Below are 143,131 nucleotides of genomic sequence, written 5' to 3' on the forward strand. Positions count from 1 at the left end.
GACAAGGTCTTTGGCTGCATTAAAATCTTTGAAATATCTTGGTTTACAAATATTCAGTAGACTTCTTAATACTTAGTTGTTTAAGTTAGGGTTTCACAGGCAATTTTATTTCTAGCGCTTCCTTATTAAGTGCTGTGCAAGCTTAAAGGAATTTTTAATTGGGTAGGGAGGTTAATTATTTATTCTACAATTTCAAGTAACATCCTCTTGGTTTAAACTCTCATTGTTTTAGGGGCAGGGAAGGTAAACAAACAAAAAAATCCAAGATTTAGCCTCTAATTCTGCAAGCTCACATTTCATTTGCCTTATTCGTCCATGAATCAAAGTTATTGCCTCCAGAGTTGTTGGTGGGTACATGTACTAAATGTGAAAGGACGAGGAAATATTCAACCCAATACATTGCTGGAAGTTGGCACTGATAGATCTTGAAAAAGAAAGGCTAGACAAGATTCAAAGAGTTAAAAGGTATTTCTATTTTCTCTTCTTGGCTAAAAAAGTTGTAAATGGCCCCCAGGGCTATTTGCTTCAGTGACTACTTCAGAATTGTATTTTGAAACAGGACTGTGCCAGCCCCTCCCTGTTTCTCTAATAAATAGTTTAACAAGACAGCAAGACATTACAAACCCAATCATGACATTGAGGGACAAACCTTCTCAGTGAGATTTTAAAGCAAGGAACAAAATTTGCTGCTAGAATAGCAGTAAAGACAACACTGATTTTTAGGGTTGGATTTGTTGGTTCAAAGCAGTGTTGTTTGCTCTCTTTCCAGCAAAACTCTTCCATAGCTACATTAACTGTGCTCTGGGTGAGCCCCGAGGCTACTTTGCAACCCTCTGGTGAAAGATCCTAAATAAAAATGAAAAACGAGTTTGTCCGGCACAGATACGAGCAATCTCTTTTCTAATCTTTACGTAAAAACACATTGTGTGACTTGAAACTGTCCTACAGTATTGGACCAACAGGACCCAAATTAAGAATGGAGCAAAAGTAAGAAGCAAAGCACAAATTAAATTCAGACTCCTAAAAGTAAAGGGTTCTCTGAAGAAGCCCCTCGTCTCTCCCTGTCCTCCCCTGACCAGACATAGGGACTCCGTGGTCTGCTTCAATGGATAGGAGTTTGCAATCTGCTTAATACATGCAGCAGCTTTTCAGCAGTCTGTGTAAGCTGCCGGGCTGCACCGGAGAGTCCATTTTTCTGTGACGTTAGGTGTCAAAACAGACACCGTCCCGTAAAGCTCAAAATCCTTTCGAAGACAAATGCGAAGTTATAACTGTAAAAATAAATTCCCAGCGTGAACACGCAAACTGGTAGAATAACAACAGTGCGAAGTGGTAGGTAACGTAAAGGAAGAATTAGACCTTCAAGAAAATGGAAGTCATTTAAGATCACAGTCTCCAACCAAAACACTTAAAGCACAAGCTTACCTTTAAGCGCGTAATGGCCCCACTGGTATTAACAGAACAATTTGCGTGCCTAAAGCGTACACGTACGTGGTTTGCGGGGCTGTTTGCTGGCTCAGTGTGTTTAACACATACATCAGGCAGCTAGGCAAGAGGGAAGAAGCCAAACCCACGTGGAGAATATGTGAACGCTTGCGATTGCTGTGGAGGCAGTAATTAATGCTCTCGTACCTTTTTTGGTGAAAAGTATGCCTCCATGTTAGATTTATAAAGGGTTACGTTGGATACAGTTACTGCCAAAGGAATAAATGGGAAAGAATTTAAAGAAAGAAAAATACTTTTTTGCTAAACTTTATGTTATCAACAGCCTTTTGGCTGTAGCCAGGTAAAAGTACAAAAGAAAAAGTACGCTCCTTCCGTATGCCCAACGCTAGTCACCGAGGTAAAAAAAGCTTCTTTAATGAAAACTTGCAAAAAAACGTGACTTAATTCTGTATGTAGTAGTTAGGACTACATTGCAAATGAAATATTTTGAGATTCATAATAGATTACATAGTCAAATAGATGATTAAGCAAAAGCAGGAAGAAAAATGAGTCAGAGAACCTTAAGGCACATTTGCAGGAGGAAATGCTTTTCAGGTCTCCATTGTAAGCTAAATACACTGAAATAACTAAACCTAGAATTGTGTAATGTTTGGCAGGGGAAGGGGCCTTCTAAATAAGATAACGAATCGTGTCTAGTATCTTAGGTTCCTTTTACAAATGTCCACAAAGACACAATAAAGGTGCCCCAATTCATTTGAATCCTTAGAATTGTGGAACATGAGACTTAATTTGCAAATCTTAATTTTTTTCAAATGTACTGAAATATTAGAAAAAGTATACTAGGCTTTAGAAAGCAACTGCTTGAACTGGAAAGTTGGTATTTTATAAATGCATACCCTGAAATTTCTCAATGAAGACTTCCTCAACACAAGTAAATATATATTAACATCATTTCAACTAAAATATTTTTACAATTTTCAGCCATGCTTGAGTATGATGTTCTAGTTCCTTGTATTTTAGAAAAGACATTGAAGAATATGTATTTATTTAAATGTTTGAGGTAATTCCTTTGACAAGATTCCTGTTCCTTGGCACCAAAACTCTTTTGCCTATTCCTTCTTTGTCGCACACTGCCCACGTCAGGAGACTTGTTTGTTATTTAATCCTTTTGAGGTAAGAAAGGAGAACTTATTTATGTACTTGTATCCCTTAAATACAGTTTTTGACTGCCACAGCTGAAATATTATTCACTGCATACCAAACACTCTCCACAATGTTAATTTTACCTGGATTTAGCCTGGAAGGGTGTAAAACAAGCACTTTAATTATTCTAGTAAGATGGACTGGAGATGTACAGAAAATGACATGTGCATGTATAGATGTAGCTTTACAGAAACAAGAGCAGCAATACAAAGCCAGGGCATATTTGTAATTTTAGCATCACGGTCAGTGAACATCAACTGTTAAGGCAGCTGTGCCAAAATTATTATGGCAGTGGAAAAACTGATGAATGACAAGTAGTGTGTCCATAGTCTGGGGATTGCAGTAAAAAGGCAACTGGATATAATCACGCATGCACAAGCGCCATCGTATGGTCAGGAGGTGACAGGCTCTGGAAACCAGCAGTTTGGGCAATGTATTCTTCTTGTGGTGGTGGTTATAATAAAAGAGAGGGCAGCTGCTCAAAGCTTTGTGAATGTTTAGCCCCGGCCTTGCAGCAAGAAGTGACCCGGAGTGGCAGGGGCACGCATAGCTGGGGCATGGCGCTAGCGGAAGCACTGGGGGGAAACCAGCTGTGAACAGGATGAGGGCAGAAGTTGAAATCTTACGCGTAGGCAATACCGAAGCTATCATCAACGTGACTGAGCACGGAAAACCAGTAGAAACTCCTTTTCCAGCAGTGAGCTGGAAGGCACTTTTGAAGGTGATATGAAACTAATGCAACAAAAACATAATTTTAAAATGCTTTTGGCTTTTGTATATACTGGAACAAAATCAGCAAAGATGTTAATTGAAAATTGATGCTTCACCCCTTTAGAATAAAACCAGATTTGGCTGGAAATGGCGTTTCCCAAAAACATACTGAAGTCTCAGAAATAATTACTGACGCAGCACCTTGACTTTGTACCATTGCTCAAGATAATCTCCTTATTTGCATTAAAGAAGCATGATGTATTACATCATGCTGCCTTCTTAAATACTGAAGTAATGCAGCCTGGCACAGCAATGTCTTCAGTCAGTATTGTATCCTTTAACAATGCTTTAATTCAACTACAGCCAATACAAAATACCATAGGATAGGTCAAACCTCCTTCCCTCTTGGACTGTTCAAAACCACTCAGTGCCCCAACCGGGAAAACAAGGTGAGACAGAGGCTAATGGAACGACCGTGGAACCAGCAGATCCACTAACCACCCTTGGTTTTTTCCCTCCGCTGCAATTTATTTTGGGTAGTTTAAAGGAGTTCCCCGTAAGACGCTGGGAGAGCACTCTTCTTGGAAAAACAAACTATGAAACCACCCGCTCACCCGAATAGCAACCTGCTCCACCGTTAGGTGTATTTAACCTCTACAGCAACAAACTTTATACATCACTATATAACCACAGGGGGTTGGTGATTATGTAGAGCTTAAACTTTTACTTTTAGGAATTAATCTTGCATGTTAGAGCCAAGGTGGTTAAAGAAGCACTACAAGTTTTCCTAAACTCTCTTCTTAAGGTATACAGTACAACAAATAAAACATCATCCTACATTTTTGTTGAGTCTAAGCCTACCCATCCTTTTAAGACTTTATATCTCTCTCAGTGTTCTATGGCTGTTTCTTCAAAGAATGAACCTCAATAAGCATCATGCACAAATACAAGCTCTTAGCTTTCTCTCTTTTCTGCATCACACCATTATTCTCTTTAGTTTCTGCACAGCCATTCACAGATCTTTTTCTAGTGAGGTAGTGGTATTTCTATGCAATAGTGTAAGTAATGTAAATATATGTACTAATGCCTTTGAGAAAACTTCAATATGAAATGAAGATAATGACTTTCTCCCCACATTTTCGTGAAACCAGGGCTTTGAAAGCCAACCTAGGGTGTCAACAACACCACAACTCTGGGAGATGTTCTCTTCATATAATCCTCCTCGTTATACAACCAACCAGAATGCAGATACTCCATACATACTCTCAGGTAAAGGTGCCTTCTTTTTTTAATTAGCTCACCAGAGTAATTCCTAAAAATAATGAAGCAGGGGAGACTGCCAGAATTTGGGGAAACACAGAGATGTTTTGGGTTTATTTTGTCCATCGTTGACTTGCATTTTGACTGCCTGGAATTACAATATTACAGTATCGCAGCTCGAACTGCGTTATCAGTGTGAATTAATAGATCTATGGCACTGATATATGCACATAGGCTGGGATGTATTATTAGTTTAATGGAGCTAGAGTGCGGTGATACATACAAAGCCTTAAGGTGCATTAGGTATCTGAGGAAACATGGTTATTGTCTGGAGAAAGCAAAATAGAATTTCCCACATTCCCTGTCACCTGAAACCTTATAATAGAAACTTCATTTTAAATCCAAGCTCCCAACAGAAAAGACTTTCATCTGCTTCTCTCCTTTCATTTCTTAAAAAAGTTTTTTTAAACCCATTCCGTCATCTGATTCACTGTGCATCTGTACAAGCACTGGAGCCGATACAACAGGTATGTAGAACAAGCATCCAGAAGCAGGACAGGTCCAAGCTTCAACGGCAACCCAGACGTCTGCTCCTCTAAAGCAGCTATATGACCACAGTTGTCATTAAGCTGACATTTCCCTATTTTAGCAGGTTCATGCTTCTACAGAAGTTATTAAGGTGGCCACCTTTCATTTTAAAGATTCCAGTAAATGCATTTTTCCTACATTTTACTTTACGGCAAATTTAAGGTAGTGGGTGATAGTAGATCTTCTGAAGCAAGATCTGAATGTAAGAGAACTTTGAACACGGCCTTGGGAAGACAGTTCTACATCTTTTGTCATTGTTAGTAACTTGATGCTAGCCTATAAGACAAGGAGACCTCCTGCACAAACAGACGTGGGCAGTAACAGCATCACTTTCACCTTTCATTTTCACATAGAGAACTGGTGGGAGAAAGGGAAGGGAGAAAAGAAAGAGGAATAAACTGAGCAAGCTCTCCTGTGGGTGTTCATTCCACTTTGGAGTAAGTTGCATTTCCACCAGATTAGAATCACAGTACTGAACACCGGTCCTCCAAATCCCTGTAGCATCCTGACAGTTCTTGCAGGTCCTGTGCCACGAAGAGCGTACGTGCAGAGGATTAAAATCCAGCACAGTACCCGGAGCAACAAGGACTTCAGCACTATATGCGGATGTGGAAGAGAGGTGTGAGTCCTCACTGCGAAGGAGAGATGTGACCCTTGCTGTCTGGAATATCATGTTTCTGCTCTTTTAAAAAATGTTTTGGTCCATTAACAAGGTTTTCACGCTCATCTGGATGGGAAGCAGAAATATTTCAAAAAAGAAACCCAGAGGACTATCTTCAGTGGAAAACCTGCTTTTGGACAATCTCTAGCCACACAGGCTCCAGGTATAGAGCATGGCGCTGGAGAGCTACTCTAGGTCAGGGAGGATGCAGGCAGCCCTTGGAGAGCAACCTCTCCTTCCTCCCAGAGTTTCTCTTCAGTTCTAAACTTGACTTCAGTTCCATCAGAAACATAGGATACTAGTATCCACTTTTATTAATAACCTCATGTCCATGCATAAAATCAGGTGGAACAGCAGTCACCCCCTTCGACATTTACAAAAAACTAAGGTGAAGGACTACTTTAAGTTTTGTCCACCTTTGCTTTCTTAAAATCTAATTTCTTAAACTAGGTAACCTAGTTTAAGAATTTTAACTGTGAGTGGTTTGCAGGGCAGTACAGTATTTGTGATATGGATAAACATAATTGAGAACTCTTTCTGAAGTAGCTTGTTTAGTTTGAGCTAACCAGCCAAAAAGCATTACGAAACCTTGGTATGACAGCCAGCCAGTGCCTCTGATTAGTTTTAATACAGAACCAATCACAGGTTGATAAAAACAAAACAGGTTGTAGTTGAGTTAACAGACACTGGGTCTGGTAGGTTTCTTAGACACCAGAAATCTTTTGCAAAATATTTATTGAGGTCATATACTTTCCTCCCAGAGCGAGGAGGTACCACTATGCCAGCACCCTCCTAAAACCAGTTACCAAATTCTGAGAGATTACTGGCAGAGAGTCAGTTACCTAAGGGTAGGTACTGGCGCCATCCCAGATGCCGTACTGTATCCAGGTACCGCTCCAGCACGTGGTGAGTGCGAGAGCTGCCCATTCCACACTTGTGCCCTGGCTAGCCATCCCATTTGAAATGCAACTGCACACTGATGTTCAGGTAGCTAAATCTGACCTATGAAGGGTAAAAAAAATAAAAGAAAATCATCACTCTGAAACATATTCTTGGTAAAGTGAGAGCGCTTGCAAGTAATTTGTTACCATTTTCACTCTGGCCGAGAAAATCGAAGTAATTTTCAACTTCCTTAGGTTTACATGGTATCTCTCTCTCTCCCATCATTCATCTAAACCTCAGCATCACAGTTCAGTGAATGCAGAGAGGGGGAACACAGACACATGCGCAGACAATACATTATGCTTACGTTGTCCATACGTGGTGCTCTGATGCTGCAGGGTCATGTGCTTCATGCACTCATCGAAGTCTCAAAATGTTCCTATGATTCTTTACTCATGCCAGCAGAGTCAAAGCTTTCCAGTTAGAGGATATGTAACATTTTGGTGGCAAAAATGAACTATGTGCTTTACCTGTCCCCCACCCCTGGTGTGATAGGATACACAGCACACTGTTTATGTCATATGTAAATCATGGCTCACACCTCAGACTACCAATACATGCTCCTAACCTCCCTGCTTCTCTTGGGAAGGATCAGGAACAGACTTTGAGTCAGACATGTGATTCTCTAACAACCATCCCACTCTTCAGCAACTCTCTTCTGCATGACACAGCATACATGCACGGATAACAAACCCAAGTCCACCATCAGAAGAGGAGACCAGTTCAGAATATAAGAAACTGCCTTGAGAGAGGGCTGCAGCTGCTGAAAACCCGTAGCCCAGCCTGGAAGAGCCACTGTGAAAGCAGGCTGATGCAAGAACGGGCCAGAAGCAAAATTCACCACCCTGGCACTTCATTGCCTCTGTTCTCTCTTTAGTTCTCACCAGTTTCTCCACACACGGTCAGAAAAATAAAGTATTACTTAACATTTCAGAGGGAACAAAGCCCTTTCATAAAGCACTTCTTGACGTTACTGGTAATACATACCTACCTAATAAATCTGAGATCAAACTACAGCAGTATCTAATCATGTTTTAGATTAAGTAATGACCTAGGGCTATTTAGCTGGCAGGACATAAGGCTGGCTACTAATCCTAGCACTAGGACAATACTAGTACTTTGCATTTATTACCTACCCAAGTGAAGGAGTACATGAAGTGTTTTGGAAACATCATGGCACTTTTTATTTTTTAAACTGTAGATCAAGAGATTAAGGCCTAATCTCCAAGATATCTGGATGCCTAAAAATGCCTACAGGTGCTTAACAAATTTCTCAGAAGCATTTCAGCATGTCTGTATCATCATTCAGTGCATTTACAAAGAACCCTTTTGATTGGATTTCACCCTGGTGGTGGTGTCATCCTGGCACTCTGTGGTAGCTTCCTTTCTCTTCTGCGCTCACCCTCATGCTCCCAAACTGGGTAAGACAGAAGTTTATCCAAGTTCCTGGAATTCAGTTACAGAAATGAGCTTTCAAAGCATGGAAGATGCAGTCTTTGAAACAGACACATTTAAGACTGTATACCGGTCAAGTACTAGGAGAATCAGGAAGAACTATAGCTAACTCTTTTAAAAAGGAGAAGCACTATACAAAAATTAGTGTGTTTACTGTCAATGCCATGCGAGGTAGAAGTACTTTACAAATGGAGAAACTGAGTACAGGAATGTAGATGGAATAAGGCAACAAAATACAATGCAAAAATTGGGAACAAAATTCAATTGCTTCATCGAAGTCCATTTTCATGAGTGAAACGGTACTTACCTTCAAAATGCCCTTGAAGATATTAAACATGACTGAAAACAGGCTTTGAAAATGAACACAGTACTTTGTATGAAAATATGGAAAGTAGCAGGACTTGCTAAGTACTCTAGTATATAAAATACCTAGAACTATGTACATTAGTCCAAACGAAGAAGTTAAACCTAAATGGATGAAAGTATTAGCACCCTACAGCAAGTTTATTACATTCTGTTTTCCCTCTGAGGAGTGTGATTCAGGCTAGCTAAGCAAAAATGGTTTTACACCTTTTTCCTCATTCTGAATTCCACACCACCGCCACACCCTGATCATTTCCTTCTGCAGCCTTTCCCAGGTATTTTACAGTTCAAGATCATAGCTAGTATTTGCTCAGTATACCTTTGAAATAAGTCATTTACTCTTACTGTATAAAGAGCCCTCAGGTCACTCACACAGAATTCCACGATGAAAAACACCGAGGTTTCAAATTAATCACATTCTTTTTGTAAATCCATTCTAAAATAAGGTAAAAACCAGTACTGCCAGTTCAGATCCAGTTTACTTGTAGTTTTTCTCTGGGGGTTTAACCAAAACTCCTTATAACAATAAAACTGACAAATTTAAGTCAGTCAACATTTAGATTAGAAGTTAGAAAGAAATTCTTTACTGTTAAGAGTGGTGAGGCACTGGAACAGGTTGCCCAGAGAGGTTGTGGATGCCCCATCTCTGGAGGTGTTTAAGACCAGGTTGGATGGGGCATTGGGCAATGTGGTCTAGTGGAGGGTGTCCCTGCCCATGGCAGGGGGGTTGGAACTAGATGATCTTTAAGGTCCCTTCCAACCCAAACCATTCTATGATTCTATGATTCTATGAACATTGCCATCCTAATTAACAAAGTGTAATCCAGCTAGAACCCTAACCTCAGAACCATAAAAACTAAGGAAGAAAGTTCTTGCTGTGAACAGCTGTCTAAACAAAACGAGATGTTGTGCACAAAGGGTACTAGTCTCCAAGGAGAGTTTGGTTTTTTTGTTTTTAATTCTTGTACTGGTTGAACAATCAACACAGTCTTTTGTTACTCAGAAAAAAAAAATGTATTAATTAATGAAAATAAGCAATATTTTATTTCAATACCAGATTTATGGTTTGTGTGTTACACTGGGGCTGGCTTGACTGATATTAAACAGATATGTCTGAAACACAAAATAACATAAATTAGACATGCCATGGGACATGTACAATTAATTTCTACTAAAATGTGGATAATTAAACCCACTTCTACGCCAATTCTTTTACACTTTTAATGGTGATAGTGACTAGTATTTTAGTAAGAGGGTAAAATTCAATCAAATGTACAAGGACAGCCATACAACTCAAAGATAATGTTTGCACAGCTTCCACTTTCACTGTGAAAATATACCCCCTCCAAAATAGAAATAGGCACTTCATCTTTAAAAATGAAGCACTCTCTTTTGTTCTTCAGTCATCGTCAACAGTTGGCTTGATTGTCACTCCTCTTCTGATTTGACCCCAACCAATTAAACTGCAAAAAGAAAACCAGTTTATATTACTTTTAATAGTAGTCAGAAATATTGAGGATAAATCAACATCCTTCTGTCATTCCTATGCCTTCAGTTCTCACATTTTGAATTTTCTCCACCTCTCTGCCACCTAAAATATCCTACAAGATCTAAGACTGATTGGTTAGTGGAAATGGTAAAAAAGGATGAGGGACAGAGAACATTTCTATGTTTGTAATCAGCTAAGGATGTACCTTTGAACAGGAAACTAAAAATCTGAAAGTGTTGTAACTTATGTTGTGCTGGTGGGCTGTAAATCTATTCTCAGCTTGATCTCTTTCACCTACGCTTGCAGTGCTGCATTACTTTCAAATAGAAATGAAAATGTGAAAATTCAGACAAGATGACAGTAAGATTATAAACAGAGCTGTAACTCTCAATGAACATGTAATGTATAAAGGTAACTCAACTCTCAGGTAAGTTCTACTATTTATATTCAATAACATTAAGGACCCTTTTATAGGTCACTGTTGCCTCAGAAAAATACACTTTTAAAAAGAAGATAACATTATGTCCATTTCCACAATGAGCAGACAGTCCATGTTATTCGTACAACTGCCTTTAAAAAGCTTCCAATTTCTGGCAGGGAGATACTCAGGAACACATGTATATCTCAATTTACTCTGCTAAGCAGCAGAGCCTGCCTCTGGACACCAGAAAAGGAACTGAAGTATATTAGCCCAGCACTTCCCACTTTTTGGGATCATATCCATAGGCTTTAATTAATCCACCTTTGAATTCACTGTTCTTTGGAATCACTAGTGTATCCTGTTTGCTTGGCCATTTGCTGTTTAACGTCTATGCTTCTATATATTTACTTGCTACTTCATACCTCCTGTTCATCTCTTGTTTTCTCACTTTCTTCCATCTTTTCAGTACTCCATTGCCTCAGGCTACCAGTTCCTTTTCACAGTACCAACCGTATGTTATCTTTACTCCAGTTGGATTTTATTATACTGCTCTTCCCAGTTTGCCTCTTTTCCCAACTTTCAGTTTCTTTATGTTATCCCTTTGTCCTTTTGATACAGCACAGAAGGTAATTTTTTAATAACAGGATCTTTACAGCAGGCTGCCACTACTTGTCCACCCCATAAACCAGAAAGAAGTGGGCTTTTTGACAAAATTTGGTCATGTTTTTCAAGTGGGAAGTAATCTAGAGAAATAACAAAACTCAGATTAAAATTTACACAGGCTGTCAGTCTATAGCTCAAAAAGTGTCATTTCCAATATAAATAGTTTCTCCTCTTCCTTTTGCTTTCTCTGCCTTAACTTGGGTCCTAGTCATCGTCTTTTTTTTTTCTTCCTCTCTCTCTCTCTCATTTCCCTCCCTCCTGTTCAAGAGATGTTATATTTTCCTTGGGGTTTTTTTTCAGGGAATAATCTCTTTCCTAATTTGTCAGCTAGCTCCGAGACAGCAAGCACTGAATTCTCATCTACACTTTCCTGTTGACCTGAAAAAGAAACACACATCCATAGATATTTACAGCTTGTTTTTTTTTCCATGCAGTAGGGACTTCTTGTATGAATGGCTACGTTCCCTTACACTTTCTCCTCATACTACAGGAGCTGTGCAGGGTCAATGAATCTAAATACCCTTATGATACTCATGTAGTCTTATGGAATGCGTAAATAGGTACGGTATGCATAATCATCTAAAGAGAAGTATGGCATCAAGCTTAAAGAGGATCATCATCAAATTCTGCTCATCATTTTCAGCCTCCAGATGCTTCTGTGCAGTTGGCCATTTTATAGTTCTAATTCGAATGGGTTAATCCAGTTGATACTTTTTTTTCCCCCCCTCTCTGCTCATAGTACATAAAATACTTGAACCTTAGAGTGTCCCTCCTCCATTCCCCAGCTATTACTTCAAGGTTGTGCTAGAAGTCGCATACAGCTCCACAGGTTGAACATCACTAACTTAGGTGTGTATAAGACAAGCTTTGGCTCAGCATTACTAGAATTTTCAAACTGTGCTGCCAAGATAGTCTACTTTTAGCTCAACTAAAGCATGGCTGTTCTGGCAACAAACCATGAACCTCACATGTTTCCTTGTCTTTTAAGTAATCGACATCTACCCACTATAATGCTGCTTTTAAGAGGCTAGAAATTAAATAAAACAAAACATCCCACAATAATGGTGTCAATGTTTTAGGAGAATCCAGAGGAATTTTAAAAACAGACATACAATTACCTATTCTAGAGCAAAATCAGATCCATGTATTTTTTTGTTAGCAATATAACAACAAGGCACTCTACCAATTTAGCACTAACTTACCGCCAGTGTTTCTCAACTCTTCGACTCAGGGCAATTTTTTCTCCCACTTCTGTGCACACTGGGTTAGTTAGCACGATCTTCCCCAAATCAGCCTTTACTGCACTGACTCTCCCTCCAGTAGATAAGGATCCTATGTTTACCATTAAAACTTCATTCTTCGATAATTTTTGCACCTGAAGACAGACATATAAAACTCTGAAACATAAGCTTTAGTACTTAAAAAATATACCACAGACAATATTGAGTATTGTCTACTACCTAGCTGCCACAAAAAGATATAGCTGAGAAATGCAAAAACTATAAATATCACACAAACCATGCACAACAGTGTCAGTGGATAGTTTATAGGTGAAAGGACAAATATGTAAATATGTTGTCCCTGTAGTACTGCAGGTTCTTGGTATGATATACTTTCTTGGGATTTCTCTGCGTTTTCTATGAAAGATACTGAAGACTGCACATACTGTATGAAAAGCAAAACCAGTCTCAGATATTGCTATAAACTGGAAAGTTATACCATAACAATAATCTGGATATTCTCATCTCCCTTAGGCCTAGATACATCAAAATGATTTCTCAAAAAATAATTCATTTCACAGGATAAAGAGAGCACTGAAGCACTGAACTTACTGTTGCATGAAGCAGTTTATAGATTTTAATGCTAACGGGGAAAACTACAACCTTTTAGTTTGTGTAAAAAGGACCACGGAACATGAGACTGTGCTGTGCATCAAATTCAGTTTCTTTTCAACTAGAGTGTTTCAAAAATACTTAACTTTAAAATGTTTTTCAGAGAGAGAATCTACAAAAACCAGGTAAGTAGTAAGTAGATCAGTACGTGTATAAAACTAATTATTGCACAAATTAATAGGCCAACGGCAAAGGAAAACAACTATTGAGTATGTTTAGAAGAATACCTAACTCCAGGACACATAAATACTTAATGCTACTTTACACGACTCTGATATGAATGCCTTCTCCTCTGAAAAGCATTCTTCTACAATATTTAAAAAACACGTAAGTTCAGTGACAAGCGTATATGAACAGGAAGACAAAACTACTAGGTAAGATCAAAGAATGCATATACTAATAAAACTTAGCACAAGAAGAGAAATCAGCAAAGACTGAAAAAGGAGTACAGACCTTTGCAGCTTTCTTGTCTCCTTCAGTGCGCACACCTAATAGTCGTCTCAGCAAGAAATAGGAAATTTCTAGCTCTGTAAATATTTCTGGCAGTGCTCCAACTGCACCAAGAACTTGGCCCACCATTCGGTCAGCCCGACACAAAGTTGGATCAATCTTAGTTCCAACACCTACAACACAAGGAAAGGCACAAGGAGTAACTGGAAGGTAGCTGTCACATATATGTATTAAAATATTTGAAGGAGATCTAAAAACAACAAACTGAGAATGTAGTAGGAATTCCCTATTACCTGGACAGCACTTTCAGAATGTCAGCAAGACTGTAAGCTCTGTCTAAACAGATGAAGAAATATTCTACTGTTAAAGCCACTACAATTAACAACGCACTTTGATCTGCGTTGGCCAGTGACAGTCAAGAAAATTATTTATTTATTAAATGTCTACTTTTCACACCCATGCTGTCTCTCTTTACATACGTGAATTATCTGAAATTGCTCATAGCCTTTTAGTTTACTACACTGAGATTAATTGTTGAATGAAACCAAGTGTTTTCAATAAGCATGAAGAAATAAATCTTTTCATTAGAGAATATTCTTACCTATAAGACCTCCTGGAGCAGCATATTGCAGATCATTGTGTTCGGCAAAGAGGGACACAATTTTGGAAAAGATCGGCTTGCACATGAGTTTTCCTTCACTGTCCTTGGACACAATGCCAGGCCGCACCTCAATTTCCTGACCCACCTAATTACAAAAGTGAAAAAGTGATTAACTGGTTGTTTCACAGGAACATAAAGCTAACTACTAGTCACAGATAAGACCTATTTATCCCAAGATCTACTATTTATACAAGTCCGTGGTTCTGGGCTACTGTAGAATTTCTAGGACTTCTGTTGCACTTTTTACTGCAAATTGAACAATGCTGAAAGCTCTGTGTCTTACAGCCAACGTAACAACTGATTTTCTCTTCAATACAATTTACAAAACTGCTTTAGCAAAGGATATTTACCAGCTTTAATTCCAGTATTTAAATTTTAATTTTTTAAAATGACATTTGATTTAGAAATGTTACAGCACTGAGAAAAAAAGAGTTAATTCAATTGGTGTAACTGATCAGCATCAATAAACTGCAAGACAAAGAAAATACAAATTGTATAAATGTTCAAAGATGTAGTTTGGTTTCCAGCCTAACAGAGCAACTTTTAAAGTTTCCACCTATTGACAGCATCCCACAAGGAAAATAAAAAAAATCAAAATACACAAAATACTTAAATGGGGAAGTGGGACCTGTGGGAACCCACACACACTTCAGGGGTACCTTTAAAGTTCTTTTGGTCCCCTCTTTCCCCCCAGTAATTCAGCAAGCAAAAGTGATAAGACTGAAAAAAAATAAAAATAGCTCCCTCAATTTTTGTAAGCAATGAAATCAGTATAATTATTAGCAAAAGTTAAGACTATGGTAACAAAAATACATATAAAAAATAAAAATCAGTGTTTCTTGTTCTGATATTTTAAAACAGGAAAATAAAATTGAGGCACAGACAGAATGGATGGGTGCTATCTGACTGTTTTCTAGTTTAAAAACCATTCAATTATCAACATTAATTTTGTACTAAGCATGGAAAAATTCTACTCATTACTATCATTACAAATATACAGACAAGAGAGAGAAAAGGTTACCTTCAAAACACCCTTTAGAATACTGCCACCAGCTACACCCCCCTTAAGGTCATCAACTTCACAGCCAGGCTTGTTGACATCAAAAGATCTAATTACTGAAAAGAATAGACCATAACCACGTTTATATTTAAGATCAGTTTTTAAAAGAATTAGTGCTTTTCTTTAGCAACTTTGCTTCCCTATTCTTAATAAGGTATACACATATTTCTAAATATTATAAAACATATTTTAGTGTTATCTCTTAATTATGATGAGTATTTTATTCTGAATTTTTAAGTATATAGTTGATTTTGTTCTCAAAACCATTTAAACTGCTCATATACATAAATGGCCTTTTAAATGGTTTCTGGATAGCAAAAATTAAGTTAAATATCAGTACCTGAAACACAATGCAATGATCAACTATATTAAAAAAGCCCCTTCAATATTCACAATGCCAACTATGGATATTGTACCCTTGTTTTAATGCAGTCAATTTTTATGCCTTCTGAACATATGTTTTGTAGGTCTTCCATGGGGTTTTTTTTGGGGGGGAAAGCAAACAAATGGATTCATTGTAGTGGAACTGAATTTCAAAATATTCTGGACAAATCCTGAGACTTCCAGGAGACAGGACTCTTAACACAGAAAATCTAACCAGGCTACCTGTCAGATTTTCATGGAAATAATTTAATTTTCAAATTCAACAGTTTGTCAGTACTTTGTTAAATCAAATTTAAATTCATAGAAACTACAGGAATGTTTTAAGACATGGGTAAGTTTTTAATCTTTATTGCATTTTAGTGCTGTCATACACATAGAATATACAAAAAACCCAGCAATTACCTCAAATAGATTTAACTGTAGGAATTAGCTATGAAGAAACAAGACAGCCCTCAGAAAACATGCAAGTTTTAAAAGAAGAGCACACTAAATGCTCCTTTTAAATCTACCTCTTTAGAGAATTTAGCAACATGCTATTTCAAGTGTAGGCACATACAGGAAACGGTTAGCCATGAAAGGCCAGACCTAAGCATTTACATACCAATAAGCCTTGGTTCAGATGTGAAGTCTCGCAAAGGGACTGGGATTTTCTTCACTATATACTCACAAACTACCTCAATGTTGTATTTCAGCTGTGCTGAGATTGGAATTATTGGAGCTCCTTCTGCAACTGTACCTAAAACAAAATCAGGTTCAACATCAAGCCTTAATATAGTATTTACAGCAACATGAGCAAGTGTTCTGTCATTGTTAAAAATACTAATGAATTTCAAGGCACATTTTATATGTATTTCCCAAAGCAGTGAGTACCAGAGCATTTATCCTTCCCTTCAACATTTTAGCTCAAACCAGCCAGACCTGCTTTTCAAGGCAGTTGTGTTGTGTTTGGATAATTGTGTACTGAGGAGCTTTACAGTTGCTCTCTGAACACTGTGCAAGATAATCTTCTGCTCTAAGGGAGAATTCACTTCTTACATTGTGATCAGAATATTCTTAAGATAATTTCCATCTCAGTATTTGATACATCAGTATTAATTTTACGGTCAGATTTCATTGTGACGAACTAAAATTCCTATCAATTTTATGATCTATGTTTTTGTAGTTTTGCAATACAAATATATATGTTGGAAAAATCCTAATTTTATGGAAGGATTTACATAGATATCAAGGCTTTTTAAATATTATTAGTTTTAATTACATCTATGTTTCTTGCAATAACTCCAGTTTTTGCAAACAATTCCAAATTTACGCATCAAGCCACTCTGACATAGCCATTACTAACAGCTTCTGTGAGGCAACAATTCTGAACTGAAAAAAAAAAAAAAAAAAAGAGACCCGTTGCTACTTTTGATGGTGACAATCTACCTCTGCAGCTTTTCATATACCCCAGCTAAAGCAGATAAGTAGGGAAAACAGTGGAAGCTCCTGGGAAAGATGAAGCTCAAAGCACTAGACTAAAGCTGAGCAGAACTTCACGGATAGAGTAGGATAATCCTTTCTGAACCAGACTGAGAGAGATGAGAGATCAATATTTTGTGATTAGATAAAAGTAACTAAGGCACTTATACCTACAAGGTGCCCCTAACAAGTACTGCACTGCACTAAAACTACAGTACAATCTCTAGCAAAGAAACAATCCAAGAAGAGACAATAGCAAGAAGAAACCACAAATTCAGTGAAAGCTAGCAGACAAGAGCTATTGCTATTAGTTTTACACCAAGAGCTCTGACCAACAGCCATAACACTATTGTACATAAGCAGTTTGAAACAGCTAAGAAGCACAACTCCAAAGGTCTGTTTTTGAGATTAATGGACTATGTACACTGGCATCATCTAAGTAAGAGGAGCTTTTCTATAAACGTACAGAAAACCACTATGTCCATGTCCCAGCACTGAAGAATTTCCACCACTAACTGTATTTCTGCTGTTGAAAACTTACCTTGTACAAATGCAAGAATCTGTTCATACTGTTCTTTAGCCTGGCTCTCCTTCACTAAATCAATCTTATTCTGTAGAATCAAAATGTGTTTCAGTTTCATGATTTCTATAGCAGCTAGATGTTCTGAGGTCTGGGGTTGAGGGCATGACTCATTACCAGCTGAAAGAAGAAAAAAGTGACTGCAATATAGAAACTATAAAGGCAGACAAAACTCCTACAGTTAGGACATCTACTTTCCATTGTATCTTTATAAAAATGAAAAAAAAAAGTCACCTCTCAATAAGCTACAGGTGAAGCATCCAAGTTAATAAGCACCTATGCTTCCCCAGAATGGCTGGCTGTAGCATCCACACAATATATGACAGATGAGAGGTTGCCAGAGTGGTTCCCCCATTCTACTTGCTCCCAGTAGAAACACAGATCTAAAATTTCCAAAGACACTGACAGCTAACTTGGGTCTACTTGATTTATTCCATCCTTTAGGTTTTCAGACATCAGATTGTCTAAATCAAGATAAATCTCCTGTACCTTGATTTTGCTTATATTCGTCTGGGTTTACTGTTCGCACTGAAGTTTGTGGACTCTCTTATATTGCAAAGGCTACGTATTTAAAGCAAACTGAAGCTTCACAGAAACAGAAACTCAAAATGTACCTGTAGCTAATCTACTTCCATAAAATTATATAAATTTTAGAGTAAGTACTATACCACTACAAGGTTTCATCTTACCTAATTAATCTTCAATCAATTGGGACAGCTACCAGACTAATAAGTATATATAGTGATTTTTTTTTTAACAGCTTGTTAGGGTACATTTTCATTGTAGCATCACTTTATTTTCTTTAACACATCTCAAAAGCATTCACTTGGCATAATCACCCTGCCCCAATAAATTTTAAAAACCATACAAAGTTGCTTCATGATATTAAAAGATAGAGCTCTCCTTTTGTGTAGCAATCATTACCTATCAACAGTAAAGCTGCATCCATTACTGCTGCACCGTTCAACATAGTAGCCATCAAAATATCATGCCCAGGACAATCCACAAAAGAGACATGCCTGTTGTAGAAGAAGGTTAAAAAGAAGTCCAAAAGCCAATTATCAACAATTTATCTGACTGATTTGAGTAGTTAGGCAGACACGAAAGTTAGAAGTATCCTTAAAACAGAGAAACAAACATTTCAAGACAGACGCTGAGAAGTAATACCTTAAAAGTATTTTCAAAAAAAGTTCTAAAAGAACACAAAGAATACTGAATGGCTACTGAATAGTTTTTCTGAGTTTTAAGATTCAATATCACATACCCGTATTAGATACTGCTTTAGTATTTCACAGATTTACTTGTAAAACCTCAACAAACAAACAAAAAAACCCCACACCATACAAAACAGGATTTATCTTATATCTTTTAAAAGATGTCTCACATTCTCCGATATTAGAAAATTATGCGTCTTTAATTACACAGTTATAATTGCACTTCACTTCAAAGATTTATCTACAGAGACAACAGCTCTTAGTTCCACCCTTACGATTTTATTGTGCAGATCATAATAGTCACTACATTCTTGCCTGAACCTATTCAGTGAAGAATCCTTGTTTCCTGGTAGCATGCCACCAAAAAGCAAGGGACTGAATTGCTGCTTCGCTAACAATGTTAGAAATCTCATGTAAGCAAATAAATAGTAAGATAAAGAATCCAAAGCCTTTAACCAATAGTTTAACAATGGCTCCATGACTGTCACACTCCAACAGAAGTTACTGTTAGAACAAGTGCTCTAATGGGAATCGGAGGAAAGGAAGGAAATACGTGATTACAGCACTATGTGTATTTTTTACATAAGCATGAACTAGGAATCTGGTCATACAGCAGTCTTTTTGACTACCTTCACTTGAGCAATCACTGTAAAGACCCAAGTAACAACTGTTGTGGTTACTATGCTTGCATAATAACCATGCTATGCTTTACTGGAAATGAAGTAAATAAAGAACACCTGGCCTCCAGTTACAGGCCTGATCTCACATTAAGCATCAGGCTTTCATATATTCAAGTTTAAGAACTTTGAAAACTTTTCTGCTTCTAGGAAGAAAAAGTTTAACAAAGGTCACCTTCCAGAAAGGAATTTTAAAGATGCATTTGTGAGACCCACATTAGTTCTCATTCTAGTGGCTTTAAAATATACTTATATTAATAGCAGAAAAAAAAAAAATCCACTTCAGAGCCCGGCAAATACCTGAGGACAGAAGACACAGTTGTGCTCTACGTGGACTGTGCGTCACAACTAATAAAAACAAAGCAGTTTAGATGATACCTTAGATGAGGGGTGCCCAGCACCTAAGAACACGTAGTCTGCCATAACAATACATTCAGCTTGCAGCTCAATCCTGACTATTTTCAGTTACGTAAAAGGAAGTAAACACAATTTATTCTATTCATTTTACAGCAGTTACCTGACTAGTTTAAAGTTCCCTTTGGTGCCAGGAATATCTGTAGGGAATTCATCTGGGGTACTACTTCCACAGGATCGGTAACACTCTGGCCGGGAACAGCTTGGGTCATCCAGCTTGTAAATCTGTAAGTAATTTTTAAAAATTGAGAAAAAGTTTAATTCATCAAGGGTTAGTTACTTATAAGCTTACATTCATCCTGAAATTTATTAGCAACATATTTGCTAAATTTATAGTAATGACTCACCTTTGCATTAGCATAACCCAGCTTGATTGTGATATTTCTTTCCAGTTCATTTTTAAATCTGACAGTATGAACTCCAGATATAGCTTTGACTACTGTCGACTTTCCATGGGCTACATGGCCAATTGTACCTGTGTTTTAAAAACAAATGTTTGTTAATAAACTATTTTTTTATTTTGTGCAGTGTTCCATTATGATCAACACAATTACCCCAAACTCTCCATAGCCATTAAGTCCAGAGCTCCCATCAGAAGCGTGTATGGATTTTATGATCATTTTCGCTAAAACAAACAAGATTCTCAACTGAGATCCCAATGGACAGAACTTTGTATTTTCATGAAATTAACTTCAATGCTTAATTTTAAGATAAAATAAACTTTGCTTTAGCAACTATTCCCCACTTCATTCAATAGTATTCTTCAAGTAAAATCAGTGCTTTTCAAGTTAAAAGGGTATGACAAGACTCTTCCTGCACCTTGCTAAAATTTGTAATGAAACCAGTATATCACTGTCTGTTTCAGTAACAATTTCTTAAAAATGTTCTCACATAGGTACCACATGCTATTGCATGAGCACTAGTCACATTAAGGCACCCCTCTTTTTTAGAAGTTTGTTTTTACCTATATTAATTGTTGCTTGTCTGCTGATGACTTCTGGTGAAAGAGGCGTCAACTTGGTAACATCCTGTATGAGGGAGATTTTAGAATTTATTCTTCTTGTATCTAAATGTTTAGAGAGTACTATATGTATTTTCTTAAAAATTATCCAGTAGTTCTAGTCAGCAAAATCCAACCGAGATCATTAAAATAATTCTAGATATGCATTCCAATCTCTTAAGTATATGAAATAGGACAAAAAGTGAACAAAATCTTGCTTGTAAATCAGTATAGGTTGTAAATCAAAACACTGGTTGTAAATCAGTATAGGCTGCAAGGTGTTAAAGATGGAAGCGAACAAACCAAAAAGTCTCAAAAGAAGCTCAAAAAAAGAAACTCAAAACACCCCTTACCTATCCCCAAACTTAAATTATGCAATAGGTAAATTCAAATTAACTTTCCATGGGCTACACAGTGAGTTGCACCCATGTTTTACAAACAAAGGTTTGTCAATAGACAATTGTTTAACTGGTATAAGGTTCCATTATAGTCAATATATAATTACAACTAACACTTTGGAGTCAGTAGGTCCAGAGATTTCATTAGTGCCATGGACTGAATTTTGGTTTGTTGTTTGTTTGGGTTTTTTTTTTTGTTTGGGTTTTTTTCTTTTTTTTTTTTTTCTTTAATGGCTACTTTTTCCTCAAATACTGTTATTGCTGCTTTAGGTTCCAGACAAAAATTCTGCTGGCCTAAACAGACTGTTGCATGAACCTACTGGTAGCACCTAGCAAATCAAAACGCTTACAAATACATTTCATATAGTTAAAAACACAACTCTGAGTTATTTTGGTTTTTTTAAAGCTGTTTGTGCAAATACTGGACAAATGTTGAAAGCCACTGAAATGTTCCTCTGTACCATTTTTGAAACTGTTTACACAGTTAATTTCCATCCTGAACTGAATTCATATGGATGAGCTGCTCAGATTAAGCAGAGTCACAATGCCAAAAGAGACCTCAGTGCAGGATAGGGTATAAATATTTTGCTAAAATACAAATAACACACACACATTTCCATTAAATCATATATTGTTTACACTGTTACACGCAGGTACAATGAAATGTAAGCTCCCTCATTCTATTATCAAATATTAGATTAATAAAATATTCAAGTTGAATACAAACCAAGTTTTGTCCACCTAACACAGGCAACTAAATTTGTATTTCTTGTATATCTAACGGAAAATGACTACATGCACTGAAATCAACAATGGGAATATGACCTGCAGATGGCAGCATCTAGTAGGGTGATAAGCAGGTAAACATGATGTAAATCCCATCATCAGAGGAACTGTTCCTGGTGCACACAATTATGCAAGCATGCAATTTTTTCTTAAGACTGGTAAAAGGCTAAGTTCAGCTATAAGCTCCAGTCAACTACAAGCGTATAAGGACCAACTGAAAAAGTACAGAACAGACTTTAAAGGTAATTCCCACTGACCACCCAACTAGGCCTATCTGTGCTCTTTCTGACTGGTAAACGCCATGGTCAACAATGAAAGGAAGTAAAGAAACTTTCTGAAATTACTAAGATGCTTCACTACAGAATCTCAACATGCTTAGCTATAGCACAAAAAGAATTCTTGTGCTCAAACCCCAAAAATCTCGAACATTATTACTGGAAAGACAAATAAGCTTTTCTAGCTTGCTGAACACCAAAAGGCAGCAATAGGGTTTTCAACTGGTTTTGTCTGCATATATGTGTAATAAGTGAGACATTTACTAGGCAAAACTAACAAAGCAAGAGACCACTGCAACTAATTTTCTTGGTACTCAAGAAAATTTTCTCGGTAGACCAACCAAGATAGGGCTGGCAACCAATCCATCTAGCCCTCTGAGGAAAGAGAGCGCCAGTTTATGGTCCTACTTCAGAGAGAGAAGAGTCTTTAACACCACTAAGCAGGACAGCCCTTACAAGGGAAAAACTGCACGTCTCCAGCGCTGTCTCACAAGAGCTTCACTCGCAAAGCCAGGACGCCAACCCCCCGAGCCTCGGACTCACCTCAACAGCAAGCGAAGCGCCTCACCCAAGCAACCCAAACCCGCTGCGACCAGCCTGACCTGCTCCCAGCGCCGCCGCTCTGCCCCGCGCCTACCTCCATCCACCCCTTCCCCCAGCCCCGGCGTGCTGCAACTCGGCCCCCCCGCAGCACCACGGCCTTCTGCGACCCCTCAGACCTCACCGGCCACAACGGCCGCGGCGGGGCCTGGAGGGAGGCACAGATCCCCTCAGCCTCCGAGCGCCGCCGCCGCCACCACCCGCCCCCCCAACGGCCCGCCCGGCCGTCCCGGCCCCGGCGCTCTCATCCGCTGCCCCTCGGTGTCCTCGCCCGCGGCCACTTGCCCCCGTCCCCTGGGCGCCCCGCGGACGGGTCTCACCAAGGTGGCGAGGTCCTGCCGGCTGAGGTGCGGCTGCCCCAGAGTCACTCCCGCCTCATCCCCCGCCATCTTGGCCCGAAAAGGAAGAGAGGAGACTCGCGCAGCCGCCTGACCCCCGGCTCCGCTCGGGGCCGCCGGCGCGCAGCCCGGCACCCGCCGGCCGGGGGACAGACGCCCGGCTCAGGGATCCGCCGCGCTGGGTTGTGCGAGGCCGCTGCCGGATCCGCCGCGGAGCGGGAGCGGCTCAGGCGCGCCGCGGGGCAGCCCTGAGAAGGACCCCGGTCGCCCTCGCGCCGGGTGATGCAACCGGGCCTGCTGCAGCGGCCTCTCCGCGTGCGCCGGCGCCGCCAGAGAAGCGTGCGCATGCGCGGGGCGGGGCCGCGGCGTCGGGAGGGCGCTTTGCGCCTGCCGCCGGGTAACGGTCGTGGGTTGAGGGTGGTGCGGGGCCGCTGAGGGGAGGCCCTGGGGCGGGGGGCTGATAAAAACGCACCGCTAGGGCGTACGTGTGGGTGGTCTTATAGATTTGAGTAACTGCTGCTGGGACACATGCCTGGGGAATCCGCGCTTCTAAGCGTTTCTGCGGAAAGGGGATTGTCTTTTATCTTTATGACAGGCTGGTTCGGCCCGCGGTTACTCTGTGCTAGTGCTGTGTGTGCTGCATATGTAAAATACTGCCGTTGCTTCGGTAGGGTGATCAGGATGGGGACCTGGTTCGGTTCAAAGATACGCCTAAAACAGATTTGTCCTATGTTTATGTTTTATGCATATGTAACAGCACGATAATGTAGGTTTATTTGGGGCAGTGAGTGGCTGTGATGCAGAAAGGAAGATGGGGGTAAAATTGAAGCAAGATATGCTTGTGTATACTGGAAATGAGCATATCTAATTAGATGTCTGATCAGCTTATCTGCTTGAACAGTAAAATGTCATTCTGCATATGTTGGTAATCTTTGCTGGCCATCAGCCTGATAAGATTTTGAATTTCAACCTTTCTCTTGTTACTGCCTTTTGTAGGCTGAGTGCTTCGTGTTAGGGAGACCATATGGATATAAGACCCTACCCCAAGACATGAACAGCTTGAATCTTTTGTACCAAGCAGCTAAAACCCCCACCAAATGTGTGCTGTTTTCAGAGTTGGGTATGTCATAAATGCTTTAAAAATGGAACTAAAATCCCTGAGTCAGTGATGAGAGTCAGTTTAGAGGTTCAACAGAGACCAAAGGCCAAATTCACAACCCTCCCCCATAGGAAATTGAATTGACTTCTTCACAGAAGCTTCTTAAAGGCATAGAGGATATTGCTACTAATAGGATTTCTTCCACGATGAAAGAAACAGGTTTCAATGTAAGTAACCAATTGTGTCAAATACATGTACATTCATCAACAGTGGCTTTGCCTGCTGGAAAATGTGGCAGTTCTCAGATTTTGCCTGGCTAACTGCTTGGGTCAAAAAAAACCCAAAACAAACAGGTTTGGAGCGCACGACAATGTGATTGAAATGTGATGATGGAAATCTGTACAAAACTGGTATGCCTGGTTTAACAATGCTTGTAACCTCCCACTTTTGCAAATACTGCTATTTCCATTCTTTCCTGATACAAGAGTTAGCAAGTGAGTTCTGCTGGACATACCTAGAACAAATACATTGCCAGCATTCTTGTTTTGAAGGAATGAATATGAGAATGTGGTGAGAAACTTTACAGTACGTATAATGCTGTGGGCAATGACAAAATATATTTTGTCTTGCAACCCAATAATTTTCCATATTGGTCTGGAAAATAAATTTTCATATCTAATCTTTCATCTGGCCACATGACATTTTCAATTTTGTGTAAAATATCTCACTTCTGCAAAAAACAATAGATACTTATGACTGAGATACACAAAGTATAGTGGGAACATGATGCAATACTTGGTTGTAGTTGCCTCGATGTCCTGGCACGTCTAATCACTTTTTTATGAAAATGAACTGAAAATACTAGACTCTGTAGTTACTTAGCCATTTAAATTATACAATAATGCAGTGCAATGTAAAATTGTGGAAACAGTTTTTGTCACATTTGCAGCAGCCTTTAGAAAGGATTTAATCCTTGCCAAGAACTCTGTCAGGAGTCTGGAAAAAATACACAAACTGTTGCTCCTATTTTAACAATGAGATTATACATTTAACATATTATGAGATAGTCTTGGTACTTTGATTCACTATATTTGGGAATATTTGAAGTATGAAAAAATAGAAAAGTCTAAAGACTGCAAATGTCAAAGTAGGTTAAAACATTTCTAGGAGTTGTCAAGTATATATACATATACATAAATTAATATTTAAAATTATTCAAACAAAATGGTAAATAATCTATTAATGTAACTCAAAGGTGTATGTCCAGAATTTTATTCATTGCAATAATCTCATTTAAGCCAGTGGGAACGACTTAGTACAGATGCCTGAATCAGAGGGGTCTGCCCAAATCTGTACATAAATTAATATTAACCAAGGTAATGTTGATAGCACTGGTCATTGCCGAGGGCTCAAATTTAACAGTCTAACATTTTTATTTAGGAGACTAGAATCGAGGTGTTTCTAATATATTTTGATTTTTCAGTAGAGGCAAATTATCCAATGAAAAGGAGATGTGGGGATGCTTTTAAATGTTGAGAATAAGTGTGTCAAAGCTGTTGGGCTTTTTTTTTTTTTTTTTTTTCCCCCTAGGTTTGAGGTCGTCTTCTGTGGCAGTGTGTAGGAGAGAGCTGAAGATCATCTTACACCTCAGCTTGCCGCAAACTGCAAACAGCAAAATGACAGTCAGGTAAAACCAAGAGAGTCCCGCTAGCTTTTTCCATGCTCACTGACCTATGAAGGTCAAAAGTTTGAAGAGGGCAGAAGGATGCATCAAGTTTTGTTAGTATCATCGCTGTGTATGAGAAACTTACTTTTTACTCCAGTTTTTCTTTGCTGATGCACAAGATGTGAGTGGGTACGTGCTTGGTGCAGCAGAAGATACATCGCATGAATAAGGGGAAGAACGTCTTTCCTTTGGGACTTGGGCAGCAGGAACAGTAGCTCTCTTGGCAGAGTCAGTACATAAGGGTTGGTTGTTTCACCATAAGCGCACAAGTAACAGGTTTTCGAACAGTGACTGGGGGAGATGGGGCAAATTTACTGCATGAGGAAGTGGATGGGGTGGAATAGTATGGTTTTCCAAAGCTGTTGGGATGAAGGAGTGAATGGGAGCAGGTTGATTGTAGTGTGGAATAAGTAGGCTGTGAGGGAGCAGTAGGAGGGCAGAGTGGGAATGGCAGTGGGAAGTCTTTTGTGAAGCAGCGCATGCAATAGCTGTTTCATTGTGTGAAGCTGTGAAAAGTGGGAAAGACATTCAGCTTGGGGGTGGCAGCTATAGAGGAGGTACGCTCTTGTTTTATAAATCAAGAATGGGATGGGGGTGGTAATGAGAGACTGAAAATAGGCAGCAAAGGGGATGGGAATGGCAATAAACAGGGAGAGAATGGCAGTGCGCGGCCTGCTATTTAAAGCGGTGAGTGACAGAGAAGGTGACGGGGAGGTATGTAGCAGGCAGCATGTGGTTTGGGGGTGTCAGTGGCAAACCAAAGGTCTATGTAGTTTAGTTCACCTCTTACAATAAAGTCGCAGTTTCCCAGGCAAAGGCAAGGTAAAGTAAGGAGGCGATGTTTGTGCTAAGGCAAAGCCCTGTCCATCCCACGGTAAGCTGCAGTTCCCCGTGGGCTGCGTGCAGTTTGGTGCTTGAGGGCAGCTACACTGAGTGCCTGTGTCTGGTGGCCCTGACCCGTTGGGCTCTGGTGACCCGGTTCCCACGCCGGCTGGCAAGGCTGGCTGTGGGAGAGGGGAGCTGGGATCAGCCGGCAGCACCGGCAGCTGGCCAGGTGTCAGGGGAGGAGTTCAGCAAGCTCCTAAAAGGAGTTGTGTTTGCCCGGGGTGGGTTTCAGCTCAACGCCCCGCGGGGCTGCTGCCCAAGAAAACCCAGAGCTGCAGAAGCGTTGAGAAAAGGGGCAGCGGTTCGCAGCGGGACCCGGCCCGGCAGGAGAGGGGTGGAAGGGAACAACACACCCTCGGAGCCACCAAAAGTGGCTGTTGCGGATGAGCGTCCTCCCAAGCCAGACGCAGATGATGGTTCTTGGCACCGCTTTCCCAAGCCCCAGCTATGTGCGGCCTCCGCTAGGCTCCGGTAAGGGGCTCCTCTCCCAGGGGCGCGCCCGGTCTCCCCGCGGCGGGGGCCAGGGCCGGCCCGGCGCCTTGCTGACACTAGAAGGGGCAGGGAGGTGCCGGTGGAAGAGGGCCCACCGCCGGGCGCGGGGCGGGGGTTGGCGAGCGGGGCCGGGCCGGGCCGAGCCGCCCCGAGGCGGGGACGCGGCGGTGGCAGTTTGCGGCCCCGGGCGCGCCCCCCCCTCCCCCCTCCCCGTTGTCCGCCGGGCCCGCAGGTGGCGGCGGAAGTGACGGCCGGCGCCGGGTGCCTGTCGCGGGGGAAGATGGCGCCTGCGGCCGTGCTAGGCAGCGCAGAAGGTAAACAAGTGTAAGCGGCGGGGGTGCGGGCGGGAGCGGCAGGGCCCTTGGGGGCGAGGCCAGGCAGGGCCGGGAGTGCCGGTGACCGGGCGGCGCGGCACAGCGGGGGGCGGCTCCCCACCTCCCCCTGAGCACGGACCGCGGGGAGGAGGGAGCCCAGAATCCCCCCTTCTTCCTCCTCCGCCGCCTCCTCCTCCCGGCTTTGCCTCAGCCATTGCCCCTCTCTTCAGCCCCCCGGCGCCTCCCTCCGCCGCCACCGCCGCCCCCGGCTTTATGTTACACAGAGGCCCCCCTCTCCGCCGGTCCAGCGGGAGGAGCCGCGTCTTCAGCGCCGCCGCTGCTGAGAGGTAGGTGAAGCCGCCGCCGGGGTCCTCCGGGCCTTCCCGCCGCTGTCTTCCCCCACAGAGTGCGGCCCGGGTCCCTTCCTGGCCTTCAGTGACCCTCCTACCCGGGCTCCGCCGGTGGAGGCAGGCGCGGGCGGCGGACTTGGGTGCCCGCTGGGGTTGGGGGCGGCGGCGGCGGCGGGAGGCAGACTGTAGTGGGGTGGCGGGCATGGCCGGGCCGCGCCGCGCCGCGAAAACCTCGAGTGCCCACGGGGTGGGGGGTCGCGGCCCCGGGCCGGGCGCTGCAGGCTCCTGCGGCCGCACGTTTCTAACTCCGAGCCCGCCTGCCCCGTTCGTCGGGGAGCTCGGCCTGTGAGCTTTCGCGTACAGCGGGGCGCTGCTAAACGTGTCGAGCAGACTAACTGAAGTAGGTCATCCGAGTTCCTACCTCAAAAATGGCTATTGCACGATCAGTGACGTTGGGGGAGAAAAAAGTAACTGAGCAGAACGAGTAGACTGCCGCTTAGGAGTGTACTGAAGCTTTGACCTATTTGGTATACTTAAATGTCGCTTAAAAAATTAAAGTTCTTGATTGGTTTAGTTTTGTTGTGGTTTTGTTGTGTTGGTTTTGGGGTTTTTTTTTGTTTGTTTGGGCTTTTACCCCCTCCTTTAGAAGAAGAATAGGGAAACCATAAAGCTGTTACTGGATAAAAGGGCAGAACTACTGAAATCTGGCTTCCCGTTGACTTCTTTGTTGTGTAAACTCGTCCCTAAGATAATAACCCAGCTCTTTCACCACCATTGCCCCAGTTCACACTCCAGTGCCCTCGGCATACCACCATGCGCCATCATCCTTTCTGTCTTTTTTTCCTTCCAACACCTAGCCAACGTGTTTAATTTCTACCACATGTCCTATAAACTTTCCCACTGTCACTCATCTCCTTTCACTTTCCTTAATTATAGCCTATGGCTGGTTTGGATCTACACATGTGTTGATTTGCCTTTCAGCAAGTAAAGCAGAACAGATAACTGTTGAGCTCACACTGGAGACGCCATATCTTTTTCACTTATCTAGCTGCCAATTTGGGGAAAATTTGTAGAAATTGAATATGTTTGAGATTTTTGTCTTTCTGGCAAATGAGGTTGACATTTGGCAATGAGGTCAAAAGCTTGTGTCTTGAACAAAAGGCGCAATCTCATTAATCTCATTGTCTCAGAAGATGCTAAAAGCATTAACTAAGTTAGCAATAAATGTACAAGTAATAACAAAAAGACAATTTTAAGGAATAATTTAACTATCTTAATTAAAAATAAAATTATTTTTACTAATAGAGTTTAACTATTACTTGTAGCTTATTACCTTTTTATTATGCTAAAAATTTGTGTGACAGGAGTCCAAACACTTAAAAGTAGGATTAGATTTTTGCTACTAAGAAATACTTAACTACTTTTCTGTATAAAATAAACTGTGATTTTTTTCTTGATAAATACCTTCACAATGAGAAAATTACTCTTTATTAATAATTTTTTTCTTATATTTGTAAAAATTTATCATTGTAGAAGCCACAAACATATGTATATATATCTATGGAACGTTGGTATGTGGGATAGAACAGTCCTATCCACTTTGAGAGCAGTGGCAAATGGGTAGTTTTACAACACTACTATAATTTAACTCTTAGGTATTAGTGATACAAGTTGGGGTTTTTTTTAGTTAAAGACAATTCTCATTCTTATGGATTTATTAAACAATTTTATACTGGGCACCTGTTCTGGTATCAGTAAATGTAACTGGAAGAGCATTGAGCTGAGCTTGTTCTACATTTGGGAGCATGTTTTCCTGTACAGGTGTAGTGATGCAAAGATCTTTTAGCGAAATTGTTTAAGCCATCTTGATGTCTGCAAAGTGCAGTTACATCATCCGCATAATGGACTAATAAGATGAGAAACTAATGTGGATCTCATTGATGTTAATTCATGAGGCAGAAGCTGAGTTTAGATTCAGTTAGGTGAAGTTAAACTGGTCAAGTAATTACAGCTGATGCATACGTCTGGCAGTCTTAAAATGCTTGTCAAGCATGTACTTTCATTAGAATCCTTTTGATAGTCATCCTAAAACTTCATTTAAGGGCTGAGCTGGGGAGCATATTTTATTCTCTAGTGGCTAATGTTGTAAAATGGAAAATTTCTGACATATAATCAATTATTATTCATCTAAATTCAACATATGTGAAAACTGTACTCATCAACAGTATTTTAAAACAAAATGATTCTTATTTCGTGTGTTTGTGCTTGTAATATTTTGGATCCTTCTCTGCAGAAAGATTAAATTGGGTTATACTATAAGTTTTTAGGAACAGAGAAACCTGTCCATTATGAATACTTGCATGTGAGAGCACCAAGACATCTGCTTGAGTTAGAGGTTTCTCAAAAAGCAAATGGAACAGAACACTCTCTCCTAGTACTGTACTCTATGAATATAGCTAAAGACTACTCAGCAGGGTTCTAGCATACTTAGAGTGGCGTATAACCATACTGAGTTCTAGTATATTTGGTAATAACTAGTTCTGATAATGCTTCTAGCATAGCCATAATGACCCCAGAGACAGCTGATGTGTTATTAATATTGCCACTGTTATGAACTGATGCAGATCACTCAGAGATAGCAATATGGGTAGAGATTGTAAGAGGAGCTGTCATGGTCAGATGCGTGCCCCTGAGAAATTTTTCATGCAGTGTGGACAGTTTTCAGGAGTACCCAAGTTTTTATTTCTAGACTTCTGGCAGTCTGGTTCCTCTGACTGGCAGCGATCGGTAAGCTTCTGACTCCACACTCCTAAAGTACTCCAGTGTTTCTGGAATTCTCAGCACAGATGGGTGAAGTCTTCAGCATGAACCTACCGATGTGTTTAAGATGAATTGTTTCCTAAATGTAGCATATTAATTATAAAGGATTTTCGATCAAACACATAAAAACTTGATGTGTGTGTTTGTTTCCTACATTTGCAATTGTTGTAGCAATGGAAAGTTTTGATATCCACTAGTTCTTGATCTGTATCACTTTTACATCATTCCTTCTGTTGCTGTTAGTAGGGAATTACGACGAAAAATGGTGGTTTGGACAGGGTTTAATGGGTTTAGTGTCAAACCAGGTTTAAATTGGGGGCTAAATTATTTATACTGTGTAAATGTATATTTATACACTCATGGCATTCTCATTGCAGTACGCTGCATTCAAAGGCCCAGTTTTTCATGATGAACGTGCAGTTGTGAATGTTTTGCTTGTGTGTGCAAACGCCTGTGTGTATTGTATTTTCATACATGTGTATAACATTTGGCTATGGAGAAATGTCCTATTTGTGCAGGAAAGTGTTAACAAAGTTAAGGTCAAAGAATTCTGCTCAAAGCAGTCTTTGCTATGCACCTCATTAAATAAAGCATATGTAATGGTTTTAAAATTTGCATTTAAATGCATGCATTTGATAGATGAAAGGAATGGGATAGATGGAACAGATTATTGGCATTTAAACTCTATTGTAGTACTTTGCATAACCAAAGTATGGTTCTGTATGTCTGGTGAAATCTTTTCATGTAACTTGTAGATACAGAGTTTTATTATGTGAAAATTTGTTGTTCAGCTGTGTTCACATAGGTGCTTTCTCAGAATTTCTATGCGGTAGGTAGAATGAACAATACTTCAAAATGTGTAAATAAAGGAACTTGCTAGTTCTGTCTCGGCATCTCAGATGAGTTATTAAGGAACAGCAGTAAAGGAAAGCAGAAATCTGCCTTTCAGCTGGTGTGCTAGAGTTGGTATTGTCAATACTTTCCTAGAACAATAGATTTCTATTCCTAGTAAGTGCATATAAGCTTACATATTACTTAAACACACTTATTTAAAGGGTGCTTTTTTGGGAAGTGCTGCTGTTGGATAGATTTTTTAGATCAAGCAGAGCATGATCCAAAAGCGGATATTCCATAACTTCCTTTTCAATAGCCTGTGCATTTAGACTCCATTTCTTCTGCTTGTGACTGAGAGCCTCAGACACCCTGAGGAAAGAAGGTTCTCCTTGTTTAGCAAGAAAAAGCAGTCTGGAACAGGGTTTTCAGACTTTTATTACAGCTGCAGAATAAAGATGAGAAATCAGTGTTCCAAGTAAGTGCTTTTACAGTCACGGCAGAGTAGACTCTAATGCATTATGTGCTGAAAGAGGAAGAAATATCAGGAAAAGCTAATAAGGTTAAGCGTATTTCTCTTTTAACTCTTCAGCAGAGAATCTTACTTCCTGTGCTGCATTATACTGATCAGCTCTAGTATGCGCAGAACAATGCAGAATGTCAACTTAGATTTTTTTTTTTCTCCTTTATTATTTATACATTGGAATTTTTTGTTCCAGTTTTCTTATAGACCACTGTAGGCTACATGTCTTCCTTGGGATTAAGCGTGCTATTGTGATTTGCATGGTCAAAGAAAATCTAACTTTGAATTTTGCATTTTTATTGAAAATATGATAAAAAAATCATTTTGTTATTGTCCTCTGGGAAATAAGCTGTGGCATTTGAATAGTGCATAGAATTACATCTAAGATTGCAAGTCTGTGTGTGGGAGGAATGGCATATCTATGCTTTAGAAAAATGACTTAATTTGAGAGTATTTTGTATTGCTTTTTTAATAGTTGAACTACCTATTTGCTTTTGACTGAGGATACTAGCTATAGAAATGAAGATTTTTACCAGTTGGTCATAATATGCATTTAACTACCAAGTTTCCCGGTCTCTGTGCTATTTTAACCACCTTTTGCATTTGCACTGGCAAATACATTTTTGTGTTTTAAAGAAAAATATATCTGCTGATATTGTGTATGGCTTTATGCCAAAATGGGTGTTTACTCCTCTTATTTAATGCAGGAAGACAAGTAGTCTTTTGCTTTTCACTCGCAGAATTCTGAAGCTTCTTTAGATGGTGTTATGGAGAAATCTTACTGGTTTTGTCTCTACTTAAATAATGCTGTCTGATGTTTGGGAGGAAAAATATTTTGAAATCGAAAACTGTAGATTTACTAAAAATAGTGTAAGCAGGGGTGTGAAAAGAAGGATTAAGTGACTTAAATCCCCACGTTTAAAACATTTTGAAATAATTTCAGAGTGTTCACCACTTTGTTACCATTGTAGAGTTCTGCTGCTGACTTCTGGTTTTAATATATTTTTACAGAATAGCCAGTTTTAGGGAGATGTGAAAATTGGAACCCTAAAATGTATTTTGGTGACTCCTACCACCTTATTTTTGGATAGATTGAAAATTTGGAGGGTAGTAGCTTATACCTGATTTCATTTTTTTTTTTATGTGTGTGTCTTATTGCTATTTAATCAGAATTAAAAGGATGATAGCAAAAAAAATAATGGTGTAGTCTCTGTGTAAAAGCAACTTGATCACTGACTGGTTGATGTTGGAAGAGACCTCTGGAGGTCCTCTGGTACAACCCCCCCCTTGCTCAACAGGGCCACCTACAGCTGGTTGCCGAGGATTCTCTCTGATACTGGCTTTTGGGGTTTGTGTATTATTTATTTGGTTTGATCCTGAAAGGGAACACTGGAGGTGCTCCTCTGGATTTGGTGCATTTACCCTCTACCATCTCTGCTCATCTTCACTTGCCAGCTTTTCCTCTTTGCTGCTTTGAGTGTGAAGAAAGAGGCTTTTTCAAGCTATCCTATGTAAAAGTTAATTTCTCTCCTTTTATTTGCAGAGTACCTATAATGTAATTGTCTTTCTCAAGTTAAGGGGAAAGAACCTAGTATGTGTTTGGTGCTTACTGATACGGTTCTTTGTTCTTCTCGTATGCAGTAATGTATATACTGTTTTGAAGAAATCCCTTCTGTGAGATTGCCACCTGCGTGAGCCTGTGTGGTGGGAAATTCCATTATTTTCAGATTAATGTATATCGCTTAACTTCTGACTTTTTTTCCCAACATACATTTTTGTGTTTTTCTGTTCACATCTCACACTTGCCAATTCCAGCTGTCCTGTCATGTCTTTTCCATTGATGTTGGAATTGAAGCTGAGCCATATGTCTTAGTTGGTCTCCTAAAGAAATGTAATTTACACAGTTGTACTGTCTGAGCATCCTAGTAACCCTTAAACCTCTTGGCTAATTTCAAACAAAATTGAGAGATAGTTGTTTCATGTTGCTGTTTGTTTTGTGAAAACGGATGGCCCATTTAAAGGCAAGTGATCATTAAATCTCTTAAACAGGAAAGACTGAAGTATGAGCTCAACTATTATTAAACATCAGAGAACTTGGGGCAGGGGAAGGGGAGTTACAAGTGCTCTAGTGAAAGAAAAAACCCTAATATTAGTATTTACCTTTTTGTTTGATAAAAGAAATCAAATTAGAAAGCAAAATCCTCAAAAGTAAGGCTTTATGCTTCCTCGTCAGGGTGTTGCTTCTTTTTGAGGTGGTAAGAGTTACTAAACTAATTCTTTCCTTGTCTACTTTTGTGTAAGAATTAGCAACAACTAAGACAAATATTTAATGATAATTTTTCTTTCTGGTAGGCATGTGCTGTGTTCAGGAATAAGGGACTCACAATGTGAAGCTCCAGAGTAGTTTGCGTTTTCTGTCTTCAGTGACACTGAGGGGAGTATGCTATCATGGATACTGGCGAGAAAGCAGTTGGATTGTCAGCTTTGTTCTCTTGCTACTGCTCTTACTTTCAGGAATTTGAATTTTGTCATAAGGCCTTAATTTTCATGAAGGCTCCCAGTATTAACTTCTATTGTGCACAGAACCCGTCAGCAGGCTTCAACAGCGTGGGAGCAGTGCTAATTCCATGAGGTGTGGCTACAAACAACCCACTCACCATTTTAGTTTTGCATAGACAAAGAGTATCTCTAGTTTTGTTTTCCGGGATATGTGCTGATGAATTAAGGAGAGGAGATGATTATCTGTCCATGGAGCCTAATAAAATATATTCCAGTTAAAATGGCAGCAGTCAGGATGTTGTGCTTTAGGAAGTGGGAGTAACATGGTAACTGCTCTCTGAAGTTGTGAAACCTGGGCCAACCTAGAGTCACTTCTGGGTCCATATGCTGCTTCACAGTTCTATAACCTTGACAATTAGCAGGTTATTTAAATGTGTTGGTGTTATTTAGCTCTTCGTGTAGGTTACCAGTACCAAAATGTTATTAACTTTAATTGTTATAGGAAATTCAGAGTTAAATGCACAGATAACTGAATGAATGTTACAGTGTAATTTAAGGTGGGATACAGTGAAACAAAAAAGGTTGACCCAATTCCAGTAGCTGATTAATGCCAAAAGGGGAAGAAGTTACTCTTCTTCCCTGTTCCTGGCCACATTTGATGTCCCGCCCTCTGCATCAGGTTGGTTCTTGTGCCATCCCCCACTGCACTGTCAAGTCAGAAGTCAGCTCACTGATAAGCAGAAAGCTCTCTGGTTGTGAGGTTTTGTGTGTCCTGGGAGGTGTTGGTGTGTGTGTCCTCCCCCTCCCTCCCCCCTTCCTTGGTTTAATTTTCTGTCAGGTCTGTGAGTTGAATTGGCTTTCTAGAGCAGTCTAATGAGCCATAGAAATGGCTCAAAGTAGGCAGCAGGAGCTCAGACCCCAGAATGACAGAGAGGGAGAATGGAGTGCGCCGTTGCCCTTTGACTAATGATAAATTGTTAGATGGGTTCAAGCTGCCTCGTACAACTTCACCCCACCTAAACCCAAGGAAGTTGAGCAAGATTGTGAGAAATTCCTGGACTTTGAATAGGTTTTGGTATAGATTTTTTTAATTGAATATTTGTCTTCCTTAACATTAACAGGGTAGGATCCTGCTAGTCTTTACTTTCTTTTTGGCTTATTTACAGTTTGACTATAGCTTGCATGTAATTAACACTATGTATCTGCAAATGTGCAAATGCTTGATAAGCAATTAAGCTTCACTAAACCCAGTAAACAGCATGTTATTTATTGCGACCTAATCTTGTCAGTGCTTCCTATTGCCTTAGTATATATCTCATATATATCTCATTAGTATGTATCTCATCGCTTAATTAATCCCTATAGTAAGAAACAAGGGGGGAAAAAGGGACTGTGTTGTTACAGGAGAAGTGAGGCACATAAACTTAAATACAATCTCTGAAAATGTTCAGTTTCCTAGAAATAACTTTTAGGTAAATTAACGTATATTTTTAAAGATACAAATTTTTTTTTTTTAATGTTATATCTTGTACAGATCTACTGGAGCTTGTTTTTGAAGTTAAGGAAGTTCGTCTTCCTTTCTGAAACCTTTGATATTCAAGAGTGGGTGTTTTATTGCTCCCCTGAGATAAATTCTTTAGAAAGATTGAGGGGGAGATAGGAAGAAAACCATGGCAACCTTTTTAACATTGCGTATTCATTATCTGACCACTAAGTAGCTTGGAGTGAGGAATAACTTCAGCAGTATCGCATAGTTATTCTTGTTCATTACCCCGTGTTTAAAATGAGACTATTTGGGGGGGAGAAATATTTAAAGTTTGTGGTTTTAAGTTGTTTCTTAAGTTGATTTCTCAGCTGAAGAGAAAACGAAAAGGATGGTGAAGACTTTTAAGTCTTAAATCCTAACTGAGATTGCTTTTATTATCTGGTCAGGAAGGGCTTGTGATATGTTATTAGAAATAACAAATTTTTTTTATTTATTTATTTTTTCTTCCCCCCAGGTGATTCATGGCAGGGGACGTGGAAGGGTTTAGCTCCTCCATCCATGACACCAGTGTCTCTGCTGGATTCAGAGCACTGTATGAGGAGGGATTGCTTCTTGATGTCACACTTGTCATTGAAGACCACCAATTTCAGGCCCATAAAGCACTGCTTGCCACCCAGAGTGATTACTTCAGGATTATGTTCACAGCTGATATGCGAGAACGAGATCAGGACAAAATCCATTTGAAAGGTCTGACAGCTACAGGCTTCAGTCATGTCCTCCAATTCATGTACTATGGAACTATTGAACTGAGTATGAACACTGTTCATGAAATCCTTCAGGCTGCCATGTATGTCCAGCTTATAGAGGTGGTAAAATTTTGCTGCTCTTTTCTCTTAGCTAAAATCTGCTTAGAAAACTGTGCAGAAATTATGAGACTTCTGGATGATTTTGGTGTAAACATCGAAGGAGTCAGGGAAAAATTGGACTCCTTTCTGCTAGAGAATTTTGTGCCACTCATGTCCAGACCTGACTTCCTTTCATATCTTAGCTTTGAGAAGCTCATGTCTTACTTGGATAATGATCATCTGAGCAGGTTTCCAGAGATAGAGCTGTATGAAGCTGTTCAGGCCTGGCTACGCCATGATAGAAGACGCTGGAGGCATACGGACACCATCATTCAGAACATCAGGTTTTGTTTGATGACACCATCCAGTGTTTTTGAGAAGGTTGGTGCATTTGAAAAGCAATAGACAGGATTCATCATTTAGCTAGGGCAGCATGCCATTAAATAGGTAAGAGTCACAAACCTATTAGGAGGAACAAAAAGATAGCATTTATTTTTCTAATAAATCCATAGAAGACAAACATCTAAAAGTATTGTCATCTGACTATTAGACAATAGTATGTACAGTGGCTGGAGAACAGGTAGGTTTATAACACATGTTTTTAAGTGAATTTGTGTGGAAAGGATATTTTAAAATAGGGTCACTTGTATCAAGTTTTATTTCAATTGTTCTTACTGTTTTCCACAAGTTGCTGCTTGCTTTCCAGAGATTTTATAGCTGCATACAGTATGTAGGGCATATGTCATGGTAATTGTTATCAATATAACAAAACATAGTGACTGTAGATTTTATGTGGTTACAGATTTTTTTGTTTACAAATGAAAACTAGCATCTGCTGTTAAATCTGCAGGGTGTTTTTGTTGTTGTATCTTCAGTGCTTGTGCTGGTACCTGGCAGTTGGAAGTAAGCCCTGATCCTGCAAAATAACACATACATTTGGTTCTACACAAGGCACATAATACAATCAAAAGTTATTGATTATGTGAAATGTAATGGTTTACTTAAATATCAGAGGAATCTTTGTAACAGGTGATCTAAAATTCAACTGATCATTGTATGTATTAAGAGATGAAAAGAGAACTTGCTTTTTCTACTCTTCTGTTGAAGAATAGACAAAAACTGTTGGTTTCCAGTTCCCGGGCGTCTCTTCAATAGGAGAGATTTACAAAACTTTGTAAGCAGCTCTCTCACAGGCTAGTAACAGTAAGGATATTCAGGTTAGGAATTACTTAAACTGTGCTGTTTTGTTTTAACAATGTTGTGTGATAAGATACAACTTTAACTTGTGTGGTTTTCACCTCTCAGTGAATTAATAGGATTTAAGACCCTGTGTTTTTGTTGAGCTTCTTACAAATTAATTTCCCATATATTCTTACTTACATGTCTAGTGAATACACAGATAAGGTTGTATTGTTCTTGGTGGTTTTAAGGGTGACTGGATCATTTCAGCAGTAATGCTTGCACCTATTTGTATTTTAAATTATAAAAGCTATTAATTACTTCAGAGACTAGTGAGTTTTTATATTTTGGATTTTTTTTGTGTTTGTGAATTGAGTAGAGGAAGTAATAATACATAAAATATATTTATGATCCTATATTAGTCTATAGATATAAACAAAATAAATACCTAAACATATTTTAGAACAGTAATGTAATGTTCATATTGGGTTAAAACATTTCCAGTTAGTAAGAGCTGAACTCTGCAAGGTACTGTGTAGTGTCTTGTTTTTAATAACGCTTTTACCTTATTATTATGTCATTTAAGCCCTTCAGTAGGAAAACTGGTAGGATTCACAGAGTATTAAGGCCTATCTAGTAGGATAAGACTTGTGTGAAAGTCTGTTTCAGCTCTGAGTTTTTGGGATACAAGTTCTAGCATCAAGCTATCTTCAGTTAAATTTCTGTAAGCACAAGTGAAAAGTATATGTTGGTCTTCAGCATTACATTTAGGTATAACTTCTGGTGCTTGTTTTGGTATCGGTAGTATAAATCCTGCATACAGCGCTTCTCAGGTTTTATCTTGACAGCTACCAAATGGTCAGATTGGTACAACTTAAGGAGAGAAGGAGGTTGTTTTCAGCATCCCAGTTTATATACCCAACATGTGAAAGCTTTATCTGTGAATACCCTTTCCATTAATAGTATGTGGGAACAGAGAGAAGCCAGTGCAGATTCTGGAGTGGGACAACTCAGCAGAGGGAAGCACATCTAAATAAGTATGTCATTTGTTGCTGCAGCTAGGAATGTGTTTGTGTTTTGCCCTGGCTGGAGAGCAATGAGTAATCCAGTATGACAGGTGACAAAGGACAACTGCAGTTGGAGCTAACATCAAAATATAGACCATGCTTTTTTATTTTTTTGTTAATAAAAGAGAATGTCTGTTAACTGTTCTGGCAGTAACCTAAGGAGAACTCTTTCTTCTGTGTGTAGAAGGGGGGAAATATTGGTAAAACTGTTGTGGGTTTGGTTTTTTGGTTTTTTTTTTTGAGATCCACAAACAGAATTCGCCCTTTTCCTGAAGCCAGCACATACTAAATGCCTGTGTGAATGTACCAAATACAATCTCAGCTTGACTCTCACGGTTCAGCAAACTCTGTATTCACTATACACTGACTGGTTTGTCATATCTACTCTTATGTAATCTTTCTAGCACGCATTTCTAAGATGCCTGTCATTGTAGTATATAAATAACTTATATAACTTAACTTTGCAAGTCACAGTAAGGATACTTTTAGCCTTTTAAGCCATTCTATTTCTTATATCATTTTTTTAAAAGAGATTTACAGTCTGAGTGGGATGGCTTGTCCTTTTAAAAAGGAACTGATGAGCAACTCTAGATTTATACCTTGAGGCTGATATGCATTTGGAGTGAAGGTGCAGCCTGTTTGCTTACTGTAAACTGTCCTGAAAGAACTACTTCTTAAGTATGAGTAGATACACCTTTTGTTCCTTGGCTCTTAGAATAGATCTAGATGTGTGAAGGAAAAAGGAAAGATAAATGAAGTAAGGATTTGGGGAATAGTTAGAAAATAAAGGCAAAGTGTATGGGGTGAAGCACAAGTTCCACTATCCATGTTACATTTTCCTTTATTTGAAACATATCCAGGGCTCCATAAGTCTTGAGGAAGCTTCGAGATAAAAGTTAGAGGGCATTTCTCTTAGATCATTGAGTTCATGTCTGTTTTATTGTTGGCAACCAGGTCATGATTTCCCTTCATATTCCATCTCAGCTCCATTTAGTTTCTGTGTACTACTTAGATTGAAGTGTTGTTTCAAAACCTCTGTCCTTAAAATTGAAAGGTGGAGGGTTTTTTTTAACGTCCAGTCTGTAGGGTTTGTTATGACTAACCCATGCTGATTTATAAATTCCCAGCTTAGATCAGAAACTTACTAATCATTACGTGCATCAACTTCTGCTATAGACGTAGGATGAATAGCACATTATCTTTGTGTGTGCTTTCCTGTGCCTAGAAAATAGGAACTTCTGAGAAGATACTGTAATTTTATGTCATTGTGACTTTACCTTTGATAAATGTGTTGAATTTCTCTTTTTTTTTCATTTACCTCCATGTCTAGTAATTCATATGTATCTACTTCTACAACTTCATATGCTGAAGCGTACAATAAGAAGTGTCTAGTGGATGAGGTTGGTGGGCCCCTTTTATCTTAAATAGGTGCTGCACATCGTATTTTTATGTCTACAGGTTATTGCTGACTTGGATAGATTTGCTAGCAGTAATTATTACATGCTGAGCATCTTAATCCTGGCATGTAGATTGTTGGCTCCACTCTGATTTGAGAAATTAGATTTGAGTTGGATTCCAGCTTGATTGTGATAACTTCTCTTGCCAGTTTCTGAAAAGGAACAGCAAAATATTCAGTTTGAGGGCACTGTCCTTGCTGCACAGAGACTATGTTGTCCTGTCTTTATATGGTTAGGCTGAAAAACAGTAAGTGATTTGTAGCGCTTGCAGAATAGCCCTTCAAAGCCCTATACTGGTACTGACCAGTTTTTGTACTGGCCACAGGATGTAACTAAGTAATGACCCATGTTAAAAGAAGGGAAAGTGAAATGCAGCAGCTTGTCCAGTGCTATGCATACTGATGTTTAGTTGCAAAGTAATTTTGGTTGCTGCTGTTATAGACATAGACGTGACTTTTTCTATTTGACTGAATTTTGATTTGGCATAAGTGTTAACATTTTGATAATGTTTGTTGACAGACTGATAATTGTGCTTAGAAAATGGCCAGAGATAAGTAGATGTGAAAATAATAGGGATCCTAGTTAGTAGGATTGATGAATCTCTAGTTTTGATTAAGCTGAATCTCTAGGAATTTTTTTTTTGCAAGTAAAAGGAAAAATTTACTCTCTAGAAGTCTGATAGACACCATCATTATTCATTGCAAAGGTGTAGCATAGCTTCTGTATTCCTAGTAGTTGAGTTGCATCACTTGCATATTCAAAAATGGCAGTTTAGAAAACTTAAGCAAGCACAATTTTATACCCTTTGAAATAGTTGTCTGCTTATGTGGCTAGAGATGATAGTCACATTATAAACCATCCAGATTTTTCTGTGGTGTTTTTTTTTTACAGAAGGAACCAAGCTAATATCTGTCCCATACAATAACATGTTGAGATGTAGTTACCAGGTATACAAATAATAGATGTTTAGTTTGGGCCTTTCAAAAGTAGCCTTTATTTATGGTTTCAAAAGCTTTTCCCTAAAAGCCCAAGTAACAAAAATACAAATAAAGCAATAGCTGTAAATGGTTGTATGAAAAAAAGGAAAAAAAAAAAAAGCTATATACTGAAGTCAAACTTGTGTTACAGAATATCTACCTTGCATTTCATTGCTCTTCCTGCAGCTTATTAATTTGTTTAATTGTTTTAAGGGAGGAGGGGAAGATGATGAACATAGCATGGGATACATTTGTGGGGATCACACTTCAAATTAGAAACTAATGACTTACATTTTTGGCTTTACTTTTTCATAGCATATAGATGGAAAATTCTGAAACTTGCGTAGCTACTGCAACTAGAAAAGCATGCATTGCAATACAGCAGAAAAAATAAGCCATGGTTAATAGCTGCATTAATTTGGAAAGCCAGCAGTTTTTACTGAGTGTTTCACTGATTTAAACTGAAGGAGAGAAAATACATTCAAGTTCCAATTTACTATGGCTGGAGGGATGATGGTGATTTTGGTGAAGTCAATACCAAAACCATCAGGACTACCTAGGGGATGAGCAGAGAGGTGGATGTTTCTAATTATTTTCTTCATCTTTTTTTATGGAATGACACATTTGATTTTGTTTATGCTGTTCCCTGTCTGTGTAGCCAAAAGTCCAACTGTGAACCACTGTAACTGTTAGATGATGCAATGAGATAGCTCTCATGAGAGTTCTTCGGGGAGCTCTTATGTGAATGTTGTATCCCAGCACTACCTCTGTAAGAAGGTTTTGTACAGAAAAATGAAGAGAAAGAATTGGAAAGAGTGTAAATAATGACATGAGCAAAGCTTCAGCACTTGGATTAAATTCCTTTTTTACAATAAGAGGGTTGATAAGGAAGTCCAACTTAAACTTTGAGACCCTTCAGCAAGATAACAGAATAGTCTTTCTTTAAACTTTGAAAATGCTATGAAGCACTTACTTTTTTTTTTTTGTCAATTCAGAGTTGATGATGTACTCTTAAGAACGCACAGTTGTTTTACTTCAAGGTTCATCATGGTTAGTGTACATTTCCAGCTGTTTTGGATGTTTGAAAACAAACTTGTGAGTTTTCTCTCTAATTGAGTATGTTGGTAATTAGGTGCATGTTCCTTCTAGAGCTTCTCCACTTGAACTTAACAGAAAATTGATCTGTGGGTAAGCACTTAAATATTTGCTGATCAACTACTTGTTGCTACCTATGAGTAATGGCAGAAGTCTACTTTTGAATGCTGAGGGATTTCCTTCAGCGTATATTGGGTATCAGACAGCAATTCCCACGATGTTCTTTAATCTACTAAAGCTAAAACATATGCACAACTTACAGTTGTGTTTTAATACCTAACCACCTAAATTTTAATGCTTGCTTCTCTTTCTTGATTGTACAGACAAGTAATTAAAAGTGTTGTAACGTTATTCAGAAGTGTAGGTGTTTGAAGGGTTTTCCTTACTGTGGGCTGAAGAGGACTTTCAAATAATTCGGTAAGATTTCACACAGGCAGTGTGTGAAAGTGGGCAAACCGGCCTACGTTTCCTTTGTCTTCATTTGCATCAAACAAGCATGAGCAGTCTGTGCTTTCATATAGGGATATCCTAACATTCATCTTAGACCATCATTTGAGCCTCAGGAGAGGTACAGCTCCTGTATGGCAGAGGTTGCGCTGCTGAAAGGTGGAAGGTTAGAAACACAGATTTTATTTTTTTCTTCAACAGTGAAGTCTAGGAAGCCTCCAATTACCTTTTCTTACCAGAATTTAGGTAGAGTATCACTCTGTTCTGTTTTGTGGTTTGTTTTTTGCTGTTGGTTACCCCCCATCTCCCCAACCCCCAAATATTGTAAGAATTCGTAGTGCTTATATATTTTCATGTTCATCTCTTCAAGATTGTGCTTGTAGATAGCTTCCCCACGAACTTCAGTCTGAAAGAGTTGTTTGTTAATTGCATTCGCTTCTTGATGTCTTTCTGGTTTAAGGTAAGAGACTGAGGCTTTGCTTTGATGTTAGTACCTTTGTCAAGATAAGTAGTAGTAAACTACTAATAGACCAATTCCCTGGTCTTGAGATTCTGTCTCTGGAATTAGAGATATTCCTTGTTTCCTTTTGCATGCTCTCATGGGGTGAGATTTAGACTATGTGAAGGAGTAGAGTGGTGAGGATATATGAGGCTTATTTTAATTCCAGTTTCTGGCTGGCATTTCAATTTCTACATCTAAAGATGGAGTTGTAAATGTTGAGGGGAAGGAAAAAAAACATTTTCCATCTCTGCCACGCTTTTCTGGCATGCTTCACGTTGTAAGCATGTTGATCCTGTTGTCTTCCATAGTCAGCCAAGAAAATTTGAAATGCATATAGGTGGAACTAAAGTCGTTTATCTTTTTGTTTAATTCTGAAAATGATAGCTCCAGTTGGGGAATGTGTGAAATAGTTGTGCTGGTTTAGAATTTGACAGTTACTTTCAAGGAGAAAGTAACCCACCCACAATTCTTATTGTTAGTTTAACTTGCTGTTTCATATTTCGTAACCTTTAAGGCTTTCTATGTTTTACTGTTTTTCTGTGCTGTGGTTCTCCCTGCCACCCCTCCCCCAGCATGTTTTCTGGAATTTACGTTCAGTCTTTTCAGTCAGGCAAGGTATATGTTTTATTGTAACAAATGCAGTATGAGCAGATCTCCTGTGTTTGTATGATATATTCTTTATTTGCAATAAGAAAATAGATCTGTTATTCCCTAGAAGAGTTGGGTTTACTGTGGGTGTTTTATAAGCACTATACCTAAGTAAACCTTTTTGCTCCATCATTACCCCTGGTAAAAATGGTAGAAAGAAGTTGGATATTGCCCTGAGAATAATAGATGCAATCCGCATGTGACCATCCTCTTTTTCCAAGCAAAGATAAGTTGAACTGGTCAAAATAAAGTGGGGGAAGAAAAAGTGTAAATAAAGACATCAAGTCACCTTAACTCTTGAGCTATACAGTGCTTTACAATGGTAGGTTAGTATTCAGGATTTTTTTAAAAAATCTGGTGTGTAAAACAATCTCAAAATCTGTGTGAATTGTGTCCAGTAACAGTTCAAAAGATTTTAAAAGTTTATCTGACAGCAGAATGTCTTTATTACTATACAAGGAAGAGAAATGATTAACAGAAAGCTAACAAAATTTGAGTAGTATGTGTTTATGGACCAAGCAATTACTTTATTCACGAGGTACAAAGAGCTTTCGTTTCCAAATTGCTTTTCATATACATGAAAACTCCCACCACCACCCCTTAGGTAAGTGGTGGTACAGGCTTTCGTCCCTTGGGACAGGGAAGAGGAGGAGGTGGGGGAACAGATACTGAAAAATAGTGGCTTCTGATGTTATCTCGTGGTCGCTTTGAAACTTCAGAGTGGCCTGACACTTTTTCAGAGCACTGCTTCTCTTTTTGGAGCTGGTGGGAACTAAAGGCACTTGGAGTGTTTGAAAGCAATCCAGTTTTATGTGAAAGAAACTGGGACTTAGCATCAAATCTGGTAGAGGATTTGTGGATTTGGCAATATCTGGTGGGTTTTTATTTGTTTTAGAAGTGTAATTCAGAATGTTGTGTTAAACCAGAATGTACAGGAAGAGTAGAGCCTCTTTGAAGAGAATCACATGGTGACCTGAGGGCTGCCTGGAGCTAGGTTAGTTGAAATGTTCAAGACAGGGATGTTGTTTTGGGATTGTCTTGGGACCAGTCTCAGGAGCTTAAATTGGCTTAGATAGTAGGAAGCCCTGGAAAGGTAAATTCTTACAATCTCCCTCCCACCCCCACTCCAGGAAAACTGAGCAGGGATAGCTCTTTGCAAATTGAGATGGCACCGAGGAGGAGCACTTCACTACTATGTGGTACTTCAAAGGTTGTAACTCTCACCTGAGTAGTGGCAGTTCAAACCTACCTCCACAATTTACCAAATAAATGCACAACCAAAGGATTATAGGTTGAGATGTTTTCCTCTTGTGTTAAAGGTATTTGTTAACATGTGGAGACTCGCAGAGGGGAATCCATAAGGCAACCATCATGATGAGTGGTTAGTGTGATCACGTGTTCTGAAGGAAGGGGTTTGGGTACCTTTCCTTCCCACCCCACCCCAATTAAATAGCCCTGTGAGCAGAGCCTAGCATTTGGGAATACCTGCTTGGGCTTGAGAATTCAGCAGAAATGAGGCTAGGGTAGACCTTGGAAAACACAGAATGGGTGTGTAGAATGTTTTTCAAAACCAGGAAAATAGTGCATTTTTAATTTAGGCGCTTCATGGATTGAGCAGAAGATGAACAGAGGCTTTTTTTGGGAGAAGATATGATTTTTAGACTTGGGGATTTCAGTTGTGCCTAATTCCAGCTTAAATTCTGCATGTGAGTATTCTGAAAATGTTGGTCATTGCTGTTAATCGCTAAATTGCCTTCTGGATTTTGGATAACAGACATTAGCTTAACCCTTCATGCACAAATGCAATTGCTCTCAAGATTGCCTGAATGAAACTAAAATAATCTTCTACTGACACATAGTCATTTAGGTTTTCTGGATTGTTTCTCTTGGTCAGAATTTTAATATCTTTTAAATGTATTCATAGGTAAAAACATCAGAGTTTTATCGATACTCCCGGCAGCTGCGACATGAGGTTGACCAAGCCATGAATTACTTTCATAGCGTTCACCAACAGCCTTTGATGGAAATGAAATCGAACAAAATTCGTTCTGCCAAACCCCAGACTGCAGTATTTAGAGGAATGATAGGACACAGTATGGTAAACAGTAAAATTCTTCTCTTGCACAAACCGAGGGTCTGGTGGGAACTAGAGGGTCCTCAAGTACCTTTACGACCAGACTGCCTTGCCATTGTGAATAACTTTGTGTTCCTATTAGGTGGGGAAGAACTGGGGCCAGATGGCGAGTTTCATGCTTCATCCAAAGTGTTTAGATATGACCCAAGACAGAACACTTGGTTACGAATGGCAGACATGTCTGTTCCACGGTCTGAGTTTGCTGTTGGAGTTATTGGGAGGTATGTTTATGCAGTGGCTGGGAGAACCAGGGATGAAACATTTTACTCAACTGAACGTTATGATATTACTGAAGATAAATGGGAATTTGTGGATCCCTATCCAGTCAATAAATACGGACATGAAGGGACTGTGCTTGGTAAGAAGTTATATATCACTGGTGGAATTACATCATCTTCAACTTCTAAGCAAGTGTGTGTGTTTGATCCCAGTAAAGAAGGGACAGTAGAGCAGCGAACGAGGAGAACTCAAGTGGTCACTAACTGTTGGGAGAACAAATGCAAAATGAATTATGCAAGATGCTTTCACAAAATGATTTCTTATAATGGTAAGCTTTATGTCTTTGGTGGTGTCTGTGTGATCCTGAGGGCCTCCTTTGAATCTCAAGGATGTCCTTCTACAGAGGTTTATGACCCAGATACTGATCAATGGACTATATTGGCTTCTATGCCAATTGGTAGGAGTGGCCATGGTGTAGCTGTTCTGGACAAACAGATAATGGTTCTTGGAGGCCTTTGTTACAATGGTCATTACAGTGATTCGATTCTCACCTTTGATCCAGAGGAGAACAAATGGAAAGAAGATGAATATCCGAGGATGCCATGCAAGCTGGATGGCTTACAAGTCTGCAGCTTGCACTTTCCTGAGTATGTTTTGGAGCATGTTAGACGTTGCAGCTAAAACAGAACGAACAACTCAATGAAATACAAAAAAATATACCTAATTTGTCAAAAACCACAAACCAGTTGAATTCCTTCAGAGACATTACTGTGTTTATAAGAACAACTATGAACTAAATGCTTAAGAGAAACAGGGTGTACAGGGAGAGTACTTAGCAAGTTTATTAGAAAAGCCAATAGTTGGTCTGATATTGTAAAAGCTTTGGGTTTTTTTTTTTTAACAAACATAATTGTAAGTAGGGGAAAGAAAAATATATTTTTGAGTGTGGTTATTTTTTGGTAACATTTTATGTCCATAATACTTTCTTCTGGGGTTTTTTTTGTTGTTTTTTTTAATGACCATTATACCACTATGCTTCTGAAATCAGTTAACAAAATATTTATGGAAGGAAAAAAGACTTTATTTTCATTTTTTATTGAGCATAAAAATAAAGCTCCTCATCTGTACCAGGGTACAACCAGGTTTTAATGAACAAAATTAAACCATTTCTGTATTTTATGTTGTCTTTTGGATGGTTTTCCCATTATTCGCGAAGTATTCTCAAATCTGCTAGGTGGTTTTGTTTTCCCTTATATATGTCAAAGAATAATCTTAACCCCTTTGCATGACTTTTTTCCTGGTTTTGTATAGTAGTACCAGTAAGTCTGCCAAAATGCAAGATACACATTTTCTACTGAAACATTTTTATATTCAAAACACTATTTCTATGCTGCCTTCTATTGTCTGCATTGTGTTTGTTGGTGAGTAAAAAATATATACACACACATGCATACACTGTAAAAACTATATATAAATCCATCTTTTTATGTGCAGTTACAGTATTATATTTCAACTAGTGCACAGATTCAGCCATATCTGTTGAATTTAAGGTATAGTACTATCCTTTAATGAGCTAAATAATTCAAAGTTCTTAAGTAACTGGAGGCCTCGTTTCGTATCAGAGTATCTTATCTTTAGTATATACTGATTGATTCAGTAACTTTGAACTCTTTATATTGATGCTACATAATGAACTGTTGATAATTTGTTATTTTATAAATTATTTTTAAAAGTAAACACATCTTACCTGAGTTTCTTTTATGTTTGAATGTGTTGCCCAGTCTTCTTTTTTATGAAAATGGAAAATGTCAGTAAGCAAATGCTCAGCATTGCTTTGACCCATAGTTACTTTCAGAACTGGATAAACTACAGTTTATTCTTAGTACTTTGCTTGTACTCACGCTTCAATACAAGTATGTTGTTTGTACTCATATTGAAGTGGTATAATCTTTTTATTATTATTATTTTAATTATAGACTGCTATGAACTACTGTGTTTTGAAAATGTGGAGTTAGGTGGTTGGATGGTTAGTACCATTTTCTTTTACAAAAAAACCCTACACAACTATAGCTACTGACCTCAGAGTGCCTGAATTGAGATGTGTGGTCCAAGAGGCCTTTGAATAACTCCATTGTATTAACTTGCAGATATTACTGACAGTAACTTGGTAAGAATTATCTGCCAAGACATAAATAATATCAGTAATTACTTTCTGATTATATTTAATGGTGTGAAATTAGCCACTTCTGACTCTAAAGGAAAGATTTGGAGAAGTTGAAGGCTCACACTTAGTTCAGATGTGTAGGGGCAAAATGCTGAAACATGCACGTGCATATTTTGTAAAATCTTATGCTGCTGTGTTTCACTTGAAGCAATAGACTTTATATACAGCAGTGCAAAACCACTTTATTCAGCATCTTCCAGTCAGAAATCACTGTAGAAAAGGAATGTACAGTACTCAGGGAGTTCAAAAGAATGCACTTAGAAAGGGACCAAAATCACCCTAAATTTCCTATGTTAAAATAACCCCTACTTGCCTAAACTAAGTTTGAAATAATTGATAGAGATTAAAACAAGATGTAAAACTCCTCATACTTGTATTTTGATATTTTTGTAGTAATTACATTCTGGGTTGAGATGTGAGGATTTGGAGCTCTATGGCAAGTCAACAGATTTTTTTTTTTAATTAGAAATGATTTATTGATAGAGTATTTGCTTTCCATATGTTTTAACAGAAAGAGAGAATGTATGCCATCATAGCTGTAGCAATGTTAGTTACACCAGTAGTGACTGGACCAAATACTGATTCAGCTTTCTGAAGCAGACTAGTTTGCAGTTAAATTTAAGTCTTTTTTTAATCAAAATTCAGTTTACTGAATTAGAAATCTAATTTACTTAATAGCTTAACTTAAAGCTAGTGTGGCTTACACTAAAACCTCAGTTTCGCTGTGGACTTGTACATACGTTACCCTGCATAGGTGCAGAGATAAATTGACTCCAGTAGGTGCTGGCTGTGTGCAAGTAAAAAGGTTCTACTGTACAAAGTTCATGGAATATTGGGGCACAAGAAAAAAACAGTTTGGGTTTTGTTTTTTATTGTTTTATTCCTTTTGTCACCAGCTTATTTCTCAATAAGTTTATGGGGCAGCAAAAACTAATCCTGCTTGTAGGCTTTCATGGGCATGTTACGTATAGGACGGAGTACTTCACTTTTATCTTGGGCCAGTCTGGGGAATGGTTGTGGTTCTGGGTATCTGGTCTTCCATGATTCATGTCTAGTAAAGAGTTGTGGCCAAGATTTTATTAAAAATAATGGTAAGGATGGGGGTGTCTCAAGTTACATTTTTGAGTCTGCATTTAAGCAGCTTCTGAAGTTCTGTGCACTAAGCAGCTGCCACTGAAGTCATTGGTGAATACTGACACTTGAAACATGAAGAACCAGATGATTTTTAGGTGCTTTCTTTTAAGTTCATATTTATCTTCAGGCACCCAGTTCTGAAATATCTTGTTCAGGTTTGTAATAGTAATTCTTCTGTTGAATTCTAACTTGAACTGTTGGTTTCAGCTTCCCTGAAGTTGTGTCTCTGTTGAGAAAGCTGGCTGTGACCTTTTCAGCATTAGGAATGATTCGAATTTGCTTGGGTTTAGAACATGTAGGGATATGCAAGAATGTTTTGTTAATTTGCATTTCTACTGTGCTTTTATTGTTTCAAACATGAAATATAACAGTAGCTTACATTCTCTTTTCCATTGCAGTGGTACTTTTGAGGCAGTTATTTTTGTTACTTTATATCTCAGAGGGATTTTTTTTTTTAATTGGAAGTTTCTGTTTGTGTTTGCTTTTAGTTTTTAGCTCCAGATAATGTAGTGTTTAAATAAAAACAAAACTAAACTGGCTAATTGCCTATTACTACAAACTTTTGAGCATTATGATCAGACTGATATGAGTTTGAAAAACATTTAAATGCCTCTCATTTGTCAAGGAAAAGCTAAGTTATGATCTTTGATTACTAAGTTTGGGAGGCTTTCTTCTAATTCCAACCCAAGATAATGGAATACCAGCAAATCTGATCTCACCCACATATTCAAAATTTAACACATGACCTGCTTTTAAACAGCAAGTATATTTGCCTTTTCTTAAAAAGGTGGACATAGTGAGTTACAGTCTAGGGTTTAGGGTTTTTTTTGTTTTTCCACATTTATAGCAAAAGTCTATCAGCTTCATGTCTTAATTTAGCAACTAGCTCCAGGAGAAGATTCTGTTTTCAAATGAGCCAGAATGAACAAAAAGCATAATGCTCCTGTAAAGGGGTCGGACACTGCCAGTTCCCATTCCACATGCTGCTGTATCTGGTTTTAGGGGACACATAATTTTTTTTCAAGTACTGCATAAGGAAAAAATAGCTAATTTTTCCCCCACAAAGTGTTGGTAGTAGTTTCGTAGTGGAAGTATTAGGTGGCAAAAAAGCTTTGGAAATATTTTTCCCAGTTGATTCAGCTGGAGGAAGGCAGCACTTGATTTTACAAAGCTATTTCAGAAAGCTCTGCTAGCAAGAGGGGCTAGTGGCAGCATATGAGCTACCTGGCAACGTGGTTTTGTGTTCCTTTCCTTTGAAAAGTGTGGCTGTCCTACTTTCTGCGGTATGATAGCAGTCCTGTTACAATGAGCTCTGAGAGTTTGTGACTTTACTATTTCTCTGCTTTCTGAGATTTGCAGCCGTTTTTTCTTGAGGACCTCCTGCCTTACAAACGCAAGTGCTGCGTTTTTTCATGCTGATAATATTGTAACTATTTGCATCAGGGACAAAGCTTCACTTGACACTCAGGAAGCAAAGGATAAAATTCAACAGGTACAAATTCAAATCAGTTTAAAAAAAAACCAACATTGCTTAGCTCATTATGTCCATTCTTTTGCAAAAGGAGGATAAGCATTATGGGGAGATGCTAACGGCTCTTTAAAAATAAACTTCAAGCTTGTGTTGGCATTTATATGATAAAGTCTTTTTAGAAATATTCACATTTGTAGAGATATTTTGCCTTTTTAATGTATTTTTCCTTACAAAAAAAAGGTGAATTGGGCCCCTGATTCTTTTAATATTTCAAATATGTACTTCACATATGTGAACAGTCCAATATAAAGAAAACAGAAAACTGTAAGGTACTTAAAACATAAAAGCACAAATGTTCCTAAACTTGTGCTGAAGTGTCTATAGGGTTGGGACCATCGAAGAAAACATCCGTCCTGCTCTCCTTCCATTAATAACACTATACCTGGTGAAGTTACTTGAAGAAGCGTGGTCCATCACATGCAGCAGGGCTCACTGAAGGAGAGTGGGAAAGAACATAACTGGAAAGCACCTGTAATCTGTTTAAAACAAAGCTTGCCGGTGTCCTGTAGCTAACATTTTGAGATTTTAATGTTTGTAAAACAATCTGAAGCTGCTTAAAATAAATACTAATGACTACTTTTGCATCTGTATTCTATTTTTGACATTTGGTGAGTAACTATAAAAATTTCATTCCTGTGGATAGACTTCATAAAATGTAGTTGTATGTGGCAGGTGGCAGAAAAACTGATTTGTTTTGAGCACAGCTTTCCTGGCTTTCCCTCTACTAATTTGTTGTTTGGTTTTTTTTACTTCCCAAATTTCAATTCATGTTTATATAGTCTTTTAAAAATAACTTTCAAGATGAATTTCAAATACCTTTGGATTAAGTTAGTAGCTAGGGGAAAACCACTTCTATTTGCAGATGGTAGTTTTTATTTATGGCTCTGGTGGAAAACCTTATTGTAAGTCTAGAAAATACAGTGTTATGTAGGACTGTCAAGTTAGCTACACTTAGGGAACTTCTATTACCTCGGTGAGACCCACCTAACTTTTATGTCAGTTCTGGGAACAGGTGAAGGGAAGAGTGAACTATGTTTTTATTTTAAATATTTTTTCCCTATATATTGTTATTTTTTTAGATCTTTTTAAAATAAATTATATGCTGGAGATTGCAATTCCACTGTAGTATCCCACTTGATTCCAGTGTACAATATCAGATTGTATTGAAAAGAATGTATTTGCTAAGTTAACAGGAAAAGTTATTTTCAAACTGTGCTGTATTTGTGCTAGCAATTGGAAATACTTCTCCTATAGAAAATTAAAATTATATATATATGACCTCATATGTACGTTTGCATTAACTGTCTAATGATGACCCCAGGGCTGCTATAAACTTCTCTGAATAATTTAAGAATTGCCTCTTTTTAACTGTTTTAAAGCCTTTTTTCTTGTCTTTTTTTGGCAGAAGGTAATTTTCCCTAGCTATGGACACAGTATGCTCAGACTTGCATATGCGCTCTGTTTGATTTTTAAACTGAAAAAAATGTATAAAATGTGTATAAAGAAAAGTGTAAATAAAATATTTTTAATCTTTAAACATTTGTGTAAACTTTGTAATACTTAACGTTCTGGAGCTGGATTGCTTCCTACAGGACTTCAGTTTACTCAGTTAAGCAACTCTTCAAAAATGTTAAGTGTTGCTCTAATTCATAATGTTGTCTTAAAGTTATCCCAACAAGAATGGTTGGATATCCTTATATAGCATCAAGCTCATATCTTTAGCTGCGTTTTATCATCTTCCCAATTTTAATTGTTTTTGTGCTTTCATGTGTCTGCTCTGCATGTCAAGCTTGAAATACTGTTCCAAGTTGACTTCATCGTTACATTTGTAACTCTGTGTCAAGGCATAAATTTGGTGCTAGTCAGCCACCACGAGAAGAGACTGTTCCCTGCTGTCAGATACGCGGCATCCAGGGCTCAGAGACCACAGGCGTTTACCACACAGTGGGACCTCCAGGTGCTGGAAGTCCAAGTCATACTGCTTTATGTTTCCCAGAACGAAAAGGGGAAGCTTCATTTCAGGATCACAGTGTCGGGTCAAACCAGCATTCAGTACCGGGGCGGAAGGAGGCAGGTAAAACAGGAGGTTATGATCTCAAGCAGTCTGATGAAAGCCTGCCTTGTCAGTCCCTTGCCACACTTTTCCTTTTCTCTGCAACTACTTTTCAGCAGCTCTCTTGCTGTCAGATCAAAGCCCCTGGTTTAAAAATCTGATATCAAGAATGTTTGAAAATAAGTGGTCTCTCTTTTAGTATTGAGTTCTAAAATAGCTTTTTAATGCTTAAAATTACTTAAAACTTCATTTGCATGAAATAACCTTTTTTCCCCCCCTCCCATTTTGGTAACTTGATTTCATCCTACACTAAATAGTTCTGTTTAATGGGAGAATGCTGTGGATGAATTTGTGCTGGTCCCTGTGATATGCATCCCAGGAGGAAGAGCTTTTTCTTAATTGTGGCGTGTCCCCATTCTTTGGTTCAAAAGGAGACCAAATCTGTTAGACTGATACAGTGGAAGAAGAGATGACAGCAATCTTCTCACACTGTGTTATTTACAATTGTTTTTAATTTCCCTTCTCTGTGAGCCAGGTTATATTTTTGGCAATACCTTTCTTCCACAATGCTATGCTGGCTGACTTGACTGACTTGTTAGCACCTCTGTAGTTGATTAGGAATCCCAAATAATGGTTCCATTAATTCACTGAGGAGAGCTCTCACATTTTAACTGGTTTATAGTTGCTCATACCAAATCCTACACTTTTTTGGAATACGTGGGTTTATTTTCTGGCAGTAGTTCAGTCATCTTTGTTCACTTGTTTTGCGTGATACGAAATTAATGTTAGTTTGGCAAAGGATTTTTTTCAGTTAATTCCTTCCAGATTTTTTGGTATAAGTTATGTACTCTTGTTGATTTGAAACTCTTAATTTCAACAGATGTTCCCCCTTTGTTGCAGATTGGGTTTTGGGTTTTGTGGGGTTTTTTCCTTTTCTGATTCCATCAGCTTCATAACATGGAAAGGAAAACTATTGCTTTGGGTGTTGCATAGATTCTGTACTAGTTCTGTACCTTTAGAGTTCATAACATGCTTATGAACATGTGATCTCCCACCCAGCCTTTAGCCTCTCACGTCTTACTTGATGTTTCCATGACATCTTTTAATCCGAGTGCCGCCTTCTCCAAGGCAACTTTCTTGGCATTTGCAAAATTTTCACTCTTTCAAGGGAGAGGGTAAGGAATATGTGTAAAGACAGCTTTCATTTCTTGTTTTCATTAACGCTTTCCACTTCTACATTTGATGCTTTAGTTGCACTGACAGGTGCTTTAGGCGATGTTTACAGGCAAAAATAAACCTCATCGTGATATCTGTTTAAGTACCCAGTGACTCTTCAGTCATCTGTCCATTGGAATGGACGCTAGCGTTAAGCATCACATGCTCAGTGCCAAGCCTTCTAGACTGATGCTATGTAGTACTTGAGGAGCTAAAAAAATACTCTGCCATGTGTCTGATGTCTGTCAAGTGCATCTCCTGGTGATGTCACCCTTGGTAGCAGGTCTCCTGTATTATGGATAAATGTTGCTCAGTAAGTGGTGCCAAAAAAACCTTGTTTTCTAATGAGATAGATGGCTTTAATGGTTAACCTTTTTATTGCACTATTGAATTTTACCAGACAGATATGTCTTTGGCCTCAACTGGCAGCCTCCTTTCCCACACCCATTTCAGTATGTCCTCAGGCATGTTCTAAGCAATGATTTGTTTACTTTTTTTTGTCACATGGCTTATCTCATGAGTTTGAGTTACACCAACCATATAATTCTTTTTCTGTGTGAGAATCTTTATCTCCTGCGGTGAATTGTGCATGTTATGGGTCTGTTTATATGTATTTGAGTACTACCAGTGAGACTTTCTGACTTTACCATCCCTTCTTTGTCAAAAGAATTGCATAATGCTAACTGAAACCAAGTATTTCCCCCATGTTTAACTTCCATAGTCTCAGGGGAGAAATTCCAAGGAGGTCAGTGTATTTCTCTTGTGTTTTGCCTTCCCAGATTGAAGTCATACAAAATGCATGGGATTGGGATTGTGGTGGTAACACTGCTGTCAATGCAAGACATGGCCTAAACACTTTTCCCTATGTTGGTGTAGTGATGGTCTTCATTTTCACTCCTGGAAAGCAAGAAATTGCTCTGCTGTCATCTTGCACCTCTTGGCTAGTTTATTCCCAGGATGGAGTCCTAGTCACTTGTGTGTCCTAGGTCGGCTGAGGATGTTCCATGGAATTTGCCTCATGTCGCACGTGCTTTCACTTCTTTCTCTGGCTCTTACAGTTAGTTCTGCAAGGATTTATTTATCTAACACAGGTGACAACTTGATACCAAGAACTTATTTTAACTTATTATAGTGAAACCCAAAACATCAAAAATTAAAGTTTCAGAAGAAGACATTTCAGAGTGCAAGACCTTTTTTTGTATATATTTCTTCTCCTGATTTTCAGTTCATTTATTGCAATCAGGAATAGTCACTGTCAAGTAATAGTTTTTTCTTTACTGTTTCTCCTGACAGATTATCCAAAACACTGAAAGCTTTTAATTTAATGACTTTTCATGCTTTTAAAGTTGGGAGCTGATCCAGTTAACAGCCTCATTGGAAGTGTTTGATCTGTTTTCTGAAAGAGCTGGATTTTGGCTCAGTACTGTTCTCTGAAAACAAGGGGAGTAAGGCTGACCTCTACATAAGTTAAATAAACTAAATATTCCAGCCAAAGAAATCTCAGTACAAAATTGTTAACACCCAACTAATCAACCAGCTGTACTTTGCAGAAGTTACAAACCTTACAAAATGATCACAGTTGCTCAGTTTTAGTTTTGTCCTAGCTTTGCACTGCAGAGATTTTTGTTTTTCCCATGGTAAAAATTAATTACAAGAAGGTATGTTTTGCTAAGCTTGTTAATAGGTGTGGGAAGCCATGCTTTCAGGTTTGCAGCCTCGTTCAAAGCCAGGCAGAATGCATTAAAGTGACTAGAAGGGTTAGCAATTTTCCAGTGCCTTAACTTTGGAAGATTTATGCATCTGCTGTGGATGGAAATAGTTCACTATCCTCCAGAGATAATGCCTGGGACTGGGCATACAATTTACCTCCTTCATACTCCTATTCTTCTGTAATGATAGATTGATCCTCGGGCTTTTCAATTTGTGAAATTACCATTCCTTGATGTTCGACAAAGTGGCTCCTATTTGTAACATCCAGGTTTTGTACCTGTATAATACCATGCATTGTTACACGCATACAGGAGTAAGAACCTATTAAATCAGGCTTGAGAAATGTGACGTTTTTCTCATCTATAAAACCACCAAAGCAAGCTAAAGCATTGGGTTTTACCTGCGCCAGCACCATATTGTACTAATTTGCAAGACCAAAGAGGTAGTTTCAAATGCTGTGCTAGAGAAAAACAGTTAAAAGTAAAGACAGTGTTGGTCTGTGCACCGCTACCCTCTGCCCCTTCCATTCCTACACCATAAGCTGCAACGATGCCAGCCATAGCACTCCTCCATTGGGCAAAACCATATGTGACTTCACATTATAAGTAGCAGCAGGTGATAATATAGTAAAGATATAGGGGTGCCAGTGATCACTGAGGGAAACTATCTAGATGACAGTTTTAATTAGTGATTGTGAAAGAAACCCTGAAACACGTCTTAGGGTTTCCTAAATGCATTTCAGGGCTAAACGGGTGGAAGGTCGGGTGTTACTGCTCTGTGGAAAATGTTCCCAGAGGGGAAGCTGTAGTTGAAGGTACCAGACGTGATTGTTCTTGACGAACATGAGGCAAAGGAACGGAGAGGTGCAAAACCAGCCTGAACAACTGCCATGGTAGCAAAGAGTAAGGAACTGTAGTAGGCTAATGAGGACTCTCCACAGAAACACAGGGTTATGTCCTGAAAAGGGCATCTTGCTTCCAGTTTTGCCTTGTACCACTCATTCTGTCTCAATCAAATATGCCCTCTTCTTTTTTGCTGGCTTCTGTCAAGCTTGAGAAGAGCAATGTGTTGGCTGCAGGGATGCTGGAGTGGGCCGGTAAAATGAAGAGGTGACTGATGAATGGCATGGAAATGAAGATCTAGAAAAGAAAAATATTTAAAATCCAAATACAGGCTTTTCCTCCCAAAAAGGGTGTTACTCTGGACTGAACAAATAAAGCCATGAAACCAAATTCTGCCTTCTAGAAATAGAATAATAAAGGTTTTCCCTTACGCTCTTCTATTACATCAAATTATGGTGGCAGCATCAGTGAAGAAATCTGGATGATTCTTCACGTGCTGCTCAGCTCTGTCTCCCTTCTTGTTCAAGCTGCACAACACATCCCTGCAGAAAGGTCTGCTGCTCTTTTGGTCCCTGGGGTCCTGCAAGGCTTCATGCACCAGCCTAGGGGCTTAATGGGGAGGCAAGTCGGAGCTTAAGCCAAGAGTTAACTAACAATATAAGTATAGGCTTCGCTACTCAAGTACACAAATCTTTGCCTATTTCTCAATAGCTTGGATCGTGCAAGGTGTGGCACAACAGGTAGTGGTACGTGCTGCGTTCATGGTAAGTCCCACGGACCTCACTAACTCCTCTCTCTCCCTTACAAGTGCGTGCGGATACTGTTAGAAACATTAAAATGCAATTTCCTGACAGCAAAAAGGAAGACACTAGAACACTTTCAGTAATAGACTGTACTAATCATGTAATGGTATATGTATATATAGTAACCATCTAATACATTCTACTTCTCATTCATGGGAGAGCTACATCATGTGCCCTGGTAGAAAGTAAAATAGAAATTAAAACTCCTCAAAAGTGATCATCCTAAAAGTCAGTTATAAGTAACAAGCTCAGCATGTCACTGTTAATTATTAAGGAGGCAGCACAGTTGAAGAAGGAATGCGTGCCTTTAATTGGAAATTATTTAGTAGACCTAGAAACTGTCATTCAGGTAAATAAGGTACTACATTTAACGTATATATTTATGAAGATACTGATGCAATACATTTGTAGGCAAATGAGGTAAAAATACATCATCTTGCTAAGAAATTATGGATTACCATGAACATAATTTTTAAGGTAAAAAGATTTGATGTGCTAAATACCTAAAGAGAGTGCAAGACCTTTCACCTTTTAGCCTCAGTTAACTTCCAAAATGTATCCAGCTCGATGAAATCTGAGTTGCATTTGAATTTTGAAAGGAGTTGGACTTTGTTGTGATGGGTGCTTAAGGGCATCAAAAAGGTGTTTGTGTTCTCACTGCTACTAGTAGCATACATCTGTGATTTAGAAAAGGATTGCTGCACCGCACGATAGCTGACATATCAGCAACTTGTTAACAGAAGGGTTATTTGTCGGTGCTGGAAGGGAGTAATTGAAAAATGTGAAACTAGAGCTGCTGATGGCTGCAGTGAGAAGTGAAGGATTTGAATTAGGGAAGGAACATTTGGGTGTTTAACCATGGTGATAGCAAAAGTGAAGCTGTATGCAGTTGGATTATACTGGATTTTTTGCGTGATATGTTTCTCTTTTCCACCTGTCCCCTGTCTTAGAATATAGGATCTTTATTTGAAAAGCACTGAGTATATTTTGGATGCTGTCAGAACGAGACAAAGCTGATGAGACAGCATGTGCTGAAATTCAAGTACTGGTTGACCCCAGACGTGAACACAGTGATGCCTTTGCTGCAATTAAAGGTAAGTCCGTGGGAAAGCACAAAGAGCTCTGCAATGGCATCTGTCCTTAACAGTCAGCTTACTTTCTGAACGTGTGACTTCAGACCTCGTAGGTGCTCTGACGAACGTTGAAAACCGACCCACCTTAAGTATGAAAAACAAAAGCACAAGGTAAGTTTCACTCCAAATAAAACAGTATCCTTAAATACAAAAATCTGTTCAGGCCCCCCTTTTTTTGCCACCAAAGTTAGGAAGTGAATAAAGTAGAAAGAATGAAAGAATATTCTTATGCATATGTGAACTACACTCCCCTCATAAAAGAGACTGGGAAAGGTCCACCATCACACACCCCCATAAACCCCAGTTCAATTACCTGTTTAACAAATACGTGCTGAAAGTGATGGGAACACGAGAAGCAGATGGTGCGCTTTGGGGACCGGCCTAGAAAAGCTGTATACCTGACGCGTCGCCTCCCACTGTGCTTTGTGCGGAGCACCGAGAAAGCCAGGCTCCTGGCGTCGGGTGAAGCTGCTTACCAGCTGAAAGTTCGGTTTATTGGGGCCCTCGTGGTTGTGTATTTTCTATTAATGACGTATTTTCAACAGAACTTGAGGAGAGATCTGCCAAACAGCATTGTTTTAACTTAAAACACGACGCGAAAAAGCTGTAAGAGGCAGAAAAGCAGTTTATTTTATAAAAGCCTTAAAAATAAATTCTAAACAGGCTGGCAAAACTGTGCCAGTGGTAAGTCATGGTATTAAAAAATTCATTCATTTTATTGAATAAAAGGTGCGTGGAAAAATGTGTTAGTTTTAAATATACGGCAAGAGTTATCACGAAGAACATAAAAATAATCCAGCCTTTCAGAATTGTAATGTTTTCCAGTGATCAGTGTGAGTAGGTAACTGCACTGATATTTAATGGGCAGATGTTACAAACTCATATTTTAACAGGAATGTGCAACAAATCAGTTATTTTTCTACCATACCTATAAATGTGTGGCAAATAATTCTCATTCTATTGCTAGTAAAGGACTGTTATTTTCCTGACAAAAAATTAAACTGTAAATAAGCAATCTAATACAACATTACGAATGCTCAGACTGTAACGGCTAAGGCAACGGATTAGAGATCAAGTTTCTTAAATTGTATTTCTACCTGGGCTGACATAGTTTATGAACTGTGGCAACATTTTCAAGCTTCTCAAGCTGCAGCTTTCTAAGGGAAATATTTCTTTCACAAGTATTTAGAAAAGCCAGTTACCAAGGAAAGGGAAAAATACTGGCGTGCAAAATAAAATTGAAGCTCGGTGTAAGTCCTTACATTAGAAACAGCCAGGAGTCGATCATGCCAGAGCTCTTTATTCTGTGGCCTCACCAGTAGAAACTTCAGCTCCGTTTTAAGTCTGTCTGACAATGTTTTGGACTGTGCATAATCCGTTATGGCATATATTATCATCGTCCCAGGGAAATTTTGCAGAGACAGCCTTCTCCTGCAGTTATTCCTGCTACCAAAGTACGTAGGGCTTTCTTCCAGATTGCTGGTAGACTGTAAGGGAACAATACACCTACATGAAAGCTAAGATGTATTGTTCTTCTCTATAAAGGTTTTCCCATTCTTTTTAATCAGTCATATCAATTACTTTAAAGATTAACTTCCACTTTAAAGATTAACTTTCACACTAAAGACAAAAATGCACTGAAGATGCCAGAGCAGATAAAATTGGTTTAAAAAATTTTATAAAACTCTCTGTTCTTCAGATATTTATGTCTGTGTCACATAATTGTATCACTGATTGCTGCGCAGTCGCTGAATAGAAATTGATCACAAAAATATGTATTTGTAACATATACACCATTGTATGTCCAGAAACAATGGGAATTTTCGTCACTGTTCACGTACCAAACTTAAAAAGTGAATGCACTTGAAATACTCTTATGTCTGTCCTCTGTGAAACTGGGAAACAGCCGGTCGCCCCCAGAGCCTGGGCTTGAGCTCTGGTTGAGAACGGACCAGAGCGGGCACCACTGTTGACCTCAATGCCATCACTCCTCTCGTGGGTGCTCCTGTCCTTTCAAGCTTTGAACATTTTCTGTCTCTAGCACCTCGAGGATGAATAAAATGCACCAAGAAATGTGACCGCTTTGCAAATGACCCAGTCACGCTCTCGCAAAGCTGCCATAAAATGCTGCAAAATCCTTTTTCCACAACCATTTGCCGCACCCTGGCTGCTTATTTTCCACAGATACAACCAACTGCTCAAAGCATAATGCAAAGGTGAGAGAGGCCCATTAGCATTCTTCACCCATCGAATGCTCACGTACGCTCTAGATATAACCCTTCCTTCCTAAAGAGGGAATCTTCATAACCAAACCTGTAATAAAATAGCAGAAAACATTTCCTAAATGCCTATAGTCTTTCATTGTACCAACATCTGTTTCATCTGTTACCCTGTGCATTTGGTACCGAAGCTCATCTTGTACCGTTTGCTCATGGTATTTCTGCTACCCCATTAACTTGCAAGCATCAGCTGCTGCCTCTGAAATACCACAGAAAAATACAATAAAGCTTTAAAAAGAAAAGGCACAAACCCAAAGTCATCTTATTTCACCTCAAATGGCTCCTGGCAATAATCCAATGTGCCAAGAAACAAGAAGGACTGTCTGCTGATTTTACAGACAGCTTGTTGAGAAGCATCACCCAATTCTACAATGCAATGGTCTAACATCCCCATTAGTCTGGGAAATATTTGTTCCTGCTATAGCTGGTTCCATCAGGTCTATAAAGAGACTGCAATGAAGAAATGTAGGTATTTTCTTTAAGAAGGAACAACAAAAATTATCACAAACAAAATTTAAGATTGTAAGAGGATGCGTACCTTGTCTGTCTTTCCACCATAGCCTTCCTGATAGATTATTTGCTATCGTGTTCAAGTGCTTTACCTTTGATATTAAAAAAAAAAAAAAAAATTCCATGACTAATAGGATGCTGTTCTTCATATTCTAAAAGCAATTTGAAATTACTACAATTTGCAGGGGGGATGGATGACAACAACCTGAGACAAGTCATAAAGAGAGGATCCATGTTATTTTCTTGGTGTTCTTATTTACATGCCTAAATGAGGAATGGAGGCTTCCCTCCCCGTGCTGGGGAGAAGGAGGAGATGATGGAGCGCACTTCAGAGCAGAGTCTGGGTGCTGGGAACCCTCTGGGGGAGTCCACCTCCTCCAGTCCATACCCAGGCAGCAGAGGTTCCTACGAGGTTTCCGGAGTTAGGCAGCCTGGATCACCCCTTCACCCCAAGTCCCAACAGAGCGACCTCCCCAGCAGGACTGTGATGGCGCAGCCTGCAGAGCTTGCATTTTCCATACGTAACAGTTAATCTGAGCAAAGGATACAGACAAATGCTTTCGGGTATATTTGCATCTTAAGCTTCGAGGTAATTTTTCATTGCTACCTAAAAATTAACAGTATTCAGTAAAAGCAAGGCACTTGTTTGCATTTGAAATCTGTTATGTGACCAGGATATAAGTACGAGGATAAATATCCTCCAAAATGTTAAAAATAACAAGCAACACGATCCTAGTAACTGATCAGAAAATGACGACGCATGAATTCAGTAAGTCACCTCATTTGATGGACGACTTTTTTTTTTGCTGCCTCAGCCCTGAGTGTTGCAAAAGATCTTAAACACAACGAAAGGCGGAAACTGCTGACCAGCACATCTGAAGAAGCAAAGAAGCAGTTAACTAACTGGCAATATGAGACCAGATTTCCCGGAATTTAAATCAGAATGGAATATCGCTTTGGTTTATCTTATCTGATGGGAACTGAGTTATTTCTGATGTTGTTCTGCCACTGAGTAACAAGTCAGGCAGCACGGGATGCACGCGAGAGCTTCCCTCGCAGCAGATGTCGGCGGAAAAGAGCTCGCTCCCGTCCAACTCGCTCGACTCAGCTGGAGGTGCCACGTCCTGGGCTGCAGAAACCAAGGAGGGTCAAGATACAGAGAAAGGTGTAGTTTTATTGGGTTTAATTTAACATTTTGAGATTAGACAGGCACGCAACCCTATCCTGACCTCCGTACTCTACCCCAATCCAAATTCTAATGGCACTGAGACATCTCTGAATATCCAAACATCCTTTATAAATGCCGCAAGGTGACACACAGAGCCACGCTCGCAGCTCCGAAGAATAGCGTGTGTGCGCTTTCGGCGCTCTGGCACTTCTTTGGTTGGTTGGGTTTTTTTAATAAATAAGTTCTAAAGAGATGTCCCTGCATCGCAGATACCGAAACTTAGAATATTACCAAGTTTCTTAGTACAGCGAGCACTAACTCAAAATAAGATCTCCTCCTTTTTTTTCCCTCCCTCCTTCGCTCCATTCATCCCTGGCTGCTGCCGCCGTCGCCGCCGCCGCCGCCGCTGCGGTCGCAGCGGCGGCGGCGGCGGCGACGGCGGCAGCAGCAGGAGGAGGGTGATGGGAGGGACCACGTGGGGGCGGGCGCGCCGTTGCCAGGTTACCGCGGCGCCGGTGGGCGTGGCCGCGTCGACGGCGGGGTTTGATTCAAGCGGCCCCGCCTCTCCGGGGAGGGGGTGGTTCTTCTGGACGTCATAGCGCAGCGACGCGGTCGGCGTTTATCACCCGCTCGGCACCGTCATGTTCAAGGTGAGGAAATTGTTGCCTGTGCCTGCGGAGCTTGATGTTCCTCGCCCGTCTCTCCCTAGCCCCGCTCCGTTGACAGGGTTCCCCGTCCTCGCCCCGGGGGAGCGGGTGGGGGCCTAGGCGTGAGGCACTTCCCTTCAGGCCTCGTCGCCGGCCTGACCCGGGGCCTTGCAGCGGGACGCCCCGGTTCGCTCGGAGGCGGGAGGTTGGCTGCCCGTGCCGCCGGGCCCGTCGCTCCACGGGTGTCCTTGTCCGGCGGGGCCAGGCCGGCAGGGGGCGGCCCGGGAGCGCGGCCGGAGGGGGCCCGCGCTGAGGCGGCCGCGGGCCGGTGCTCGGGCCTGGAGAGGCCCCGCTTCTCCCGCTTCCCCTGTTAAAGCAGCGTTTGTGACGCGGTTGACGAGACGCGGTAGCGAAGCCCCTGGCGTTGTCACCAACGATTTTTTTTTTTTTCCACGTTCGAGCTAAATCTCTTCTAAAACGTGTGTTCTCTGGTGACAGCTGTGCCCAGGGTACTTCATCTATAGCTCTTACGAACTGTTAGTTTTACGCTTGTTGCAGCAGCATAACCTCTCTAGTATTTCAATATTGCGTGCCCTGTCGATGTGGTGCAAAAAGAAACGCACAAACCCCTCGTTCGTTATCTGAAATTACTTCATAGATAGGGCAGCACGGAGCTGTGAGTGAGTGTTACTGCAGAGTTGGGATTCGTACGGTTGTGTGAGTCCTCGTCCTGAAATCTCCCTTTCTTGTGTGTCGGTTGTCAGTGAAATCTGTGGAAGGGAATGAAACGTGCCTGAGCTGCGCTTAAGTCAAGCAACTGTCTCTGATAAGAAGAGCCCCAGATCCCTTCAAGCTAAAACCAAGTTGTATGTTTCAACCAAATGGCTGGCATGACTACTTGAGAAGCTGGAGGGTTTTTTAAGTGCTGTTGTCATATATTGTTAATATATCAATCTGTTGATATGCTGAGGCAGCCTATGCTTGCTTTACTTTTGTCACAACTTCATTTTTTTTTTGTACTTTAGTTTTGGGGCAATTGCTGGAATTCTTATGTAAGGATTTTATCTCAGAATCGTTGGGAATTCCACATGTGATGCTGAATTGTCATTAAAGGGACTATATGTGAACCTGTGGATTGAGGTACTATGCATAATACTACTATTTTTATTCAACCATTGAGGTTAGGCAGATTCTAGTGCTTCAGGCCAACCTAATTTTTTGCCTCTAAGAGCAAAAGGAGAAGATGGCTTCTTGTCTGTGATATTTGTGCTCAAGAGTTTGGGTTTTGTTTTTTTTCAGTTGGGGTTGAGAGATAGGGGGAAGAATGGAAAAAGAAGAGACAGATGAAGCAGCTTCATACATTAGGGCAAATATCAGCTTTCACAGAAGTGTGATTAAGGACGTTTTTCCTTTTATTCTTCCTTTCCCCAGGTCAGACAGGCTGACAATAACAGTAACAAGTGAACTGAGAAACCACAGACAAGAGGAAAGACAGACAAAAGTTCCAGTTAATCTTTAGCTCTTCCCCCCTATCCCCCCTCCTTTTTTTTTGTATTGAGGGCTAATATGGGATATTTTCTTCCCAGAGGCATTTTTTTTAGTTAAGAATTAAGAACTTTGTCTTGCTTTATTGTCTTTCTTAATGGAAGATGAAATGTGGTAGTCTTTTTGGCTCCAACTTTCAGATGGAACTTGCTTGTCAGTGATCTGGTGTCTGCAGATAAAGTTGAGTTCTTCAGCTAGAGAAAGGAGTAAACTTTGTATCTTTTTTTTTACTTAGAGTAAATGCAGAGCATTACCTAGAGAGGAGAATGTCAGCTCTACTTTTTTGGTATCAGCTGAATAGCTGTAAGACAGGCAGCTGTAAGAAGCCACAGCTCAAACCACTTGGTTTAGTAATATGTGGTTAATATGAAAGTAAGAAATGAGATCCTAGAGTGAATTTTGGAAAGAGAAAGTGGAACAATTAATCTTTCATACTACCAAATAAACCTTTTAGTGTGCGCATCTATACGATTCTTTAGTACCGCTTGTATCTGTCCAATAAACTTAGCTGATATAGAAGACCATTGCAGTATCACTTGAACAGTGCATTTAAGGAGAGATTCTTCTTGCACTTTTAGTCGTTAATTATGTTTTGTTTAAAATGTAAATGTGAAACCTTTGGAAAATGTCTGCACTTCAGTATTTTGATAATATGTTTTCAGTATGAGTAGTTTTGTCATCACTGATACTTGTTTGTGAAACTAAGGTGGTTCCATCCTTACACTCTGCTGTTTGTGTGCATCTTTATATACAAATCTCAAATATTTAAAGTATTTGGTTTTACTGTTTCTGCTGATGACATTCAGATAATTTTCAAACAATATAAATGGTATTGAATAGCAGCAAAAAACACCTGTTGTTTAACACAGCAGACTAGATTTATTTTTCCAAAACAGAGGCTATCAATAATTAATTATACCTTAATTAAAGTATTATTTTTTTGATGTTGCTGTTGGGTTTTTTGGGGTTTTTGTTTTGTATTTTACTGCAAAGGATGCTTGTAGAAATGTTAAATAGAAAATGTAAAAACTATGCATGTGTATTCATGTAACAAACTTTTGCATGTGTATTCATGTAACAAACTTTTGCCGGAATTAAGTCTTAGACACTTGTCTCTGACTCTCTCAAGTTGTGTTTTTCAAGGCTTATTTCAAAAGCCCCCTCTGCTGCTAACCTCTTTTAAGTGTAGTATATGCCATTGATTTAGTAGTCGCTCCAGCAAAGCTATCTGTAGTTTTAGACTTGTTTGAACTTTAGGCTCACATGAAATATTTGCACTGAATATGGCTGGTCAGGTAACTGGTAGCTGTAGTTTAAATAAATTTGAAACTGCTTTGAGGAAAGTGAATGAAATAGTGAATGTCTTGATGTCTTTTCTAGCTGTGTGTTTCATTCTTAAATGTTCCAAAAATCACAGGGAGTAATATTTTACTGAAAGCATATTTTTCAGAATGAAAATGCATTTCAGATTTTTGCCTTTTCAGTGGCAGAACAGTTTTGCAGTGAAAAAAGGAAAGAATGAGGAAATATGTTCTACAGTTATTAATGGTTAGTGACGTTCACGTTTTTATCTTGGCTAATGAAAGTATGTGAAAAGTCTTCGTTTAAGCAAACATTATTAAAGATTGCTCACATCTTTCCTTGGCTGTGAAACAGCTGATCTGGTCATTGTGGTGTTTCATTATAGTGCTGTAATAATGAGTCCATAAATACAAATAAGGAAAAACTTCCATTTTAAGCAAGTTTTTCCATACTTTTTGATCCATCAGATCCCTTACGTCTTTCTGAAAAGCAATCCTATGACCTAGTTCTTGTGTGCTGTTTCTCTACATGTAAATGAACATTTTCAGGAAGTTTGACAGCTATATAGTTGAGTTTTGAGTTTGAAGAGTCTCTTGGTTACATTTAATAAATGTTCCATCTGCAAAGCAGTGCAAGAAATTTAAGCTGCGAATACTGTTCTGTACGCAATGAGCAAGTAGTCTGGATCATTTTAAAGCTATTTTCTAACAGTTCTGCAATGGGCAGAAACAAAGTTTCAGAGTAATTGTCCTGGTGTTAGGTCAGTTGTCATCATAACGGCGTGAAGGATGTATTGGTTTGACCAAGTCTTCAGTTTCACAAGCAGCTAGGTCAACGTAATGTATGTACCCTTACTATTTCTGAAAAGGAAGAGGGCTTGCTACCTTCTCCTTTTTCATCCCCTCTTCCCTGGTCACAGAGTTCCTCTGGTGCTTGTCAGGCTGTTTCACGGCTGGGTTCAACATACTAACCCCGCACAAAGCTCTTCACTTCTTTTTCAGGATTAATCTTTTGCCAAATTGGCGAGGTGAATTGCCTCGCGGTGGAAGCGTCCAGCCACCAGAGCTAGGGCAAGGTGAGCAGCAGGACTTCTGGGAACGGAGACCACGAGCAGAGCCAGACTTCTCCAGTTTGGTGGCCTCAGGCTGTTAGATCCACTTACACTGTGACCTGATACAACAAACCACAGGCTGTTGTAACTCTGCACGCTTGTCTGAGCAGCAACGTGAATATGAGATGTTGAAAGGTTTCCCATCGGAACTGCCGTTGCTTGAGTTAAATCTCGCTGTTAATAAGGATGTGCATTTGTTGGAAAATGCTTTCTGTGCTTTCATGATTTGCTACACATCGAAGATTTTTATCGTCTGTTTTTGAAGTTAAAGCAGTCTCTCCTGTTAAGAAAAAACAATTTAGTGTAGGTCCTGAATATGGGAAGAATTATATTTGCCTTATGGTGATTGTGTTCTGGCTGGATTAAATCTGAAGTATTCAAAACCAGTCAAGTATCTGTCATGATGCACTGTAATTCATGTTTCTCACAGAAAAGTAGGAGACATTCCTAAAATTCTTAGAAAGCAGTGATTATGTTCTGATACTTTCAACTGTAAACCATGACAGTCTCTTTTTTGTTTGTTTGTTTTTCCTAAATCTAGATGCAGATGATAACTAGAAATAAAATTAACTTTTTGGTACTAACTATGGAAAAATGGAGGTGTTACAGACATTCACAAAGTTGTGTAAAATATGAATATAATACTGTTAATATCTGTACTGAGTTGACAAAAATATGTTTCAAGTGAAAGAAAACAGAAGATTTTTTGTGAGGTGAAAACTGATGAGATTAGCATTTATATCCGCTGTCTCCTTTAGCCTTAGGCTTTTCTAGATACCACCTGAATAATTTAGGTGTTATCATTTGAGTGCCTGAGAGCATTAGATTGTGTACCACTGACTCCCCTTTCTCCTACCTTCTAAGCATCTTATAATATCACTTATTAACATATACGGGGACATAAACATTGTCTGCATGGATGTATTCAAACATGTTGCCATTTTCTTTCAACTTAATGATGTACAACTCTTCCTATAATGTTTCTAGGTAATTCGGCTGGGGGCCACCCCTGTTAGCCTGAGCTTGCTCTCTATCCAGGTTTATGCTTCCTCTTCAGAGAAGGAGGCTTCCAAAAAGGAGTTGCTGAAAATTGAGGAGGTAAGTATGGTTAGAGCCCTAGTGCTCTTCTATCTATACGGAAATATCCACAGAATTCTGAAAGACGTTATATTTTGATGCATGAAAGCGTTTAGGTACATCTCTTCTCCCTTTGCATTCTTGCCTTTAAACTGGCTTTCTATTTTCATTAATAGAGATGTCGATGTAGTTTTGCTTCCTTTACCCGAGGGCTGCATTTGATGCCCTCTGCTTGACAGTGTCAGGCTTGCTTCTGTGCAAGATCTTTTTTCCTACATTAAACCCTTCTGTTCTTAATTCAGAAATTACCTTTTCACGTTTGTAGATTTTCTTCTGGTCATGTTTCAAATCCCCAGGAATATTTTCTTTGCTTTTTATCCAGGTAACACCATGTATTTTTTTATTACAAGTACTGTTGACAAATTCTAATAAAATTTCATTTATGTTCTCCAGTAAAACAGAAAATAAAAAGCTTTTCTTTCTAAAAACATTCTCATTTTTTACAGGCAAAATTCTTGTCTGAAATGCTTTGAATCAGACATAGTAGCCTACAGAATTTTATCAGTTTTCCTTTCTTTACAGCATTCAGACCTAAACAACAACAAAAACAATAAGTAGGGATAATGAAAACCTGTTACTTTACTGTTTCTCTAAGACATTACAAGCATCTTGGTTATATCACAAGTAGAGCTTTAAAGCACCATGTTGAACTGTAGACTCACCAGGCTACTAAGGGTAGGCTTTTAACAGTTTCTAACATTAAAATAAAAAAAAAAATAGTTCATAACCAAATGCAGCTTTATATCCATGAGAATTTGTAGATGTTTAAACATTTTAAGTACTTCAACCCAAGCTAAAGTGGTGTTACATGGGCAGTGAAACTAAATTAATCTTATTTTTGTGTATACTTAGGTGTCTTTGGATGTGTCTGCATGGGCAGAACCTCGTGAGAGGGTCCATAGCTGAGGCAGTCCCCTGGCTTCACCCCAGTGAAGGAACCTTAGCTTGGGCCGTCGCGTGCCCTACACCGCCGCTGGCGTGAGTCAGTAATGAGGCAGCAGTTTGAAGTTACTTGTGTGCTGAATAATTGGCTTGCCCATCAGCTTCAGCAAAGCAGAATGTGCAAGCCGTGGAGTTTTGGCTGCCTTTCTTACCATTCACAGAGTATGTTAGTTTGGATCTCCGCTCTGTCAGCTGTCTAGTTTCATAAAATATATGGGAATTTCCTTATCTCCGAGATTTCTGTCCCTGTGCCAGACATGGCTGTTAGGTTGTCTAACAGGATCAAAGTTAAACTGATTGTGACTATGATTGCCAGAGATGAACGGATTTCCTAGGGAAATGAGACTTAAAGTGCTTGTCTTTCAAAGTATTATGGGACACCCGGCTGCACGAGTTATCGAATTATTTGACAAATTCTGTGTCATTATATATTTTGTTATGGTTAGCAGCTTTTTTACTATGATAGAGATACAGTTCTTTTCCAGCTTATCTTGAAAAGAGGGCTAGCTACACTTTGGTGCAACAATATGTGGAAACATCAGTTTATAATGAACTACCAAATATAGTAGAAATGTGGTATAAAATACAAGCTTTTTGTACTAAACGTCACTATAGTGTATAAACTGCTAGGAATTTTAACACCTTTTGTTTGGATTTAAACTTCGCTGTTCTTCAACAGTATGGACATCAGTCTTTTTTTTTAATGTAATACAGTTTTAAATATGTTTAGGTAATTGTAATAAAAACATAGTGATGCTAAAACCTAAATACAGTGGTTTAGTATTCATTATGTGAAGATGCCCATTGCTTTTCAGGTGGATGTTACAGTTCTTATTTGCTCAGCCTCATGGTGCTATTAACGCTGTCAGTTGCTTATGTGGGTAATGATGGCAGCACTGGGATGTCATACCATTTTCCTGCTCGGTAACAAACAGACAAATTTGTATCGGATGTTACCTTTGTTAGAAACTACTTACTCTTTAATGATGGCTTGTGCAAATATAGAAAATGATCGATTGTGATTTCAGAGTTCTAGTACATTTAGTATGTTAACTGGAAACCAGAAGTGCTGATTAAGACCAGAAACATTTTTCAGAATTATGTTTTGTGTTCTCATTAAACTGGTTTAATATTAATTTATAACCTGTGACTTGGATCATATAGCAGCTGTGGATGAATTGCATAGCAATTAGAAGTCATGTTCATTGTAATATATAATTTAAACTTTGCTCATAATGGTCATCTCACAGCTGTGCCTGAATTTTTATTATACATTATTTATGTTGTAAGCACTGTGTTAGGTGTTCTCTGGTGAGGCTGTTCATGCCCTGAAGACCTACTTACACAATTACACCTTTGTTTTTAACCTCTTGTTTGCTAATATTCACAGCTGTCACTCTACACCTCTCCAGCTCGTGAGACTAAATATGTGGAGAATCCACAAACCCAATTGGAAGAGGGGGTTTCGCGTTTACGGCGTGTTATGGAGCCATACACAGCCTGGTGTCAGGTATAAGGGGTTTATATCACATCTGGTAATGGGGCAGTGGTAAGGGTTGAACTGTGAGGTTTTTTAGACACAGAATTAATAGATAGCAGCAAAGTAAAAGGTAAGAGCTGTAAAGAATTAAACCCCTGCTTTTTCACATTTTTTATCCCTCTGAAAGAATTAAAAGAAAATTTACTAAAGCATAGAATTGCTATCTGAAAGAAACTTTAAGCTTAAATATATCTAGGGATATCTGGAAGGAAGACAGGAGAGTGATTAAATTTTCATTCTCCAGGCTCAAGGAGAATGCCATAAAATATCAAGCAATGTGTTTTGGGGCGGTGATACAGAGTTGTCCTTACTGCAGCTGTGACACAATGCAGCTTTGCAGAAAACCCCTCTAGTGGAGGGTGTCCCTGCCCGTAGCAGGGGGGTTGGAACTAGATGATCTTTAAGGTCCCTTCCAACCCAAACCATTCTATGATTCTATGAAAACAAATTGGTATTTGTTGAACTGGAATGTTGAGGGAAGGAATGTGGCTCTCTGGAAGAGAGAAAATCCCAGGCCAGTAGTAGTGGCAAACCTAGCCCCCAGACCTTACCCCAAAAGTTTCTCATAAACGTGCTACCTAATAAAATATATACTAAAGGGTCATTACATACAAAAATAGTCTTTGGAGTATAGAGGAAAACCAAGATCTTTATAGTCAAGGCCTAAATTATTGATACTGGATTGCAGAGTCACGTGATGGCTTTCTTGCTCTTTCTTGGCCCAGCAAATGTTGAGGCTTACTTTAGAAGCAAGAGCATCCTTGTCATCTGGTTGTCTTTTGTCAACTTTAGGTGATTCTCTGCACGTGCTCTGGCTGTTGTCAGTCCTTTTCTTAAGCTGCAAGCTGTTCCTCCAGTTCTCTATAGAAAGCCAAGATGTTCAGATCCGGGTTTCCTTCTGTGTTGTGGTACTAACCTTTAATGGTACTGAAACATTTTTGCAGAAATACTCAAGGTTACTCAGTCTAGTGATGTGTTTCTGAAGTGCCATGAGCAGGAGTACTGACTTCAGTTTTGAAGGAGAAGGGGGGATTTTCCACAGTATAGTTAGAGCTCTGACCTCCTGCACACGTGGGTTCTGTTTAGTTGCCTGCCGTAACCATAACCAAGAATGAAATTTGAGGCGAGGTTAGTTGCCCAGTTGGACTGACTGCAGGTAAGCCTTGAACAGTGCTTTATGTCTCACTGGCCTGTTGTCTTCCTATTCGCTTCATTTTTTGTCTACGTGGTGATCATTTACATAAGATGTGCTCGTCTGCTCACACAACAAGCCATTTCCTGGCAGTGGTTTACTGACTCATTGTGTGAAGTGGGCATGTAAACTTTATGGGTTTGGGGTCATCTTGCTTGCTTAACTGTAGTCAGAGATAGTTTTGGTTTTACACCACCCCCACCCCCCGCTACGTTAAAGAAAAGAACATTTTAGGTGTCTCTTGGTTGTCTTTCAAATTAAAAACATAACCCAGGATAATGAAAATAAAATTGGTTATGTTCATATATCTGTTTTACTTTTTCAAAACTGCTTGCTTAACCGTAGTGGAAAGTCAGTTCAAAACACAGATGTAGAAATGAGCCAGTTAAGTGTGAGCTATGACAGAAGATCAGACTTACTTGGTCTCTGGGATCTTTAGAGTATGTCCTTTTTTTCATTGCCTTTTAATAAGACCAACACCCATTTAGAGTTATGTTCTGTGTCACATGCTAACCCTTTGGGGTTTTTTTTGTGACAAGTTTTTTAAGTCACTCTTGCCAGTGAGGAAATGAAAGTCCTAAAGATATTATCTCCCATGCAGTATCCTAAACAAATTATTTCACTTCTGCACAGCTACAGCTCAAGTGGAATTGTGAGCCCATTCTCTGCTTTAGCTTTGGCCATACATGTTTATGAATTTATTCCCTAATTGATAGACAGTCTTGCACTGTGTCTCCAAAGGATTATTAGCATAATAACAATTAGCAGGGTTGCTTTTATTGGGATTTTTTGTTGTTGTTTTAGTTTGATAAAATGCAATGTGAATTCTTTTACTTCTTGTGTATTTTCAGTCTGAGAAAAAAGTCTAGGACTAGTTTGTGGGGTTGATGCAGTGCTCTTTGTTGATTTACTTTGGACATTGTATGGGCATCTCATTTTCCAAGTGGCCTCAAAATTACAGTTTTGTTAGTCTAAGATATCTCTTGTAAAGTGGAATTTGTCACATCACAGAATGAGTCATGTACCCCTTTGAAGTGCTAGGGAGTACAACATTAATAAACTTCTCCCTTCCTTTGCATCTACTCAAGTATTTTTGCAATACCTACATAACACTGAGAAACCTGAGATAATCCCAAGTTTCAGCTACTTTATCAGGAACTCAATGGAGTATTGAAGTCAACTTCTGTGTTGTGAGGTATTCTATTTCATCTGTGTCCAAAAACTACTTGGAGAAAAAGCTGTATGTTATGCCAGACGTAATGCTGAGCAAGCATAGCCCTTTAACTGAAGGGTGGAAGTGGGAATAAAAAGTTGTTCTAGGGACTCAACACTTTTTTTTTTCTTTTCTTTTCTTTGTCAGGTCAGTCACAATCTGTAGTTTATATTTTACTTACTTGGTATCTATTTACTGTTGTTTTCTTTTTTTTTTTTTTTTTTTAGGATCTTTATGCCAAAGCTATGCCCAAATTAGAAAAAGCTGTTGAGCATGGTAGAGGTAAATCAGTTTAGTTTTCTTAATGAGCAATTTAAAATACAGGACCATACAATATCTTGTGTTAAAAGGGAATTCTGCTAAGTATTATATATATAATTTCTAATGCATTTAAGACTAGTTTATTTGCACTGTATATCTGTTTAAATTTCCTTTGTAGGTCATTATGACACTACATTTCTAAACAGTTAAAATCCAAGACCTGCATCAATGTCAGCCAGTGTCACTAAAAATGACAGTTATGCAGGAAAAGAAGGAAAAAACACCTCACAGTTTATTCCAAGTCGGTAGTATTTGCTTGACCCAGCCTAGGAACTGAAACTTCCTGCAATGTTTATTACTTGTCACAAGTGTTAGGGCTTTTGTTTGCAATGTTTAACCTTTTCATTTTGGTTTACTTCCTTGGATCTCCTAAGAATTCTGAATAAATCTGAAATGATTTGTATTTATTTTGGTTTTGGAAGCATCCTTTTATACTTAGGCTCATCAGGACTGAGCATGGATGCTATCTAGAGCTCGTTTCAGATACTGTGTGTCTTTTCCTTAACAGTCTCAGTCTTTTGAACTCCTTTGTATGGAAGATTTTTCATAGTTTTCCATTCCCCCATTGGACTCCCATCTTGGAGCGAGCTTTGTTTATGCTGTGTCTTTCCTTTGTTCTGTGATTTGTTTTTTGTACAGTGTTTTACTGAAACTAATTCTTGTTAACATGTAAATGTAAGAATCCATTTTGCAAAGGTTTTTATGACTAATTTGAAAAAGATATAATTGAGATGCAAAAGAGCAAACCAAAACAGATGGCCCAGGAGCAAAGGCAAAAGCTTCTATGAAAATTGGTAAATACAATACGATGTTCAGTTTCATTCATGTGTCACTAGAGAAGATCTCAAAGGCTTTGAATTTTATGCCAGCAGATCTAAAATGTGCATGATAGTTAAATGTGTTTTGATAACTCTTTATGTTTTGTAACAATTGCCAGCATGTATTGATGATTCCTTATCACAAAACCACTTTCACATAACATTAAAGCACTTTGTTCTGATTTCTCTTCAGAGGGCTGTGGATTTCTCCAAAACCCCCCTGCTGGATTTTATCCAAGGCTTGGTGTGATAGGTTTTGCTGGAATTGTTGGATTGTTTCTTGCTAGAGGTAAGTGGGAACCTTTTGAACTGCTTATGTTATCGTTTGGGATAAGTAATTTGTGTGGGGTTTTTTGGATACTAATTTTTAATTGTGACGCATGAGATCTGACTTAACTGTACAAGCATGTTTCTACAGTGTTCCTCCAATTATAAAGAAATTCCATGTAAAAGGTGTGTAATAACCATCAATTATTGTTTATGAATGCTGTATTTGTTACTGGAATCTAGTCTTTGATCTTTTCCAGTTCTAGCTTATTATAGCAAAAGTAGGAAAGGGGCTTTTTTTAGCCTAAAAATCTTTTTAATTCTTGATCACATGTGTCACTGTAGAAAACTAGAGAGGAATAAGTTATGGTAAAATCCAGAAGATCCTGAGCTATGATTCCATGTACAATCAGTTGTATGTTCAAGTTCCTTCGAAGTATTGTGCGTCCAGGCACAGAGCTGCTGCAGGTTGTGATATTCGGCAAAAGTACTTGTGAACTCTGGGTGTACTATAAATACATGCACGTTTTGTGCTATAGAAATGTGATACAGTTAATTTCATCACACTGGTTAAAGAAATGAATATGTTTATGCTTTCATAGAAATAAATGTTATTTTAAGAAATGCTAATTGTGAAAAAGTATTTTGTGTTTGTATTGAGATATTCCTAATACATTGAAACGAAGTAACACAAAAAGAAAACTTGTAGGTAACAGAACAGGTCTAGAATTTAAATACTAGTGAGGATTTCCTTTGGACAAAAATACACCTTTGTGGGGCCTGTATATGTTGAACAAACTGGAAGTGTGTGCTTGGCTATGTAGAAATGGAAAGCATTCTGTGAATATATGCACTTATATATGCACTTCTCAAAAATATTTAATTTTCCAATGAAGATGATGAAAGCAGTACTTTTTAAAAAAAAAAAAAAAGAAGAAAATCAAGGTCTCCAACTTCATCCATTTGAAGTTCTTTCTCTTCAAATTCCTGCTTCTTGAGTTACGTGATTATAAATGAGATCAGTTTCCAGCCTTTACAACTGTAGCAAAATTGGGGGGGGAAGTGCAGTCTTGAGGCTTGATCTGAAAGATTAGAGGGTCTTAAGTTTAATAAAATTAAAAATCCCTCATAATACAAATGTCTGATTTGTGAATCTTTTAGGATGGGAGCCATAATTTTAAAACTTTTTGTCTCGTTATAGTTTACAATACTGACTGTTATTTCCAGAAAGTATTCAAACTGTAGAAGGAAATGCCTCTTAATTTTCATGCTACAGAAAGTAGCATTGAATTAATTTCCTCTTTTTTATCCCTTCCTTCCTCGCACTGTAAAAATTCCCTTCTTGGAAGGTACAGATAAAGTCTTCCAGGTCTAACCATAATACTTGAAGATACAGTTGCCCACTAAGTAGAAACTATGGTATTCAGAGTTTAATCATGTGAATATTGTGCAATCATCCAGCTTGGTTTAAAATCCCGTTGTAGATAATTTGTTCTAACCTTGTTGAGTGGTACTGGAATGGATACAGGAGTATTCCTGAACTTCCCTCTCATGGGTATCTCCAGCAGGTAGCAGCCTGTTGCAAGGCATTAATATCTTCAACTATTACATTTATTTCTAAAGTGATATTGTAGGGACACTGATAAGCTATCACTAAGGAAGATTTCACCATTCCCAGAAATTAATTTTTCTGACTATAAAGATGCAATGAAGCTTGCCTTTTCTGTACTTTGTTACAGCTAATTGGTACCAAGTTCCCCCTTCACAAGACTAGCAACATCCCTTTATGAATGTCTTTTGTTTACTGCTAAATTTCTCATCTCATCATGAGCATACATTAGTGGAAAAAGTAAACATTTCTAATTTGCATTTCCTCTTCAAAATTCATTATTCCTTTATTAGAAGGATGTGTGGCTTCACATATAGAACAGGCTGTTCTGTGAGAAACACAACTACTGTGTTGTGACTCCTGTACGTCTGTCCTGTGACCTGTTGTCTCCTGTACTGCTTGCTTTTCTCCTTTGCCTGCTCCCTTCTATGTTCCTCTCTGAGTGGATAAGCTGCAGCAAGCCCTGTAACTGATTCAGTGATGCATATTGTCACTGGCCAGCCAGGATGCACAACCCGTGGCCAGCTGTGATAAGAGAATGAACTTTTCAGGCAGTTAAATTATTTTAGACTTGTATAATTGAATTGAGAGTTCAAATTTATTAAAATGTTCAAAATTTAGTTGGGGACTAAGCAATAGGTGTATAGCATAATCGTAAGTACTTTAGTTTACAAGTACTTTCAAATGCTTTGCAAATTGCTGTACTGAATCGAGAAAAATTATTCATAAGAGAAGTTGCAGAAGAAACAATATTTGTGAGTCAAGGTAACTTACGAAGTTTGTATTAGAATGTCTTTTGTTCTGCTTGATGTATCAGAATAATGCTATCCTAACCTTTCTTTGCCTGAGTTTTTCCTTTTAGTTTAGAAAAGAGTGTCAGTTGGTATAATTCTCTTAAATATCTCTTAGCTGTGGTTTTTACTTCATTATTCAGTACTGAAATAAATTATCTATTACTACAGTAAATATAATTTTAAGATAATTTTCACTATGGAAAGATGTTAATAAATATATTCTCTTAAAAAGGTTAAAAGAATACTGATCAGAGTAATCATTTCTTAAACCAGTAGGATTGAACAAAAAATATGCTAAACTGTATTTAACAAAATTGTTTTGATTATAAATAAAAGGATAGAGCCAGCTGTTTTGGTTAACACATGCTCTAACAATGTTTTGGGTTCTTTTGTTTTTTCTTGTTATGAAACAGGCTCAAAAATAAAGAAGTTAGTGTATCCCGCAGGTCTCATGGGTATTGGTGCCTCCATGTATTACCCTCAGCAAGCGGCTTCTATTGCAAAGGTCAGTGATGATATCTTTCTTTGGAGAAGTGTCTTTTGCTTTGATTATTGCCTCCTACCTTCAAATTAACTGGTAATCCATTTTTAAAAGCCATGTCAGTGTGCATGGCACTTAAAAAGATAGTTATTTTTTCAAAGAACATGCAGTCTAGGCTGAAAGGCGGTAACATGTTGTTTCTTTTGGTGACTTTTTTTGTTTCCTAACATCTGCAGTAGTGTCTTCAGTTTGAGGAACATAATTTCCTTTCTGAATCTCTAACCTCAAGTAATTATAAATTAACGTAAATATGCTTAGTAAGTGCAGTTTTCATGAAAATACTAAAGAAGTCTGAAATATCTTGAGAGCAAATGAAAACAGGATTTGAAGGAAAGGGCGGGGGGGAAGGCAGATTCTGTAGAGAAATCATAGGAACAACATTTTGAGATAAAAGTTGTTATTGAAGTTTTCCCCTTCTTGTTGGATAGAGTTTTAAGAAAGATAGCATGCACAGTATGAATTCTGCTGCTTATTGGATGCCTTTCCTGTTTATGCATTTGTTGTTTCAGACATAAGAAACATGTTTAAGTTAACTTAGAGTTGCTTAAGTGGATTTCCTGTGAAAGAAAGAACTGAAGAGACCAGACAGTTGCTTACGGCCCCTACTGATGTTCGTTCATATGCCTTGGTGTCCACACTTAATTGTACTGGCAGATGCCTCAGTTGTCCGCCACATTCTTTTTTTTTTTTCAAATCCAGCTTTTAACCACTTGCACGTATTTCAGTGTGTCAGAAATTATTTATATTTCAAGCTTTGGTAAATTTGTTATCTAGTTATTGGTGAATGACACTGAGATGTCAGGATGAAAATACGGTATTCTCAACAACATATGATGTTCTTTGAAAACTGAAAGGTCATTGACTTAAGGAGAGTCAAAAACACTGTGTGTGAACTCTGCCAGCATGGTGATAACCCAATCTTTGATGGAATCTTTTTTTTACTGCTTCCAGAATTCAGATGCTCTAAATACAGATAGTTCTGTTGACTTATTCTCAGGGAGTGAAAATTATGCAAGTGGCAGGAAAAAAAAAATCAAAATTTAAGAAGCGTAGACATTTCTGTTGGAAACTGTGTATTGAAATTCTAGTTGCCTTCTGAACAGTGAAGTGGGAAGTGATTGAATGGTGTTCAAACTGATGTTATTGTTTTTAAAGAAGCTCAGTTCAGTCTTAACTATGGATTTGCTACTAACAGCTTCACAATACCTTGTTTATTTTACAAAAACTTTGAAGTGCACGATTGCCCTTTGATTAATTCACAGTTCTTAGTTTGACTGTAACGAAAAATCTGATATGAGGCCATGAGCCTGAAACTTGATTGGAATAGGTTTAGCTTTGTTGACTTGGTCAGGACACTAGACGTATGAGTTTGGAAAATTCTGTGGAGAGAGTGATATCCTGGATACTGCTTTGGTTCCTCTAATCTCTCTTGCGCTTTTTTAGAAAAAGCAAAGTTTTAAGCATATCAGATCTTACTATCCATAATTTTTATGCTTTAATCTGAAATTGGAAGCAATTCCCTTTCTAGTAATTATTTTGAAATGTTGCATAGGCCTTTAAAAAAATTTCTGTAAGCCTAGACAGGGATGCTGGCAGTACAAAGCTCATTTGTTAAGTTAATAGAACTGTATAGGAAATATTCTGGAACATAAATTTTAAATTTTTATTTATGCTTTATATTATGTTGTTTTTATTTTTCTTCCATATTTGAGTACTTCATCACTGCTTTTTCATTTACAGTGGTATAGTTCCCTTCATTTGGTGAACTTTCAGATTTGACCATACTTTAAAGGACTAAAAAAGTTTTGGGTGGTGTTTGCGGTTTGTTTTTCTGATTGTTTATTTTTTTCCCCTTCCCACTTTTGTTAAAGATTTTCCATTAAATAAAAGAGATAATGGTTTGGGTTGGAAAGGACCTTAAAGATCATCTAATTCCAATCCCCCATCATGGGCAGGGACACGCTCCACTAAACCAGGTTGCCCAAAGCCCCATCCAACCTGGCCTTGAACACTGCCAGGGAGGGGGCATCCACAGCTTCTCTGGGCAACCTGTTCCAGTGCCTCACCACCCTCACAGCAAACAGTTTCTTCCTTACATCTAATCTAAATCTACCCTCTGTCAGTTTAAAGCCATATTACCCCTTGTCCTATCACTACAGTCCTTTTCCATCTTTCCTGTAGGCCCTCTTCAGGTACTGGCAGGCTTCTCTCAGGTCTTCCTGGAGCCTTCTCTTCTCCAGAATGAACAATCCCAACTCTCTCAGCCTGTCCTCACAGGAGAGATGCTTCAGCCCTCTGATCAGCTTCATGACCCTCCTCTGGATTCGCTCCAACAGGTCCATGTCTTTCTTGTACTGGGGCCCCCAGAGCTGGACTCCAGGTGGGGTCTCACAACAGCGGAGTAGAGGGGCAGGATCACCTCCCTCGACCTGCTGGTCAGGCCTCTTTTGATGCAGCCCAGGACATGGTTGGCTTTCTGGGCTGCAAGCGCACACTGCCGGCTCATGTTGAGCTTCTTGTCCACCAACACCCCCAAGTCCTTCTCCTCAGGGCTGCTTTCAATCCATCTCCATTTGACAGTTGGAAATAAACACAGCAAAATATATATGCAGTTGAGGTGCAACACTTGATGCATCTGTCTGGAAGAAAACTTTTTTCTTTAATTAAAATTTATGAGTTGCTGAGTGAAGTTATAGCAATAGAGTTCATCATTGGTAATAGGTAGACACTTTCAGACACTTCCTCTAACTGGAGATGAAAGAAATGCACAAACTAATTATTTTTTTCCTGCTTTTGTCATCGTTCTAATAAATCACAAAATTTGTAAGGGATTTATTTCCTCACTGCTAGCATTACTTTAATTGGTATAATTTTGAACAAATGGTCAGACTGTGTATGTGGTGAGGGAACTGAATTTAATACTAAAATTTATTTTGTTCTGGTGGAACTTTAACTAGTGTTTTGGAACTGTACTGCTTTCCGGCTAGTCATAATATATTTAAAATATTTTGTATTTACTGTGACTTATCTTCCATCCAGAAAAAACTTTCCATTATGAAGTTATTTAAATCAGTCTCCTTATCATTAGAATTAATTTTTGTTCCTTGTTATTGGAACTTTTCAAATTTCCTGAAGTGTGTTATGCTTACCACCTTCTTGAAAGAAAAAAAGCTTCCTAATATGTAAGTTCATTTCTTTGACAACAAACTAAGTTATTTCTATGTCTTTTGAAGCTATACCTCCTCCCTTGCCCAGTTCAGTCCATAAGGCATAAACAGTTGTACTGGCGCAAGTGAAAGCATGACATGATTACAGGAACTGTGGGTTGAAAAGAAGGAGTTTGAGTCACTTGATCCATGTTTGCTGTAGAATGAAATGCTTGTGAAATTGCGCTGTTGCTACTTTTGTTAACAATATAAATGTAGAAAAGCCAGCAGTTAAGTTTCTCAGCATGCGATGTAGGTAAAAAAATTGCTAACCATAATTCTGCTCGATAATCTTGACCTATAACATATGGCATAGTCAATATTGTATGCTTCTGGTCCTGTGTGGAATTAAAATATGGGAGCTTGTTTACATGTGCATCAGGCCTTGGAGGCTGCTGATGCTGTCCCAGTAGTGCCTAGTATGGGTGTTTGTGGCCCAAGGTCACTTTCAGACTATTTCAGAGTCCCTGTTGAGAACCACTCGATCTGACTTTTGAACTTGATTGTTCAAATTTTAGTGTACAAACTTAGTTAGTGTTGCATTGAACAGAGATGGTATTTTAGCATGTTGTAATTTAACACAAACAAGCTGGAAATTGTTATCTTCCAGGAATTAAGAATTCCAGATGAACGAATGGAAAAACTTGCCCCTCTTTTGAAAGGAACTCTTTGTATGAATGTTGGAATGAACACTTTGAACAATTGAACAAACTGTTTGTATTATTATTGTTCCTTTTACTTTTCCTGGTTGGAACTGCCAATCCCAAGGATAGTGGTGGCAACTGTACCCACCTGTTTCCTCTTCAGCTGCTGCATGAGAGAAAAAGGTATAAACCACAAGCCTAACACATGACTCCAGTGCTGTGTTCATCAGAGGATGCATTGGGTGGTTATAAAAATAACTTGTAGCTTGCAGTCCATCTAGAACTCTATTTTTCAACCCATGTGAACTGTGAACGTGTGTGTGGGTCCCAGCTCTTGGGAGGTGTGTACAGTGTTGAAACATCGGTTGACTGTGGTGGACTAACCTACCTGGGTTGCTGTACCTTGTGATGTAGCTACTTTACTCCAGCAACATGAATGAGCAGTTTATCAGTTAGTGCAATTCCTAATTCCCTTGATCGTGTAACTCCTATAATAAGAATGTTTTTGAATTTGTACTGTTGGGTATTTAGAGTGTTTTTAAGTATTTTAATGGAGTATTTTTAAGCAGGAACAAAAAATGGCTTACGGATAGTTGTTGTTGTTTCTCAGTTTATGTTGATAGCCGTGTCCTCAGTAACATCACAAACAAAACGCCCTCTGTTTGTTTATTGTGGTTCTTTTTCAGTCCGGGTAGGTTTGTACTGCTTGCATGACTGATCACAGTATCTTACCAGATGAGCCATAGGCTCCTCTGACTTTCAGAACTAGTTTGTTGAAGTACTTGAGAATGAACACTCCTGATACTGAAAAAGAAGGTAACTGTCTATACCTGTAACATTTGAATTGAGGGATTTGGGAGATTTAAGATGTTCATCCCTGGAACAGTTGGTGTGCTTTTTTCTGATGACCTTTATCACCTTCGAATATAGAGAAAACTCACTGCATCATACAGACTTGTTTAAAACCGAAGTACAACTGTAATTGTCAGATGTGGTGACAAACATGCTAGCTCTTTGTATTTAAAACAGCCTATGTTTTGGATTTAGTTCTGATTCGGAAATGTAGTTGCTGATTTGGGTTTGTTTTCTTTTAGTTCTAATTATTAAATAACTTGATGTGTTGGGTTTGCGTGGCAAGGTTTTGGTAGCGGGGTGGCTTCTGTGAGAAGCTGCTAGAAGCTTCCCCTGTGTCTGATAGAGCCAATGCCAGCCGGCTCCAAGATGGACCCGCCGCTGGCCAAGGCCAAGCCAATCAGCGCCTCTGTGATAACATACTTAAGAAGGAAAAAAACCAGAGAGAGCTTTTGCAGCCAGAGAGAGGAGTGAGAAGATGTAAGAAACTCTGCAGACACCAAGGTCAGTGCAGATGGAGGGGGAGGAGGTGCTCCAGGCGCCAGAGCAAAGATCCCCCTGCAGCCCGTGGTGAAGACCATGGTGAAGCAGGCTGTCCCCCTGCAGCCCATGGAGGAAGGATGAGGGGGTGTAGAGATTCCACCTGCAGCCCGTGGAGGACCCCACGCCGGAGCAGGTGGAGGCACCTGAAGGAGGCTACGGCCCGTGGGAATCCCCCGCTGGAGCAAGCTCCTGGCAGGACCTGTGGACCCGTGGAGAGAGGAGCCCACGCCAGGGCAGGTTTGCTGGCAGGACTTGTGACCCCGTGGGGGACCCATGCTGGAGCAGTTTGCTCCTGAAGGTCTGCACCCCATGGGAGAGACTGCACTGGAGCAGTTCATGAAGGACTGTAGCCCATGGGAGAGACTCACGTTGGAGAAGTTCATGAAAGACTGTCTCCCGTGAGAGGGACTCCATGCTGGAGCAGGGGAACGATGAGAGGAGTCCTCCCCCTGAGGATGAAGAAGCGGCAGAGACAACGTGTGATGAACTGACCGTAACCCCCATTCCCCGTCCCTCTGTGCCGCTGAGGTGGGGGGCGGAGGTTGAAGCTGGTAGTGAAGTTGAGCCTGGGAAGATGGGAGGGGTGGGGGGAGGTGTTTTAAGAGTTGATTTTATTTCTCCTTCCTCTACTCTGTTTTGCTTAGTAATATATTAGATGAATTTCCTCTCTAAGTTCGGTCTGTTTTGCTCGTGACAACAATTAGTGAGTGGTCTCTCCCTGTCCTTATCTCGACCTACAAGCATTTCGTTGTACTTTTTCTCCCCTGTCTAGTGAAGGAGGGGAGTGAGAGAGCGGCTCTGGTGGGCACCTGGCCCCCAGCCAGGGTCAACCCACCACACATGATGTCTGCCCAGAAGCAGATCCCTTGGCCCATAACTGGTATAGTTAATTTTGTTCAGGCAAACAAAGGGAAGTGGTTCTTCGCACCGTGTGTGCCCAGCAATAGAGCCCCTTGGTGCAGGATGTTAAAAATCTGCACGGGGTTCAAGGGGAAGTGCAGCAAGTTCCTAGGAGGGATATTCCTTCGGCATTGTTATACACGTAGTAATCACCTCTAGCTCAGGAAATCTCTGAGCGGCAAATTGTTGGAAACTGGAAGAAACTTAAATTCATTCAGAAACTGTTTCAGAAACATCATTTATGCTTGCCCTCGTCTCGTAGTTTTAGTTTTCCAGCTTTGCCTGCTGTGGGAGATACGGCGATACCTTCTTACTTCTTGATTTCATAAATTTTTTAGTTTAATAGCTGTCTAGTTGGGCAAATTGTCCATTTTTGCTATTCTTTATTTGTAAGAAAATTGGTAGTGATGTGACGGTCAGTACTGACCTGAGCCTGGAGCTGTAAAAACCTAACACTCTTGAGTTCTCAAGGATGCTATGAATATTACGGTTCCATATCGTGTAAGGAGGAGGAGATACTCTTTTATTAGACTTAGGGATTTTTCCTATCATAACATTACCTGTTGGTGTAATAGAGCAAACACCATCTTTCCTAGCTGTCTTCTGTGTTGACAGTTGACAACTGGTTATTCATTGCAGCTATCTATTGGGAAATTAGGTCTTTCTTCTAAATAGCAAGTAAAAAGAAACAAAGGGGTACTCTTACTGTTCTGTCAAAGCAGTGAAAATGTAAAACTGCAAAATAGTGACAAACTAAGTAGGGGATTTTTTTTTCCTTTAAAATGGTCAAATTAAGAAATAATTTGCTTATGTTAAACCTGCTGAGTGTCGAATACTAAGAAAACCAGAATTAATTCCATGCAGCATCATTCCACCCCTCTTTATACAGATATGTGTTCAGGTGGTCTTCAAACAGTTTTTGAGCAAGTTGGCTTTTCTTACTCCTTATGTATATATTTTTTTTTTCTTCCAAGATGCGTATTAATGCTTTACACCCTGAGCTTGAACAGGAAGATGTTGAAGATCTTGTGTTTTGAGACCTATTCCACTTAAAAAAGAAGCAAAATAATATTTCCCAGATTATTAAATTCATGCTTCCTAATATCTTCTGTTTCAAAGGTTGCTGGTACACAGCTGTATGACTGGAGTCTTCAGGGATATATTGCTGTAGAATCTCTTTGGAAGGATAATCCTAAAAAGAAGAAATCTGGGAAAAAAAGCGATAAGGTAAGAAGTGTGAGGAACTTAAATTCTGAATTTACCATTGCATTTCCAGATAAAGAATATATGAACAATAGTAGGTTTTTTCCACTCTGACTCAGCTTTTATTTCTGAAGACAAAGACTTCATTCTGTCTTTCTAAGCTGTGGAAAAACTTATTTCAAGCTAAACTTTCAGAAATGCTGTTTGGAAGTTTGCTTTAGTATCATCTATGAAGTGTTTAATAGGAAAGTTGGGAGTATTGTGAGTGGAATGCTAGAGATCAAGGCTCTTGCGGTCTTGATTATTTAAGAAAGGAAACTTTTTAAAAAAGTAATTTAGTTTGACAAGCTCTATCTTAAAAATCTGAAATAACTTTTTTTTTTTCCGTTACATAGCTCCTCTTTGAAAGAGAGAAAATAGAATCTTGTTTCAAATTTATTCCCTTTTTGGTGTTTCCTTTTGAATGTTCATGAATATTTGCTCTAGCATGATGATGTCATTGTGTGCTGCTCTATTAAACGTTACTATCTAGTCATAAAACCAGCAGTTTATAGGGATATGCAGTTCTTATGGATTTAGTTGTAGATTTATTACTTACAGCTCTATTTTTAGGAAACTTTGGCTTAATCAGTTCTCATACAGAAGACTGCCAATAAAAATTGAGTTTCTTCTGAATCTGCTTTGAATTGGGCATCCTGGTGAGATATCGAGCACAGTCATTGCTGAAAGTTTCTGCTTTCTAGATTTCCGATTGTTAAACACTGTATGAGGAGTCAGACTAACATTGACATATGTGATTATTTTTTTTACTTAGAATAACATTAGTATTTATTTTCTGTCCTACAGGTCAATTTTTTTTTTGATGTGGCATTACTGTTCTGTGCTATGCTAAGCAGACTGATGTCTTGCCTTAGAGATGCCTGCATCTGATGATGGAACAAATGCTAACATAATGGCTTTGTTTTCCAGAGTTTGGCAAGTACTGAAGTTTCTTTAAAACAGCATTTTTGAATTAACATTGCTAATACAACTAAATGAATGTCTACATGCTTATTTTTAATTTTAGAATGGAGCAGCTGTCTTTTTTTCCCCTACAGAGCAGCTTTCCCTAATTCCCCTACAGAGCATCAGTGACACAGTATGATTTCCTTGCTTACTTCACCAGTGAAGGGAAGACTTTTTTCCAGCACTCCTGTGGTCCATGCTTATACAATACCACCATTTTAAGCATGTGTGCCTTTAGTTACTTTAAATCTCAGTATCTCAGCAAGTGTCCTCTTCTGTAGTTGACTTATAGTCATCAAAGTAGCTGCGCTATATATAAGTCATATTATTCACTGTACGTGAATGAATTTATCCTTGGTTTTGAGTTTGTGTTTGCATTGGTACCTAGCTATTTGCTTATAGGTTTAGTGTGTGTTAAAGCAGTGCATATTCAGACTTTATACTAGGGTTTTAGGGTTTATATATATATTAAAAATGTATATTATATTTCTGTATAAAACCACAGACTGGTTGAGGTTAGAAGGGACTTCTGGAGGTCATCTGGTCCAACCCCTTGCTCAAGTGGGGTCACCTCAAGGCAGTTGTCCAGTACCATGTCCAGACAGCTTTTGAATATCTCCAGAACCTCCCTGGGCAGCCTGTGCCAGGGCTTGGTCACCCTCACAGTGAAAAAGTGTTTCCTGATGTTCAGAGGGAGCTTCCTGTGTTTCAGTTTGCACCCATTGCCTCTGGTTCTGTCACTGGGCAGCACTGAGAAGAGCCTGGCTCCGTCCTCTGTGCACCCTCCCTCCAGGTATTTATGGACATTAATAAGATCCCTGCTGAGCCTTCTCTTCTCCAAGCTGAACAGTCCCAGCTCTCTCAGCCTGTCCTCATAGGAAAGGATGGTCCAGTCTCTTAATCATCTCAGTGGTGCTTTGCTGAACTCTATGCAGTATATCCACATCTCTTGTATACTGGGGTACTTGAACTGGACATAGTACTTAAACTTTGCCTGTAGAGTTGGTCAAACATAATATGCAACTGTAGTGAATTGTTGGATTTTTGTTTTGTGTATCTATAATTGTTTGCTTCTACAAATTGCTAGATGTTGTGACTGGATAGTAATGTCCAGTAGAGCAGTACACAGTGACATCATTCTGTTAGAGCAAATATTCATAAATACTCCCCCAAAAAAGTCAGAAATAAGATTCTAATTTGCTGCTTCAGATGCAAGGGGTATCAAGGTTCAGAAGACGTAAGGGGTGTAGCCACTGAGAGAGAGATGTTTTGGAGAGAGAGTTGCACTTGGATAGACAGCAGGTGTGGGACCAAGTTCCCTAGGTAGGTCTAGGTGTGGGACTAGCTCAAACAAGCTGGGTTGGAGAAATGCCCGTGTGTCCTGTCAGTTGCCGAGTCTTATGAGTGTGGAGACTTTCTTCAGTGGATACTCATCCTGTATTGGTCCTAGGCGCTTCAGTAAATGCACTTATATAGATAGCTCTTTGAATAAACAAAGGTTAGTTGATTATACTGTACCTTTCCTAAAACCTAGGCTGACAAAAAGTATCTCAAAAAAACAGGCAACATTAAAATATTTCAGAAAGACAAACTGAAGGCATCAGTAAAAATTAGCTGACCTTTTTATTTTATTGTGTCCCAGGCTTTCAAAAGGAAACATGTGGTTGTTATTGGAAGGCAAAAACTTTTGAAGCTTTCATCTTATTATAAAGCTTATTCAAGCACTTGCTACCTCAGCAGAAAAAGAAACGACATGCAAAATTGCAGAGACCACTAAATAAACACACTTCTTTCTCTTCCTCCTTGCAGAATCTTTAAATCACACCCCTTAGTTGCCAAAATATGTTATTTGCACAAAGGAGTGAAATGCCATTGAATGGTTTCCTCCTAAAGTTCATTTAATTCATCAGATACTGTTAGTGTTAACTGTTGCCATTTAACTGCATGGATTAGGCAAGATACAAAAGTCCTGTGACTCAAACGAAGAAGCACTACGCACTTAATGAAATCGCTTGCATTTCAGATGTTTGGTGATCTCTTACCACTGAATTGTATGGCCTCATTGTTTCTTTGTCCTCTGAAGTTGTTAAAGAGAGGGTATTGTCTCCCTGGTGTCTAGAGAAACTGAACAGCAGTTATTAGAAGTCACTGGAACATGGAGTGAAACGTATTTCTAATAGAAGAAGTCTGCTCTGGAACTTCCTTTTGGCCAAGCAGTATGAAATATGTAGTTGAGAATTTGGGGGGATGGGGATGAGTTTGAGTTTTTTGGGGTTTTGGTTTTGTTGTTTGGGTTTTTCTTAAGATAGTATTACGATGTTCTGTCAGGATGTGATCAGTCACAATTAATAATGAAAACCTCTACTTTTTTTTTTTATACATATAAGTACCAGTGTGACCCTAACATGAAATGTGAGAGGTGAAGTTTACCCTAGAAAAACTTTTTTAGTCTGTCTCTGAATGCTGTGTGGCTATACTAGTGCAATAAAGTACTTTTTTGTTCATACAGATTATTAGATCCACCAGATAGATATCAACTTTTCCAGCAAAAGAATTTCTGTTATAAGTTGCATTTTTATTGGCACTTTTACTGATTCAGAAGTGTCATGGAAGAAAATAAATACTTCTAACTGTCATGTACTAAAATTGGCAAAGCATTCTAGGATAGATTCTGGGACTTCAATCTTAATTTGACAGCCCTGTGAAAGAATTGAGTTGTTTTTATATATTTATTTCATATTGTTGTACGAGGCAGCTAGATTCCTTAACTAGTGAAGGCAAATATAAATGTTATTCTTGAGCTGTTGTTACAGCAGATGTAACCCATTTAGTGAAACCATGCCAGAGCAAAAGATGTTATTTTTTGTTTGTGACATTCACTCTGGCATTTTCCTGTTGCTACACAAAGTATTCTTGCAAACAGTCAAACAAGATATGGGTGGCTCTTCTTGGCTTGTGTTAATTTATGTTGCTCATAACTTGTTTGATAGTCATAGGTAGCACAGCTGTGCATAACTTCATGTTTGTGCAGCAACGTGTCATTAAAATAGATGTGGTATGTTAATTTTCTGAAGGTTTTATGAAACAAAAACCTGTGCCAAATTGAGGTCATATCAACTGAAATCTAAGTTCTGCCAAGAAAGATGAATTCCAGGACCTTCTGCTGCTACATTTCAAAACACTGTGGCTGGAGCCCCTCCATAGAATGAGTCTGTCTGATAAGGTTTTGAATACGCTGTTTACAGTATAGCGTTCTGGTATCCTGAAGCTGGCTTGTTGAAGGAGCCAGCTCTTTGGGATGTCAGGATGAAAGCCCTCTGCTAAAACTATACAAGTACGATAAGTAAAAATTGGTGTTCACATTTGTAATTTCCAGAAGGATGAAACATTTTTCGAATGAGGGACAGCAGGAGTGGTCATTCAGCTTCTGTGTACTTTATCTTGATGCAAAGTGGACAACTTTTCTACTTCTTCCCCCCCAGGTAGAGGAGATGATAGAAGAAATGTAGCTATCTTGTTGGGAGGCCAGGAATATTTTAAGGGGTTTATCTTCTGAAAATCTTTTGTTTACTCGAGTGATCTTTACTCACAAGAAGTAATTCCACAAAAATTGGTGGAACTGGTGTCAACATTGTAAATCCGTAGGGGAAGCGATAGTGAACTGGAAGATGTGTCCCTCAAACCTTGTTTATCTTAAACTTAGTTTGCAAAATTTGTAGAGAATTGTACCAACTGATGCCTTTATACAGATTTTTAGAATGATGCATCTGAGACTCTTTTGAGTAGCCTTAGGCGGCATCAAACTTTGATTACTGGGGTTTTGCAATTAGAAGGCATTGCCTTCAGCTAGTCTTTGTGAGTAACTGGTCCCCTGCTCTGCCCAATAATATCATACTTCATGCAAGATCATGTTTTTCTACCTTTCTTTTCTATACTTCTTTGCCTTCCAGCGCCTACAAAAGTGTTGAACTAGCTGAACTATTAAGCCAGTGAAGTACAGCTTTTTTTTCTTCCCTCTCCCCAGCAATCTCTGTTTAATACTGGCTGTGTTTATCAGCTTTAATACCTGTCCTTAGGTCAGAGGGATGGACGAACCAGAGCTGCTTGAGGATTTTGTGCAACAGCATAAACTTAAGGACTGTGGTTTTATATACAAAGGATTATAATTTCTTTACAAAACTGCTTAAAGATCAGTATTTCAGAACCACAGTTCAATATATACCACCTGTAAGTTTGGCAAACAGGACTTGATTGTTAGAGTCAGCTCATTTCATGTTTATTTTCATGAAGTGCAGCCTTTTTGCTCTTTCTCCTCTGCCTCAAGTTTCAATCTTTCCATAATTTGTACTGTCGTATTGTGCTATAGGGTTGTTAGCTCTGATACTATAATGACTTCAAGCGACAGGGGCATGTGTTAATGGCACCAACTTACTTAAACCCAGATTTTGTTTCAGCCAGTGAGCTAGTATAGCAGATTCACAGATTGGTAGGGGTTGGAAGGGACCTTTGGAGATCATCTAGTCCAACCCCCCTGCTAAAGCAGGATCACCTAGAGCAGGTTGCACAGGATTGTGTCCAGGTGGGTTTTGAATATCTCCAGAGAAGGAGACTCCACAACCTCTCTGGGCAGCCTGTTCCTGTGCTCTGTCACCTTCACAGTAAAGATTTTTTTCCTCAGATTGAGATGGAACTTCCTGTGTTCCAGGTTGTGCCCGTTGCCCCTTGTCCTGTCACTGGGCACCACTGAAAAGAGTCTGGCCCCGTCCTCTTGACACCCACCCTTTAGATATTTATAAGCATTGATCAGATCCCCTCTGTCTTCTCCAGGCTAAACAGCCCCAGCTCTCTCAGCCTTTCCTCATACAAGAGATGCTCCAGTCCCCTCATCATCTTTGTAGCCCTCCGCTGGACTCTCTCCAGTAGTTCCCTGTCTTTCAGTATGTACTGAAACACACAGAAAAACAATTTTCTTCAGGTAGATCTCACTTTGTCTTGTCTTTATACCACTCTGTGGTGGGTTGACCCTGGCTGGAGGCCAGGTGCCCACCAGAGCCGCGCTCTCACTCCCCTCATTCACTAAACAGGGGAGAAAAGGCATAACGAAATGCTTGTAGGTCGAGATAAGGACAGGGAGAGATCACTCACTAATTGTTGTCACGAGCAAAACAGACCGAACTTAGAGAGGGAATTAATCTAATTTATTACTAGGCAAAACAGAGTAGAGGAATGAAAATAAAATCAAATCTTAAAACACCTCCCCCCACCCCTCCCATCTTCCCGGGCTCAACTTCACGCCCGGCTTCAACCTCCACCCCCTCAGCGGCACAGGGGGACAGGGAATGGGGGTTACGGTCAGTTCAGCACACGTTGTTTCTGCCGCTTCTTCATCCTCAGGGGGAGGACTCCTCTCATCGTTCCCCTGCTCCAGCATGGAGTCCCTCTTATGGGGTGCAGACCTTCAGGAGCAAACTGCTCCAGTGTGGGGTCCCCCATGGGGCCACAAGTCCTGCCAGCAAACCTGCCCTGGCGTGGGCTCCCCTCTTCACGGGTCCACCGGTCCAGCCAGGAACTTGCTCCAGCGTGGGCTTCCCACGGGCCGCAGCCTCCTTCAGGTGCCTCCACCTGCTCCAGCGTGGGGTCCTCCACGGGCTGCAGGTGGAATCTCTACACCCCCTCATCCTTCCTCCGTGGGCTGCAGGGGGACAGCCTGCTTCACCATGGCCTTCACCACGGGCTGCAGGGGGATCTCTGCTCCGGCACCTGGAGCACCTCCTGCCCCTCCATCTGCACTGACCTTGGTGTCTGCAGAGTTTCTTACATCTTCTCACTCCTCTCTCCGGCTGCAAAAGCTCTCTCCCTAAGTGTTTTTCTCCTTCTTAAATATGTTATCACAGAGGCGCTGATGGGCTTGGCCTTGGCCAGCGGCAGGTCCATCTTGGAGCCGGCTGGCATTGGCTCTATCAGACACAGGGGGAGCTTCTAGCAGCTTCTCACAGAAGCCACCCCTGTAGCCCCCCCGCTACCAAAACCCTGCCACACAAATCCAACACACACTCAAAGACTTTTGCTGTATTTTCAGCAATTCTCTCTCTCCCTCCAACACTGAATTGGGCACCCATTTTACTGAAGTGTCCAAAATGTGAAAAAGCAGAACAACACCAGACCTCTAAAACCACCCTTCTTTTCAGGTCTTCTTCCTTTCTTCATGTGTGTGCTCTTTCCCACTTTGGTTTAATCAGTGATAAGATCTTACAGAATTTTTTTTTTTTCCCCCTTCCTGTCTTTCATTTGGCTGTTTAAACAGCTTCAGAGATTGAGAGAAACTCTTGTGGCTTACTGTTTGGTTTTCATTCCTGCCTGGTCTGTTCATAGACACTATTGGTGACCTACCAATACTAATATATAATAGATATTTATTTAACCTATAGATATTTATTGCACACATAAAAATATATAAATATTAAAAATATATCTATATGGCTATCTTTGGGTATTTCATTAAGTGCTAGCTGGTGACAGAGTGCTTGCAAGTGCAAATTCTGCTCAGTTTTGGGTGCTGGTTTCCTGTGCTTGCTCAGAAGAAGCATCAAGGAAACTGTGGACGTGAACTTTGCTCACCCGAAAGCTCTGGTGGAAGTTGTGGTGTCAGTGTGTTGACTGGGGAGCTTTACCATCAGCATCACAGGTTGTGACCATAGCAAATCTTAAACTGTGTTTTAAGAGGAGAGTTTTTCAGTCACTTGTGTTTTGAGCATCCTTTAAAACACAACCTAAGCAGCTGAGAGCGCTTCTTTCTGCAGCAAATGCTTGTAAGACTTGTCTTCGGTAGCTTCTGAACAGACAAGCAAAGGTCTGGTCATCTGAACTAAAACATAAACATCTACTTCTGACAGAAAATACTATTCACTGCCATATGCTCTCCTTTTATTGTTTGGTAGTAAGAACAACAACGGAGAAAAACTTGTAAGAATTATTACTTCTTTTGGATTGGATCCTTAGTATGGGCAGTGGTGAATTTAAATGTGTTAGAGGTGAGAAAGAATCTACTCTGCAAAAAGTTGGACTTTTTAGGGCAATTTAGGGTAACATTTTAAAATGTGCTTCGTATTTCTGAGAGTTAAGTTCAAGCTCAACTAAAAATAAAGGAAGGAGAAAACGTTATTGATTGACTGGGAGAGGATGAATAAGGTAAACCAGTGTTCTCTTTATTCTAAGCAATACATTGCAAATAAAAGAGGACAGAAGAAAAGGTAAATTAATGATCTGTAAGCCTACATGAGCCTTTGTTTTTCTTTTGTAGCTGTTGTGGTTTTTTTTAATCTGGTGGCCAGACTCTGCCTTTCAAGAGTATTCCATAACCATGAGAGAGATGTATACCTACCTCTGGAGTTACAAATTCGAAGGTTAGGTGCCAGCATAAAAGGGCCTGGCCATCTGCAAGACTTTCCCGGAGCAATAGAAATTAACTTCTGCATCAGACTAGGCTGTAACCTGAGAAAAAAAGCCACCCCACATTTTGGGTTTTTCACATTAGGATAGGTTGCTTTGGGCATTTTACTCCATATGGAAGGAAAATTTTCAGAGAAATCATTGTGGGGTTTTTTTTTTTTTAAATTTGTCATTTAAAATTTATGTCTCAATGTATCTCTGTTAGATACTGTGAGCTAAGTTGGAGTGTCTTTTAATCGCTCGTGTACTGAAACCTTACAAAAAGCATTGTGTACAGTCCCCTTGGCTCCAATATTATTTTCCATTTCAAAAAATGATTTTTTTAATAAATTTTTTTAATTCCATGGAATCTCAGTGTAAAGGACATTTTACTAATGAATGTGTTAGAGATTTCTTATCAGTCACCTTTTGATTGAAATTGTCAGATGTGTAAGAATGCTGCAAAGTATTTCCCCTGCTGCTGTGGGATAGGGCTGTGATGTATGAACTCCACGGGCCACCCAGATATATTATGGAGTGGTTGTGTTGAGCCAGAAAGTAGAAAGACTGTCTTGAATATGTGCCTGCTTCTAATTATGAGAAGGCATCACGGCACAGAGGCAGCCTGTCTTCCGGGTCATTGATCTAAACACATTTTTTGCTGCTGGTCTGGTTTTGAGTGTGACTAGAGGACCTTGACGCTTTGTTGTAAAATTAGGTGTGTTTATGTCTTCTGCTAGCGCAAAGGACGTCCTTTTCTGGCCACCCATATTACTGTTTGATCGGTCTCCGGCTCACTATTTACGTAGTGGGCCCATACAGTGGATGGAGTAAAAAGAACTTCTTAATTGCTAATTCAGCAAATGAGTTTTGTGTGAGGACTGACAGTTTATCAGTGGATTGGCTTGAATTAAGTAACTCAGGCTTAATAGATCTAGTGAAGACAAGCCCTGTGATGAAATCTACCGAGGTCACAGAAACAAAGGAACTGAGCAAGACCCCTACTTTCCTCTCTGTGTGTGCGTGCGTGTGCGCGCATGCTGCTTTGGGTTTTTTCCCCTCTTTCAGGGCAAAAAAAAAAAAGCTTACCTAGATGATATTTGCTTTTTACAAGTTAAAACAAGAAAGTGGAAAAACATAAACTCTCTGTGAACAACTTATTTTTAGTTCATTTGTTCAGGATTGAGTAATCCTTGAGATGCCTCATTGTGAGTCAGATTATTCATTATAAGCTGGAGTAAAATGTCATAACTTACAAGTTCCTGTACAGGAAAATTACGGAGTAGATCATTATTCTGAAATGGGTGTGGTTTGTGGATGTGATTTCCTGTAACATGAAATATCCAAGGTAGTGACCAAAACAAAATGGGTTTTTGAAAGAAAGAATTACTTTTTAAAGGTCTTGCTAGGCATATTTTGAATAAGAAATTTAAGAATTATCTTTGTAATTGAATCATGATGTATTGAGTCCATATCTCCAGCGCAGCATATGCAGGGTATCATAGAATCAGTGCCTTATAGGATTTAACTTGTGCTGGGACATAAATTTGACCCATCCTGTGAAATGTTTATGTTTTCCAGTCTCTTCTGGCTTCTTTTATTATATTTTACATCACATTTAAGTCATATTGGTAAAAATATATTTTTAGAATGAAAATGCCATGTAGGTTTCATGTCTAGAATTTAAGAATAATTGAGACTGGGTGCTCCCTCTGATGATTTCATCCAACCTCCTGTTCAAAGCCTAGATGGCTTCTAAGTTACATTTGGTGGCTCAGGCCTTGTGCAGTCAAGTGCTGAATATTTCCAAGGATGGAGATTCAAAAAGTTATCTGGAAAACCTCCTGCAGTGCTTGATCAGCAGTGTGATACACTTTTCCCCCCCCCCCCCCCTTAGATCTAAGAGAAATTTGCTGTGCTTCTGTGTCCTTTTGGTGTGAACCTCTGAGAAGAGCCTAGCTCTTCCAAATCTGTAAATGCCCATTAAGGAACTGTGGATAGCAGTTAGGCTTCCCCTTTGTCTGGCCTTCTCCAGGCTGGGCAGACCCACATCTCTCAGCCTGCCCTTGTATGTCATGTGCTTCAGCTCCCTAGCCATGTGTGTGGCCCTTTAAGGTTTTTTTTAACTGATATATATTTAAAACTATAATCAAATGCCTGTTTGTTATAGCATACTTGTATATACTTAGCGTATATACACACTGTATATATGTATGTATATACTATATATATGTATGTATGTTGTATGTATATACTATATACTTATGTATATAGTGTAGCATACTATATATATTTAGCATATATAGACGCTACAACAAGCCTCTCTTTGTTCTTTGATTTCTACCATTTATTTTGGAGAAAGTATGAGAACACTCTCTCAAAGGATAGGCACGAAAAGAGACCTATTGTATAAATCCACACAGAATTCAAAGAATGCAAAATAGCAACTACTCTGTGGGAATTCATCCTCTGCTATTAGTACAGGCAAAATGAGTCAATTAAAACATTTCTGTTGAACTACTTGTTCTTTCAAATCCTTTAATTGCTCAGCTAACTACAGGAAGATCAAAATCTAGAAACCGTTTGGGAGAAGAGCATATTTGAGTATATTATACTGAATTAGTCTCATCAACCACTTGATTTTGCAAGAAGTTTTTGTTTCAGATTTTGAAGAGGGTTTCTGTTCTAGCAAACCATTAATCATGGATTGTCTCAATTGAGATTTTGTGCATATTTTTTCTCCTTAAGAGTGATGCAGATAGCGACAAGCCCCTGGAAATCCATGCTTCAAGTGAAGAGCAAGCCCAGAAGTAGAACACCAGATCACTTGGCATCAAACAGGTAAAGGATAAAGACAAGGGCATGTAGTGATAGGATGAGGGGTAATGACTTTCAACTAAAAGAGGGTCGATTTAGATTAGATGTTAGGAAGAAATTCTTCACTGTGAAGGTGGTGAGGCACTGGAACAGGTTGCCCAGAGAGGCTGTGGATGCCCCCTCCCTGGAAGTGTTCAAGGCCAGGTTGGATGGGGCTTTGGGCGACCTGGTCTAGTGGAGGGTGTCCCTGCCCATGGCAGGGGGGTTGGAACTAGATGATCTTTATGGTCCCTTCCAACCCAAACCATTCTGTGATTCTGTAACAGTATGTGGCTACAGCAGCAAAATAACCTGGAAAAGCTGAAGATTTGCAAGTTTGACTTGCAGTTTTCTTCTTCATATTAATGAAGAAAGAGGGGAAGAGAGGTAATAATTTCATTCATCTTAATATTTGTCAAGAATATGCGTGCTCCTTAACACTATTTAACTTACCTAAATTCTTCATCTTCAGAGCATAGCAAGTAAACATGTCTCCTCCAAGGGTTCTGAGTTAATTTAGCAAGGCCTTGTTAATGTATTGTTGGTTGGGGTTTTTTTGTTGTTTTTTTTTTTTTCCTTCTTCCCTTCCCATTTCTGCCTCCTGTACCAAAACCCTCTTTGCCCTCTTTGTCACAACTGTGCAGGTAAGGAGGGGAAAGAAAGCTCTTCCCTGCTGGTACGTTTTCTCTAAAGATTTGTCAGTGCCAGGGTAGAGCGTTATCTTACAGCGTGTAACAGTCCACGATGTGCCTGACCTTTCACGTTGATGCACCTCCCTAATGAGCCGTGCTTCATCAGTTGGGAATGAATGATGGAGGAAATGGGGGCAGCGTTTCCCAGTTCTCTGAGCCAGAAACTCAAGTTGAGACGCCAGTTCTGTTTCTGACTTGGCCACTGGGTTTCTTTCTAAACTCAAGTCCCATGATTGTTACAGCTTCTAGAAAAGCAAAACAAAAACACTGTCTCAACTTTAAGATGGTGCAATTTCATAGGACAAAAATTGCTCTGTATTTGAGGCTTATTAGTAATAATGATAATGTAATTGGACATCATTTAGTACAAAATATCAGATAATGTCTGCTCTGTCATCAGTTGATAAAGGATGTCTTTTCTAAACTAGTTGCTTGTGTTTGCCCTATATTATTTTCACATTGTGTTAAAGGCTTATTTTTCATTAGAAAGTGATCCTAGCATTGTAGGGACTCCTCATTATTTTTGTATGCAGTGTTCCACTTACCAGTAAAATTCCTTTTTTTTTTTTTTTTCTTCTTCTAACTGCCAACTGTGTAAATAGAGTCCGGGTTTAGAAAATGGCACCAATTTTTTCTTCCATGCACCATCAACAGTCACAAATGTTTGCAGATGTGATGGAATGCACACATCTGCTGAGCAACAGCGTTCCACTGTTACATGGTCAGCTTTAAAAGCAAAACTAGTTTCTAATGTTGTCTTTCCCTTAACGTATTTTTAATTGCTATGGCCTATGCTTACAATGGCAAAAAGGTATGTTGACTGGCTGATTTACTGAGTACATCAGTTTTTCCTTCAGACATATGAATATAAAGTCTTTAAGAACACATGTTTTCCAAGTATTTTATGAAATATCCACGTAAAATAAAAATAATAAAAAAAATAGGAAGAACAGTTTTGTTTTGAGTAAAGATACCCAGGAGAACTAAGAAGAAGAAAGAAAAGCTTCTCTAAAATTCACTAAAATATTGTGCTTATTGTGAACTAGGACAGAACTACTAAATGATAAAAAGCCAGGAAAATGAAACTGTTGTTTTGTGTAAGTGGGACACTGTACAAACATCAAGGGTCATTACAAACAGAAACCTGTAAATAGCTTTTATTTTCTTTTAGCATTTCTTACTATGTGAGGTCTTTATTCACTTTTTGAAATGTTAGTGCTTTTTGCTGAAGGTGTGTTTTCTTTTGAAGGAGAGGGTGGGTGAAAGGATGGGAACAAAAGCTGTTGCGAAGACTTATGCTAAAGTTCGTATCCAGACCCTTTGTCTTCAGGATTTTAATTATAAATATATTGATGCTATATAAGTAAGTTTTGAGGAAAACCTCAGTAACAGCTGCTGTCTCAGATGTTCTACTGTCTTTCTTTTTAAAGAGTGAAGAGAATTGGTCAGGTTCTTAAAGTACCTGGGTGCTGCTGGTTTTGAAATCTTCTTACTTTGCCACATGTTGGTTGTGGAGGAGATACATAAATGGAACTACTAGATTTTTGACCTAGAGCAACCAGATGGTGAAAGTTCAATTCAGTATCAATTTTCAGCTGTTCTGCGGGGGTGGCGATTTGTTACTTCTGCTTGAAATCAAATCCAGTTATTTAACTCCATGCCCAAGTCCAGATGTTTTGTTGGATTGGGGTGATCCCAAAGGTTGGAGAATACTGCTGTGATCTTTGAAAAGATGTATTTGTTTATTCTGAATGAGATCAATCCTTAAAGTCTCACTGTATTTTCAACAGTTGGCAATATTCCTAGTTGAATCTGGTTACTAAAATAAATACTATCTCATTTTCCTCATAAAGATTTGCCACAGCATGGGTCTCTGAATTGTGAATGGTCAGCCAAGGACAAAATCACTTTGGGTTGGAGACGGTAACATATTTCTCCATTCCTTTGTTATAGTATGTTTGTCATCAACTATTATATGCAAACATCCCATGGTGGGAGAAGCAAGCTTTAATTTTATCCACCTGTTGTGCTGAAGAGTTGCACAGAAGTGACGTGGCTTTGTGTTTTTCCATGAAGATAGTGAATCTCATTTTCACTCTGTTCAGGTTCTGTATTTATGTAACTTCATTTCTTTGAGTTACATTACCCTAGCTTTACACCAGAGTAAGTGAGATTAGGAAAAAAATGCAATTGATGTGAATTAAAAAGAATTCTATTTGAGAAAGTTGGTTTATTACGCACTATTCCAGTTGGTGTGTTGTTGCTATGAAGCATTCGTTCTCTTTTATATTTCCATACAGTTCAGCTCTAGAGCAGACATAATCATTTGTGCTCCAATGTCAATGATATGAAGAGTTAAATATCTTTACTAGGATTAAATTGGTATTGAGAATGTTCCTCAAATAGATTTTGATCAACTTGCCACATCAAAGGAAAATAGTTTTAATTGCACCTTGACAATGGAGAGAAAAGGCCTCTGGGTACTGTCATCCTGCCTTCTCCCTCCTTCCCTCTCCCCCTTATCTTCTGTCCCCTTTCTTTGGCTACAGGTGAATAAAAATATAGATATGAGCAGCGATTTCCCAAGAAAGAGGAAAACCATCTGAATCCATTTTGATTTTGAACATGACTAATCTGCCTTCTGCCTCAGGAAAGACTGATGATGTGCTGCTTGTGCTTCTGGTATGGAATCTGTGCAAGGACACTACATGTTTTGGGTCAGTCTTGAGACCTTGTCCTCAGTTCTGCAGTTGGACTCAAGTCTCCCTACGGTTGTCCCGTTGCAGGATCAGCATTGCAAGTAGCAAGTCTCAAAATTTCTCAGTCTCTTGTTATTATTTATATATAAAATAAAATTCCAGTTACACAAAACGATCCTGGGGTTTTTTTCCCTCCTCTTACCTTCTTTAAACTCATGTGTGTGACATTTGCACAATCTGTGAAAGGTTTTCAAGATGCTGTTGGCAATGCCTGTATTTTTTAACGGTGAGGAAAAGCTTATAGTAGCATGATGTTTTGGCTAACATTAGCTAATAGAATTATGTATGAGAACAATTACAATGACTCTTGTGTTTCGTCTGTCTCCCTCTCCTTTCTATACAAATCTTCTGCCTCATCAGTGCCAGCAGGAGGTATATAATGAAGCATCTGTGAGTTCCTGTCTAGTAGATGGATGGGAATGGAGCTGTTAATGTTTGTTCTTGTTTTTTGCTTGAATGCACAGCTCAGTGGGAACCAGAATGTTACGGTGGTGGGAACCAGCTATAGAATAACTTGGCTGTTTCCTTATTCCCAGCTGGGGGAGTGGAAAAAAAAAAACGAGGTGAAGGGAAATACAAAAGGATTTCCAGCATGTTGAAACTGTTGCACAATAAAACCCTTTAATTTGTTGCCATTGCCATGAGTCTCTCTTTTGGGGCATGCTGCTTCACAAGTTACTGTAATCCAAGTAGCTCAGAGCATTTAAAGCTCTATTGCTGAGTCTTAAATGTTCATAAATTAATCAGTGAATATGAGAAATGGGGGAAGGATGGACTTAAATGTGTCCTTGTACCATACATTCACTTTCTAAAAAGAACAGGGAAGAAAATACAAAGCAAATTGGATCAAAATGCTTTTAAACATCTTTGTTATTACTTGGTTAGGTATTCTGGCTAAGCGTGTTGCACAAACTTTTAGAGAAAAACAAACACATCTTGGCAATGTGAATACCAGTCTGTGTAGGCATTATAAACCAGACCAACTCTTTTTTTTTTTTTTTTTTTTTTATATAGACATAAGGCAAGTGGTTGCTTCAGGCAGAAAAACGGTATCTCCCAACACGCTTTTATGATTGTTTTAGGCTGCTAAAGATGGATGTTGATTTAGCAAAGGGCACAGAGTTCTTGCATGGGGTTTGGGGCATGTGTGGTTTTGTTTTTTACTTTAAATTTGCCAACATAGTTCAAACAGGCTTGGGAGGATCAAAGTAGTGTTTTTGTCAATAGTGGAAAGGAAACTTGGGAAATATCCATCATAGCTGTAACTGCTCTGTTATACCACTCTTGCAATACAAGTATAGATGTGTTTCTTCCCTTAAAGATAGTCCTTCACTTATGCATTCTTATATTCTATGAAAAATGATTACTACTGAGCTAGGAATACAGATTTAGGTGCCTGTATTTTTTTTTTTCAGTAGTAATCATGTGCCACATGAGCATTTAAGAATATGATTACTTGATAATTCAGGTGGAGTCTAAGGATGAAAACACCAAGATGTGCTTTCCTCATTCTTCTTTTTGATGCAGTTATTAGCTGTTCAGTTTCTTTTTACTGCCTGTGAGAGCAAAGTGAAACTTTTCATGTCCAATCTGTTTCATTAGCTAATCCTAATTCAAACACAACAGCTTTTAATCTTTGTTTACATATATGTGTGTGTACAAGATTATATATGTGTGTACATGTTTAAAAAATCCTGGGTTAAATAAGTATCACTTGATACTTGTTTTTTACTTGATTGCATCTTCCTACTGCATATTTACACTGCTGCTTAAAAACGTCCCAAATGCTAGACATCAAACCAGAATGCTTTCATCTGTCAGGAAATGACTGCCTTGGAGCACCTGCATACACACATGACAAGGAGAGGGCTCCAAAATGTGAGCAACATCACTCTAACTGAAATCCTTTCCTTATGTCTTCTGGTTTTTTACAAGTACAGGAAATAAAAAAAGTTTCACGCTGGTAAGAGTGCAAGAGATTGTAAACATTCAACTCACTTGGCACAGACTTTCCTAACGAGGAACAGGAGAGCAGCTGACCACTATTCATATATATGTACGTATGCACACATACACAGATGTGGGGAACTAATTTGTGCATGCACGTATTATCTTTTGCCAGACTTTGTGGGCATTACACCATAAGCTGAACCCAAGATACTCCCCACCCAAATTTCACGTCAACAGTTTGGTCATCCTTCCACTCGAAGCTTTTTGACTTGGTAACTGGAGCCTGTGCAACTGAGGAAATAGTGTTCTCATCTCGGTGTCCGTGGCTGTTAGCAGATGTGTTGGGGCTAGGTTGCAGTGCTCTCAAAAACACTATCTACGTGAAAATTGTAGAACTGGAGATTATCGGTTGGCCTCTGCAGCCCTCCATGCTGGGATGACAATTCCTGTCAGTAGTGTGTTAATTGTCTGAGTAAAAGTGGACAGCATAGCCTCTCTTTTGGTAGAAGAGAGCTATATATAACTGCAGTGCAATAAAAAGCAAGATTGGTATGGAGGAAATCATATTTTAGACCTAGAAAAACAAATACCTTGGGAGTTGAAGGGCTTTGCTACTGCTCTGTTCATTAGCCCTGGCAGAAAACTCTCAGTGTGAACACATTTGCTTCAGAACAAATATGAGCTCCGGCTGCATGTGTTTCTTTTTCTCTTCATTTTTTGCTTTCTAAAGGTTATTGCCATACCTTCCCATGAATCCCAAGCTCCTTGTAAAGCCAGTTTTATAATAAACTGCTATTGGCAAAGAGCAATTTGGGTCTTCAGGCATGCTGGGGAGGCATGTGTGACTTCCCGCTGGACCTTCCTGGATGAAGCATCCCAAAGCAGGGGCGGCTATTGCACCTGGATGGCCTGGCAGCTGGCTAGGTCGACCCCACTGCGGAGTGGTTTTGGCAGGTACAAAAGCTTCTTGTTTACAAGGAAAACCTTTGATAACAATATCTTAACTACAAAGCAGAAGATGTTTTAGCCGAAAAAAGTTGTTACGAATTGGGTAACAACCTCCTGTCCTCTTAAGTCTGGACCATTAGCTGATTCTGATATTTTTTAACTGTGTATGATTCTCAAATTGACTGGAGCTGACAGCTTTCTCCAGGTCTCTCTGGAAGCAACATTGGTATATTGATGGAATTGTATTGTTTTCTCTCATTTCATGTTGGTGAAGTTCATTACTCATCATCTCTGGTTAAAGACCAAAGTCTGATCTGAACTTTCATCTTGTCTTGAAGTTCATGGATTCCACCAGAATGCTGCTCTCACCACCACATTTTCAGGCTGGTGTTACTGGTAGCTGTTGCATTGGTGTTGAAAACTGGAGAAATCAAAGGTGGGCTCAGGATGTCTTACAGCTGGTTCTTCCTCTAAAATTACCTTTCTGCATGGCAAATGGAGCTACAATGCCTGTACCGTCCTAAGTTCTCTTGACTCCTCCTGGCCTTTTATTTTGGGTGCATTTAAAGGACTAAACCTACCGACTAACACAAAGCCTGTCAGTCATGTGGGCCACATCTAGCTGTGTCAGGTAAGCTGGGTGCGATGCTCCATCACCAGGCCCAGTTACCTGATGCATGAGCTTGTTATTGGGAAGCTTTGCTGGATCTTCTGGAGAGGAAGCTAGATGCTGGGTGACTTGCTACCGTGTGCCTGGGAATAGCCACACAGCAGCCTGAGCTGTGCTTGGACTCACAATCCCAGAGTCTTTGTGCCCACCATGAAAACAGCAGTGGGGGCAATGGGGTAGCTTGGTCAGGGAACTTCTCTTTTGGTTTGTAGTGTGAATATAAACCTGTACAAGACTCAAGAATTTAATCTGACAGAGACTAAAGCAACATGCGCTTTACGTGTAGTCTGAGGGGCCAGATCGTGGTCAGCAATCTAAAGTTTGTAAGACAGTCCCATGAAGTAACAAGATGGGTCACTTGCTACGCACATTTTGGCAGAGAGGGCGGATGCTGTTGCTCCTGTCCTTTACCACTTGGGTTCATGAGTCCTTCTACCCCAGGAAGGTGGCGTGCAGCCCTGAGACCGCTGTGCAGACGAGTGCTCAAGAGTGCTTGAAGGGTTTCGTGTGAGCACCTGTCTTGCTTCAGGGGCTTGCTCAGCGTGCGTTTTAAGGTAGCAGTGAGATCAGCAACCGCATGCCTGGATAAAAGAATACCCTCAAGAGGAAAACCTCTTTTCTTCCTTTGTTGGCTGTCACAGTGTGAAGGCTGCAGTACTACCTCCTGTACTGAAATAATCCAAAATACGGTGGTCTCAGTCCCACCGCATCCAAATCTCCCAACGCTGTCTTGACCTGAAGTACCTTCACTCATCTCCAGGGTGCAGCACTCGTGCCTTTGAAGAAGCAATCTGTTTCTTTGAGCTGAAAATGAGCCACATCCAGCACTTGGCCGGGAGTGCTGAGATGCCTTGCGAGCCTGCCGTGGCCCTGCTCTGCAGGCAGCCGGCTGGAGACGCAGAGGAGGGAGGGAGGGAGGGAGGGAGGAAGGAAGGAAGGAAGGAAGGAAGGAAGGAAGGAAGGAAGGAAGGAAGGAAGGACACCCCGAGCAGAGATGTGCGGTGATGCTCCCTCCGTACCAACTCCCGGCTTTACCTGGGGGGTGTAGAAAAGGTCTCTCCCTTTCCCAGCAATGGGGAGGATGCCAAAGCACGAAGCCAGAAGTCTTCGTGGCTGTATGCATGCACCAGCTAAGGGTCATAGGCAGGCAGCTGTTGAGACAGCCCTCATCATCCCCTTTACTCTTTTTTTGTTGTTAAAAATTGCATACAGAAACATGTAGAGTTAGTTTATCAACCTACAGTGAAAGAAAAGGGATTCTTCCCTTCCCCCCATCCCCTGCCCTAGATTAAGTTCACGAACAGCCTCTCTGTAAATTTAGCAAGCTTCAGACTCACTTCCTTTTGTAAGGAGACCTGAAAGAGCCATTTCCTGATTCGTACAGCGCTCTTGTATGCACCCACTAAGTGCTCATTCATGCCGTGAATCATAAAGGTAACCTCCGTTCAAAGCACAGCTCTGATACTTTGGCGTTGTACAAAAAAAAGAGGTTTTTTTTATTCAGCGCAGCACGCTGAAGTCATCTTTGCATTTACCAGGAGCTGTGCCAGTGGGTTTTTTGATCTTCTGTCTTAAAAGTATCATTTACAAACTGCCCGAACTAAAACAGGCTGGTAAAAGCACCAAAGCCAGCCCAAAGGAATATGTTTACTGTCGTGTGCCAGGCTTGACACATTTTCCATATCCTGCCAGAGATGAGGAATGGCATCAGAAGCTGCAAGTGAGTCAGCCTCGGCCCCCGGTGCGGTGCCACGCACGGTGCTTACGCAGCAGCAGCCTCACCAGCAAGCCCGGGCAGGCTCAGGGCTCGGCGCAACCCTTCGTACACTAGACTAAATGAAGATGCTGGAGAAAACTCAGCTGCTAGCAGCACCAAAGGACTTACTTTCACATCTGCAGTTCGGGGGGACATCAGTGAGGCACAGTCTGTTGTGTTTATCCCTCCTGTGCCCACCCCCAGGTTTATCTGACAATAAAAGAGATGGGCTGTTACTGGGTGATGGAAGAAGGAAATGTGCATCTGCTCAGCTCTCCCCTATCTCTGCCAAAAGCAAGCGAGCCAATTCATACGCAGTATTGGAGTCCTCTGCCATTTAGCAGCTTTTGCGCAGCATCTAACTGTACAAGGACATGTCCCTGGGGCCAAACAACCTTTGGCTGTACTTTTGCCTTGGTGGAGTAAGATCAGTATGATCTATCCTTGTACAAGAGAGCAAAATACACAGATGAGAAAATCAGCAAAAGTGCTTTGACCAAGAAGAAAACAAGAAAGGGGAAGAAGTCGCAGCTTGTAAAAAAAAAAGAGGTAATGCAATGTAAATGTAAGCACATCCTCTCTTACTACCACGACCCTTCTCAAACTCTTTATTTACTGGTTGCTTTTTAGCATTATTGTTTTTACACTATTTTCCTATTTGTAGATAATGTTAGCCTGCTAAGAAGATTCTGTTTGAGGAATGTTAGAGAAGTGCTGGTATAAAAACACCCTCAGCCCTGGGCTAGCCAGTGACTCACACCCAAAAGTAACACAACTATGGGAACAAAAAACCCGAGTGATTTTAGGTTCCGCGTGGGTATAACATGGATGTGCAGAACTTGTTATGTACCTCAGGCCAGAACTCTCCGAGCTAAGAACATGCTGTGCTTGGAGCCTGTTTTTTGTTCTGGAAGGCTACAGGGTTAACTCCCATGAATAAACTCTAGCCATCAATTGTAAGTAAACTGCCATAAATAAAATCATACCCATTAAGGAGGTGTGAAGTGGTAATTTTAATTGGTAATCCTGCAGGATTTCCCACGTGTTTGTATTTTCTTTGCAGAGTGAAAGGCACGAGGGGAACGGTTTTATTTGCACATGAGTTCTTCCCTCTTCCCCTGCAGCCGAAAAACTGCTCTGCCTGCGGGAAGGCCGAGGAGCCGAGGAGCATCGTGTGAACCACCCGGCTCACCTGCCAGCCCCGGAGGGATGCTCCTGGAGCATCAACACTGTCCCTCCCAACTGGCAAAGAGGCATCCTTTCTGCCTGCCTCTGTGGGAACTCAACCCTGGGGCCCCTAGGCAGAACATCCTGTAATGTTTCCATACTCAATCGTTGACTTAATTCTCTGCACCGACTTGTTTACTCTTGCCTTTTTCCTCTCGCTGCATTTGAGATCTCTCTGGTGGATGTTCCCGGCTTTGCCTGGAGCGCCTCCCTGGCCCAGGGGCCCTGCTGAGGTCTTCCCAACATTTTTCTCTTGCCTCAGTAATTTCCTTCAGGAATTCTGACACCTCACCACCCCTGCTTTCAAGGTTTCTCATTAATGGATTCCTCTAGCTGCTTCTCATGTGTGGTTAGCACTAGCAGCTTTTATTACTGATTTTCAGATGGCGTTTCCTTAAAACCTGGTCAGTTATTATTCTGAGAGCTGGAGAACAATCAGCTCACTTTTTTTTTTTTTTTTTTTAGTATAATTTGTTTTAAAAGTCAAGGTTTCGAGCCAGATTAATTTTTAGTGGTGACGTCTGTACTGGTCCCATGGCCTCATCTGACCCAGTACGGGGGGCCTTGGCTCTGCGCCGGCATGTCTGGAGCACTCCTGGTGCCCCCTGAGCTGTTATTCTTAAACACATGGTGCACGGGGCCATGGCACGTCGCCCAGTGCCAACGTGGGTGCGTGCAGGTTGTCTGCCTGTGCTGGTGCGGCAGCAGCCTCTCCTCCCTCATGGGACACGCTGCAGATCCGGGTGGCTGTCCCTAAAAGCCTGGCAACGGCAGCTTTGCAACGTTTTTGGCACCCTGCAGCCAAAACCATCTGAAAGGGTGTTACAGCATGCCTTGCAAAAAAGGGATGTGTTTTAAGGATATGATTATTCATTTATGAAGAGATTGGCATTGCATTTGTTTTTCTAATGCACAGTTTACTGTTGGTGTGAAGGCAGCTACGGGGGACAGCCGGCCTGATGGGGGGGCATGGTGGTACTTGTGGGCAGGTGAGCTCCTCAGTCCTGAGCTTCCCTCCCTGCTGAGTGCAGGGAGGAGAGCCATGACAAACCAGAGAAAAAAGAAACATCAGAGCAAGAGAGAACAGAAGCGTGTGATGTGATCGGAAAGGATGTGGTGAAAGCATGCAAAGAAACTATGGTAGATTTTTTGTATGCGTGCTCTCCATTATTGACTTTCTACCCCCACTAGTAAGGACTGCTTTCCTACCTCTCCTTTCTCATTCCCAGCTCAGCAGTACAGATGGAGGGGGGCCACGCTCCTCCCCAGGTTAAGGCTTAAGGGATGTTTTTGTGAGCGATTTCCAGCCACGTAAGAGGAAAACTTCTTATTTCTCCAGGATGCGCAGGGCTGGTGATGGGCAGGCGCCCAGCCACACAACCCTCCCAGCCCTGATGTCACTCAAGGTGCTACAGTAGCTCCCTAAGTCTTGTTATAATCACTTTTTCCTAATGTACCCTTGTAGTTGCAAGAGGTCTTTACGTTGTTTGTTTCGTGGTAGGGCACAGCGAAGGCAGAGTGCTAATTTGTGTGCAGAGGAGAAACCCTGCCTGCTAATAAATGTAGGACAGTTTTTCTCCCCTTCTTAGGTGGGATTTAGTTTTTACTAGAAATAGCAATTATTCAACAGTGTGTTGACAACAAGCATGAGAATTACATCAAGTTTTAACTGTTGAAAGGGAGTGCTCAAAGACGTATTTCATGCTGACTTTTCTTTTGATTATTTTAGGAAATATATTCTGTAAACTTTTTGACATTTAAACATTTTGACTTCAGGAGAAGGAAATTAATATGAGATCTTTTAAAAATTTGTAGAGAATAACTTACTTGTAGTAAGGTGTACAGAAGAGCTGCTTGCTTCTCCTGGGATAGAGGTTTAACCATTGATTTATTCATCTGATCTATTTGATTTGTACTAAAGAAAAGAAAAAAAAAAGGAAGAAGTAAGCAAAATTGTGCTTACAATGAGGAGGAAACTATCTGGGCCCCTCCAAGCACGCCTGTGCAATTACAGTGCCCCAAATCTCTTTATAGATTAGCAAGCTTGAACCATCAATTATCTTACTGAAAACAAAAGCAGACACCCTGAAGTAATATATCATCTGATAATCCCAGTCCGGTGGTGGTTTTGGATTAATAAATGTTATTAAACGCTTTGCTGAAAAGCACACCAGATGTTTTTTCCTGGTGCATTCTTGAGAGTTACAGCTGCGTCTTGTAACCTTTTAGCAGCCACAGCAGAGGTGAGGATTTCCTGCTGAGCACTGAGTTACCTGGGCATTATTTACATTCAGATGAGTCAGTGAAATGAGGGGTTGTTGCAGGGCAGGAAAGGATGGATAAAATTGAGTGTTGTGGAGCCTCTGACTAAAAAGAAACTGGCAGGTGTCGGATGCCCGACCGGTATTTTTAGGGCTCACTTGCAGGAAGCTGGTATTGCAGGCATCGCTGGCGGGATCCCGTGGCGTCAAGCTGTGCCGAGGCCTCTCGCGAGGTGACGGCCCAAGGAAGGTGGTCCGGAGGCAATGCTGACACGCTGTGCTCTGCACCTTAGAACAACCTGGTCGGCCCAGGGGCTCACTGCAGGGTCCCTGCCCTTTTTCCAAAACAAAAAGCAAGAAAAAAAGCCCAAATGGCACTCAGCCACCCCCTGCCCTCCAGGCAAAGAGGGGAGATGGGCAAGTTGTAAGCAAATGGGATTGCACTGGAGAGGTGGCTCAGCCATTAGTCAGCTCTGCTGCGGGGCTCAGCGGGATGTGGGCGCTCTTCCCTTGCCAAAAAGCCCCGTAACACCCCCAGGGAGGCAGCTGGCAGGTACCGGCCAGGGCTGGGGCGCTCTGCAGCTGCTGCTCCTCGCTGCGGGGGCCGGCTCCTCACCCTGCTGGGACACAGCCTGGGACACGCCAGGGCTGCCGGGTGCAGTGTGTCTTTCTCGTCTGGGCAAAGGGGACACAAAACATGGCACTGGGTTGCAATGGGCAGCAGTTCCCAAAACAGAGGGCATAGTACGCACTTGTTACCAGTGGTTGTTAGTGTCTCATATTTAATGCTCTAATAGTACAGTCGCTTGTCTCCAGAATAAAACACTTAGAATAAATTACGTTATACATAAATGCAGCATTTAATATCTTCAGCCCACTTTCTGTAGGCTTCCTTGCAATATGGTCATTTGGAAATTCACCGTTACTCCTTTAATGGAAATAACACAAAAATGCATCATGACCAGGTGCAACTTAGGCACCATTTACGCACGTTATCACTCAGGTACTGTATTTGCTGGGAATTAAGTAAAATTCCACTATATTTCTGTGCGAAAAATATTTTAACTATAGGTTTAATGGAGCAAAAGAAGAGGAGCTCATGTACATGTGCTCACTCATCCATCGTGCAAGTCACGCATAACTATGAGGCTGTGCAATGTAATAAACTGCGTTGAAGCAAAGAGGATTTAGTTAGTAGTGGCAGGTCTGTGGTCTGTCCATGGAGGTTGTTGGCAGGTGTCGCAGCAAGGGCTGGTTCAAGGGCAGCCCTGAACATCCTCCTGGCCATACTCGCCCAGCCCCGGGGATGCCCCGGTGCTCTCCCGAAACGCGGGTGTGCAGGCCCAAACCGCTGGCAGCTCCCTGGCCAAGGTGGTGGCTGAGTTTGCAGGGGTTTGGTAAAAGAGGGTCTCTGGGAAAAATATTTATGTTTCGTGCCAGCGGTGTTGCAGAAAGCTGTTTGTGGGAACACCTGCTGTTTTGCTGCAGGGCATTTATTCACTTATAAAACTGCATGTTTTACCCAGTGTGCTGGGCAGCAGCCTGTCAGGCAGGTCCCCAGGTGTCTGTCCATGGCCCCACAACACGGCCTCTGCATATCACATTGAAGTCTGAAAGTCTCTTCAGATGAGACACTTCCTTGTCTGAAGGAGGAGAAGTGTGAGCTTCCTCTGTCCCGTGGTGTAAAATGGCCGCCGAGGGGGCCCGGCAGTGGAGCAGACCCGCTACCAGCCCTCCCCTGCCCTCAGTGTGCCTGGGCCTGCCCGACAGATGGTCAGATGCCCAAGCGCCTGAGGAGGGACGGACCCACGTCTGCTTCCCATGTTTTTCCTGCGTTCACCTCAGTGGGTTTCTCCTCCATTGTGCTCCCACCATGGACCACGGCGAGCCCACAGCCGTGACTCCAGCTTTCACATCCCAGCAGGCGCTAAATCTTGTCTGCCACAGCTCAGCCCTGCTACAGAGAAGCTGTCTCGGACTAAACTAGGCTCTTCCCAAATACAGTTTGCCGTGTCAGGAGATTGCTGGCGCTCAGCCTCGCTGGAAAAGGACGCTGTTTTGGCTTTGCCTGGCGGCGGCATGCATCCGCACGGTGTGTCAGCAGGCGCTGAACCTGCAGAAGACGTTCCCCACGCTGCAGCCGAGCAGGTTTGGCTGGCTGCAGTAGCATGAGGGACAATGCAATGAGACTTTGATGCTTGGAGTTGTTTGTGATCGTTTCCCTGAGCAGCCGGCTCTCCCGTGGAGTACTCGGTGGGACCTTCAGCTTGTGCATGAGACCTTCCAGCTCCTCATGGCCAACACCGTGCCCTTCCACCCTGCACCAGCTCCCACAGAAGCTCCTCTGAAACACCTACTGCAGCACCTGTGACAGGTTTGGGCAGGGATGTAGATGCTGTTTGGAGCTGTGTAAGGCCACCATGGCTGAACTTAGAGAAGATAGTGAAAGAGAAGAACCAGCTGCAAGTGCCACTGTCCCCATAACGCTGGGGCTACGAAGCGCAGAGGGCAGCCCAGTCTAGCCCATGACATACTTGGGTTTCTAATCCTTTTGTTGCGAGGTGCACATGGCTTTAGGCAGATTTACATTTGTTTTACTTTCTTTACTCCTGCAAACAGGAGATGCTTTATATTTTAAATGAGAGGACCATCATTTCTTAGAGTCATAGAATCACAGAATGGTTTGGGTTGGAAGGAACCTCAGAGATCACCTAGTTCCAACCCCCCTGCCATGGGCAGGGACACCCTCCACTAGACCAGGTTGCCCAAAGCCCCATCCAACCTGTCCTTGAACACTTCCAGGGAGGGGGCATCCACAGCTTCTCTGGGCAACCTGTTCCAGTCCCTCACTACCATCACAGTGAAGAATTTATTTCTGATATCTAATTAAAATCTCCCCTCCTTCAGCTTAAGGACATTCCCCCTTGTCCTGTCACTCCATGCCCTTGTAAACAGCCCCTCACCATCTCTCCTGTAGGCCCCTTCAGGTACTGGAAGGCTGCTATAAGATCTCCCCGGAGCCTTGTTTTCTCCAGGCTGAACAACCCCAACTCTCTCAGCCTGTCCTCATAGGAGAGCTGCTCCAGCCCTCTGATCAGCTTCGTGGCCTCCTCTGGACTCTCTCTTCAACAGCTCAATGTCTGTCTTGTACTGGGGCCCCAGAGCTGGACTCCAGGTGGGGTCTCACAAGAGTGGAGTAGAGGGGCAGGATCACCTCCCTCAACCTGCTGGTCAGGCCTCTTTTGATGCGGCCCAGGACATGGTTGGCTTTCCGGGCTGCAAGCGCACACTGCCGGCTCATGTTGAGCTTCTCATCAATCAACACCCCCAAGTCCTTCTCCTCAGGGCTGCTTTCAATTCATTATCCACCCAGCCTGTATTTGTGCTTGGGATTGCCCTGACCCATGTGCAGGACCTTGCACTTGGCTTTGTTGAACAGTTTGCATGGGCAAATTTCTTGGATCCCGAAGGCTTGACAGCTTCTCTGAGAGAGAGCAGGAGACTGTGTCACATCCTCCTCTACACCTCATGAACCCTTTTTGCCTTTAGACCTGTGTTAAGAGGACCTTTGGCCTTTGCAGTCCTGTGCTTATTCCAGAAAATACTCTAGTTGAGAAACCAGATGTATGTGTGTGTAAGAAGGGAAGCCCCAGCTGCCTGAACTGTGCTGGAGAGGCACATGGCTATGGGTGCGTAGAGGCAAACCTGGTCCTTCCTGGGAGTGAAGCAGGGATGTCTGAGCACATTGGACTGCAGGGGTGAAAAGTGCTTTAGCTTTTAACAGCAGAAAATAATAGCTTTCTGATGTCAAGCCCAAACAGCAAGAAAAGGAGCTCTGGGGTTCTGGCCATTGCACAGCTTCCTCCCATATGCAAGGTTTCCCCTGGGCACGACTCCCCGCAGTATGTCTATAATCAAATTTCAGTCAAATCTTGGTGATGGCAAACTCAGCATGGAAATGCAAGATCATTTTATTACTTCCCTGTACTGAGAAGGTAGTCAATTGATGCCTATAAATCCTGAGTATTTGCTTATGAAAAGGTTGATTTTTTTTTTCTTCTGGGATTCTCTAACCCTGTCTTCACCGTCATTTAGACCAGCTGTACTTTGTAATGCAGTGGACTTTGTTTTATCGGTCTTATTTACAGTCTGCCAGCTTTCAGAGATATGTAGTTACATGAAATGGGTATGCTTCCTTTACTGACTAAGGAACAGCATTTACTGGCTGCCATTATCCCTTGAATTTTCAGCTAGTTTTGTTTAAAACTAGATTAATATAGTGTTATTTCTTTGATGCTAGTGCTTGTTGCTGCCTCTATCTATCTGCCAGTTCTGCCTGTTGCTCTTCAGCAGCAAATAATTCCTGCTCCTGCACCACTAAATCCAATGCTTGCTAATCCATTGAGTTATGGCTAATGACATGGATGGGAGGTAAAAATAATCCAGAAAGTATTAGTTTATCCCCGGAATTTACCTCTGAGACTTCTCATTTTGCGAAATGAGTCTTCTATTTTTTTCTGATTACATTTACTTGGAAAGAACAAAGCCTAAACCGTTTCCCTTGATGCCACTGCCTCCGTGGAGCGCATGGCTCCCTGTGGCAGCCTACGTGGTCAGCTCCTGTGCCTGGCATCCTTCCACCGCTGCAAACCTCTCCTCCTGCCTCTTTTTTTCTTTACATTTTCTGCCCCAATGGCAAAGTGACAGCTCTGTAAAGAGGTTATTACCTCTTGAAGTGGTGAAAACAGATTTTGATCCTTCCCTCTACATTGGCTCTGAAAAACAAGGGAAAAAAAAAAGACCCACGTGCCTGCAACTGTAGCTAAAACATATTCAGGCTGTGTGGTGGGAAATGTTCTTGTACGTTCGTGTTAGCCCATGGTAGTAAGTTGCCTGGGGAAAAAAACAATATTCTACATACAAGCTGATTGCAAAAGGCATGAGACTATAGACAAAAACTACGAGCCCTTTTGTTTCCTCCTGTACAAGCTGTGCTGTGGTGTTTCCGTGTCAGTGACTGAAACGGGTCAAATGCCAAAGTTCAGGGAGATCGTGAAGAGCCCAGACTGGAGTTTGCTCATCATGAGAGCAATTAGAGGAAGACTGTTCAAAGGTATCTTTGCAGTGATATCTGGGTGCCTAATTATAGTAATCAGCTTTGAAAAATTTCATCCTGGACTTTTACCAGTGTGTTTTGAAAACATTGCTGCAGTATCCAGGTTGCTTGGAACACTGATGAGCTTTCATGTGGACAGCTACTGTCTCTCTCATGCTTTTTTCTCCAGGTGGAGGAAGGTTTCTAGTAGGAATTGCAGGGGTTCATGTCCCTTCCTCGCACGCTGGGCTCCCGGGAGCTGATTTGGAAGATGTTAAGCCACCTCATCATGCTGTACAGCAAACTGTCAGGAGAGGACATTCTTTTTAACCTGTTTTGGTGGAGAAGGGAAACAGAGCTCAGGAAAATGGAGATGGCTTTTCCCTTTGAGTGAACATGACCAGCTCACACCTGCCATATGAACAATAGAAATACGTAAAGGTCAAAATGCAAATAAACAAAGGGGAGTTTCTGCAACTGGTATTTTTCATCCTCATGAGCTAATTGTCCCCTGGGGCTTTTTATCTCTTTATTTGGCCTGCAGTAAATCTGTGAAATGAAACCGAAACTGGTTTGAAGATGGAATTTCTTCTGCCCTTCCGCGCCCCCACCCCTGCTATTTTTGGTAGAGGTGTGTACCTGTCCTTTATTCTGTTATCAACCACAGTGAGCCTTTCTGATTGCAGAAAAAGTCAGAGCACGGCAGGGCAAAGCCTGGGGAAGAGGAGAAGTGCACCTGGCAGCGCTGCACTGGTGTCGGGCTGTGCTCCTACCCCTGAGCCCACATCCACTATCTTCAGCCTTACACTCTCTCCTCCACAAGCTCCCTATGGGGACTAGTCTGAACTCCTCATGGGCTCTAAAGCCCTCCATCAAGGTTGCACTTCCCAAAAACCTGCTTGACAGCAAAACAAGTTAGCCAGGTCTTGGGGGAAGAAAGAAGAGTCCTGGGAGGCAATCATCGCGCCTGGATAGAGAAGTTACAGCCAGCTATGAACTTGCAGTGAGATTAAACATTAGTGGCAGGCACGAGTTGTGTGTTGTTTTGTTTCAGAGAGCAGCTAACGCCTTTAGTTAAATTGTGGCCACTTCTCTGAAACCTGAGTTCCAAAAAGAAAAAAACCCAAACAACATGTAATCAATCCTTCCCAGACAAGCAAAACAACTGGGCAAAGCTGAGTCTGTTACGTGAGGCGAATTAGTTAAACCAAGGCAAACAGCTGCGCGCTGCAGGCTTCATCCATCAGTCGGGGGGGGGGGGGGGGGTGTGGGTGTGTGTCTGTGTGTGTCTGTGTGTGTGTGCTCACTCCCTCTGCTCAGCTTTTGCTCCCCTAAGGCGTGTGGAGGGAAAGCCCAGGGGAGCAAGCGCTATGAGGAGGAAACTGCTACAAGCCGAAGGAAATCAACCTTCTCGTCATTTCAAAGAAAGGGAGGCGTGAAGCACATCTCCGTGCTAGCCTCTAGCCTGAGGTCATGCTGTTCTGCAGGGTGAATTACGCAATGGTTTCCTGAGTCCCTGCTACATACCTAGCTGGTGTTTTCCCTGCAGCTGCATCAGCGAGACCTCCGCATTCAGCTGGCCGGGCTCCAGGATGGCAAGTCTCCCAAGACAAAACACCACGTGCAGGAACGCATTAAAGCACCTATATGCTCTTTGGGGGAAAAGTTTATGTTGAGAGCAAGGCTCTTTAAAAGAAGAAAGGAGGGGGAAGGGTTGTTTTTCTTGCATATATTGTGTTTTAACTCAAATTATGTAGGCAAAAAAGCCTCCTTCCATGCTGTCGCTATGGCTACAGCTTGGATCATTGTGTGGGAGCCTGCGAGCAGGAAAACGCCAAGTGGAGAGGGGGGCGGCGAGCCCGGCACTCCTCGCAGCCGGGTATGGCCCCCTGCCGCGTCCTCCAGCCGCGAGTTTGTCCGAGGTGACCTTTCTGTCCCCACCCAAGGGGAACATGGAAACGCTGCAGTTGCAAAGTCTTCTGCTGGCTGGCTCGGCCTGAGGAGAACTTCCCAGGTCATGAGCTTGAGAGTGACAGCAAGAAAGATCTTTGCACCTCACCTGCCCGGAGATGCTATCAGCGCTGTTGTAACACCTGCTCTCTAACTCTTCCCCAGAGGCAGGCATGCTGCAGTGAGGAAATAGGGTAAGGCAGAAGGCTGACATACCTGCAAGCCCCGCACAAGCCCTGTATCTGTGCTGTGATGGATTCCCACTGGTGGGGTACCAGTGACCAGCTCAAAGCCTACTGGTATTGCTTAGCCCCGATCATATGCTCGCATTGCAGCTTGGGGGCTTAATCATGATCCTAGAAACAAAGAAAGTCAAGCTAGGGGAGGTTTCTTCTGTGTCTAAACCCATAGAAAATACTCATCTGTATGTCTTGATTGTAGCTACAGAATCACTTTGGTCCTCCAGTAGCTTGAGAAAAAGTTACTGATGGAATTTAAAATTGGTCTTTCCTTGAGCCATGGCTTTACCACATCATTGTGTTGGAGACTCTGTTACCATAGCTGTGAGAATATTTCTGCTGGTTTTAAAACCCCTACCTTTTAGTAGGATCTCAGTGAAAGTCACATCTGAAAGGATAGTCGTCTTTACTTTCATGTGTGAATATTTAAAATTATCACAATTGGCTAGAAAAGGTCTCATTTAGCACTGCCTCACTTGTTTTCTGTGGCTCCCTGAGAATCTATTTCAGCAGAATTCATTTAGAAAATGCAATGGTAAACTGCATGGGCAGAAGATGATGAACAAGATATGATAAACAGTTTTAAATTGATTGAAAAATTTGACTAAGCTGCTTACTTTCCTAATTATAATGCCTAATTAGTTAGCTTGTCCCATTCAGTCATGCAGCTTTGATAGCCTTATTGTGCCCCAATAAGGGCACAATAAGAAGCCTGGGGCCTGAGATTTAAGCAGGTCTGTCCTAGATATCTAATGAACTGTTAATTTGAAAATAAAAACCTTCTTAAACTGCTCTACTAGTAATCACCTTCTGGACTGATATACAGAGCCAAAAGAACAAGCTTGAAATCACTTCAAACCAGATTCCACTAGGACCGAGATGCACGAGTAGGTTACTGCAGCTCACTGAGCTACCGGTGCAGTTACTGCAGCTTCACCGTGTGAGAAGATACACCACCTTGATGCTCAGCAAGAGCTGCTGGAGGCCATCTCGTCCTTCCCATACTGCCTCCAGCTCTAGTTCTCGGGCCGGTTCATCAGATGGGCTTACTCTCACGTCCTTTGGCTTACCAAATTGCAGAAGAGTACAGGCTCAGCGAGAGCAAGTAGGGCAGTTGGTGGCCTAGCAGTTCATCTGCTGTCAAGTGAGGAACCTAGATTTCTCTTCCCCTTGGTCAGGAGAGGGATTTGAGCCCCAGGTTCCTGTGCACGGTATGAAAGCTCTCACAGCTGAGGTGCTGCGCAGAAATGGGGAGTGCCTGGAAATGATGGTTTCTTTACACAGAACCTGAGCTGCTAAATCAGGGTTATTTATGTGACAGATTCTGGGCTCGGTCCAGCCTGCGTTTGTCCAGACAATCACTTGGACATATGTTACCTCCTGCTCTCTTCCAAGAGCTCCTGTATTTCTTACTGGTTTTCTCATTCCTGCGGCAACAGCTGACAGCCATATCTCACACCTGGGCAGAGCTGGCACACTGCTGCCTACGCCTTAGTTAAAAACAAAAACAAAACAGAAAACAAGAATAGTTTCATGCTGAATGGCCTGTACAACCTGCTGCTGGTGCTAGGCAGAGGGACATCTTGTTCTTAAATTTCAGTTAGGTTTATGCATGGTTGAAGCAGTCACTGCCCACTCCTCTCTCGGATGAGGAGACGTCTTCCAGATGACACATGACTTATGCAGCAATCAAAATCAGTTTAAAACCTTGTTTTATTTAAACCAGTGCATGCTACAAGGCAGGTAAGTCTCTTCCCTTCCTTTGAAGTGAAAGCAGTGCTGGCCAAAAGAAGCCTTTTATTGTGGGGTTACTACAGAGCAAGAGGAGAGCTGCATAAAGCCTGCTCACATCCACTTTCACCATCAACACATAAGAAAGGCAGACACAGTATTGCAAAGTTGGTAAGTTTGTTTCCAAGCCAATGAAAAAGTGGATAAGCAGCATTGATTTTCACTCACTGCTGTACAAGAGTTTATTAAACACGCAGGATCAGAGTTTTTCACTGCTTAACACAGCACTTAATTTCCAGCAGCTCACCACTGCCACCGACTACACAGCACTGAAGCACATGAAAAACTCTGTACAGTATCTAAGATCACACACATAAACCCAGATTACCAGAAGCATTCAAGTTTGATCATTTAAAACTAAGGGAGGGTTGTGGTTTTTTTGTGGTTTGTAAAAATACTTTCTCCTACTCCTAACCAAAGTTATTTTTGCAATTTAGGCTAGATAGAGATGCATCTTCCCCTTCAAGACTACACCCTCCTGACCGAGGTGCTCTGCAGCTAACTGGAAGTCCCAAGGAGGCAACACCACAAGCTCCAATTTTTCTGGACCCCCCTTCCAGAGAGCTGAGACTAGCAGCCTAGTTGTAGGACTCCAGATGAACCAACTGTAACTCAGATGTAGTTCACCAGCACCAAACACTGACTAGACAGGATGCTGTTGCACCACACAGGAAGCAGAAACTGATCTCAAACTTCTCCAACTGCCTAGCTCCAGCACAGGTGCAGAGCTCACCCCCAGGTCCTGCTGGCACACAGGTGCCCCCATTATCTCTCCAGGACTGCCATAAATCAAGCCTCACCCATGACAATGTTAGGTTAACAGAAGACTCTGACTCACCCAAACTGAAAAGTGTATGTGAGAATTAAAGTCGAAACTATTGCCATGAAGTGAAAACACTATTTATTTTTATAAAAGGCAATAATTAAAACAAACCCTACCAGTGTGTACATTGTACACATTTGAATGACACTTACAAGAATGAAGTTTCCATACACAAAGATTACAAGCCCACACTGGTAAAGGATGCACACAAGCACATACTGAACTTCACAGATGCCTCAGCTCCAGATCACAGTATCAATTACTCTATGACCACACCTGCATAGCATTGTCATTATTAGCATCCACACTACTTTATTCCACTACAAACTGTACACAAAAAGCAAGAAGGAGTTTATTCAGAGAGCATACATATTCGCAGAAAGAATTTATTTGCTGGAATAATCTCTCACTCTTCTGTTGCCATCTTCAAAAGATACTCTTTGTCAATTTTGAAGAGCCTCCACCCCTCCTCAGTGGACAGATCAGAGGCACCCCTTCTCTTATAGAACCTGATGGACGGTTCATTCCACTCCGCAACGAGGAAGTGCATACTGCTGCAGCGGCACTTCACAGCAACCTGCAAAAGCACACAAGACATGTTTCAAACAGCAGCCCCAGATAAACCTAGTAAGAAGTGGTGAGACTACTCGGCAACTAACTGTGTATCACCAAAGTCATCAAGTTCATTCTGTCCGTCGCTTCAGCACTTGTCACTATTTAACAGACTCTAGACAATGTTTTAAGCCGTCTAGTGTCCTCTCACCTCCTTAAATTTAATTGAGTAGCACAGAAGGAACAGCTCTTGTGCAGTTAGCAGAAGAGCAAGAATACTGCCTTGCCATGTGTCCTCAGTTCTGCTTGTTTTGACTTTTCACTTAGACATACCTGACTCAAGTTCTTCAGAATTTCTGACCCAATGCCCAGTCCTAAAAAACCAAAAAACAAACTTAGTTTCTCATTGTGTGTTTTAAAGAAGCAACTCATCTAATTCTGTCATACATACCTCTATACTCAGCCATCACATAAAAATCTTCAAGATACAGCAGTTTTCCAATCCATGGATCATAAGTGAAGTAATACATGGCAAAGCCCACGATGCTGTGTTCTGAAACAAAAGCTGTAACTTTAGCTAGTCTGAATTTAAAAGGCAAAAATATTAAGTCTTACATGCATGTTTAAACATACAGATTTTCTGTGACATGCAAACATTTGCTATTAGGTTAGAATTAAGAATGAAGTTTTGCAAATAAGCACACAACTGAAAATACGAGTTCTGACAAACTTGTATCAACCTAACAGAATGAAGATTGCCCTTGCCATACTCTGAAATCCTCAAAAATACTATTATAGTAAGTGCTGAACACAAGGCTTTTTTCTACAAATGCATACACCTACTGATTTATCAGTACTTCCATTCTGGGATACAAGTAAAAACTTTACACAGCAGTTCACAGTCTAGACAATTGCTCCAACTCTGCTTCCTTAGCAACCAAAACAGTCTATCAAACACTAAAGAACACTGATCTTTCAATGTATATTCCTCAAACTACACTGTGTGAGAAGGCATGCTCGCAGGCCACCTTTACAGCAGCATTTCCAGCACCTCAACTTATCTTTCCACTGAGTGCACCACACTTTTTTTACCTTCAGCACCATAAAGTCAAGGTAAGTAAAGCCGCAGCTTCAATTACAATTCTGTGGCTCAACATGGAAGAGAAACCAACTCTTCCAACAGCAGCCCACTCAAACCTAAACCTTGAGTATTTTAGCTACATCTGCCATAACACTCTGCACATACTTAAGAGAAGCGTGCAAATAGATTTCTGATCTACTGTGTCTTTGGTAAAGGTTTGGGAATAGCACTTGTCCCTGTAGACCTTACCTCATATTATGATCATCTACTTTATTGTGTAACGGATCTTTTAGTTACCTCCCCGCCCATCCATGTACACAGAAGGGCCATGTACATGGCGAAGCTAGAGACTGTAACCTGAAGATTGGGACAAATTAAAGAAAAAAATGTGATTCAACAGGATTACATAAAGGTAAGTCAGGGTCAAACAAGAAAAGCCATTTAATTAATTGGAGTCAAGTACATTATGTTATACCTGATCTTCCCACGCCTCCAGGATTAGCAACTACTTCAGCAGAGTATCACTATATGTTACTGCATTTAACAGTTAACCTGTTTCTCCTACCCCAATTCATTGGTGGAACCTTATGTCTAATCAGTAACATTAAGTATAAGATGCCTCCTGTGTATTTAGCATCTAAAAATAAGTATCGGGAAGTCTCACCTTCAGACGACCACTGCTCTTTTGGCACTTCTGCAACCAGACAGTGGTAGAAAGGGTGCTCACCAAAACCATCCTCAAGCAGTTCTAGAAAACAGAATAAACGGGCACCTCAGCTACGGACACCGTCACTAGCCTACCAACCCGGTGGTGAGCAGACACCGCTTTTATACCTTTCTCGGTTAGCACCACTTGATCCTCCATGTCCTCGTACTTCGCTAGTTCCTGGAAGAGAAGGACATGTCAGCGCACTCTCCCCGCAGCCGCTTCCCTATTGGCCGCTCCCCCCCCCCCCCCGGCAGCCTTGCGCAAGAGCTTGTTTTTGCTCAGACGGAGGGCAGAGGTGCCCCCCCTTCCACCGCCGAAGGCTGCGAATCTGCCTCAAACCCGGCCGCCCACCACAGGGAGACCGGCGCCTGACGAGCCCTCCGGCCCCGCCGCGCCCCTTCCCCGGCAGGGCACGGCCGGTCTCACCTGCCGCCGGAGCGACTCTGCCCACCCCGGCCCCCCCAACCGGCGCCTTCCCTCGGCCCCTCACCTTGATCAGTCGCAGCAGGTCGGGGCAGTCCTCAGGACGCGCGGCGCGGATGCTGAATGAGGCCATTTTCGACGGCGCTTCCCCCTGCGGCCCCCTCGGCTGACGAGTCCCCGATGTGTGAACAGGAGGAGCAACTGCTTCTTCATTCGTGTCCCGGGCGCGGCGGCCACCTGCGGTCAGTCAGGCTGCGAGCATGTCCCGGCGGCGCTGAGCAGATAGACAACCCTCGACCACCTCCCGCTCTATCCCGACTCGAACTGTACCTGCCGCTTGCTCCGCGATCCTTATTTATAGACGCCCACGCTCCGCCTCTCCCTGCACGCAAGCCAATGGGAGCGCCCGTGGTACTCGCCCTCAGCCAATGATAGCGCCCCTCCCCGGATTCTTGCCTCAGCCTGCCAGCAACAGCTGGTACGGGCTGTCTCGTGACTTCCCCCCATCCACTCCCTTCCCCCCCCCCCCCCGCGCGGTGGCGCCCCCTAGCAGAGCTGGGCGGCGCTGCAGGGCACCCGGGTGAGGCCCCGCCCCTTCTCCCTCAGCGGTGCGGGGGGCAGGTGGCGGGCTCGGGGGTGACAGGGGACCTCCTGCGCGGTTCGGGGAGCCTCTCGGGGCTGCGGGCATCTCTCGGCACCGGCTTCCTCTCCAGGGGCGCCAAGGGTTGTTCCCCGAAAAGTGAGCCCGTCGGTGCCCCTGCAAGTGCGACTGCGCCGGTCTCGGGGCTCTGCCTGCGGGGCTCTGCCTGCGGGGGCGCTGAACGCTGCGGTACCATCTTAGGGGCCGTGGTGCCGTCTCGGCCGCAGGCGCTGCGCTCAGGGAGCACGGCCGTCTTCACCACGGTGTTTTGGTGTTTTTTACCGCTGTGTGTGTGTGGAAAAAAAAAAAGCCTTTGTACTTGCTTGAAATACTGAGTAGTGATCTGTATCAAACCCTGCGTAGGGGGACGGGGGGGCTAGTACCAAGGTACGGCCCTGGGCAGGAGCGCCCTGAGGGAGAAGGGTTCGAAACATTGAGGTTTTACTTTGGGCTTGGGACATTTTCCAGCCTGATGCACACTGTAACCAACCCGGTTTGCCAGCCTGACTGGAGAGGAAGGGGTAGCCCTGGGAGAAGAACAGAGGACAGGAATGTTTTCAAAAGAGGAGGGGTCAGCCATAAGGGAGGCTGAGACTCCTTCCTGATGGAGGCACAGATGTTCCTGAGGAGAGAAGTGGGCGTGATGAAGAAATTCAATCTGAATAAACTCCCCAAAATGTCTTTGGAGTATGAAAGGATGGAGGAATTATCCCTAGCCCAGCTCTTCCTCTGAACATTACCTCCAGATGTAGATCTGTGCTGCAGACTGAGAGCTGGATCCTAATCTAGATGATCATGCGTGTCTATAGACCTACCAGCTAGGCCACCCAGAGAAGTATAATTCTTTGGCATACATGTGGTTTTGTTTCCACCCTCTTCTATAAACTTTGCAACTATCACGTCCATCCTTAGGTACTGTAAAGGAGCTCTTTATTTTACATTTAGCTTAATTGGACTTGTTGTAAGAGTGATTTGGGATATGGGAAGACACTAAGTCATGCTACTGCTGCAGAGTAAACCTTGCTTAAACCCTGGATACCCAAACACTCTCACAACAATCACACTCTATTTTTCAGTGTATCCAACAACCTACAAAGTTCACCTTCATTTAGATAGAGGGGCCAGCATGGAACATGATGCTACAAGAGAATTGTATAAAGAAGCTGGTAGCTGATGTTAGCCAAGAAAATCCTTTGGCACATAGTGGAAAGTGCCTAGAGTCCTAGAAAAGTAATTTAGGATTTATGCAAACACCCTAACTGGCTCAGTTTACCTTCCGTCAGAGCAAAAATGGAGATGCCCAAAGAACAGAAGCATTTCCAAAACACAAAGCAACAGACAGTGGTTAGTAGTAGAAAAGTTTTGTTTCAGGAGTTATGGATCTGGAAGTGCTTCAGGACAGGGCTTTTGGCAGGGAGACTGAAACGGAATAAACTAGCAAAGAATAGACTCAGCCTAAGTACACTCATTTAATGAATATACATGTTTTCAACCCCTAGAAGTGATCTGACTGGGATCAGAAATGGGAGATACTGTGTTGCGTCAACTCTTTTTGTTTTGCATTTCACAATGAGGAGGTCATGCTGTCAAGAAACCTACTGTTGTGTAAGAGCAGAAAGTGCCTGGTTTCTTTCATTCTCAAGTCAGGACAGTCATATGATTTTAGAAGTTGAAGTTTCAGCAAAAAAAAGCATTTTCCACCTTGACTGTTTTTGAAAGTCCTGCTTTAACTTGCTCAGAAATATGCTGATATTACATTACCTCAGTGAATACAGTTCACTGGAGTTGGCTTTCAAATTCACCAGCCAGAAGAAAAAAATATTAAAAAAAAATCCTAAAATATCAAAAATAGTTTCATGAACCAATAGGAAATGCAGAGAATAAAAAAAAAAAGGGAAAAGGACAAATATATAATTAAGACATGTAGATCTCAGAGACTACACTGTAATTATCTAGTTATGTATTACTAGAGGTATTTTTTCAGAGTAAGGATAAGTAAGGCTAATAAGAATGGTAAGGATATTTTACAAAGAGGTTCTAACTCAGTTTTGTGAATGAATTGGACTGATGTACTTTAGAAACAGCTCCTTCCTTTTGTCTCAGGTCTGTTCATCTTTGAGCAGGTTTTGTGTTATTTTCTGTTGCTGAGGTCAGTGGTGAAATCTCTAATGACTGGCACAGGGCTCGGATTTTATCCTTGAGTGGTCAGCTTATTTATTTGCGCTTCTCCTGGAGGGAATGAGTAGCGGTAAGACTCCTGAAAAAGATCAAATTTTTCAAATATGTATGCTGGAAAGTGGTTAGCAAACGTGTTTAAGGTAAACCGATGTTGAAATAACCTATTATAATGAAATAGGCACTGAAGTCTGGATTAGCTCACTCTTCTGTTACCAGCCAGCAGCTTCTTCCATGCAGCACATGCGGACTGTGAATCCATCTGCATTTCCACCAGGAGAGTTGGTACTTACTTCGGTGTTTAAGAGGTATGAATGGTTAGAATTATCAAGACCATGCACATTGTTCCTTTTATTCTCATTTTATCTCCTCCCTAAATATTAGTTCTAAGTGGAGAGATGGAAAAATTTGTGCAAAATGGCAAGCAGCACTTTCTTTTTTAGTGTGCAACAGGAACTGGAATTAATACAAACGCACAGAGTGCTACATATCTTAATGAGGCAAGTTTTCCCCACATCCTCTCCAGAGATGGAGGTCTTGTCTAGTCTCAAGCTACAGGAAATGGCCATGCTAGTTCCTCAAGATCCTTTCATGGCAATGCAACTCAACAATTTATTCAGAGAGTTATGGGACCTCAGCTGGACGCTTGTCTTGATAACATATTTTTATTTGCATCTAAATTTCTGAATATCTTCTCTTCTTGGAGGCTGGATGGAAAGGCTCAAAGTGGGCACCAGTTTTCTTTCTTTACTGTTCAACTAATCAAACTCTCTTTACTTCTCCTATTTTAATTTTTGATTTCCTCCTTCGCTAGCAAGATTCCTTGAATTCCTGTATGAATGCCTCTCTCATGCCTCAAAGGTTCTCTGTTTACAATAAATGAAAGAGGGAAGGAGAAGAACTGCTTATTCCACATTAAAATGCAGTGAGTTAATAATTTTTTATTAGATTACTAAATGTTCTCAAGTAATCCAAATTGTATCTCCAAATTATATCTCCCATCAAATCTCTGGAGCAAAATACAGAAAATGCAACTAATATTCAGTGTTGACCTGTAATTTTTCCAGATTAGTCTTTAGACAACATTCAGGATCCTATTAGCATTTTCAACTGAATAAGTTCTTTCTAATACTCAGAACTTTCATTGACATGAGTTCACAGTTGCTTCCAGATTTTTTTTTTCAAGCAACTTACAATTACAGTTTATCGACACTAGGCTGTACATAGAAAAAAAAAAATCTGTCAGAATAGTACAGAATAGTAAATAAATATTGCAGTAGCACTGCTCAGAATTTGGGACAAATGCAAAATGAACAGTTTCACATAATAAAACTACATTAATTTCCATATGCTGGAAATAAAAGGACCATTGTTTTGTATTATTACCTTTGAAGACATATTTTAGGTCATTAGGACCCTGTTCCTGTAAGCTGATACATCTCATCTGTCATTTGTAATTATGCAATTTGATGAATTTGGGATTTAGACATAACTAATTATCCGCTGGCATCCACAAATCCTCTACATCATGCATGCAAATAATTTGGGGTATAAAAGTTATAGAAAGAAATGTTGGGGAAAAAAATCAAACCAGGCCTCAATTTTATAACTTTAAGTTTTGGATACAGTGGAAGTCCCTTTGGCTCTGATCCTGTGATATACTTAAATCAGTGTTCTGGGCTGCAGCATCTCAGGCTCTAAAGAGAGATCCAGGGAACCTAAATTTTGCCTTAAAACTAATGGGGGTTTGCACAATGAGCAGGTGTTTTTCTTAGACATCACAATCATGATTTTGTCTTTTGGCACAGTCTTTTGCTCTATCCAGAGCTGATTCTTTTCATGGCATCATGGTTTTTGAACCTTCAGCATGCACCCATACCAGGTTTCCACATTCTTCCCCAGATGAACGAGCAGCTTTGCAATACCGCTCTCGACTTTTTCCTCTCTAGACACGCAGAGCTGGCGTATGCGTGGTCACGTAGGAACAGGCGTGTGACTGTACGGGTGGGCATATACAAGGACTGTAGCTGGGGACTGCGCTTGTAAGACTTTTGGGGTGCGGGCCAGCTGAGAGGGGCCTTTCTCCTTTCATGCTGTGCCCGCCACTCTGCCTGCTCTCTGCCCCCTCCGCAAAGGAAGATCACCCACCAGGCCCCTCGCTTGTGCCTGCTTATGTGGTTGTGAAACAGGATGGAAGCGCAGCTGGCACCACATCTGTGACAGAAAATCCGTGTTAGTAGCAAGGGTCAGTTCCAGGCGGGTTTTGCTTGGTGTGCGAGGCACGCAACTACAGTCTCTCGGTCTTTCAAAGCAGAAATCTGCACTCTATCACAAGTCTCATATAAAAAACTCGTACCACCTATAGGCACCATTTTGCTGCCAAGTTGAGATGACCAGTCAGAACAACATAAATCCTGGAAAGTCACAGGCCGTGCCTGGCCACCTGTACTCAGTCACTCGGAGGTGCGGACCCGTGAGCGGTAGTTGTTCTGTGACAGGCAGAGCTGTACCAGCTGGACGGCATCCCTCTGCAGGGCAGAGCTGCCTCTCTGCCCTCAGCCTCCGGCGCGGGCTGGTTGTCCTCTCTGCTCCAAGGTTCTCTAGTTCACGGTAATAAAGGTAATTCTAATTAATTCAATGGGTTGATTCCTTGCGTGTGGAAAGTGCGTACCTTATTTAACACAGCAGTGTTTCCTTAAACGTCTTCTTCCTAGAAGACATCAAGGCTCTTAATTACCTTCCCTAACAGTGCCACCAAGTGACCGGCCAGGGCAGGAGGCCGTGTCCCCCACCCGTGTCCTGGTCGCACACAGCCGTGTGGGGACCAGACCGGCTGCTGGGGACCCGCTGGCTCAGGGAGCGCTCTGTGGCCTGCGGGGTCTGGGCCCAGCTGTGCGCCCGCGGGCCTGCCCCCTTCGGGACAGTGAAAAAAGGAATATTTGTGGTGGGCTGGCCATGGCTGGAGGCCAGGTGCCCCCAAAGCCACTCTGTCACTGCCCTCCTCAGCTGGGCAGGGGAGAGAAAATCTAACAAAAGGTTCCTGGGTCGAGATAAGGGCAGGGAGAGATTGCTCGCCAATCACTGTCATGGGCAAAACAGACTCGACTTGGGGAAATTAATTTAATTTATTACCAATCAAATCAGAGTAGGATAATGAGAAATAAACCCAAATCTTAAAAACACCTCCTCCCACCCCTCCCTTCTTCCTGGGCTTAACTTCACACTCGATTTCTCTACCTCCTCCCCCCGGGAGCACAGGGGGACGGGGAATGGGGGTTGTGGTCAGTTCATCACACGTTGCCTCTGCCGCTCCTTCCCCCTCAGGGGGAGGACTCCTCACACTCTGCCCCTGCTCCAGTGTGGGGTCCCTCTCACAGGAGACAGTCCTCCACCAACTTCTCTGACATGAGTCCTTCCCACGGGCTACAGTTCTTCATGAACTGCTCCAGCGTGGGTCTGTCCCATGGGGTGCAGACCTTCAGGACCAGACTGCTCCAGCGTGGGTCCCCCACGGGGTCACAAGTCCTGCCAGCAAACCTGCTGCAGCGTGGGCTTCTTTCTCCATGGGGCCACTGGTCCTGCCAGGAGCCTGCTCCAGCGTGGGCTTCCCACGGGGTCACAGCTCCTTTCAGGCATCCACCTGCTCCAGCATGGGGTCCTCCATGGGCTGTAGGTAGATATCTGCTCCACCATCAATCTCCATAGGGTGCAGGGGGACAGCCTGCCTCACCATGGTCTTCTCCAGGGGCTGCAGAAGAATCTCTGCTCTGGCGCCTGGAGCACCTCCTGCCCCTCCTTCTGCAATGACCTTGGTGTCTGCAGAGTTGTTCCTCTCACATATTCGCACTCCTGTCTCTGGCTGCAGTTGCTGCTGGTGGGTTTTCTTCCCCTTAACTACGTTATCCCAGAGGTGCTACCACTGTCACTGATGGGCTCGGCCTTGGCCAGTGGCGGGTCCCTCTTGGAGCCGGCTGGCATTGGCTCTATTGGACATGGGGGAAGCTTCTAGCAGCTTCTCACAGAAGCCACCCCTGTAGCCCCCTCCACTACCAAAACCTTGCCACACAAACTCAATACATTCTACCCCTCACCTCTGTGAATCGCTTATTTAAGAATTATCATTAAAATCCATATTCATCCCACAATCTTCACAAACTTCAATCACATCCACAAAAAAAAGAACTCCCCACACCAAAATCAAAGTAACATCATCACAACATGGAACGAAAGCGGACAATTTACACACACAATCCAACCCTCATCCCTTCACCACAATTAGAACAACAGAAATTCGCCACAATCATTCCACTCTCTAGCTGTGTTCAGTCCATGTTTTGCCCATTACCTCTCCCAATTACTATTCTTATCTTGAATTCCTCATGCCCCGTGTTGGATGCCAAAAAGGACTGTGGTGGTTTAACCTTGGCTGGAGGCCAGGTGCCCACCAAAGCCGCTCTATCATTCCCCTCTTCAGTCAGGATAGGGAGGGAAGAGAAATAAGATGGCACCCCCTCTCCCAAAAAATCCTTGTAAGTCAAGATAAAGGCAATTAAATAAAGCAAAAGCAAAAGGCCATATGCGGAAGCAAAGGAAAACAAAAGATTTATTCTCTGTTTCCCATCATCAGGTGATGTCTGGCCACTTCCCAGGAAGCAGGGCTTCAGTACGTGTAGCAGCTGCTCCAGAAGACAAATGTCATAAATAACGAATGCCCCCTTCCTCCTCCTTTCTCTCAGCTTTTAATGCTGAGCAGTCCTCATATGGTATGGAATATCCCTTTGCTCAGTTTGGGCCAGCTGTCCTGGCTGTGTCCCCTCTCAAGGTCTTGCCCACCCCCAGCCCACTGGTGAGGGGGATGTTGGAGAGAAGCCATGGTGTGTGCCAGCGCCGCTCAGCAGGAGCCAAACCCTGGTGTGTTACCAACACCTTGCTGGCTGCCGATACACAGCACAGCGCTGTGAGGGTTGCTATGGAGGAAAAAAAAATATATATATACACACACACACACATATATCAAATTCGTGGTATTTATTAAAAGCCAGTCCCAGGCAGAGCCCGGCGGGCAGGGCCTGCCCGCTCTACGCGTAACTGTCGCCGGCGGCCCCAACCTCCGCCCCTGAGAGCGGCCGCGCCGCACGGGGCAGAGAGGGACGGAGGGACCGGCGGCCCGCCCCGGTGTGGCAGGCGCGGTCGCTGGCAGGCGGCCGGGGCCGCCCGAAGGCGGGAAGGGCGAGGAGAGCCGGCTCCGAGCGGGCCTGCGTGGGGAGCGCATAGAGCATCGCGGTGGAAGGGCCACGCACGGAGCACCTTCTGTGCCAGGCGAGCCGCGAGTCTGTGGTGCTGGAGGACCGCGTGCCTGGGGCAGGCATTGCCCGGCAAACGCTGGGCGAGCGGCGGTCCCGCTGACGGTCCCGGCTCCGGTCCCAGGCCCGGTCTCGGTGGCGGCGCGACGAGCACCATGCTGGCCACCCGGTAAGGCTCCCTGCGGCGGCGGGGCCGGGGGCGGAGGCCGGCCGGGGGAGACGCCGCTCCCTGAGGGGAGAAGGTGGCAGTTCCCCCCGGCGGGGCCCCAAGGCGCGGCGGGGCCGGGGAGGTGGGGCAGGGCCCTGGGCCACCGCCGCCCTGCCCGAGGGGTGCCGTGGCCCGGCCCTTACCCCGCGGCTACCTTGTCCTCGTCCGTGCGGGGGGCTCGGTGGCCGGGCGGCGGGGCGGTGGCCGGGCGCGGTACCCGGAAGCTTCCAGGGACGCGCGGCTTCGGGTGATGGCGTCCGGCCTTGTCACTGCTGGCCCGGCTGCGTGGGCAGCCTCTGTCACCTCGCTCGGCGCCTCTGAATGGCACCAAGCCGGATAAGGTCCCGCGGGGGTGCAGGCTGGGTTGGGTGGGAAGTCATATGGTGTCTGTACCATGAGATGCGAGTTGGGTCCGGGAGCTGCACCACTTGCAGAGAGTTTTCACCATTGCTCTTCATGTTGTCTCAGTTAAGAAGAGAGACTACTGACATCTGAGGGGGGTGTTTTTGTGTGTCCCCTTTTACTCTCTTAACTAATCCTGGTATACTTACAGGCAAAGGAAGCTTGTGTGTGCATTATATATGTGTACATGTGTACATGAGGGAGATATATATATATGTAGAGAGAGAGAGAGAGAAATGTGTACCTGGCCCTGCTTTTCCACTGGTGCCTGGGGACTTCCCTCTTTCTTTTTTGAGGTGAAACACCTGCCTCAGCTGAAGAAAATTAAGGGACAGGCAACCCATGTGCCTTGTCAGGGTAACGCCATGAACTATCACAAGGGGTTTTACTCCTGCTGACCCTCTGTGTTGTATATTTTTGTGCTACCAGTTTTGCTTGCCTGGAAAAGTCGTACTGGCTACTACCTGTTTGAACACACTGAACTGCAGGGCGGATTACATTCTTTGAAGGGTTTCATGGTTGTCCCTTCTTGCTGAACAGCTAAGCAGATTATATCCTGCACTTTAGGCTTGTTCTGAGTTGCAGCAGTGCTAAGATGTGGAGGAGAAGACCAGGTTTAGCTGAATGGGACTGTGTTGGAGGCCTTGTGATATGCTTCCTGGGATATTCCATCTTCCACAGCTATGCATGCCAGCCAAGTGCAGAAGTCTATGGTTAGTGTCATAGATAATTTCCTAGATGCACACAGACCCTGTCTGTGTTAGGATGTCTACAGGGTAAAAGCTGTTGTTTGGTCTGAGCTATTTGTCCCAGGGCATCTGAACAGTCAGTGAAGAGAACAGTTACCAGCAGCGAACCATTCTTCCTTCCTATTTTCAGATAAGGGCAGATATCAGATGGGATTTCAGCTGGCTTGAACTGTTGTACTGATTGTATCTGGCTAATCAGTGCCATTCCAAAAATAAATCCCAAATTATTTTAATGGCATCAGTTTTAATGACACTAAATTATTTTGCTCTGCTTATAGGTTGTGCACCATGAGGAAGCTTCCTTCTGTTCTGGCTAGGACACTCACTTCTGGGACCAGTGGCTCTTCAGTGCTTCCTGACATGTCTGAAGGTAAAATACTTGGCTGTGCTTCAGAAGATTTATAAATGTTTCTAAGGAGTTTATTCTTTCAGGTGGTGACCCTTCATGTGTTAATATGGTTTGGATAATGGACATGCCCTTGACTGTTAGTTCATAGTGTCAGTGTTTAAGAAATAGCAGAAAATCACTGTATGTGTTTGGAGATTAATGGCAACAAATATGCATAATCATTGAAGTTGCAGATTTAGGGGCTCATCTGGTTCTTCAGTCTTAGAAGAGCATGTGATTCTTTTCTAGAGGGACAACTGCTTCTCAGGTTGGCTCTAGATAGGAAGTCAGCATTGTACAGATAGGTACTATGGTGACTGGGGAGAATGGCCAAGAAATGGAAGAACTAAGTGCAAATAATGTCTTACAGAACTTTTAATCTGCCAATACCCTTACTTTTGTAAACGTAGAGAAATCTGTTAATCAGATCAGCAGCATTGCCTCGTGAAAATGCTCTTGTCAATAGAGCTTTGTGTTGAAAGATTGTTTTGGCACTCTAATAGGAATAAACTATAATGTTCCTGTTTCAGAAGCTTTTTTAAAAAAGTTTTCTGGTATTCTGATCCCATGTACTGAGAGGAGGAAAAGAGCTGGACCCAGCTACACATAATTCCTTCATGGAGTTTCGCTTGTTTCTGAGATCATCTTTTCCCCTTTGTTCTCCAAGTAGAAACCCCAGGTTATCCAGTAAAAGAGAAAAGAAGGGTTATTGGTTGTTTTTCATTATTGTTAGTAAGTAGTGATTTAGGAGGTTAACAGAAGCAAGGATACAGAATATTGCATAATTGCAAATATTACCCTGCTCTTTTATTTGGATATTTTATAATGATACCACCTAGAAGGCCAGGAAAAATAATGAAGCAGTGAGGCCATCCTGGCCTTGCCTCTGATTTGTTTCCAAAGAATACTGATATTTTTTGGACTATAATAACTGTAAATATTTCAGATTCTGTTCCAAAGTTGTAACATTTAAATAACATTATGCAAACTTTTGCTGATATGTAAACTAGTTTCCTTTAATTTGGTATACATGCTTTCACAAGACACCAAACACTTAGTAGCTTTTCACACACTTCCTCCCAACTTTGGGTCCCAGTTGTGAATGCCCTCACTTCTTCATAGTTCTCCCAAAGGCTACACCAAGCAGGACTTTGCAACTTTTCTCTGAGATAATTCTCATCCCGCTTCCTGAAAAAGGCTCCAGATATTCTTTCCAAAGTGAATAGTGTTTACATGGTAGTACCAAGTTTGAAACATGGATTGAAATTACACTGCAAACAGATACTTCACAGAGCCAGTAGACAAAGGAACTGGAAAGCTGGCTTTGATGGAAAGGACTAACTCAGTTATAAACACAAAGATGCTGACTCTAAATCAGGCAAGGACAGGTTGCCTACAGTTGCTTATTAAAATTACGGAATGTGTGTGTAAATGGAACTCAAGCAGGTAGAATAATCAGGTAACCCCTCAATAGATGTAATTTGCATTGTTTCTTTTAATTGTTAATCTAACCTGTGTTTTCCACTCCGCAGGACACTTACCCATTCATGTGAATAATGGTGTGTTGTGGTAATCTGTACATATTTTAATATTTGCTATAACACTAAACTTACTCAGCTACTATTTTTCCTTACTTCAGCAGTCATGAAAAATGAATTGCTGTTGTTCTTCTCTGTCGACTTGCTTAAAGCCTCTCTGCCTTCAGTGAATGGCTCTGATCTTACTTGTGGCAATATTGTTGTACTAGATCTCTGTGAGCACACTGTATTTCTGGTGGTGTGCTGGGTAACACATTTCTAAGAGGCTTGTGGGATACAAAATCTCTTAGATAGCAACTCCTGCAGTACTTAGCTTCATTTCAGACATTTAAATCTGCATCTTTCACTGAAGCCCAGACCGAAGTCTATACCAAAACTGGTGGTAAAATACATCTCAGCAGTCTCCCTGAACCTGGATACACCTGGGGAGGCACCGGCACAAGGGGGCAGGGATCTCATTGGCAGAAATGAATGCAGTGACCTTGTCCAGTGCACAGCACCGTGCAAATAGACTTGGACCCTGCTGCTCTGGCATTAGTGATCCACTGATCACAGTTTAGGAGATACTGTGAAATATGCAATATGATAATGATGGATAAACCCTATTTGCTGTAATTGTTTTGCACATTTAAGACATTTGCCAAATAACAAAAGAGAAAGGGTTTATGGATTTTTATGCTTAGTTGCTTGCTTAAATTTCTGTTGTAAGGTAACTAATATCTAGAAGAGCAATAAAGTTTTTCCAGGGGGAAAAAAAGAGAAAAACTATGTACTTAGGAGTCTGTAAAATGGACCAGATCCAGCTTGGCAACATGTTAGAAACACTTTTACACTTTGTGACTTTTATTATTAAAATAAAAATTACAGCCTGGCGAATGTTTACTTGTATGCCTAAAATTGAAATTAGAAGTATTAAATGGGGCTAGCAGTGTATATACATGTTTGCAGGTTTGGACCTGAGATTTTTTTCAGAGCTTTTTACCTCTTTAGAGTTGAAAAGGAAGATGAACTTAGTTTAGACAAAGAGAAAGTGCTGTTTATTCCCCCTCCATCCCAGCACAGTCTGTACACTGTTGGAAAATTGAGGTTTTGTGTTCTAGAAGCTGTAACAGTGTTTCTGCTAACACTGTGTTGGTCTAATGCATGCTATGGTAGCTTCACAGGTGGAGCATGAGTAACAGGAAAGTAGTACCTGTTCTGCTGCTTCTTAAGAAAAAAAGAATCAGGCCTTCCCCCCCTTCCAAAAAAAAATCAACTCTAAGATTTTCAATCAGTTTCTTTCACTGAAAATTTGTTTGTTCTTAGAATTAGTAGTGGAACTCTTCTAATTTCAAAACATGTTTCTATCCTAATTTCCTAAAGAAATGAGGCCTAAGCGATCTATTTTGTCTTTGTCTGCCTGTCTTCTTGTCCCCCTCTTCTTCCAGAACTTTTTGTTGCTTGATGTCAGCCAAAATAGATGAGCACAAATTTCGAAGAGAACCGTGTTTCCACAAGCTTTGTGAAAATGGGCTTCCGAATCAGAGGTTGGTTAGGGTGCCAGAGCCAGTGTTGGGGTCAGCCACGGACCGTGGTGTTTGGTGGCAGCTGGCAAGTAACTGGGATCTGTGCGCTGGCTGGCTGGCAGCCTCTTGCCTGCCTCTGGGCTAACCACAGCTCATGCCGGTGCTGGTCTAGACGGCAGGCAAAACAGAAGCAGGCTGGGAGTGTAGGGATGGGAGCTGATGGTGCCGCAGGGGAAGGAACAAGAAAAAGGAGTTTAGGGGTACCGCGGTGGTGGTGGTGGTGTGGGGGACTTGGGCAGGAAAGCAGCAGAAACTGAAATGACTGTATGGGGAGGGTGGGGGCAGAGCTGAGTGGGTCTGGCTGAGAGAGAGGTATGTGATTTGAATACCTAGGAAATCAAGCTCTGCTGCTCCAGGGTTCACAGGACAGCTTGAAAAGTGCCAAGCCTGATGATGTCTAATAACCTAAATCCATACTATACAATTCTCAACTTCTCTTCTGAGCTTGGGAATTGTTACTGCTTGTTTTCAGATGTTTCCAAATAGCATACATTCACCTGCCTGCCCGTGATGGAGTAGTTTGATAGATTTGATGGGACCTTAGCACACTTAATAGCCTAATTTGAGGAAAGAGTAGAAAAACTGCTTAGGCAGATTATTCTTGAAATTTAGGAAAAACTTATGCAGAACTAGTATTAACTCTGATAGTGCAAACAGTGCCGGAATCAATTTTATAGGCGTGTCTTAACACTGTGTTCTTTGAGGCTGCTAAAAATTTAGGCTATCAAACCCTGCTGGCAATAGCCAGTCTGCTGACATTACCTGCCCTTCATGGGTGGGGCTAATTAAAAAGTACTCTCCTCATTCCCGGTCTCCCAGCTGTACCGTTCCTTTTTATGTTCTTTTATGACTTTCCGATCTGTTATCTCCACAGTTTGTTTTTGTTTAGGCTGAAATATTTTCACATCAAAATTCCTCAATCAGATCTTGATCCGCTGTCTCTTTCAGTTGTTAATTAGCATTGCAGGTGTTTGATTACATTAACAAACACTTGAGATGCCTTCTTTGTTGGCTGTACACAGTAAGCTACGGAATCATGTTACTCAACCCATTATTGTGATATGCGTACTAACAGCATGAGTGAATTTGGCCAAAGTTTGTTTCTGGCCTGCTAGTTGCATGACTTTGCTTAATTTTCCTGTTCTGGGATGAGGATTGTGCCTTTCAGCACCAGGCAACCTCACTTTCATCACTTGCAGAACTAAGCTTGATTTGCTTTGATTTTTTTGTTTTTTTTTCAGTGCGGAGCAGATTGAGGGATATAGTGGGAGCATCTACCAACTGGAGGTACAGTGTACATTAAATGTATTTTACTTTATTTGTGAAACCCAGAGAGAGCTCAGGGTTGTGGTAGTGGAAGTTAACAATGTTAGCTTGCTGACTGGGGAAGAAAAAAGATCCAACTAAAAAGTAATGCAAACAAGGTTTCTGAATTGTTACTTTGTGGATCACAAACTTCTGAGATTTCTCTGGCAGATCTTTAGCACTGAAGGAGCAAAATACATGATCTTGATGCTTACAAGGTTCTCCCATTAGCTTTGAATCTGATGGAAGTTTAAGAGCTGTAGAGTCTGATGGATATGTTATGGTGATGTTACCTCTTGACTTACCTGTTGTGGATTACCCACATGGTGGCTTTGTCCTGCGCTGGATTCAGAGGCAACTGAGCTGGTTCAGCATGAAGCAGGCTGCATTACGAATGGCCTGGCAGCACCCATGTCATTTTGGAAAATGGTCAGCTTGAGGTCTGTGTCTCCTTAGTCAGGAGCATCTCAGGCATTTCTATGCTCTGCTGTAACTTAATTGTAGATTAATTTATATACAGTTTAAATCATTGATGTTTTGGCTTTATGCAGGTTACCTTCCTCCCTCTTTATTACATTGAATAAGCCAGACTTGACTGTAATCCTCTACTATTAGCAATTCTGAATAAGTCAGTGTAGCAGTCTGGGGGAAATTACATACTGCTGTTTGGTTAGTCCCATATTTATTGTCTCGATTGTTGATTTTCTTATGGCTGTGTTTGCTGAGCTCTTGTTTCACACTTTGTGCACTGATGGGGGAATGGAGAGGCTTGCCTGGGTGGAGTGTCTGATGTGTCCAGGCCTTCTGACTAGGTTTGTCTAAACAGGATTATAGGCATGCTAAAGAAAACACCCGAGTCTGGGAGGCTGATTTTTGCTTAGTAATACTAGTATCTAAGCATGAGGGGGCTTGAAGTTTTTGGTAGGTCAGCTGAAAAGTGCTCTAGAAGCTGATTTTCAAAAAAAGCCTTTCCTGCAGCCCAGAATGGCTGGGGAGGAAGCGTGTCACATGGAAATGTCATCTGAGGAATGAGATTTGAGAGGGCTCTGGTCAAGTCTGATCTTCCATCCATTTCTTTTCCCCTACTGCCCCCACCCTGGAAGGAGAGCAGACTGAAGCCAGGATCACCACAGCAGTGTTTTTCTTAGATAGGTATGTCTCTTGTGCTGTGTAAAATACAGCAGAAATGGTTGGCAGAGTACTGTATGCTTCAACTACTATGAAGAAGAGCCAAGGAGCCCATAGCTGAGTGCTTGAGAAGGATGGGTTTGATATGGGGAGGTTTGGATGACATGGATCATGTAGCCTTTGAGATCCCACTTTTAAAATGGAGTGACAAAGAGTTGATACACGTGGAGACTGAATAGCCAGTGCTTTAGTTGAGTTAGACCACAGAATAACTAAAGAGGACAAGCGTAAGAGAACAGCTTGATGGGGGTGCCAAAATGGGAACTAGGGAAGGATTGATGCACATACATCTGGATTGCCGGGAGAGGGGAGAGATGCATGTTGGAGGAAGGCTTTTGGCCATTAATTTTGCTAAAAGGAAACTTTGGTCTGTGATTTCTCTTGTAAAGGCCAGTGGCATTTAGTATTAGAAAGAACTATCTTGCTTACATATTTGTTCAGATTTTGTACTTAAATTGTAATTAAAACTATTAATCTGTTCATTGCTAATTATAGTCTAGATACAGTTGTGGCCATTTCAGAAATAAATAATGTCATTTCTTAGAAGGTTTAGGGCACGTATTAGTTAATACTTAGATGAAGTATTGTTACTGCATGACTAGTACTGCAGTGTGTAACAGTATTTATCTGTTGAAAAATGTTATTGCCTTGAGCCTAATATTTCCATATATTGAAAGCACATTCTGAAGCCGAAGCCAAGAAGAGTTGTGCTGCTGACCTCAGAGGAGCCAAGATGGGACTGGTGAAAACAGAATATAGTTGAATTTTTATTGTTTGGTTTCTGTGTGTTTGTAGATAAATTTCTGATTTACTCTCTGATTAATATCTCTTAAACCTTTCACTGAAAGACCTTGAAAATAAAACTTTTAAAAAACATAAAGGTGCATCATCTTGGACATTGCATCTTTCCTTACTCATTTAGTATATTCTATTTCTATGCAGTGGCATGACTTCAAACATTAACAACCTTCTGGAGGAGGTTATCTTTCTATTTTCTCTAAACTCTCTAGTAGTCATGTTGCCCAGATGAGGTAAACCGTATTTCATATTTAAAGCAAACAAACAAACAACTGAAATTTTCTGCTAGAATTTTACTCTTTCATCATGGATTATTAATATTTTCCCCAAAAATATTAAACAGAAAAGAGAAAATGTAAATATGTTGAAGCGTGACTGCCTTGTACCTCTCCTCTCCCAAAAATAAAACTCAAGCCAAAAAAATCTTCGTCTTAAATGGCTAACACCCAGAATTAATCCAAAGTCAAAACTTACATTTTCTTTTTGGTGAAAAGGTTCTTTCTGTTGATTTTGTTTTGTTTTTTTTAAATTGGTTCTGTTAAACACAGCGGCACTCAGATCTCAGCAATGCAGCATGCAGTACTGGATGAATGGCACATATCCACAAGTTTAAAATGAAGTTTGGTTACTTAGTGTTTTCTGCCTTCTCTTGCTCTATGAAATGGATTCATAGTTTTGCATACTCTTTGGCTTTATAGTGGAACTGTTGCATGTGTAACCCTTAGGTTTTTAATGCTTTATTATCGATTCTAGGGTTGTTACGAAATACTTGCTTTGTTCAGTCAGGTTGTACTTTTAAGGGGAGGAACTTTGGAGGAACAGGTAAGAGTGAATGTTGGGCAAGGTTGTTCTATCTTGGAGATACTCGTGCAAGGAACCAGCGTGGTAGATCAGGAAAAAAAAAAAAAAAGTGACATTACGTTGGCCCTTACTCCCTTGTGAGTGTTGCAACCCCTCTGACTTGGTGCTGGAAAAGCAGCTCTGAAGGGGTAGTGCTCTGTTTTCTGTAACGTTTCTTTCCATAACTTTCCTGTATGGTGCTAAGACAACTGGGTAGGAAGAGAGAGGGAAATAGCTTAATTTTCCTTTTCTTTTAGTTTGCTGATCTAGTGTATACTGTGTGAACCGATGCTGTAAAGGGAGAAGTCACCTGTGGATGATAGCAAGTCTTAAGCAGATTAGTTCTCTCTGTTGTCATTACTAAGCAGCACTCTACATCTGCTTTACTTCTTGGGAGAGATTGTAAGTTGACAGTCAGTCCTTTAAAATAGGCACTGTAGAAAGAGTTGTGATACAGTAACGATGGAAAACATGAATATACACAAAACCTGATACGTTAAATTATGTCTGATTTGTTATTTTCAAGGGCAACCATTTTGGTAGCATTCAGAATTAGATAAAATTTGGTCATCTCTTTAGTGTGAAGTATCTGCTTGCCACACATACACAAAACTATTTAAAACTTTTCTGCAGTAGTCTTGCTTAGCATATCTGATTATGTGCATTTCACTTTCTCTTCAAGACACGCTTACTGTGTCTTGCTATTTTTACTACTTTTTTGTTTTCATTTTGATAATCTTTAGTGTGACATCTTTTAGCTAGAGTTGCAGTTCTGTTGTCATACTGCAGACAGAGGGTTTTTTTTTTTTTCTTACCAGGGATCACGTACAAGCAATGCAAGAAAGAAAAGCTCTTCATACTTTACTGGCAAAACGGCAGGAAGATCTCCCTCCTAGGAGAATGAAAGATAGCTACTTGGAAGTTATCCTGCCTCTAGGAAGTCAACCTGAAATAAGAGAAAAGTATCTGAATGTACACAACAGTGTAAGGTAACAAACCGTGTTACACATACAAGAAAGTGTTAACTTTCATTTACTATGGATGTAGATGTAAGTAGTTAATTGTTGACCCTCCTCGTATCTTACAGGTTTGGAAGGATACTTGAAGATCTTGACAGTTTAGGAGGTACGTATCTGTGCTCTTGTAAAGAATGCACAAGTAATGCAGACAAAGTGAGTTTGAGTACTGTGGAGTGCTATTCGGTATGATACAGTACGACCTCAGAGAGGGAATCCCATCAATGCGCTATCTTGAAGGGGAAGGAAAACAAGAAAAGATACTGATGCTGAAAGAGAAAGAAGGGTAATAGAGAAGAGACAGAAGCAAAACTGGTCAGCCTCAGCCAATTTTGTAAAGGATCAGCTATGAGAATACTTTACTGAGAAATGATCCTAGGTTATGAATCTGCATTGAGTGTTAAAACAAAGAAAATTAAATTAAATTAAAATTAAAACGTATGATTTTTCTCTTAAAAAACCCCCACAGAACAACACACAAAATCCAACAGATAGGGAAGGGCAAATACTTTAATCTTCCCTTTGGGGAGAAGAGAGTATAAGCTGGAAAGAAGAGAATGTATCCATTGAGAACAAATGAAAAACACTTGGTAACGATTCTTGGGTTCTGTCTCCGAATTGATGTTAAGGGTAGAAACAACTAAGTTGTTTCATGAGTTAGCTTTCTTAATTTTTTTTTCTCCTTTTCATTTATTCATGGTCCTTAAAAGTTCAAGATCTTTGACTTTTGTTTTGCAGCTAAAGTGCGTGCTAGGTTGCTAATATAACTTGGAGATGCTTGTCTCTTAAAATGTCACCAGGTGACTTCCTTCTTCAAAGTTCTGTAGCTGGTTGGGAGCATTTTGGTGGAGGTTTTTGATAAAGAATAATTAAGAGGAGGTTCTGAATGGAACAATTTTTTTGTCAGAAAAGAAAGACCTTTTATGGATCCAGATGGGCAAAATTGAGTAAGGCAGAGAAACAAATGAATGCATGTCACCTGTCTATCAAAGGTAGACAAAATAGCTGGATGATTTATATTTCTTTCTGGAATGTGGAAGATACTGGCTTCAGTACCTGTCCTGAATTAGAAAAGAAGACTTGAAATTATTGGCTGCCCTCCGTTGGCAGATGAGATGAGCCTGTTTTTCATTCTGTGCCTTGCTTCTTTTCCCTGGAAATCTGTGAAGATCTTGGTTGTTTCCTGTTGCAGCGCAGAATGTCTTTGCCTTGTTTGTAGTCATACTGGGCTTCAGTCAGTTCCCCTGGGCATGTATTGTTTTGGGTTAATCAAGATTCTGTTGCAATTATACAATATTCAGGATGGTGGTCAGCAGTTTTCACAGGAAAATGTACCATTTCATTCTCTCCTCAGTATATTCTGTGATCTCAGCAAATGCACTACATAAAGGTCTGGTGGACGTCCAGTTTTTTGTCTTTGTCAGAAGGATTCTGATGAATCCCATTCAGACTCTTACTAATCACACTGATGGCATGAGTTGATAGGCATAATGGTTTTTAGAATTGTGACTTCAGTAATATAGTAATTTAGTAATTTTCCTTCTCTCTTATCTCATTAAGTACAAACTTATGATTGTGGAAATCTGTGTTGAGTGAAAATCATCTCAGTACTAGAAAAACAATCTTTGCAGCCTTGTATTACTCGAAGGAGTCTGTTTACTTGGATGTGCTCTTGTGAGCAGGGCTAATTAATTTATATAGTGGTTTGGCCAGTAGTAATTACAGTGTGATAAATACCTCTGACTATGCTTTTATGCCTGTAAGGCACAGTTTATCTAATCTGCACCTCTTTTAAGAAATCCGTATTTGAAAATAGGTCCCTAGATAGCATGTATACTCGGACAACCTGCATTAAATCAAAATAGAAGGTAGGAAGGATCTGAGATGGTGGGCTGCAGGAGTAAAGGGAACAGATTAAGTGGGATTGCAAGTAGAGGAGCGATGGCTTGATTTAAAGTGCTCAGCTAAATTTCTCTTTGTAGTAAGTAAATGTGCATATAGCTGAGACAGCTACTGAATCACTGTTTTCTTTATAGCAATCCTGTGAGTTACATACATGAAAATGTGGAACTTATGTGCACACCTACAATATGATACTTTAGTTTTGGAGGTACTTCTCATGCTTCACAAAGATGGCTTTGATCTGCTCTACTAAAGTTTTTGTTAAAGTATAGGAGAACTGAGAGCTAACTCCCATCTTTGGTCTCTCCACAGTTCTTATTTGTTACACTCACACCAAGCAGGAAATGCAGCCAAGGTCTCCCTTATCAATAGTTACAGCTCTGGTGGATAAAATCAGTAAGTGGCAAATTGATCGGTAGAAATGGCTCCATCTGTTTGTCTTAGTCTTTCAGCAGCTACCGCCTTCCCATGGTTGTTACTGAAGATACCTTCTTCCCTCTCCTGCTTAGTTCACTTCATCTTGTTTTGGCTTTGAACTCTGATTGCTGTGGCTTTTGTTGAGAGGAAGAGGGTTTTGTAGATGCTGTTCAGCATTTCTGATTTCCTTTCCTTTCAAAATCTGACTTTCACGCTTTCTGCACTTCTGTGTTTGGTTTTATTTTGAGTTTCTTAGCTTCATTATTGAACAGTGTTTTTTCTGGTGGAGCTGGACCTTGCTTGTGTCACGTGTTCTGCTGAAGACCTCTGTGGGTCTGCCATCCATCTGCCACTTGTACGCTGTCTTCTTCCTCCTGTTCTGGCTTTAGAAGTCTGATGAGACAGAAACTGCAGGCTGGCAGTGTGGTCCCTTGCAACAGCTCTCTTTTCTGGATTGTCTGTGTGTGTGTTGACACTTCCAGAACTGAAAAAAGTCTTTGAGAATCCAGTCTTTCTAATATTAGATGTCCCCAGTAACATCTAATGTTTGTCTTGTAGATTTGTGCAAG

At 41.0% G+C, this 143,131-nt stretch overlaps 5 protein-coding genes across 18 annotated transcripts in view; 3 read left to right on the forward strand and 2 right to left on the reverse strand.

Annotated features, from left to right (window-relative positions):
* Window positions 1–9,654: 9,654 nt before the first annotated feature.
* On the reverse strand, window positions 9,655–23,753 carry EIF2S3 (eukaryotic translation initiation factor 2 subunit gamma). The gene is made up of 12 exons (XM_054829585.1): window positions 23,372–23,753; window positions 20,957–21,020; window positions 20,340–20,467; window positions 20,096–20,217; window positions 18,612–18,706; window positions 17,649–17,807; window positions 16,251–16,385; window positions 15,227–15,321; window positions 14,146–14,290; window positions 13,548–13,717; window positions 12,405–12,577; window positions 9,655–10,092 (listed from the first exon to the last, which is right to left on the reverse strand). The coding sequence occupies exons 1-12, from the start codon at window positions 23,438–23,440 to the stop codon at window positions 10,029–10,031; spliced, it is 1,419 nt and encodes a 472-aa protein (XP_054685560.1). The 5' UTR covers window positions 23,441–23,753; the 3' UTR covers window positions 9,655–10,028.
* A 920-nt stretch (window positions 23,754–24,673) lies between these two features.
* Window positions 24,674–53,825, forward strand: KLHL15 (kelch like family member 15). Of its 9 annotated transcripts, none has more exons than XM_054828854.1 (4): window positions 24,674–24,715; window positions 26,079–26,175; window positions 36,929–37,640; window positions 46,556–53,824. In XM_054828854.1, exons 3-4 carry the CDS (start codon window positions 36,936–36,938, stop codon window positions 47,663–47,665), a joined length of 1,815 nt encoding a protein of 604 aa, XP_054684829.1. In that variant the 5' UTR covers window positions 24,674–24,715; window positions 26,079–26,175; window positions 36,929–36,935; the 3' UTR covers window positions 47,666–53,824. The 9 variants fall into 9 exon arrangements, with proteins under 9 accessions (XP_054684829.1, XP_054685003.1, XP_054685256.1 ...); XM_054829281.1 differs by lacking the exons at window positions 24,674–24,715; window positions 26,079–26,175 and adding exons at window positions 26,468–27,570; window positions 28,136–28,252; XM_054829101.1 differs by lacking the exons at window positions 24,674–24,715; window positions 26,079–26,175 and adding exons at window positions 27,635–27,905; window positions 28,136–28,252.
* A 10,310-nt stretch (window positions 53,826–64,135) lies between these two features.
* APOO (apolipoprotein O) lies at window positions 64,136–100,968 on the forward strand. Of its 2 annotated transcripts, none has more exons than XM_054829823.1 (9): window positions 64,136–64,236; window positions 69,179–69,289; window positions 71,661–71,780; window positions 74,443–74,497; window positions 75,548–75,643; window positions 78,438–78,529; window positions 85,830–85,937; window positions 97,095–97,187; window positions 100,444–100,968. In XM_054829823.1, exons 1-8 carry the CDS (start codon window positions 64,228–64,230, stop codon window positions 97,158–97,160), a joined length of 657 nt encoding a protein of 218 aa, XP_054685798.1. In that variant the 5' UTR covers window positions 64,136–64,227; the 3' UTR covers window positions 97,161–97,187; window positions 100,444–100,968. The 2 variants fall into 2 exon arrangements, with proteins under 2 accessions (XP_054685798.1, XP_054685708.1); XM_054829733.1 differs by lacking the exon at window positions 64,136–64,236 and adding an exon at window positions 67,281–67,326.
* Window positions 100,969–119,424: 18,456 nt separating this feature from the next.
* SAT1 (spermidine/spermine N1-acetyltransferase 1) lies at window positions 119,425–122,470 on the reverse strand. The gene is made up of 6 exons (XM_054808562.1): window positions 122,196–122,470; window positions 121,831–121,882; window positions 121,661–121,744; window positions 120,367–120,468; window positions 120,249–120,289; window positions 119,425–119,940 (listed from the first exon to the last, which is right to left on the reverse strand). Exons 1-6 carry the CDS (start codon window positions 122,259–122,261, stop codon window positions 119,770–119,772), a joined length of 516 nt encoding a protein of 171 aa, XP_054664537.1. The 5' UTR covers window positions 122,262–122,470; the 3' UTR covers window positions 119,425–119,769.
* A 7,493-nt stretch (window positions 122,471–129,963) lies between these two features.
* Window positions 129,964–143,131, forward strand: part of ACOT9 (acyl-CoA thioesterase 9) — a 22,347-nt gene continuing 9,179 nt past the window's right edge. Inside the window, exons 1-8 of one of the 5 annotated variants that reach the window (XM_054814921.1) lie at window positions 129,964–130,415; window positions 131,884–131,975; window positions 133,526–133,552; window positions 136,338–136,383; window positions 140,046–140,216; window positions 140,315–140,352; window positions 142,458–142,541; window positions 143,121–143,131. The exon at window positions 143,121–143,131 is cut by the window's right edge and continues 93 nt beyond it. In XM_054814921.1, coding sequence (XP_054670896.1) covers window positions 130,402–130,415; window positions 131,884–131,975; window positions 133,526–133,552; window positions 136,338–136,383; window positions 140,046–140,216; window positions 140,315–140,352; window positions 142,458–142,541; window positions 143,121–143,131 — 483 coding nt within the window. In that variant the 5' untranslated portion in view covers window positions 129,964–130,401. Of the gene's footprint in view, window positions 130,416–131,882; window positions 131,976–133,525; window positions 133,553–136,337; window positions 136,384–138,266; window positions 138,332–140,045; window positions 140,217–140,314; window positions 140,353–142,457; window positions 142,542–143,120 lie in introns of those variants that run through there. The other 4 variants (XM_054814940.1, XM_054814929.1, XM_054814951.1 and 1 more) reach the window with 4 other exon arrangements.

The sequence above is a fragment of the Grus americana genome, chromosome 1 (genome assembly GCF_028858705.1).
Source record: "Grus americana isolate bGruAme1 chromosome 1, bGruAme1.mat, whole genome shotgun sequence".
Classification (NCBI taxonomy): Eukaryota; Metazoa; Chordata; class Aves; order Gruiformes; family Gruidae; genus Grus; species Grus americana.

Excerpts from the sequence above, each read along its gene's own strand:
- APOO (XM_054829733.1), top strand. The coding sequence starts at position 67,297 with ATGAGGAAATATGTTCTACAGTTATTAATG. Across the intron at positions 74,498-75,547 it reads AGCTGTTGAGCATGGTAGAG|AGGGCTGTGGATTTCTCCAA; the intron begins GTAAATCAGTTT and ends ATTTCTCTTCAG. Across the intron at positions 85,938-97,094 it reads CTGGGAAAAAAAGCGATAAG|AGTGATGCAGATAGCGACAA; the intron begins GTAAGAAGTGTG and ends TTTCTCCTTAAG.
- SAT1 (XM_054808562.1), bottom strand. The coding sequence starts at position 122,261 with ATGGCCTCATTCAGCATCCGCGCCGCGCGTCCTGAGGACTGCCCCGAC. Across the intron at positions 121,745-121,830 it reads AGTGGTGCTAACCGAGAAAG|AACTGCTTGAGGATGGTTTT; the intron begins GTATAAAAGCGG and ends TCTGTTTTCTAG. Across the intron at positions 119,941-120,248 it reads TTCTGAAGAACTTGAGTCAG|GTTGCTGTGAAGTGCCGCTG; the intron begins GTATGTCTAAGT and ends GTGCTTTTGCAG.
- EIF2S3 (XM_054829585.1), bottom strand. The coding sequence starts at position 23,440 with ATGGCGGGGGATGAGGCGGGAGTGACTCTGGGGCAGCCGCACCTCAGC. Across the intron at positions 16,386-17,648 it reads GATTCTTGCATTTGTACAAG|GTACAGTTGCAGAAGGAGCT; the intron begins GTAAGTTTTCAA and ends ATTTTGTTTTAG. Across the intron at positions 10,093-12,404 it reads AGAGTTGAGAAACACTGGCG|TTTAATTGGTTGGGGTCAAA; the intron begins GTAAGTTAGTGC and ends TTCTTTTTGCAG.
- KLHL15 (XM_054828854.1), top strand. The coding sequence starts at position 36,936 with ATGGCAGGGGACGTGGAAGGGTTTAGCTCCTCCATCCATGACACCAGT. Across the intron at positions 37,641-46,555 it reads CATCCAGTGTTTTTGAGAAG|GTAAAAACATCAGAGTTTTA; the intron begins GTTGGTGCATTT and ends ATGTATTCATAG.